This window comes from Buteo buteo, chromosome 2 (assembly GCF_964188355.1).
Source record: "Buteo buteo chromosome 2, bButBut1.hap1.1, whole genome shotgun sequence".
NCBI lineage: Eukaryota > Metazoa > Chordata > Aves > Accipitriformes > Accipitridae > Buteo > Buteo buteo.
In genome coordinates this window covers 62350330-62474710 of record NC_134172.1, presented here as the reverse complement: position 1 = coordinate 62474710, position 124381 = coordinate 62350330, and the positions used below count along the sequence as shown (strand labels likewise).

Below are 124381 nucleotides of genomic sequence, written 5' to 3'. Positions count from 1 at the left end.
CCTCCAGCCCTTCCCCCTGCCCTGGCAGGAGTGATCCAGCAGTGCTGGTAACACAAGACCTGCTGCACTCCCCTCCTCCTCACCTTGAGATTGGCTCTGCTTCTTCACACCGTCTTTAGGACACACTGATAAACTCACTACGACCTACAGTATTGGTGCTCTGTATACACAACTTCCTGTATCTGCAGTGTTTGGCTTGCTGCAAGCTCCTAACAGCACACTTGCTTTTTCCAAACGCTTCCCTCCCTTCCTCCTCCCCATTAACCTGCCATGACAGCACGATCTGCAGCTGTCCTGAGCAGCATGAAGACTCTGCTTCAGAGCTGGCTAGAAATGGCGCCAGCTCATGCCCTCCAACAGATTTATCCCTTAGCTCAGTGTTCAGTTTAATAGTTTCCCATTAAAAGCAGCACAGACACAAATCAGCTCAGGGTGGACTGGTTTGGTTTGTACCTCCAGACGTATTTCACCCCAGTGGGCAGAGCAAGTCTCCATGCATGTAACAGGTTCTTTCCCCTTATCAGAGCGCCGATGGTCAGATTCTTCCTCTGCACATGGTTAATACAAAGACCACTGGCTCATAAATCTCCAGGAGCAGCAGGTAGTTATGATCCGATGCAGCAATTCTGAAATGGCAGCTTGGTGGGATGGGATTATTTCTGAGCAAGGGAAGATTCCCTGGCCAAGCTCCCACAGCCCCACAGACAGGATCTTCTCCAACCTCCCCGCTGGTGTTAGTCCTGGAGTATCATGTTATTAGCAGTAATCACAGCAAACTTGGTTTTGTAATATATATGTGATGAGATTCAAACAAGAACCAATACTAGGGACTTTGGGGAAAAGGGTTGCTCCTCCACAACAGAACAGAACCGAATCAAGAGCACTTCCATTACTCCCACCCTGTTCAATTGCTCACATCAGAGTCATCCGCTCTAGGCTGCAGCTCAGGTCAAATTTCCACATGCTGAGCTGCAGCCCTGTCTGGAAATGTAAGGTCTACCCCTGTCCCCCTTCCCACCACACATCAACTGCAACAATTCACACACAGGATATGGTCCCCAGGCCTTGCCAGCTGAGTTGGGAAAAGGAGAGAGGGTCACAAACCTGCTTTTCTTTTTTCTGTATTTTCATTATCATCAAATCTGGGATGAATGTTATTTCTGCAAGACACAACACAAAAAAAAATTCACAATAAAGAGACTGGTGAACCTGAGGTACTCCATCCTTCCATATCACCCCTCCAACAGGCCGAGCCACCCCCCATGCCACTCAGAGCAACAAAGCTGCAGGATTGAAACACTCTCAGGGACAAACTTGGGGACATCTGCTCTGCTAAGCCATGGCAAGGAGCCTGACCACCCATCTCCCCACAGCTCAGTGCTACCTGCACCCCGCCCCACCTCACAGTTGCAGTCCCAGCATGAAGTGGGACACCCAGGGCTAGTGGAGACGCACTCCACCTCCCTAGAGCCCCAAACCCACCCCAGACATCCCTGAGAGACGTGTTGGATGCTGCCAACCCTGCAGCAGCAAAGAGAAGCAGTAAACTAACCAGCCTCTGCCAAGCAGTGATGACAGCAGTAAGAGATGTGGAGAGGATGCAGGAGCTTGAGGTGGGTTGCAAGCCCCACTACCAAAGAAGAGCTACTAGGGGGATGAGGATGGGGCAAGCAAGGAGGGGAAAGAGCCATACTGGCAGACACCATCTCCCCAGCAAGCCGCAGCAGCCCTCAGAGCAGCGTTGGAGCAGGGCCAGCGGGCCAGCTGCCCCCTCAGGCCTGTGGCCCTGCAGCGCAGGAGGATGCTGTGTGAGCAGCACCCACCTTGCAGCCCACAGGAGGAGGAGGAGCCGCAGGCAGAGGTGATTCCCAAGCAACCCCCCCACACCAGGCCTGGCCAGAGGGGCTGCAGTTGCAAATCCAACTCTTAGCAGCCCCTCAGTGACAGAGGCAGAACTGCCTGTGCGACCAGGTCCCCACATTGCCCCCCACCAGAGGAGGGGACCAACAAGCGATCTGTGGCGATGCAGCACTCCAACAGCTCTCTCGGGCAAAGACTGTTCCCCCATGCTCCCTGTACCACACCTCAGCACCCTGCACCCCGTGGCTGTGGTCCGGCTTGGCCAGGGGCAGCTTTTAGCTGGTCTCTCCCTGATGACCACAGCTCCCTGCAGGCACTGCCTGAGCAGCTGCACCCAAACGCAGAGACACAACACGCAGCACACCCTCCCTGGGCTGCCACGCACCCTCAGGATGGGGCCGGCTGGCGAGCAGACATGCACCTGCCCAGGCCTGATTTCTCTGGGGATTGGCATAGGTTGGACACTGCCAGATGCAGGAGAAAGCCAGGCTCACTGCTTCCCTCCTGCCGGTGCTGTGTCACTAGAAAGGCCAGGAGCAGCCCCGCCACATGCGGGGTCAGCATCGGAAACGGCACTGACCCCGGTTGGATGGGGCACTGCTGCAGCTCCCCAGGATGAACATGCTCACCAGCTGTGACAGTCAAGGGGACATGGTGAGGTTACAGCCCCGTGCCCTCCCCACAGCAGCCCCAGCCATGGTACCCTTGACAGAGCTGTTGGGGTTTGCCCGGACCCCCTTCTCCAGGCAGCAGATGCTTTTTGGGGAGCCAACCTTCAGCAGTTGTCTGCTCCCACAGTGCCAGCAACAGGCGCCAGAGCCCAGAAATATTTGCCAAGTGTTTTAGACATAAATCCCACAAACACCTGCCTCTTGTTTCCCTCCCATACCATGTAAACCCCACTCCACCAGCCACAGCGACATGAGAGCCTCCCTTGCCACTGCAGCTGTCAGACTCGCTTGGCACAAGGGCGCAGCTCACAATGCCACCAGTCTGCAGGCGAGGCCCAGTGACCCCCCAGCACACCCTCCTCCCTAGTCAGGTCTCCCCTCCCAGCAGGAGCATCCTGCTAGACCCAGACCTTACCAAAACCCAGAGCCATTTCTTCACTGACCCAGCACCTCTCTTCCCAAAGGGGAGAGCTCAACAGGTCCTACAGGTGGGCAGTGCTCAGGCCAGCACAAGAGGGGACGAATTCTGCACACCAATGCTGGTCCACGGCTCATGCGCACCACACCAAGAAGAGGCAGAGGCTTCTACCTCTGATCCCAGTTACATGGCACAAGCCAGGCCAGCACATCCCACACATAAGTCAAGCTTGGTGGCAGTAAGGCAAGGCACCCAGTGCCACCAGCTGAGTGGGGAGGAGTTTAATGGCATCTGTGGACAGGATGACACAGAACTTCCCTCTCATGACTAAGCCTGCCAGCCCCTCCTGTACTGCTCCAAGTGTGCCCCAGAAGGGCCAGAGGATAAGGGGCTAAGCCAAGCTGGAAGACGCGTGCAACTGCAGGAGTGGTGCTCTCCAGGAAGGACCAGGTGGAAATTTCAGACTGAGCGGCCACTGCTGCTCAGAACAAACCTGCCAGGCTCCAGCAGAGAGCAGCCCCATCCCAAGGCTTTGCTTGGAGCCAGAAGTGTTGGAGATCTCGGTTCAGTTCAGCTTTCACAGTGGTCTCTGGGCTGCAGGAGACTCCAGGGTGGTCAGCTTAGCCCTCCTTGCCAGCAGCATGCAAGTGCACTGGCCTTCACCCACTAGCCTCAGCCTGCACCCAGCAGGTCCTCTCGGCTCCCAGGGCAGGAGATGCTCTTACCCTGGCTCTGCTTCCCAGCCTTTCACCCACAGATTTTCTTCTGCAGTAACGCTGGGCCCTCCAGTCCTTGCAGGCACTAGCACTTTTCTTCCTGCTGTTTTCTTTCCATCATCAAAAGGCTGTGAGCTCCCTCAAGCTGCCCCTTCCCCAGAGCCCCAGCAAGCCATGGGGTCCCCTCTGTGCTCAGGGAGCTCTCCCCACCACCTCCTTGCCCGGAGGACTCGCTCCCTGACACTTAAGTGCCCCGCTTGTCACTTGGCAGATACTGAGGGTTTTTGCAGGCTAGCCCCAAAACAGAGCTCACACAATGCAAACAACTTCCACACCTGCAGGCTGACCCCTGGCACCCAGCGTTACAGCACTAAGGTGCCTGTGTGTGTCTCCAGCAGCCTCCTGCTGACATAGCCGCGGGGACAGCACCAGGACGGGATCCAGCAGCACTGTCTTCTCCCATGGCAGGACATTGGCAGCGTTCATCCACACCCCTCCAGGAGCCACTGCATTTCACCAGCACGGCTCTGGCCACCTCCAGAGCCCAGGGCAGGGCCAAAGCCAGCCTAGAGAGAGACTATGAGGGCACCTATAGCCCTCTGCCTCCACCCCAGCAGAGCCAGGGCCCCACAGTGGAGCACACAGGTGGTTTCACTGAGACCCAAGAGATGTCAGGGAAGGAGAAAGGCTCAGATGTTGTCTGCAAGGCAGCAGTTCAGCACCACTTCTGGCAAGCAAAAGCCAAGATAAATACCTTGCTACAAGTTCCTCAGCTCTGGGCTAGCCCAGGCTGGAAGTCTCTTATGGTGTGGCCTACAAGAGCTTGCTCCTATCACTCAGCTCTGGGTTTTCAGGGCTTTTTTTTATTAAAATAAAACAAACATCATACATTACGCATCACACACATTTAGTGGCCTAGGTCCCAGCATGCCCACCACCTTCTGTATGCTGGTAACACAGGCAGTTGCCAGCAGCTGAAAAAGAGGGCCAAAGGATGCCAGGAAGCTTGCTGCCACTGCAAGCAAGCGGCCCAACCCTGCTGCCTCTCCAGAGCCCAGGCAAGGGCTGCTGGTCTCCACTGCCATCAGCCTTGGTGGCTCTGCCCCACAGCCCTGGCCTCTGCTACCATCAGCTGCTGTTCTGGCACCACCCCACCTGTTACTTCACAGGCACCAAATGCTCAGGCTAGGGTAGGATTCAGAGCACGCGACACTGGGCCAGCACGATGCCTGCAGGCAGGGAAGGCCAGCCAGTGCTACGAGCAAGCCACACAAAGGAATGAGCTTTAGACCAGCCATGCCTTGCTTCACAAGCCTCATCTCTAGCAGCAGGAAGCCAGACACAAGCCCCTCAGTGGGACAGCGAGCAGGCAGCTGGTGTATGCCGTGGGTCCAGTGCTCTCAGGAGTGGCTGTACAGAGCAGGGATGTTCCTGGGCTCCCCAGCAGAAAGAACAGCCAGGATCCTGCTGCCAAAGCAGCCCTCTGCAGGCAGCCTGCTGTTCTCCTTCCTGGGCAACTTTGGACCAGGCTGGGCAAGGGTAGGCTGCTAATTCCTAATATCCATTTTTCCCAGGGAGTGCACAAGGACTAACCTGCACACACACGGCTCATGAACAACTTTTACCAGGTTAAAGTTAGTATCAGGGAAGGACTTTCACAGTTCCCTGAGTACAGCAGGCTGCAGACCACCCCTACCTTTAGGGGTTTGCAAGAGGCATGGCAGAAGCCCAGCCGCTGGGCTAGCCAAGCCACGACCTGCAGCACTGGCACACAGCAATGAAGGAGTGCTTGGCCAGCCCTCTGGCACGCTCTGAATGAGCACCGGGACAAGAGGGGACAAGGGCACAGGTTCAGGAAAGGACGTGGGAGAGCAGAGCATGGGAGGAGGTTTCTCCGTGACCAAAGCATAGTGATCACTTCTTGGCACACACCTTTGTTTCTACTCAGATTCACACCCACGGGTGAACTGTGGGAGACCGCAGTCGAACCCGGGGAGGTGTCTTGCACAGCACCCACTCTGTTACCGGCAGGAGGCAGCTAACAGGGGCCAGGTCCCCCCTCCTCTAGGCAGCAAGGGGTGCACACAGCCACAAACGGAGCCACTCTGGCCCTTGGCAGGGAAAATGCCCAGGAGACCTCACCACAGGCCAAGTCCAGGACAGACTGTGCCCCAAAAGCACTCGGCACAGGCCACAGCCAGCAAGGGACAGGCAGAAATGGAGCAGGCAGACCCTCCTCTCACCCAGTAACCTCCCAAAGAGCCAGGAGGAAATGTCTACAGGTCTTCCTTCTTCTGTCTGTCCCCACATACAGCAGCTTGAACATGCCAAGCTCTACACCACCCACTCTGTTCACACCCCACCGCTGGCAGAGCACAGCTACTTGGCATGGCGAGCAGTGCCAGGGCCAGGCCAGCCCCAAGTTCCATGCTCAGCAGCAGTCCCAAACCACCAGCAGACAGGTCTTCTCTACGCTCCATCCTCTTGTTCCAGCTGACAACAGGCACACAACAGTATCACCCCCACCGTACACCCGTGTATTTCCATAGCACTGAAGCAGTGTGTGCATCTGTCTTGATAAAACAAGGCTGGGATACTAGAGGAGACAGTTTAACAGAGATACCTACTCTGACCATGTGCAAAGTCATTCAAGTGCAAGGAGAAGCCCTGCAAAGTCATTGCAAGTGTCAGGAGAGAGCGCTTGGTCTCCTGTCTGCACACAGAGCTAGCTACAGTGAGAGGCCACCCCGTGAGGATGGCAGCATCCCAGGTCCTTGCAGGGCCCTGCTACAGCTCCCTGGATGATGTGCCATCCTGGTTTGTGGAAGGCTGCGTTAAACTCTGTGCTGGCCAGGGACCAGAGTCACCGTGGCCAGTTGTGAATCCAGACACCAGTGAACCTGGGGCATTTAACACATCGTATTGTTCATAATACTGTGAAGCGAGCATGTCCTGCCATCACCTCTTAGGGAAAAGGTGCAGAGGAGGAAAGGGACACGTTCATGTCTGCATGGTGCTGTGGTCTGCTTTTGCCTGCTGCATCCAGAGCATCTCACCTGGCCTAAGAGCCAGGAACTTGTCCAGCATCCTGAAGGGAAACACGCCACCTGCTAGGGAGCACCACCACACTGGCATGCAGATATATACATTGAGAACCCCATTTAACTAGCCATTTCCACACTAATTAAGTATTTGCAGATTAAAGGGAAACTCTAATCTCAAATGAGACAGCCTAATTTTCTAAATGAGCTTATGGTTTTCATATGGAGATCAACATGTTCTCACTAGCACATCATGCAAGCGCTCCAGGCTGCTAGATGCAGCGTTATTGCCACTGTCACAAGTGGGGAGTTTTTATTCTCCATGCTCAAGTTTTTATGCCTTTTTAACCCAAGATAATTGATGCACACCCCACACCAGCACTGCCAGACTGCAACACCCGCAGCACCATGTGGCCACCAGTGCTTTCGGCTGCCACAGCCAAAAGCAAGTCCTCCTTCATGAGGTCACAGTACTACACTCTCTGAACCTCGCCGGGCACTGCACACAAGCGGCAAGCACACCAACATGGCACACTGCGCTGGCAGGCTGACCATGCACTTGGGAGCTGTCTTGCTGCATTTCAAAAGACAAGAAAAGCAGTGCTGAAAGCTGTGTTTCATCCCTCTACATGAGCAGACCAACTTGCTGTCACACAGCCTCTACAAAGCATCTGCTGCTAGCAATGACGTTTTAAGTTACACAATTTGGGGCACATCAGGTTACTATCCTCCTCCCTTGGATTTATTTTTATTGTTCTGAAAGCACAAGACATCCCTACACCAGACCGAATCCACATCATGCCAGTATTTCCTGTCGCTCTTGCCTGGACTCCTCCAGGAGTTGCAGCATCTGTGCACAAGCCAAAAACATTATCAGAAATTCCACATCTGAGCCAACACCAACCCAAGACCAAGCAGGAACCATGTGCTCTTCCCCTTCTATCAGCCTTCCCACAAGACTGGCCAAGCTCTCGTGTGCAGCTGGAGGACTGATTTTCCCAGTTCAGAGGCTGCGGCTTGCTAACATGTGGTTCATGCGCTCCCAGAATCCTGCGGACATGCACAGCGCTCCCACCACACAGCTCCAACCAAACACCAGTCCTGCAAGCACATATACATACAGGTACTCTGTGAAAGTAACCACAGCTCATGGCAGGGAATGACCATCTGTCTCATTTGTACACACAGCTCCATCAGTGTATGTCCCCATGGAGTGGTTCACCTCTGTTTTGCCTCAGAAATGGAAGAAGATCTTCTCAAGATGATCCTCAGGTGGAGGAGAAAAAGGGCCACTGAAAATGAGCTGAGAGCAAAGGCAAGGAGAAGACACAGTGGCCCAGACTAGTCAACCTGTAAAGAGACAGATCTTCTCCAGGGCTAGAGGAGAACTTTTAACATGTTTCAGAAACACGCTAGCCAAGTTTGCGGGAGGAGGTCACCATATGAAGGAAAAGGAATAAAGCTCTACAGCAGTAATAGGGATATACCCAAAGGCATGTGTGAGCTAGTCCACCTTGGCCTGGATTAGTCACAGTGCTTGCAGGGCATCTGAGTGTCCTGGTTTTGGCTGGGAGAGAGCTAACTTTCTTTCTAGTAGCTGGTATAGTGCTATGGTTTGGATTTAGTATGAGAAGAATGTTGATAACATACTGATGTTTTCAGTTGTTGCGGAGAAGCGTTTATACTAAGTCGAGGATTTTTCAGCTTTTCATGCCCAGCCAGCAAGAAGGCTGGAGGGGCACAAGTAGTCGGGAGGGGACACAGCCAGGACAGCTGACCCAAACTGGCCAAAGGCGTATTCCATACTATGTGACGTCATGTCCAGTATATAAACTGGGGCTAGTTGGCCTGGGGGTGGGGATCGCTGCTCAGGAACTAACTGGGCATCAGTCAGTGAGTGGTGAGCAACTGCACTGTGCATCACTTGTTTTGTATATTCCAATCCTTTTTTTATTTTTGTTATTATTATCATTATTAGTTTCTTCCTTTCTGTTCTATTAAACTGTTCTTATGTCAACTCACAAGTTTTACTTTTTTTTCCCCCAATTCTCTCCCCCATCCCACTGGGTGGGGTGGAGTGAGTGAGCAGCTGCGTGGTGCTTAGTTACTGGCTGGGGTTAAACCACGACACTGAGCTGGAGCCTATGAAATGCAGAGCCTTGGCCGTGGTGTGCTGCCCAGTACCCATGTAGCACATTAACACATCCGTGTTAGCAGAGACAAAGGAAAACAGTATTTTGAGATCACAGCACTTGGGAGAGGCTGTGTGGTAGGACTGCCTTTCAGCACTATCATGGACAGCCCAAGCAGCCCCAGGAAGTGCCTAGGACAAAGCTATCACAGATGGGCCAATGCCAAGGATGCTTTTCAAGATCATACCTGATGGAAAGACAGACTGCCATTGCCTGTGTCCTGTTGCATGTCAGAAGGAGAGGAGGGTCCTGGCACAAAAGCCAAAGCACCTTTCCAAACTTTCCACCATACAAGACATCTCCACAGCGGAGCATCCAGCTTCTTGCTTGCTCAACACCATGCTGAAAATCTAGCGCTAAGCAAACAAAATGCACACTTGTGCACTCACCCTCAAGTGCAATCCATGACTGATGCACGAGCTGGGCAACACAAGCAGAGCACTAAGGACTCTATTTGTACATGCAGCTGCTACACCACCATTAGACTAGCAAACACACACTCCTGCACCCAGCCTGCAAAGAGCTGCCAAGGAGGATGAGAAGCAGAGCCAGGAGATGCTCTGGAGCAGCAGGTATACCCTTCTATACATGGTGGGAGCAGGTACCAAGTATACAGCACTCAAAGAGTAGCTAGCTTCATCCCTGAGCACAGCAGAAAAGGTACTAATGCAAACCCCAAGTGCAGGATCCTGGCAAGCAGGACTCAGGCTGGTAGGACTAGTTTGCTCAAGAGAGCCAGCCACACCAGGTCGTCAGGGTCCCACTCTGCCCAGCTGCCTGCAGTACTTTCCTATTACTGTTCTGGCCACCCACAGGTCCCTGCCAGCACCCCACAGCAGGCTGCACTTCTGCAAACACAACGGCAAGCTGAGGGTGTTCAGGGCACCCTCTGCACAGTCTCCCACATGCCAGGCAAGGATTTTACAGCTACGCAGGCAACACATCCTTCCTAGCTCATAACAAGCTCTTAAGCATGGAAATGAAGTGGTAGGTGCTCAGACAATACCTTGACAGGATCAAACCACCTCAGAGAGGAAAGTTTACATGGGCTGCAGTTCTCCCCGCACCTTCCTCCATTGTTTTAAACCACCACGTTCCATTGAAATTCACTGCCCAGCTCACGCTCCAGTGTGGGTGCATGTTCCCTCTCCTCAGATACCTTCCAACAGCCAAGCTACAGCACCATTCAACATCACAGCTCTTGTTGGGGCTGTCCATATGTCACACAGCATGTCCCTGCTCCTCTGTGCTTCAGAGACCCTCCTCTCGCAGTTCTCCCCAAGCTCCTGTGTGAGCCAGCACTGGAACAGGAAGCTTGGCTTTCTGCACCTATCTTGCTTCTCTCTTCTAATATTTTATATTATATTTATATCCTGTATAGGGGGCTAAAAAGAGCAGGCAGGCAGCCCCACACTGCAAAACCAGGAGGAATGCCACACGCATCTGGATCCCAGCTCTCTGCCACTGCTCTGCATGCCTGGGGGCCACGCTTTGAAGAATGCCGGCCTGAAGTCAGAGAGGACTGAAGACGAAAATAATACGGCACTCGCCCTTTCTGCACTCAACCCTCAGAAAAATCCAAGACAAAACTCTGCTTGGGGTGATAAGCAATTTCACAGCACATCTGATGATTGCGCAAGCTTGCATGACTGAGAGCAAATGGGGCAAATCCAGGAGGCCGGGGAAGGCTCAAAGAAGTCTGTGCCAGACAGTCAGCAAGGAAGAGGTCCTCTCCAGATCTGTCTGTTCAGCACAGAGAATGCTGGGACTCTGCCCAGCATGCCACTGCACCTCGCTTCAGAGCACGTTGCCCAAAGGAGGTCCCCAGCCAGTCCCCAGCAGCCAGCCCCAAGAATAGCTTCCAGCCTTGTTTCTCCAACCATGCTGAGCCATCCCCCAGCTCTTTTACGAGGCCTCCAGAAGCGCATCCCTGGCCACACTGCCCGCCCAGAGCAGGGGCCAGCCCAGGAGAACATTTCACAGCCCCTCTGCAAATCTGACCTACCCAAAGGAGTTACTGCAAGGTCAGGCTGACCCAGCAGACTTTGTTCTCAGGCCCACATCCGCCCAAAGAGCTGAACATGTCCTTAATATCACGGTTACCATCCAATCTGAGAAGTCCTCGGGGCCAACAGCAGGGCTGGGTGACAGGCATCTGCGGCAGAACCCTCCAAACATGCCCCAGCGTCCCCACGGGCACCTGGCCGCAGCATCTGCCACACAGCCATTACGATGGCATGTGAGGCCCATAGAGAAACCCTGCAACACTGCTGGGACCACAAGGCTGTAAGAAATGTTCCAAGTCACAGTGCTGGAAGCAGGAAATCTAGAAGACAAACTGCCACAGGACACTAAAGAATTCCTAGTATGTGGTTTGCAAAAATAGTTACAATGCTAGCTTGCCTGCAGCTGGTAAACAGCATTAAAACAAGCAGCTCTTCAGGGTCCCCCTTTACCCACCAAATAGATGTCAGATAACCTCAGTCATATCCCATAGCAGTCTCAAAGTAATGACCCAAAGACATCCCCCAATTTAACGGGATAAGCATATTTTTGGCCAGGTTTTGAAACTTTAAAGACAACAAAGTCTCCAACAATGTTCTCTAATATTAATTTCATTTACATACTGCATAGCTCGTGGTCTGTAACCACAACAAGCAGCATTGTTCTGCTGCTTCAGTCTGTCTGGGAAGACGCTTGCTGCAACACACACCTAGCCTTCAGGCTAAGAGCAACCGGGAGGGAAACCCTGATGCAGCAGCTAGGGGTGCACGAAGCTCCCAGACAGATACTAACCATGTGTCAGCGCCCATAACCTTGCTTCCAAAACTGACAGTGTTTAATATTACTGCAGAAGAATAATGTCTAATACTCATCTCATCACCTCGTGTGACAGCAACGGCGAGCTCTGCATGAAGTTCACTCACACATCCAGCTCGTTTTGGGAACTGCAGGTCTTCAAGCAGCATGGATTAGCCTGCACACATGCGAACGTGCGCCACAGGAGCAGGTCCCACCAGGGAAGCCCAGCACCCCAGGCTGCTAACAGGGCACCACTGGAGCAGGCGGCTTGCCTCACAGTCTGGGCTACTGTGTGCTTCTTCCAGAACCCAGCCCAGGTTCCGGGTGTGTGCAGCTCCCAACCCAGGATCCTGCCTGGGCCAGCTGTTAGCTCCAAGAATAGCTCAGATCAGCTGCAGAGGATCAAATAATTGCCCCAGGGATGGGAAGCACCAACTATTTTCAGCTTTCTGGGAGCTTTGCTGGGCTAGGGGAGAGCAATCGCAGTGGAGGCAGAGGGCTAGCCACCCAGCCCAGCAGGAGGAAGAGCTTCCAGCTTGTTATGCTCTTCCAAGGATCTTGTTTTTACCAAGAAAAGGAAAGGGTTTCAAAGAGGGTTTAAACCTCAGACTTGCTTTTTTGAAACAATTTTCCAGTTGAAACTGCAGTTTCACACCAGGTACATACAAAATATGCAGATTTTCCACCAGAGGCCCAATCCTGACATCTCCTGCCCGCCCCCCCAGAGCAGCCGAGAGCGGCTCCTCCCAGGCTGCTGCACACCAGCCCCAGTGCAAGGGGCACGCAGCACTGCTGACCACGCTTCGAGGGGACCATCTGGGTCAGAGCTGTCCTCAGTGTTTGTAACCCTCATCATGGGCACTCAGCAACCTGCTGCTGGGTCCTTCTCTGTGAAATCTTTGCAGGTCACCTTTAAAAGCCACAAGAGGCCTAAAACTACTTTACAGGCTGCAAGATTAGTTGTGCCCATAAAGACATTCTTTACAGCAGCGTGCAATGCCAGCTCTGGAGCACTACTGCTTCCACGCCTGGGCAGCAGCAGGAGCATCTACTCCCCACCCCACAGACCAGCACCTCTCCACACACACCTGGGGTCTGGGGTGCTCACAGGCCTTGGCTGCATTTCAACCACACCACCTCACATGTCAATAGGATATTTAAAGGACACCGATGGAAGCACTCAAAAGCCTGAAAATGCTACAATGAAGGTTGCACAAGCACTATTAATTGAACTTTTGTAGGCAGCTGTTACACAGGAAAAGCCTTGCCCACCAATGCCGCATGCTAGCAGCAATGCCAGAATCCAAATCTAAAGCTTGGATCCAAAACCGGGAAGAAGCAGCCTGTCTGTGCTAGCATCCACATCCTTCATCAGCCCTGCAGACAGGAGAAGTCACAGCTGCTGTGCCATCCCCTGAGAGAAATGAGAAGGAAGGGGAAAAAGGGAAGCAAATTAATGCTGCACAATCCCTGTCCGACTTCTCAACTTTGAAGTAGTAGTTTTCTGATTTAAAAAAACAAACCCAAACAAATCCAGAAATTTGCACATAAAATTTTAAGGTACGAGGAAAGGAACCCCAGCGAACCTCAACTCTGCTCTGCATTACCAGCAAGCCAGGGGAACAGGACCTCTGGGTGCATAGGCCAGCCAGGGGGAGTGTAGCTGTAAAAGCACTGCCAAAGCAAAGTGGGAGCTGCCAAAACACCTAGCCTGGGAGAAGACTCATCTGGCAGCCCTTATCTGGGGTTCAGATGTAAAATTAAGGTTAGGGTTGAGAGAAAGACAAAAGCTGCAGTTTGAGAGGGATTGGAAAGAGCTCACTAGAATAAAGTGGGGGCTGCTAAAAGACCTGGCCTTGCAGAAACCTTTCACGAGGATGACCTTGACCAATGTTCAGCCATAAGATTAGGTTTGGGATAATGCTGAGACAAAGTTCAGAGCTGCAGCTGGAGTGGGGCTGGAAAGGGGCTGCAAAAGTACCTGGCAGCTGCCAAGAGACCTGGACTGGGAGAAATCACCGGTTCAGGTAATCAATAGGAGCCTTCTCTACAGCTTCCCAGGAAAATCAGGGTTCTGGCTAAGAAAAAGAAAACCCAGAGGTGCAGCAGCAGCAGCAGGGCAAGGGAGGGCTCACCTGAGCAAAGCGGGAGCTGCAAGACGCTTCACCTGGGAGAAAGCCTTCATCGGGAAAATGGCTGGGGCACTTGGCTAAGGCTCAGCTGGAAAACTAGGGTTAGGGTTCAGAGAAGTCTAGACCTCACATGGGGCTGGAAAGAGACTGCCAAAAGGAAGAGGGGCTGCCAAGAGGTTTGGGCTGGGAAATGGCTCAGAGGCCTTCCCTACAGCTCAGCTGGAAAACAGCTCCTAGGGTTAGGGTCTGGACTGAAAGGAAAGGTTACACTTGCAGTTGGCCTGGGGCTGGAAAGGGGCTGCCAAGAGACCTGGGGTGGGAGACACCTTTTGGTGGGAAATGGTTGGGGGGGCCCTTCCTTATGGCCCAGCAGGCAAATGAGGGTTCAGGTTGAGAAGCAGAAAGCCTGGTGTTATTGCTGGAGCGAAGCTGGAAAGATGCTGTCAAAGGTAAGCGAGGGCTGTCAAGAGTCCTGGGCTGAGAGAAAGCTTTCGTGTGAGCAATGCGTTAGGTGGTCTTCCCTACAGTTCTTCACAAAAAGAAGGTTGAGTGAAAGAGAGAGCTTACAGCTAACCCTGGGCTGGGGGCTTCAACAGCCAAGCAGGGGCTACCAAGAGAGCTGGGCTGGGTCAAAGTTTTCATCTAGGCAAAGGCTATGGGGTCTTTTCTATTGTTTTGCAGGAAAATGAGAGCTAGAGCCAGGGTTAGGGTTAGGGCTGAGAGAGAAAAAAAACCTAGAGCTGCAGTCAGACTGTGGCTGGAAAGGGGCTGCCAAAGCCAAATGGGCGTTTCCAAGAGACCTGGGCTGGGAGAGCTCTTTCATCTGGCTTTCTACGTCTAAGGCTCAGAGGGAAACTGAGAACTCGGGTTAAGGCTGACAGAAAGTGAAAGCCTAGGGTTTCAGTTGGAACAAGGTTAGAAATGGGCTGCCAAAGATTATTTTAGGTTGCCAGGAGACCTTGGCTAGGAATCATCTTTTGTACAGCAGGTCTTGTCAAAAGGTTCAGCTATAAAATTAGGGTTAGGGTAACACTGATGGAAAGAAAAAGCCTAGAGATGCAATTGGAGCAGGGATGGAAATGGGCTGTCAAAGCAAAGCGGGGTCCTGCAAAGAGACTGGGGCTTAGAGAACCCTTTGATCTGGAAAAAGGCTCAGCAGCCTTCTCTACAGCTTCCCCTGAAAAGGGAGAGTTAGGGTTGAGAGAAAGCCTGGAGCTGCAGACAGAAGCTGGGCTGGAAAGGGGCTGCCAAAAGGAAACGGTCAGGAGACCTGCACTAGGAGAAATCTCTGGTCTGCAACATGGCTTCAGGGCCACATCTACCCATTCCCAAGAAACAAAGGATAGGGATAGGACTGAAGGATGAGAGCTGCCACTGGAGTAGGGCTGGAAGGTGGCTGCCAAGATACTTGGGATGGGGGAAATTTTTACCCATGCAATGCCTGGGGGTCCTTGTCTAAGGCTCAGCAGGAGAATGAGGACTAGGTTTGAGGGAAAGACGACTTCTCCAATTAAGGTAACACAAAACACAGTCACAGTAACAGGCTTCTGCCCTCCTTCATTCAGGTGCAAAGGGAATAGAGCACAGTGACAAACAGCATTTTTTAAAATCAAATGTTTGTTTTCAGAGGCTGGTGCTTTGCTGTGGCTGGCTGAATTTTTACAAAACAAGTAAAAGATCAAATTTTGCCTTTTTCTGTAACCTCTTCCTCAAAAACAACATCCATTCCTGTTGAAACCTTACAAAAAAGCCAGCCTGAGGCACTGCAAAGATTTGCACTGCAGAACAGCAAGAGTTAGACAAGGATTATTCCAACTGTGCAGAGGAGCTTCATCACAGGTAACACCAACACCACCTAAGACTGAATTATTCCTGTATCCTGGTTCCTGTATCTTGCAGGAACCACCTGTAACTAGACTGGCCCACAAGTCTGATGGTCTCCACAGCCAATGAGCTGAAAACATAGCATGGGTTAACAAGCAGAAGAGGACTGTGGCCACAGGTTGGGTATTCCAAGAGCAGGCAACAGGATGAGCCTGCACCATCCACGTTGCTCTCAGTTGACATCCTACTTGCCTTTTAGGAGACTCTGCTGGTGGGCTTTCACATCTGAAACTCCAGTTGATTTTGCAGTGCATACCCCCAAAAGGCTGGGCTAATATAAGTTCATTGATCACCAAGATACCTGGCAAAAAGGTGTCCTCCATGTTATACAACACATACACAGGTGAGAATCAGCCAAACCGGACCAGTTCTTAGGGTCCCAACAAGACAAGCACTTTGGTGGAGCAGTGCAGGGGGATGAAGTTTTGGTTCAGTTTTGGGCCCCTCACTACAAGAAAGATATTGAGGTGCTGGAGCGCATCCAAAGAAGAGCAACAAAGCTGGTGAAGGGTCTGGAGAACAAGTCCTACAAGGAGCAGCTGAGGGAACTGGGGTTGTTTAGCCTGGAGAAAAGGAGGCTGAGAAGGTTGTAGTGAGGTGGGGGTTGGTCTCTTTTCCTGAGTAACAAGTGATAGGATGAGAGGAAACGGCCTCAAGTTGTGCCAGAGGAGGTTTAGATTGGATATTAGGAAAAATTTCTTCACTGAAAAGGGTTGTCAAGCATTGGAACAGGCTGCGCAGGGATGCGGTTGAGTCCTATTAAATCATTTTTCTTTTGCTAATACCATTGGAAGTGATTCTTTAAGCAGTCCAAACCACTCCCTTTCATGACACCATCCCTGGAGGTATTTAAAAGATGTGTAGATGTGGTGCTTAGGGACATGGTTTAGTGGTGGACTTTGCAGTGTTAGGTTTACGGTTGGACTTGATGATCTTAAGGGTCTTTTCAACCTAATACAAGTCTATGGTTCACAAAAACTGGAAACAGTCCCCAAAACCAGTAAGGCACATGGCACGGTCAGGGGCTGCCCCTGTCTTTCCCTTGGGGATACATTCTGCCTTGCCTCAGCCCTTCCCTCTCCCCAACTCCAGCATGTGCTCCCAAGATACACAAACAACGACCACCAAGGATGGGCCCCACTGATGACTTCAGACATAGAAAGTACAATCTCCAAGTGTAGGCTGGCATTCCCCCATTGCAGTCTTTCACCAATATCCCCTCAAGCATTCTGTGTCCCAACAGGAACAGATGCTCCAACAGCCCCTCAGTCATGGACACACCAAGGCACTTCAAAAAGAAAGTTTTATTCATAGCCTTTAACCAAAGAGCAACTTTCATTTCCTGCAGGGAGATCACATCTACAGCGTGGCGAGGTACGTGGGAGTCAGCAGCTCTGAACTCAGCCCTGCTTTTGCTTTGCCTTCACTTCCCGGCTCCGTCCCCCTGGCTACTGTCTTCAAGCCCTGCCCTCCCCTCTCTTCTCTGACCGCCCTGCTGCACCCAGCAGCCCCCCCCCCCGCACGCCCCATCGCACAGCTGTACCTGCTGCAGCTCAGAAACTCCCCCCAGGGCCAGTTCAGCCCTGGCCTGTGAGCAGCAGTGAGGTGCCCGAGCTGCCTCAGGCAGGCGTGAGTACAGCCCTGCCTGTTCCCCCCAGGTCATGTCCACAGGCTTGTCACCAACAGTCAAAAGGGCTATAAACTCAGACAAAGCTGAGGCCTCAGCATCTGCAGAAACTGATGGCATTTGCCCAAGAAAGCTCCTTATTCAGCACGGCAGCACGGATAAGAATTTTTTTGCTTTATTAAAGCACATCCCTGCAGTACACTGCCATGTTCAGCTGCCTGCGAGAGGCAGGTGGCTTCCTTCTTCAAAGGGGAAAAAGAACAGATTTTATCTGTTCAAATAAGCTGCAGCCAGGAAACAACGTGAGCAGTTAAAACAAAAATCAACACCCAACCGTCAGGTCCTTAGAGACTGACAATCCTCTTCAGAAGGATGAGCAAAAGGGGCATGTGGCTTTCTCCAAGGGAAGAACGAAGCACAACAGGAGCTGGGATTCAAAGAGCAAGCAGTGCTCACAAGCCACCTCCTGAAGGACAAGGGGCACCCCGAGGTGCACGTGGGCATGTCCACCTCTGTGCCAGAAATACTGGTGATAATACACTCAGAAAACCTGCACTTTCTTTTCACTTTCTAAGTAGGAATTCTGCACCAAAACTCCTTCAAAGCTGCTGCAGCAAAGAGCAGAAACAGGCAGCAGCCTTGTGTTGGAGGCACAGGCACCATGAACAGTCACTTGTAAGTTGATGTGTGCCACTACACGATACATTTCAATTCTGATTTTCAGACCACAGCTGTGGCAAACTTCCACTGACACAACCAAGCCACTCAGCACCCTGCACATGCACACCACATCTCAATGAAGTGACAAAAATCCAGCAGAGATTGCATTTGCTTCTCAGCAGGTCTCCGGCATACTCAGGTCCCAGGCCAGACGTGAGAGCCCCCAACACCTGCTCTTGAAGCAAAGCAAGCTGGGTCCAGCGGGAGCACAGTCTGCCTTGCACCATGGCTGAGGTGAGAAGCCCCTCCAGCAACTACTTTCAGTCCAAGGTAATGGCACACTGCCAACCGGGAGCCCATAGTGACACTGCAGGCTCACAACACTATCTTAAATCACTCTGAAAACACAAGTTGGGGTCTGTGCCTCAGCTGCCCACCCTCACCAGGAGCTAAAAGCCAGCATTTAGAGATTAGCAGTTTTCCTAGCAGCTTTTCCTACATGGCAGACTGGAAGATGAACTCATTCTGTGGTTCAAAGACATTCAAGGGGAATAGGAAGCCCACACTTCAGGCTGGAGGCCCCTTTGCTTATTACAAACCACAGAAGTACTATACAACAGTATACCCGGCTCCACACATTCTCACTCATCCCCCAAACTAGTTGGCACTGGCCCCACTGGAGATGCACCCTCTCCAGGCTGACCCTGTCTGCCAGCCATGCTCCTTGCAGCCTGAGGGTCCCCTTCCCAGGCACAGGAGCAGCACCAGGCACAGCACAGCAGGCTCAGGCTCCAGGGAGGTGCCAAGGACAAGTCTCACCACAAGCAACTCCTTTGAGACAGAGGCATCAAGAAGTGTCCAACCTCAATCTGTCAGCAGACTTCTGGTGACGCCTCCTTCCAGATGAGGGGTGCAAGCCTCACTCACCTCCTCAACATCGCCTTTCTCTCGCCTCCTTACTATAGTTCTCATTCCAGAAAGGATCCCTTGAAAATACAGATCCCAAACAGGGACAGCATTTTGCACGCAGCCCCAAAGGACAAGCAGGAAGGCAGGGAGATAAAGAAGAGAAGAGAATTGCACAGCCATGCCATGAAATTACTGATTTTCAGACAAGCAGGTCTGCTCTGCCAAAGCACCTCAGGAAGTGCTGCATCTCCTCAGCATTTGGGTACAGCTTGAAGCAAGAGAGATTAGTCAGGGCTGCCAGGTCCAAACCTGCTGCCCAGGCCTCCAGGCCACAAGCAAGCCAGCCTCATGGACTGCAACTAGCCCAAGTGGAGCCAGGGAGGCTTAGCACACCCTTGCTGCTCTGGTACAAGAAGATGTGCTAACCTGCCCTGAGAAAGGCTGGCAGAGGTCGAAGTACAGACTGATGAGAAGATTCAGATCTCTCTAGAGCTCCCAGCAGCAGAGAGCTGCAGACAGCTCCTACAGCCACAGCACAAGGGCCCTGCTCGGCCCTTCCACACACAAGGCAGCAGCGAAGGGCATTGGGCAATGGGGCAACCAACAGCTTTCAGAAGACTGTCTTACAAGTAAAGGGTCCTGGTCTTTCTTTTGCCCCACACCACCAACCCGTATACCAGTGTCAGCAGCTGTCCTTGTGTGTACACACCATTTTGGGGTGGCAGGGACATCCCCACTGCCTCACACAAGCTGCAGAAGCAGCTCTTTGAGGGGGGAAGAGGTGCTGCTCCAGCCCTGGCAGCCTGAGAGCTGCTCTGCTCCCTGCTGCCTGCTTTCATCATGGCAGCAGCCCTTGGCTCAAACATGGAAGAGCAGTGGTTCACGCCTGACAACAAACCTTACAGCCTTGAGGAAAGGGGAGAGTAGTCAGTAGCCATTCCCTACCACACAGAGACGACATCGAGCCACGTCATTTTTGTATCAGGGTCAGGCATCACGTGAAACCTTTCAGGCCTTTGCAGAACTGAGGCACTAATGAATACCAATGCTCCAGCAGGAACTCCCAGAGTCCTGGTACTTAGCACTGGTCAGAGGCACAGGACTAGCATCAGCATCTCATGGCATGCCCCATCCCACAGCCTGGAGAGCCTCTTTCATCAGCACACTGACCAGAAGCGTGTCAGGCCAAGCTGGATCAGTGTGCTGGGGGTAAGGGACCAGCCTTGGCAAGCAAACATGAATCATTCCCAAAGGAGCAAGGGTGCCTGTGTCTGCCTGAAGACAGCTGGGAGAAATAAGTACTGGCCATTGCTTGCCAAGAGGTTTGCTGCATTGCCCTGCTACTCCTGCCTTAATCACTAGGAGCACTACAGAGTACCAGATGACAGACCAGGACTGATGGGCTCTGACAGGCTCCCCAAGCAAGCTGGGGCAGAGGTCCCCAGGGCCTGGCAACACCAGTCCATCAGAGGGGCCTCCAGAGCACTCTCCACTCTCAGTAGCTTTGCTGCTGGCAAGGTAGACAGCAAGCCTGAGGAAAACAAAGCATGGCCCAGGCATCAATCACCCTCCCTACCTGATGCATCCACACTGCAGGCGAGCAGCAGGAGAGGACCGACATGTCTGGCTGGGACAGACCAAGAGCAGAACTCGGAGCCTGCACTATCGTTCATCAGCTTGGCTCAACCAACACCCTTCTCAAAGGCACCAAACAGCAGAGAGACATCTGCAGTCCCCTGGTGCTGTTTGGTTCTTGCTACCTCATCAATTCCTGTTTCCAGGCAGGGCTGCACAGACACGTCTCAGCCAGCAGAGCTACCAGAGCTTGAAGCCTGAGTATCTGTGGTGCAATCCAGAGGGACTCAGGCAACTATATTCCTGTGGGCTGCATGAAGAAGGGGTTCTGCAGAGACATCACCCTGCCACCGGCTTTAGAGAGGTGCTCCCACTCACTCGGGGAGATCCAGGCAGGGGAGACAACCACTGACAAGACAACTGCCTGCAAAACACGGAAGGGGCAGAGCTAGGGGAGGGGGAAAGAGAAATACGGCGTAAGAGTGACACTTCTCTCCCTAGCTCCTCCCAACCAGCTCTCATAAGCTGAGTGGCCCAGCAAAACCTCCTCCGCTGGGCAAAACAGCAACCCAGCCAGCTGCTGCTCCTCCACAACACGCTCAAGCACCCGAGAGCTTCTCTGTGGGATACTCTTTGAAGGAGGTATCCAGCCCCCATCAGAAGCCACCCGTCTGCAGGCTGTCACGCAAGCAGCCTGGCAGCCCAGAGCCCAGCTCCCTCCCCACAGCCTGCTGCAGCAGGATTTGTTTATGTGTCTGCAGCTGCTCCATGCATTCACCATGGGAATCCAGGCTGAAACTCCAGCCGCATCGCATGGAGAAGCGGCCTCCCCTCTGCGCAGCCTCGCAGCTTGGTGAGCATGCGGAGCCCGGCAGGCAGAGTGCTGCAGGGGGCACGAGCCCCTGGAAACAGGCCTGCCAGAGCGGTGAGCCGCATTCCCAGCCCTCCGCAGTGCCTCCCCCACATCCTGCCTCCAGCCCTCCGCTGAGGGTAGAGAATGCAAATCTTGGGTTGTAATTTTTCCAAGTTAAAAATAACCCGGTAGTTTAGTAAGAGAAGCAGCAGCAGTGAGGCAGGGGGCTGGGAAGCCTGTGAGCTTGCTGCGAGACGGCTTCGGCACACTTTTTTCCTTCCCAAGCAGAGGCTAAGGAGAGGCAGTCTCCCAGCTCTGCGCACATAGCTATGGAAAGCAAGACCCCTTCCCAACTGCAGAGGCTTCACTGAGCAGCCAAATGCTCTTTGTTTCAGAGCTGCCCTAACACTCCCTCACTGCTCCCTGGCCCTGACGGGAAGGGGGCGCAGGCCTTACTGCCCTCAGCAGGACACATGGCAGGATGAAGGAAGCAAGGAGCATACAAAGAGGTCCGAATAAGCCAAAGTCAGGGAGCAAACACCCCTCAGGCAGCTGCACATGTCCAGGGCAGGCCAGGCAGAACATCGAACCAATGCCAGCCCCAGGGGAGTCACAGCTGTGCTCCAAGCAATTTTCTGGTGTTCTCTGTGGGGCCAGGGGAGCCAAGAGATCTGCTGATAAGAATGCCCAGTGTCTGCAGCAATCCTGCCAGCCAAGCCATGCAGCGCCTTGCCAGGACACCTAACTCCACCACCCTGCAGGGGAACAGGCAACACAACTTTGATGGGCAGGCAAGAAATAGTCACAACCTCCTTGCCACTTGCTACCTGGTACAAGGAATACAGCTATGCTGCACAGCATTCCCCCTCCAAAAAGCCTGCTCAGCACCAACACTTCTGCTCCCAAGCCCTCCCAGGCAAGCTCTCAGCCCTAAAGCAACAGCCACGTCAGAGACCCTGGGGAGACACTTGGGACTGTGCCACTGCCTGTGCACAGAGGATGCTCTGTTGGAACCCAACAAGCAAGAGAGCACATGCAGGCTGGATGCAGCCCCCAGTAATGCAGCTTCAGTCAGCTGCGCTTCATGACAAGCTTACGTGGCAAAACCAGCAATAGCTCCTTTTTGGAGAGCTTTCAAATGCAGCTCCTAACCCAAGACCATAACCACAATGACCTTCAGCAGTTATTTCAAAGCTGCACAGTGCCACAGGGCTGAGAACCAAGGGCTCACTTAGACTCTAGCGAGCCCAGCAGCAAGCAGGGATCAACAGCACGAGGGGAAAGAAAGCCACAGAACAGCTGAAAACACCTTCGGTTTTGTTCAGCAAAGGCACATCATGAAACGCAAAGCCATGCCTGGGTAACCAGCGCGCACATGAAGACACAGCACTCCAGCTTGTTGCTAAAGAGAGAGAAACCAGGTCTGAGCTCACCCTAAAATGTATTTTTCTCACCACCTTCATGGACAGCTGAAAATGAGGGGACACACCGCTCCCAAGCAGCACTGAGCGTTGAGAGGTGGCTGTCTGCAGAGTGGGGATGCACCCAGCATTAGTTAGCTGCACCCCCTTCCCCACCATGGGGACGCACCCAAGAGTTAGCTGTATGCCCTTTCCCATACCATTTCCCTGGTGTGCAGAAGCTGCCAGGAGCGAGACAGGTTTCTCAAGCCTGCCTCTGTTGTTTTCTGATCAGCAGGCCAACAGTCTCACTCCAAACAGTTGCTCATAAGCCTCAGGCAGTGGATTTTAATCCTCAACACCAGCAAGGCAAAAACCAGAGGAAAAATAAAACAAATCTCTACAGCAAGGAAGAGAGAAGGGAGGCAGGCCAAGCCTGACCAGCCTTGTAGCTGGCACCCAGCAGGCTGGGCTCCCGCAGGCGGTGGGCCTATGACCACCCTCAGCAGTACCAAGGACCAGGATTTCATGGGTGAGGGTGCGCTGGTGAGTGTGTGAACACACGCAGCACTGCTGTTCACGCAGGGGGCCCGCAGCAGCTCCCTGCAGGTGTGGCACCCCACCAGCACGATTCACGTGCCCTGTCAAGAGCATCACCTGCCACATCAGCAAAGCCCACCGCACTAATGTGGCATTCTCCAGACCTCTGCTCCTCATTAAAAGCAAACATGCTCCAGTGTGGCATTCAACCCAGGCCACCACACACACCAAATTAACTGCCCTGTCTGCCAAATCTTAACAAGCCATTTCTCATTCACCAGTCCCAGCGTGTTGACCAGCAAGCCAATAAGGAAGGACATGAATGGGGTGTCCAGGGAACAGACTGTGCGAGTGCCATACAGCCTTCCTACTTCTCCCACCACCCTCCCAGCACTTGATTTCCTACTTTAATATAAGGGAAAATGCAGTATCTGTATCCATGTGCTGCAGGAGAGCCCTGAGTTGTGCAGGCCAATAAAGCCTATGGCAGACTGCCATGTCCACAGCTTCCCACACAGCTCTCCTGCCCCTCTGGTACCCTGCTGCAGGCAGGAGGCAGACAGCTCGCAGCCTCTCTCCTTGCCTGCCGCGAGCCAGAAGCACACTCCTTATAATGACAGTCCAACACAGCTGCAGAACCAGCTTGCCAGCAACCAAAAAGATGCCTGGTGGGCGGCGACTCTTCCTTACCCTGGGACTGTACACCCAACCTGCTCCTCCACAAGGCAGGGAGCCTCACGTACCAAGGGGAATATGTGCTAAGGCTGCCAAGAAGACTGCGCAAAGCTTCAGGTCAGAGTGACGACACAACCCTAGCCACATTTTAGATGGAAACAGGCAAAGTAGCTCTGTGGACACACTCTCAGTGCGAGAAGCAGGCTGTCTTCTCTGAGGTGCCTGGCTGTTACCCCTGGGCAGAGATGGTATTGTGGGCTCAGCTCCTACTGGCTTCCTGGATCAGTGGTCATGAGGAGCCAGACTTCCCAGTAGCATAAGAAAAGCCTCTTCTGAATTAGCGGGCCTGCAGGAGCACAGGGGTTATTGCCAGCTGCTTCAGAGGCTTCTTGTAACAGGGCAAACCACCCAGCTCTCTCCAGCTATCAGGAGGGATATAGAGGTTTCGGCAGAAACCAGCACCCTGTACACTCTGCACATTTTCCTGTTGTCTTTTTTTTTCCCTTGCGCACAATCACTCAGAACTTCACTTTGCTGCCCAAGTCTATCCTCAAGGTCACCAGCCCTGTAAAGATGCCACCACACACATAATTTAGCCCACAGCACCTTTATTAGTACGAAAGATGTACAAAAGCCAGCTAAACTGGTAGACCTTGACAGCTGGCCCATTCAAAGAACCTTTTATAAGGTTACTGCTTGAGAGCTACATACCAAAGAGCACTGAACTCAAGCCATCCCAAGGTAGACAGCAAAAAAATGAGATGGCATTCCTGAAAGCACAGATCTTCCCCTTTTGCTGTTGTTAATATCCTGCACAGCAAACTCAAGCTGTCAGAAAACAGCTTTGCCACACTGCAGACAGCTCCTCAAAGGCAATCAGAGCCCTTTGTGCCTCTATTTTCCAACTGTAGAATGGGGATAAAAATCAGCCTTCACAGCAAGGCTACTGGGAGGATCAACAAGCACTTGCAACGCACCTCAAGACTTGGCTGTAGACACATACAAAGAGCACATCCAACACCCAGAGCAGATTACCTGCTGGGACGGCACAGCAACACCGGCCACAGCTCCAAATGGTGATGGAGACCCCACTGCAGAGTCCGGTCCTGCTGAAAATCATTCCTTCAGGCATTTCTGTCAGTCTTCTCCAGTTGAAGCTCCCTGCCATAGACCTCCACAGTGGATTGCCTTTACCCCTGCTAGCCATCCAGCTGGTGCCCCCCCTCCATTTGCTGCTGTTACCTGTTGGCTTTAAGTTACTCCCTATTGTCCTCTTGCTATAACCACAGTAAAGTAAAAGGGTGAGCCAGGCTTTGCATGCTCCTGCCAACCTGCCCCCTGCTTCATCTAGTGAAAAGCCCATGGGAACATGCCCTAGGAAACACACCCAAGCCAGGAGCTGAACAAAACATGGCCAAGCCACCAGCAGCTGGACCACAAGAGCACAGTCAGCTTTTTAAGCATTTCCAGGGCCTCGCAGGCAGGATGGACACCACTGCTTTGCCAAATGCCTTGTCTGTGTATGAGCAGCAGAGTGGGGAGGGATGTACAGTGCATGAAGCGAACTCAGGGCCAGCCTTGTTTTGCCCACCATGGCCACATCTTGCACCACAATTCTTGAGTGCAGACACTGAAGGCTGATCCCAATCTACATCTTAGTGCGTGACAAGCGAGCAGCTCTCCTTTGGGCTAGGCAGCATTGCCATCCTGGTCCTAGGGGTCTAAAAACCCAGGTGACAAAGGAAGCTCAGCTCAGTCTGTGCTCTCTCACATGCAGTGAAGGTTGGAGGGGCAGCAGGAGGCACCTCCAGGAGCAAAAGGATATTTTGCTACACTGCTCACTCCCCAAGTACAGGACATCTCCATCACCAGCTTAGAGGTCACTTGCTTGATGCTGCCCTGTTGGAGAGGAGCTCCTGCACACGCCAAGGCTGCACCTGCCCTGTCAGCGCTGCAAACCCAGGCCACCCCACCCCAGGAGAGGGCAGAAAGGTTGGTTGGCAAGATCCCTGCCTGTGGCAGTGCCAGGCACTGGGGGAGCCAAGCCGTTTCTCAGCACCCAGGAAGGCAACATCCCAAACAACCACAGTCTGAGAGTTTACTGTATGCTGTGGTGAGGTCCCATGGCTCATGGCATCTGTTCTGCCTGTACATCCTAAGAGAAACTAGCAAATCTTGGCCCAAAATAGCAACAGAGAGAAAGCTGCTGTTCTCCAGGCCTGAGAACTTCCATTCTGAAGCATCAGACCTGTTTCCCAAGCATCTAAAGAACAGGGAGAGAAAGCAAAACATAGTAAACTCTCCTGCTGCAACACAGAGCAAGAGCACCCTTCATAAGCAGCACCGCTAGCCCACAGTCCTCAGGTCCACATCCTTACACGCACCTCGACTTCAACTGCTCTGCCCTGCCAGGACTGTAACTCCCTGACATTTACCTCCAAGGGCTTCCAGTTTATTTTGAATTTAACTCTCTGGGATACAAGTTCTCCACAACCTCAGCTGAAGCTACTTTGAAGAACAGTCTCCCGAGTTCAGAGGCCATCTGTAAGGAGACATTCCTCTCAATCATGTATCTCAATGCTTCCTTGCATTTGTGTCTTTTACACCATCCCAAGAAACACTCCAGCATGGGAGGAAGAGAGAAGTGCCAAAATGAAATTCATTGATTCCTCATGTGCAAATGCTTGGAGTTCAGCAATGCCAAGTTTGGTTCCCTCCTCAGCTACAGGCAATTCTTTAAAAAGGCTACCCAAGTGTATTAAACAGCAAGCACCCAAAGTCCTGCCCAGACATGCTGCAAGTAAAATGCTGCCGAAAGCACACATGGAGAGGTAGCCCCTTCTTGTCCCAGCTCATAAAGCCCTTCAGTGAGAGGCCAGCTCAGGGAGCAGTGGAGAGAGACAGCATCAACCTCACCAGGCTGGATGTCCAAACTTGCACAGGGAGGGAGCAAACCCCTCCTGTAAGAGCACACCCAAGCTGCATTCACTAATGCTGACCACAGAGCACCATCTTTGCAGTGTCCCTTCTTCTAAGCAGAGCTGGGACCTCAGAGCACACCAAGCCCCTTCAAACAGCGCACAGGCAAAGCTGCTCTGGGTCTCTCCTGGAGTCAAGCTACGTTCATTCAGGGCACAGACACAGGAGACACCCACCATGTCCAGGACCCTCCTGGGCAACCAGCACCATCTTCATGGGGTCAGCTAGCCAGCAGGCAAGCACATGGCACCAGCTGCACCAAACTGCCAAGAGACTCTTGATCCTGCTTGCCTGGCAGGCCTACAGACATCAGCCTCCTTTGACATGTAGCAACATGAAGGCCAGGCAAGCAAACTCTGGACATAACCGCAGAGCATGGGTCCCACAGACCCATGTCCTTGCCCACTCTTACTGCATGTACCTGTGAGAAATCTGTGCCAACATGGTTTCCACATCTCCTCTCCCTCCATACCTGGATGAACCACTCATTTTCTGACCCCTTCCTTCAACAGACATCTCTGGAGGAACTAGCATGCAAAAAGGTCCAGAAATCCACTTCTGCTCTGCGAGACATCTCCCTCTCCCAGCTCAGGGTGGCAGAAAGAGCAGGAAGTAGAGCTTGACCCAGGAAAGGGTTTAGGAGCACTGCCCAGAACTCCTCATCCCTAATGTCATGCTCTGCTCAACAGAGAGAGAGAAACCCTGTCTAGAAACCAGAGAGAGCCAGCAGAGAGCCTGTCTAGAAACCAGAGAGCAGCATCTGCAGATAACCACATCTCCACACACAGTGCACTATGCTCTGTCAGATGTGGGCACAGCTATACCTATTCAAACACACATGGTCTGCAAGCCTGCAAAGTCACACCTCACTACAGGGCTTCAAAGAGCCTGTGCCCATAGCGACCCACTCCTTCCCTTGCCTTCCAGATTCAGGACCCTGGTCCTCACGCTCAAAGCACAGTATGGGACTGGCCCAGCTCCAAAACAGCAATGTTATTCTCAGACAAAAATTCTCACCCTCCGGAGCAAGGAGGTGGAGCAGTGCCTGTGACTGGCCCACAAATCTGTAACCACTTCTCTGAAGAAATCAGGGTAACCACAAACCTCAGCACCTTCACAGTAAGCGCAAGCCTTGCTTCAGTCAGCCTCCCCACAACATCACCGCACAGCGAACAAACAGAGCACAGTCTCTGCTGTCTGCGGTAAAGGAGAGAAACCTGCCTTTATGCATGCACAAAAGTGCATGCCGGGAAAAGCTCAGATACCCTGGTGAGGGGCACCCTACGGGGACTGAGAAAGATCACGGAGAAACAGGGCTTTGCTTGCCCTAAAGCAACAAGCAGAGAAGCATACAAATAAGAGCAATACGCTGTGCATTCCCACACCCCACTGCTGTCCTTCCCAGGCTAAATGAGCACAGGGTACAGCAAGGATGCACCACAAACACATACAGAAGTCATCAAGAAAGAATGGCTCTCTCCTCTCAGATAGTCAATTAACAGTCACCTAATACCTAAGCTTCATTTTATCTTAATTATGTCTTAAGTTCAACCAAAGCAGATGAAGCATTTAGGGTTAAAGGTGCTCAGTGCACAAGACCTAGAGAACTCAAGGCAGCAGCTCACACAAAAATAGCAGCTTTCACAGCTCATCTATTGCAAAGCACTAATGTTTATTCTTGTATCTAGGACTAACTTTAATTCTGCCTCAATGCACATACATAACAAGGCATTAATGTTTCTTAAAGAACTAATACTTCACCTATCTATACGTCAAAAAAGTGAGAGTTCCCCATAACTTTGCATCACCCTTGTTCCTGTGTGTAGCACACTGGCACATTGCTAATGCTGGACTTCACCTTCAAAGGTAGCTACTAAGCATAGGCTAAATTGCAAAATGAAAACCAGAAAGTACATAAAACAACTTAGTTATCTAATTACCTTCATGACTTCCGAAGAGATGTTTAACAACTGGAAGTTTTTTGAAGGAAACTCAACTATGTCCACATAACAAACGTCTATTTCTAGTGCAATACAGAGGGACCAAAATTCTTGGCAGTGGCTGCTAACATGGAGGGGCTGGTAGCTGAAGTCCTTCAACTAGCTAAAGTCCTGCTTCTGCATTCAAAGAAATGCAAACAGAGATACCTCCTGGGGGAAGGGGTGGGGGTCTTACATCCTAGGAAGTTTTACCAACCCTCAGGGCAGTAAGTGCTGCAGTTCCTACCCCCCCCAGGCACACTCTCAGCAGGCCAGCCACAGGGACAGCCGGCTGCGCTTCCCCCACCAGGCATTTGCAGAGGCTTTTGGCCTGGGGTCCCTCACAGCACACTCATGCCCTTCCCACCTATGTTCCTGTGCAAGAGCTCCCAGGCTGCAATTTAAACACATGCTTTAGAACCACATATGATACTGAACGAAACAACCTTGCCCCTCCCCACCTACCTGTCCCTCCCTTGCAATAACATGCACATTAGCAGGGGCACGCGGCCAGTTGACGGGGCTGGGTTAACACCAGCCTGAGCCCAGATATTGCCTCCTTTTACTCTAATGCAAAGCAGGCCTCCACAGATCCCACACTTTTATGGAAACATTTAGGAAACACAAATACTCTGCAAATTGATATTGACAAGCTAACTTTCTCCTTTTGGCACAGTCACCCCAAAAGGAAGCAATGAGTTACCTGCATTTCAACCAGACTTCCTGTACCAACTGAGCCAAACGGCAGAAAGAGCCAGACAAGTATCAGAAGGCTTCACCAGAAAAGACCTAAACTTAATTTCACCAGTTAAAATGCAATTAAAAAAAACCCCAAAACATCAAAACCACAACACACCCCAAAACAACCAACCAGATAACACTACCTATACTAGTGCAACATTATGGCTGCATAAAGTTAGGGCAAAGGCAGGACTGCAGAAGACGTGCTGTACCTCCTAGGATACACGTTAATAGTATCACTGTCAGACTGCTACCGAGCAGCAAGCATCCCTCACCGGGAAACCAGGGCTGGAAAATGTGATGTGCACCCCATGGCCAAGGCAACATCTCATTGTGATGATAACACCTGCACTCCTTGATCCATACCCAATGCAATTCTGCAAGTACATTTCCAGCTCCCACATGAAAAACAAAGAGAGACTAGGACTCGGTTCCCACACTTCTCGCTTTCTTTTCTGGACCGAAGAGAGTGTTTTGCTCCTCTTAGAGCAGGATTTATACTCACTACAGGCTGGGAATCCCCTAGAGGCAACAGGCTGCAGCACAGAAACAGTGTGCACCCCTTAACCTCAAGGCAACACTTCCTCCACAGGGGGAAGGTCCTTGCACAAAGGATGGGTCAAGTGCTCCGCTGACCTCCTCAGTGCCAATGCCACCAAGGCCTCCAGCTCCTCTCTGAGCACTGGGGCCCAGGGCAGTGCAGGGCAGGAGCCCTATGCCCAGGCACCAAACTCTCCCAGCTTTTAGCTGACTTCCTGAGGAGCCGAGTGTGCTCAGGCATTCCTCGGAGCACAGCCACAACCCCTCTCCAGGTATCGCCAGGGTCCTGCCTCAACCATTTAAGCCTGGCCACAGCGTCCCAGGTACTTCCTACTTCTTAGGCTGACTGGACACATCCAACATAACAATGCTAAAAATTAATAGCAACATATTGGCAGATTGCTCTGCTGCATACCAGATTTTCCCATATAAGGGAAAGTTGAAGGCATTGTCCTATCACACGGAAAACATACTGCACCAGCCTGAGATATTAGAAAGCACAATCAGAGTCTCCTCGTGTCACAAGCTGACACCCACAGCACCACGTTTTTCCCCTTTTGCTGATGGTTTGGACAGCTTTCCCCAGCTCCGCTATTTCCACCAGAGAGGCTTGTGCCTGAAGATCACTGGAGGTTGGCTGGGACGGGCACTGCCCAGCACAGCGTTTGCAGCATGCTGCTGCACAGGGGCCCTGCACTTTCTTAGAGGATATGGGTTCCACCACCACCATGCTGGCAATGCAGGCCCTGATATTGCCACCGTTCCCAGGTGAAGTGTAACTCTGTTTTCATGGGGTTTTAGGGTGCTGAGAACACACCATACAAACCTGCACACTGTCACCAACACTCTGCCCGCAGCAAATATTGCTACTCAACTGACTACATAAAGACCATTCACCCTGACCATCTCCTCTCCCCTTTACACAGCTTGCTGACCCCCAACAACAGCTCTGCCTCTGCTCTCACAGACCAGGGTGAAGTCACCAACACCAGAGGCTGACTCCACTGTCCCAAGCAGGAAACTGGGGATGAGAGGGGAGAAATGCTTTCACTGCTACTTACAGGAGCAATGAAAACAAGCCCTCTCAGCTCCCCTGAAGCCCAGTAAGACATCCAACCTCCGTGCTTGCCAGTGTCTCTTTAAGACAATTTCAGAGAAGCCTCCCTACACATGCCTGCTTTCCAGCCCCAACACACCAAGTCCACATTCTGGCACCAAGGGCTCACTCTCAGTGCAAGGCCGATCAACCCTCTCCTCTCCTTCGCAAGGGCAAGCTTCTCCTGCACGCCAATGTGCACGATACTAACTCTTACCTGTGCAAACCTGAGACAGGCCAAGACACTGGCAGCTTCATGCAAAAAAAGGCCTGCTCTGGCAGCCAAGCTCTCAGCCTTGCCATCTTGTGAAAACAAGTTCACTTGCTTGTACAAACCCCTCTTGAAATAACACAAACCATTAAAGTAAAACACTTTATATTATCCACCTGTAAAAGTTTATGTCTTTGGAGAAGCTCTTGAGAAAATATTAAAAATATCTCAAGGAAGACTAAATCTTAAAAATGACTGAGATTACATGGGGGGTAGGGGGACAGAGATTTGCTTCCTGTTAAGAAAATATGATAAAAAAGCAGTCAGGAAAATGAGACATTCCTCTGAAAGCCTCCTCCACCAAGCCACTGGAAATCAACAGACCCTGAAGATACACACAGCACTCGCCACTGGGGCTAACACTGGTGTATCCAGGGCCAGCTGCTCAAAGACCAGCAGCTTAGACAGAGCCACTCTCCCCTAACGCCAACATGCAGGACAACAGAGGGAGAGGTAAACTCAAGCCATTAAAAAGGCATACGCTACCAAACCAGACAGCAGCACTCAGAACAAGGTAATGAGGGACCCTGACAGCACCTTCCACAGGAGATGTGCATTATTCACATGCTGCAAGCATTGAGAAACAGCAGAAGAGCTGCCTTAGTTTCACAGATTCACACAGCCTAGTTTTTAACACATCCGTACTAGCCCACAGCAAGGGGCTGCGACTGCCTTCTCAGCAACAGGGCAATCAACATTTCTGTTTGGAGGAATGAGACAATAGGCAGAAATAAACAGCCACAGCTGTGGGATGGGCTTCAAACTTCACAAAAGTGAAAACAAACCAAGATCAGGCTTTCTCCAAGTCTTCTCATTGACTTTGGCTTTTATTTGAAGTATAGTGCTACCTACTTTCAGTTCTGCTGCACAAGGTACACGCAGACATTTTGACAGGATGCAACTCTACTAGTTATCATGTTTTACAGCTTGAAGCATTCAAGGGGCAACATTCAATCAGCTTCACCCCACCACTGCTGTGTGGTTCCCATCTTGGCAGCGAAGGAAACTCAGCTGTATGTCCAGTCTCCTGAAGGACCTGCAAGTTTAGGCAGCTGTACCAATTCAGAGATGATGGGCAGAATTAGCTTTCCAAAAGCAAACAGACAACAACATTAAGCTTTGTAGTGGAAGAGGAATCAGTTTTCCACTAAACAAGTGGGAAAGGAACCCAGTGGCAACCCTTGAACAAAACCAACCCAGTTGGAGGCCAGAAGCCTCAAGAGAAACAACCTATTTACTCCAGGAAGAATTTACTCCCAGAGCAAAAATATGCTGTTACTGCTTCATACTTCAACAGCTGGACCAAAACAACAATTTCTCTGCAAAACAGCACAGCAGAGCTCCTGCATGAATGAGGTAAACAAAGGGCAAGGAGAGGCAAGGCGGCACCTATTCCTGTGCCATCACCTGAACAGGGCCATAAGCAACAGCAACACTTCACAGCAGGGAAAATACTTGCAGAGCTCTGACCCCACACCAGTTAACCAGCTGCCGAATATCTGTAGCTCTACAAGCGAAGGGGTCAGGGATAAACATCTAACAACTACAACCACATCTGTCTGCCCACAAGAAGCCCCTCTGTCACGGAGGCCAGTGACTGCAGAGGAGTGCTGGAGACTTCTGCACAGACCTACAGGACACTTTGCACAACCACAGCAAACCATTCCCATCCCTCTCCCCTCGTTCTCCAACCCCAAAAGCATTTGCTGCATTTCCCAAGCAGGAGGTAAACAATGAAAAAGCCCGAGCTTTTGGCTAAAAGCATCCCAACTCACTGAGGAAATAAAGCAAGCACTTTTCATAGCAAAATTACTGAAAATTACTCTACCACATCGAAGGCCGGCAGCAGACCAAGCAGAACCAGCTCTCCGTGTGCTGAGGCAGTCTGCCTGGCCTCCACGGGCCCCGACTTTACTGTGAGTTTAGCGTAGTTGTCAGGAAGGCAAATCGATAAACAGAGAAAACGTTAGCTGCTCCAAGACGGGTGTGCACACTAGGCATCTGCAGATACTAGCAGATGACTTCTCTTCATCTTTGCGTATTGTTTGCGTGCGTTTCTCTCACAGCGTTTACCCTACAAACCTCATTGATCCGAGACTGAAATCCACCTCAATCGCCAGTAAAAGTCACTAGTAAGAACAGGGAGAATCCCACAACGCAGCCACCAAAACACAACGGACGCAAGGCTGCGCGGGGCGACTACGGTGAGATGACTGCAGCGCGAACAAGACGCGACTCCAACGTGACTGTGATGCCCCTCTGTTGTGACATGGCTGCAATGTCACAACAGATACACGTTTGCTCCACGCACAGCGGACCAAGCGGGACGCATCGGCCGATGACAGGGACGAGCTCGTCGCCCGGAGCGGAGGGAACGGCCCTTTAACCGCATCCACCGCCCCCCGCCTTCTCATCGCCCCGGGTGCCCTTGCTCGGCAGGGGCCGGGCGGCAGGAAACCCATGCCCCGGGGGCCTCCGGCCTGCCAAGGGACCCGCTTCTCCCCCGCCCGCGAAGTTTAAAAGACTTAATTATCGATTTTCTCGAGCACTGCGGCCGGAATGACGGCGGAAAGCTGCGCCCCGCGGGCAAGGCTGCCGGCACCCCCCATCCCACCCGCCGCTGCGGTCGCGCAGCTCGGTGCGGGGCCGGGGGCCTCACTCCCCCCTTCCCGGCCGGGAGGAGCCTCCGCGCAGCGCCGGGGGGAGCCTGCCCCGCCTCCGCCCTCCGCGCGCCCCGGGGGCCGTCGCGGCTGCGGGGGGCGCCGGGCTCCGAGCTGCCGGCCCGGCGCCGGCTAGGCCCGGCCTTCCCCGCGCCTGGCGGGCCGGGGCGGGGGGGGAGGCGGCAAGCGGCAGGTCGGGCCGGCAAGAGGGGCCGCGGCCCGCCCGCCCGCGCCCCGGGGGAGGGCGGCGAGAAGAACGCGCGAGGACGACGCCGCCCCTCCCCCGCGGCCGGCCCGTCCCCGCGGCCGGAGCCATGACAGGGCCGGCGGCTGCCCCGGCCCCGCCGCCCGTCCGCCCCGCGGCCCGCGCCGCCGCCGCCGAGTTCATTCATAGCGCCGCCCCGGCGCGGCCCCGCCGCCGCCCCCCGCCCCGCCGCTGCCCCCGGCCACGCCGGGCGGGCGAACCCAAAAGTTCGGGGCAGAACTTACCTAAAATGGCTCCTCGGCCGCCCAAATACAAACAGCTATTATTTGGTGAAGTTTAGCCCAGCACCCTGCAAGGACACCCTAACCTCGCCCGGGCACGCCCCCGCCCCGCGCCCATTGGCTGCCCACCGCCGCGCGCGGGCGCCCATTGGCGGGCCGGCCCGTCAGCCGCGCGGCGCCCGCGCCAAGCTTGGCTGCAGCGCGCCCGCCGCTCGCTCCATTGTGCTCCTGTTTGCACCGATGAGAGCGCGGCGCCGATTGGCCGCGCCGCCGCCCCCGCGCGCCGCCCCCCGCCACTGCCAGCGCCCCGCCCGCGCCCTCCACGTCCGCGCCCGCCGCTCGTTCCCCGGATGTGAACCGGCCCGCCCCAGCCGCAGCCCCAGCCCCAGCCCCGGCCCCGGGCCCGCTGGGGCCTATGGCGGACGCCGCCCGCCCCGCCGCCTGGCGCGGGGCTGAGCGGGGCCCGCTGGAGCGGCGGTGCGTGTCCACGGCCCCGCGCCTCGCTCGCCGGCGCCGGGGGCCGCCCGAGGCCTCGAGAGGTGCGAAGGCGCCCGGCGGCGGCCTCGCGTGGAAAGGGCCGGGAGAGCGTGGGGGCAGCTTCGGGAGGCCGCCGGCCTGAGAGGAGGGAATGCTGCTCCCCGGAGGGGTGCTCCAGGAGAGCCGCTGGGACAGACCTGGGGCACGGGCTGTGTTAGCCACCTGTCTGGGGGAGAACCTCGGCAGGGAGCAGCCGCACCGGCTGGCAATGAGACAAGCCTTCCGGGGTGGGTTTTCTGTTGGAATTCCTCACAACTGGACTTCCTCCGGGTGCCTGTGCCTTCCTGGTCACACAGCACTTGGGGGCTTCGTGCAGTGGCCATGGTCCCTTTTCCAGCTCAAGCAGCCTGGCAGCCAGACCAGCAGCACCCTTGCCTTGGTGGCCGGCAGCATCGATGCCTGCCTTTTCTGCCCAAGAAGGCGTGAGCTGCTCGCCTGCTTGGGAGGAGGACCAGGGCTGACAGTGTGGAGTCACTCCATCCTCCCAGCTGATGCGAGATGCTCTGAGCAAGTTAGCTCCGGCACCAAAACGAAACTCTGCGAGAGCTGATTAGCTCTGCTGAGACTTGGGGCTGATTAACCGAGTGCAGCACAGTCCTCGTGCAGCCATCCAGCTTGCCCCAGGCCCCAGAAGGTTGCTGGCACAGCCTTGCGCTGCACCCTCTGAAGTCCTGGCTTGTTCAGCACCAGCTGGCACTGATGTCCTGCGCTGGCCAGCTAGCACATTCCCTTTACAGCTCCCGGCTTTCCCCAGATGCTGTTCTCTTCCACTTGTCATGACAGGCTCCTGTGCAGAGCAGGCAGCACCACTGGGCAGTGCTGGTGTGCTTTGGAGGTACCTGTTACTGCACAGGTGTAGGTCAAACACAGAGGACACAGCCAAGGGACACATCTATCGCAGAGCTACTTCCACTCTGTTCCACACTTCCTTCAGGTCCCCTGCGCAGACCAGTATACCACTGTGCTCCTCCCAGCGAGGCAGGACTTCCTTCTCTGCAGCATTCCCCTTTACCCTTTCTCACTTGCTCCAGCCCGCATCTTCACTCTCCACCCTTTTTCCTCTCTCAGCCTGGCTCGTTGCCCATGGATGGCACTGGTGGACACTGCTGAGATCTCACATGTACGTTTTGTCTCTCCTGACCCCCAGGTTCAGATACTTTTTCCGTTTATAGAAGGTCGACATGTGTGAAGTATTCCTCTCCAGGGTCTTCCCCTTTCCCTAGTCCTGCCTGCTCCTTCTCCAGCCACCAGGCATGCCTGTACCTGATCTTTTTCTTTTCAACCTGCACTAGTCAACCTTTGGCCAACAAACTCCATCCTTTGCTATATCCTCCCTCTCTCTCCAGAGCAGCACCTTGGCCTCCATATGAAGAATGCCTGTAAAGGTGGAATTAATGGGTACTTTATGACCAGAAAAACCAAAGCAGCTTATTTTCAGATTAACCACTTTTTGGGCAGTTGGTCTCAAAAGAATGCCTAAGGGTGGTTAAGCGACTCGTTGCTGTACATGCAAAATAGGTGGGCCAGTTGTTAGGAAATGGTAAAGCAAGACACAAACAAATCCCTTCCTGGATGAGAATTCATCCGGCAAATACCATTTGGGAAGACATTTTAACACCTTCATTATAGAATTGCGGAAGCGTTGGTGGGAAGGGACCACAGGAGGTTGTGTTAGAGATTTCCAGAGGTCCCTTCCCAGCACCACAATTGTGACCAACACAAGATGAGATCAGCTGTGGCTGATCTCCTGTGTGCTAAGGAAGTCTTAACACCCTTCACGGCCAGAGATTCCCCCACCTTTCTGATGACCTGTGCAAGGCTGCACCATCCTCCCAAGGAAAGGGTTTTCCTAACTGTCGTGGTTTTACCCCAGCCAGCAACTAAGCACCACACAGCTGCTCACTCACCACCACCACCACCACCCAGTGTGATGGGGGAGAAAATCGGGAAAAGAAGTAAAACTTGTGGGTTGAGATAAGAACGAATTAATAGAATATAAAAAGAAGAAACTAATAATGATAACGATAACACTAATAAAATTACCATAGTAATAATAAAAGGATTGGAATATACAAATGATGCACAGTGCGATTGCTCACCACCCGCCAATCAACGCCCAGTTAGTCTCCAAGTTGCGATCCCCCTGCCCCCACCCCCCCAGTTTATATACTAGACATGACATCACATGGTATGGAATACCCCCTTGGCCAGTTTGGGTCAGCTGCCCTGGCTGTGTCCTGTGCCAACTTGTTGTGCCCCTCCAGCTTTCTCGCTGGCTGGGCATGAAAAGCTGAAAAATCCTTGACTTTAGACTAAGCATTACTTAGCAACAACTGAAAACGTCAGTGTTATCAACATTCTTCTCATACTGAACTCACAACATAGCACTGTACCAGCTACTAGGAGGACAATTAACTCTATGCCAGCTGAAACCAGGACACTAACATCCCACCTGAACCTTTCAGGACTCACTTTGTGGTTATTGCTCCTTAATGTATCATCAGGCACTGCCAAGAAGTATATGACTCTGTCATCCTTGTAACTGCCCTTCCAGTACTTGTAGACTGCTGTTAGATCAGCTCCTAGGTACCTCTTCACCGGAAGAAACCAGCCCAGCTCCTCCACCTGTATTCAAGGGCCCTTTGCTCGTCTTGGTCACCTGTTGCTGATGCTTTTCTGGCTTCTCAATTCCCAAAATCGGACACAGTGAGGACAGAATGCATGATTTTATAATGGAAACCCATCTATCGATCCAGTCTTAATCCAGGCCATGTCTGTTTTATTATTTATGGAGTGGGATTGCTGTGTTTTGGACAAGGTGTTTTAGAGAACTGTCCCAGTATCTGTATTTCACCGTGCTAGCAATAGCCAAACAGGACTTAGTGGTGCACCCACCTGGTCCCCTCACAAGGCCAGCGTGAGCTCTGTTGTTCGGTGGCCCCAGCACCCTTTGACACCAGTACTGGAAGCGCCCCTCAACCTTTCTCGAAAGCAGGTTTAAGTCCCAAGCTCGGCTATTCACAAATCCTCCTGGGCGCAGGATGTAACCTCTGTGAGTGCAGGATGCTCAGCTGAACAGAGCTGGGGTCAAGCATCACCTGGAGCACAACCTTGCTGCCAGCAGCCATTGTTGTGCACAATCTTTGGGATCACCACCTTCTGATTTGATTTGAAATAATAATAGTAATAATAGTAATAATAATAATAATAAAGTTTGGGCCTCTCTAAAGAGGGATTGTGACAGTCTCCCTGGGCAAACTCCTTTGGGCTCAGGACACCCCCATACCTCACTGCCCACAGGGGACCTGCCTCCTCCCAGGGAGCACAGCCAGCTCTGCACCCAGATGCATGGTGGGACCATCGTTACCTGCGATGTGCTGGGTGGAGGCTACTGTGCTGTCCACCGCATGCATGAACACCCACTGTGGCCCTGAGTTACAGATGTGACCCACCCTGAAGGATAAATGTGTTACTGTTACATACTTACCTTGAAACCAATGTTAACAGGAACCAGGAAAAGCAAAATGCAAATGAAGGTGGTTACTCGCAGCATCTCAGCTAGGCAACAGGGAGGAATGCAAAAGAAAGCAATGAGAAAATTAAAGAAATAATACGCTTTGTTGGCCTTCACAGAATGTCAGCGGGAAAGGCAGAGTCTGCTCTGCAGCCGACTCTCCTGCTGCGACATCAGCTCTTTGGGTGCCTGTGCCTTTCTCCTGGCCAGTGTCCCTGAAGCAGGAGAAGCAGCATCATTTGGGGCCTGGTGGTACCTAAGATGTGCTCCTGCTTACAGAGAGGCCCTGAGGACTCCCAAGGTCTGCAGGGAGTTGGGCACAGTCTCCTGGGCTATGTCCCAAGGTTGGTGGTTGTGACCTGAATCATGTCCCCTGTGCGGCTGGGGCAGTGACTTTGCTCTAGCAGCTGCTGCATGCCAGCACCTACTGCCACACAACCACCTGCAGGCTGCTGCATGCAGCTCTGCACCTGGGTGTGTGAAGAACAGTGAGGTCTGAGCTTGCCACCAGGGACGGAGACCTCTGATATCGCATGCCACTCTTGAAAATGTCACTGATTTATCCAAGATGCAGATTTTGCAGCAGCAGGTGCAGCATCCCCATGCAGGAGCACCCAGGCTGAGTGGCAGCGCAGTGCCGTGCTGTGCCTGCAGACTAGTACCGACCACACTGCTTCTCCTGGACAGGAGCCCCAGAGATTTCCAATACCTTCTTAATATGCAGTGGCAGTACAGATTACCCAGGCACACCTCAGTGCCGCAGCACATTTGGGTGGGTGTGCCCGGGCCAGTGCACCGCAGGTCTGTGCAGCCCTCGGGCAGCCTCACACACTGCGCTGGGCATGCTGGTGCCGCAGGGACAGGCACTGGCTGCCACGGGGACAGCTTTGGCAGCAGGAAGGAAGGAGTCCCTTGAGACTGAAGAAATGCCAAGTGTTTCCAGGATAAACTTGTCCGCTTGCTGAGAGGGATGCTCCAGTGCTGCCTGCAAGAACTGTGCCTGTCTGGCCACTCCTGTGCCTGGGGTGCTGGGGTTTCTGCCCATCTCGCAGGTAGGGGCAGGCAGAGCGAGAGTGGTTTCCCTCTAGCTGATGTGCTACCCTGCAACACAAGCCCAGGGAGATAAAGACTTTTCTCTGTAGTGGCAGCCCTTATCCAGGAACAGGACAGCCACTCCACAGGTTTTGGAAGCAGTCTGAAGAAGTCATTAAAGGAGCAATTAACTGCTGTTAGCCATGGGAGTTTTTTAGGTACAGGGACGCAGGGCTTCCTCCACCTCAGTGTATTAGTCGCAACTGCTGATGTAGCAGCCTTTTGCTTGCTGTGGCCATCTGTACATTTGCACATCTCAGCGGGGTCCTTCACTTGCCTGGTTCTGGGGAAGTTGGTGTGTCTCTGACCATTATCTGTGGCCACTTTACAAGCCAGTGGCTTTGCTGGGGCTCTGGAACTTTTACGCACAGAATAGTCTTCCTGGGCTGTCGTGGATGTTTGTCCCAGCACAAGGTGAGTGAAGGATCCCTCAGCTCCTTTCTACCAGGCATCCTCCCATGCCAAAGGCTTGGCCACACAGCGCTGGGTCCAGGCTGGAGGAGAAACTCAGCTCTCATCACCACCAAGTTGCTCTGTCCAACCTCCATCCAGGCTCTCCGGGTAGAGGTCAGCAGGAACTGAGGATCAGGAGCCTCAGTTCTCCCATCCCCTCTTGATGATAAATTCGTAAAGCAAAGCAGAGGAGTACGTTTGTCTAGAAGTTGTCCAGAAGCTGTCCTGCAGATTTTATAGTGGACGCACAAGATTGTTTCCAAGTCTGGACCTTAGATTCTGAGATACATAAACCCCTGTCAGATGCATATCAGCAGACAGTTCTGGTTTTACTGCATCCTTTTTCTCTAGAAGCAAATTTCAAGACAGTTTGCTCATGCTGATACAAACCTGGGCAAAACCAATAGGGTTATTGCCCTGGGGTCATTGGCATGAACGGACCATGTTCTGGCCACAGCGAGGCATCACGGCCATCCCAGGTGTGCTGCACCTGGCAGTCAGGACAGCTCGAGCAACCTCATGCATCCTCTCCCTATACACACCACAAGCACAACCAGAGAGTGCAAATCTGTCACTTCAGACCAGAGTTTGAGTGTGATGGGGCTGTTAGGCTGCTCAGCCTCTGCTCTTCTTTTCCACCTCCAATGGTTCAGACATTGACAGAAGGCTTAATGCAAGCCATGGGGCTTGTACACCTACTCCAGTATGAGCCCTGTGTCTGTGAACCAGCAAAACTTAATGTGTCTGTCTCCCCCCTAGAACAAACCCCCTTAAGTTGATTCAAGAATGTCACAAAATTAATTTTTATTTTGCAAAGATTTGCACTGCCTGAAGCAAAGATCAATTGCTTTGGGAAACGCTTTGGCTAAACCCATCTCTGCCTGCATCAACCATCTCATGTCCTAGAAGGGGATTTTCTCTAAGGCTGAGCATCTGAAGGCTGGAGCTGTGGGAAGGGTGCTCCAAAGTTGTGCTCTGGCATCAGAGATGGGGGATGGCATCCATGGGACCACGGCCCCATGCAAGGCACAGGGAGAACTGCCTGGGTCCCACCACCCAGCGAGGCTTGACCAGGAGTCTGCAGACAGGCCGCAGGAAGACTTACCAACCCTCCTTGCTGATGCTGTTACATCCCCAGAGCAGATGCGTACTTGCTGCTTCTAATGGTAGCCCTCCCTGTGCACATGTCCATCAGCTGCAGCCACGGGTCCTTTTCAGCAGCTGGGGAGTGGGGGCCGTGTCAGAGACAGGAGATGGGAAGCGGAGATGGGGGCTGTAGTCACACCAGCAGTAAAAGATCAGTTATGTTTACAAAGGTCATTTGGTAGGATTTTGCCTGGAAGCACTTGATGGTGAGCAGTGACACCCAAGCAACCTAGGCAAAGGGGACATGCAGGTCCAGCTGCCAGGTCCTGCTGGGGATGGGGGTGTCAGCGCAGCCCCTGCCATGCTGCAACGTGGGTGAGAAGCAGAGCTCAACAGCCAAGTACCTCTGGTGAGGCAGCAAACCAGAAAGAAGCTGGAGCTACATGCAGAGCACGCGGGCAGGGAAACCCCTTTCCACCAGCTGCAGCTGTAGTCAGGTCCCAGCCAGATCTGGTGCAGCAGGAAGGAGAGGGAGTTACCCTGATGCAGCACCATGAGTCCTTCCCTTCCAGACTGTTGAAGCACACCTAGGGCCCTGTGAAATACAGAGCCTGCAGAGAGCTGGAGGGGGAAGGAGCAGACTTTTAAATACCCTGCGCAGCCTGTAAGCATGCATGAGTAATTAACCAGTGTTAGCATCAAGGCAGAATTCAGCATCTTAAAGACCGGTGTGGCAGGTCAGGTTAAAGCAGGCTGACTTTCCAGTGCAAGGTCTGAAGAGCGGTTCTGAACCCAGGTGAGATGCTTGGATGCCTCTGCCCAGGCCTGCGGGCACCGCAGGACCCCCTGGCTCCAGGAGCCACCCTGGGCTGAGCCTTGTTGAAACTCCCATACGTCAGATGCCCTTTACTGGAGTTGCCAGCAAGGAGGTGGCTGGCTCCTCCGTGGGCAGCTGAAGCAGTGGCCAAACCGTGCGTGGGATCAGAGACGCCCCAGCCCAGATGCCTCTTGGATCTGGCCTGCAGGGTTATCCTGCCAGCACTCCCTGCTGCCAGGCTGTGGCAGGAGAAGCCAACCTCCAGCCTATGCAGGGGACGCCAGGGATCCCACAGACCGGTGTTTTCTCAGCCTTAGTCTAGGGAGTCTCTAAGGCAGGATTCAGCTGGAAAGTCCCCACTGAAGGATGGAGGTTTCCTTAGGTGTGGTCATTTGAGGAAATTCCCCTGCCCTCAGGAGTTTCTATCAAGTAAATTACATGATGGCTGTTGTAAATTTCCTGTGGGATTACTTGGGATTATTAAGTGGTTTCCTAGTCTTTGCTGCTGCAGATGATTGATGGAAGAGGAGATGGGGTACTCCCAGGAACTGGGAATTTCCTGGCCAGTCCCCCACGCCATCGCATTTCCCTGGAGCTGAGCTGCTGTGCATAGGGCTGTTGCTCGCCCTGGCCCTGCGTTGAGCCTCTGCTTTGTCATTGCTGTAAACCCAAGGACTGTCTCACACTACACCCTGCTCATGGTGTGGGTATAAATTTGTGATGGATCACGCAGCAAGGACCTGGGAGCCTCCTTCCCTGCAGGGCCCCCACATGCCCCAAGGGAGGGAGGCTGTCCCAGGAGGCATGGGGCTGTCCCTGGGGCACAGTATCACAGCCCACCTTATCTCACAGACATATATGGGGCACGAATTACACATGAAACTTCATGTCTATGGAGATCTCAGCCTTAATCTCCTTTTACTGCTGCTCTTCTGTGGCTGCAGTCCCAGGCTGAGAAGAAAAGGACTCTGCAGGCTGTTGTGATGTGCTGCATCCTTCTGCCCCACGCCTGCATTGGCACCCATGACCCTCGCTGTGCAGACCCCATGCAGCACTGCCATGGCAGACAGTGGTGACAGGAGCTGTCTTCTTCATCTGGTCAAAGCTAACCCCAGGGCCACCCTGTGGGCAGCAGCTTTAGCTGGGAGGAGAAGGATTTGCCGACAGCAGTTTCCCAGTGCTCTCTATGGAATCCCCAGGACTTACTTTCTGCTCAAGTTTTGCGGCTCCTGTCACTTCAGAGCTGCCAGCTCACAGGTGCTTTTAATCATTCCTCCAGTTAACTAGAGTGAAAGGTGCTTAACATGCTGCTCATCATTAGCCAGGTCCTGAACACCCATCACCCACCTCCCATGTGAGCTGTGCTCATCCTGTGCATGCAACTAAAGCAGAGCCACTGGCCATGACCACCCCTAGACAGAGACAACAGAAATAATTTCACAAATTCAAATTACACAGCCCTCAGCTCTTTAAACACTGTTTCTCTCTCAGCACATTTTCCTCTCACTGACTCCAATTGATTTTGCTTCCAGGCAGGTTTCCTCACTAGGCTCCTCTTTCCCCAGGCTCCTGGTGAGCACCCAACATGATGTGGGACCTGCTGCCTACATGAGCTTCACCTGCTTTGCTTTATCCCAAAGGTGAATTACTGTGACTTCTCCAACCCTGGCTTCACTGTCAGTTCCTGGGGCTGGGGGGGAAGCTGGTTTGACATCCAACACCCAGCACCTCCCTGTGTGGCTCTGTGGGATGATGCTGGTGTTGCCCCTGTGGTCCCTACAGACACTTTCATCCCTTTGGGTCTCTAGGGGTTATTCTCAGGGCTTGCCCAGTTGTTCTACCTTTCCTTCTTCACAGGACGTGAGCCAGCCAGGCCTGTGCTTTGAGGGTTTTCCATACGCTTGTACCCAGAAATGGTAAAATCCTAGAAAGGAGGGAACCTTTGGGACCAGCTAATGCTAATGCCAGCTAATGCCATGCTGCCTGGGAGCTGGCTCCCCCAGAAACCTTGGCAATGGAGACTCCAGCCCTGCACCCCTCATGACTGGGGGGATTTTTTCCCAGTGCCTACCTTGAATTCCCTGTGATAATTTAAGCCTGCTTCTCCTTGTATTATCCAGCACAGACAGATTAATCCTTTCCTCATTGCAGGAGTCATTTACATTCCTGCAGACTGCTGCCGCAGCCCCCACCACTCTCTCCTACCAATTAAGCAGCCCCACGTCTTGCCAGTTTTTCTTGACGGTCATGTTTTCCAAGTCTCTGACATCCTTCCCTGGATCCAATCCAACCGGCCCAAAGGGCAATGTCCAGACATAGCTGCCTTCTCCAGCCACTGCTTCCCGGTGCTGTGGAGAAAGGCAGAGTCATCTCCAGCATCTCTTGAAGCCCTCCCTGGTTACACATCCTGGTGTCATGTTTGCCCCTTTTTTGCTGTTACACCCTGCGCTGTTGTGATTTATTAGAATGTCAGGTCCTTCCCCCCAAAATTACTCACTTGCTTCCCATTTCTTGTTTATATGTCGGCCTGGTTGTGCTGGGCTGCCGCCAGCGTTGGGCTGTGCTGCACAGTGTCCTGTTCCCCAAGCCTGTTTATCTAATTTGTCAGTGAGGGTGGCACGGTGGGAGAGTTTGAGGTTAGGAATCTGCCTTCCAACTTTATTCCCACTCTTCTTGTCTTCCTATTTTGTCTGCAAGTCCTGTATCCCGTTACCTCACCTGCTGGCAGCTGCAGCCTGGAGGCAGTTATCCAAGCTAGGACCAGCACTCATTTTATAGCAGGGTTAGGCTGAATATGATCTGCAACTTGCTTCTGAGCCTCTTTGATGAACCTCTGTCAAAAGCCCTAAAAACATCGAGATATACACACTGCGTTTCCCGTTCTTCTGTCAAAGGAGAAAATCAGATTGGGTTTGCCCATGAGAAGTCAGCGTCGCTGCCTGCTCCTCCACGTGCTGTCCTGCGGGGTCCTGGGGCTGCTTCGCTGCTTGTCCTAGTGTTTCCCAGAAGACTGAATCTGCGCTGACCACTGTGGTTTTTCTCTTCTTTTTAAAGAGCTGCACAGCATTGCCCTTCTGCTGCCCCAGCTCCCCCCTCCCCCCCGCCCCATTTCAGCTACACACCTTCTGCTTCAGGCTCTCCTGCTCCCAGCTCTGCCTGCATCCGCAGAGATGTCTGCCAGGCCTGCCCTGCCTGCACCGCTCGGTCTCTCCAAGCTCCCCAGCCCTGTTCCTGGCAGAGCCGTTGCCCTTTCACCAGTGCTAATTGCACACTCCGGCTGATCCCGGCTGGTGCCCTGAGGCAGTGCATGCCCCTGGCACTGCAGTATCCCTGTCAAGGGCTTCCCCTTCCCCCTCCACTGCCTCAGCCCTGGCTTTGCCTGTCCCCTTCCTCCCCACATGCTCTCATTGCCTTGCTCGCTGAATCCTTTTCTTCTCCCTTTGGCCTTCTTGATTTTGCATTTCAAGCTGATGCATTTACATTCAAACGTGCCTGCCTGTTTCCCAGCCACTCCCCAGTGACCTGGTCCAAGGCTCGTAGTTTGGAGACAGCATGGGATGCTCGCCACCTTGCCATAGCCTCTGGTGTGGCCTTTGGCATGGTCTCCCCACAGCCTCCTTGCAGCCAGGCTGGTGAGATGTGGACAGCAGAAATGCCCAATAATGGGGGGGTAGGAGAGGGCTGGAGCATGGGACGCTCAGGGTGCACAGGGGCAGGACAAGACCCAGTGAGCTCAGGGAACTTGATATAAGGACATGACTTTCCCCATGAGGGTGTTCAGCCCCTGGCCCAGACCTCACAGAGGTCTGGGGTCTCCCTTTGTGAGGGTATTTGCACCGTGCCTGAACAAAGCCCTGAGCACCCTGGTCTAACTGTTGCTGCTCAGACCAGCATGTTGAACCAGGCATCCCTGGAGGTCCCTTTTCTTGGTCCCAAGCTCTGGCTCTTTGCCTCTGCAAGACAAGGAGCTCCTTCATATCTTGGCCACATTCATCCCACTTTTTCCTCCACCCTCTGTATCCACGTCTTGGAGGTTAGAAGCAAAGCCAGAGCCTTTCTCTTCTACTCGCCTCTTCCTGAAAAAAAATCACTTTTAATGCCTTGGGAGTGTTTGCTGGACAGTCTGTCACTACCATCCTGATTCAACACCAGCCACTCAGGCAGGGACATTCTCCATCACCATGATGTCCTGGGCTTTGGGTGAGCTCAAAGTTCAGTTGCTCATCGAAAGCCCATCGGCGTGCAGTGCAGCTGCTGTGGCGGGATGGCAGCCAGGTTCTCTCTGGATTGGAAACCAAATGTATCCAGCCTTAATATACAAAGCAACACATTCCTCCTTAATCCCCTGCCTGTCTTTCCATTACAAGCTGCATCCTTCCATATTAATATTCCAGTCATGTGGCTGAGCCCACCAAGCCTTTGTTATGCCAATTAAATCATAATCTTGATCACGCATTAAGACTTCCAGCTCCTTTTGTTTATCCCTCCTGAGCGCCCCGACAGGGCAGGCGTGCAGTGGGCTGACCCCCTGTCTGTCTCTGTGCCCAAGGGCTGTGCTGGAAATGCCACCTCCCGGGTCACCTGCAGCTCCTTCGAGCTGCAGACATGGGGCTGCAAACCCACCCACACACCAGAGCCAGTGCTGGCCGGGTCCCAGGGGAGACGGGCAGTGCCGGGGCTGGTGAGGCTGGCACGCCTTCTCCTTCCATCACTGGTGCCAAGAGGTGGAGTGAGGGTGGTCGGGGAGGAAAGCAGAAGGAGGGTGAGCAGCAAGCACCCAGGCTGGGCACTGAACATCATCTGGCTCTGTGATGCAGCCCCCAATGCTGCCAGAGGCAGCTGTTGGGCAGGGGTGATGCTGCCTGGGGACTGCCTGTCCCCATGCAGGCGTCATGGCAAGGGGCCAGCAGGAGAGACCGGGCCCTTCTGTGCTGGCTGCAGTCAGTAATGGTGCAAGAAAGGGCTCTGTGTGTGTGCATATATGTGTGTGTGACAAGAGCATCCATCTTGGTCTGGGGCAGACTCCCAGCACAGCATCAGAGCCAGGAAAAAGCCAAGTTTGAGTTATTCCAGCTGCAAGGCAATACTTGGGCATTTTAAGTACCTGCTGTAAATCCAAGCTCTGGACACGCTTCCCTGGGGCATAAGCCCTCGCCCGGAGCTTTGTGCTCCGTTGTCAACACTGGCCTGGAAAAATAAGCCCCCGCAACCCTGCCTTGAGCAGCCCCAAGCAGTGGGATGCTCCTGCCCACGCCACGTCAGTGCGCCCTGTCGATTTAAGGCAGGGCCCTGCTCAGACTGGCCGAGTCTTCATTACCTAGAGGCAAGCCATCTCACAGCAGAGCCCAGGGAAATCAATAGTGTGAAGGAAAATTAGCTTATTAAACAGCCATCAGCGCAAATGCGAGGAGGACTCGTATCCTCCCGCTGCATCCATACAATTGTTTGCTGCATCGGGCCAGAGACAAACCCAGGTGCTGGGCAGGTAGCAGCAGGGGACACGTTTGCTGGTGCTCCCTGGTGTGCCTGGCACCCATGCGGGCACTGGACATCCCGGAGCTGGTGGTGGGTGAGCAGAGCATCTTTCGGGACCCGCTCGGCTGGAGCAGCCCAGGATGAGGGATGGGGCTTGGCTGTGTGTACAGCAGGGCCAGGCAGCAGAAGTGAGATGTGCCAACCAGTTCTGCCAGCCCCCCTGGCATGGGGAGCACCCCGGCCCTGCTGCCAACATCTCCATTTTGTCACAGCACCTTGCGGAGAAGGAAAAAGCCATTGGGACACACTGGCCCTTTTGGAGAGGAGCCCGATCCCCCGAGCACTACCCCGGGCCAGGCTGCTTCCACAACTTTCCAGGAAGTTTTTTTCCCTGTGGTGCCAGGGGACATGATCTGGGTGTGAGCCAGTGGGGCCTGGCCGCAGGGGTCCCACAGCATCCAGGGCTGCAGGAGTGGAACCAGAGCTGGGCTCTTTGCTGTGTGGTGTGGGGACAAGGCTCAACGGGCAGATGCTGGGACAAGGGAGGGTCAGGTTGGGGCTGGATGCCTCCAGAGATACCATGCGTCACCCTGCGACCCTCTGAGCCATGGTCTCTGCTGAAGGTGAACAGGGAAGAAAATAATAAGGGAATTTTTTTAAGATCTCATATTTTAGGGCAGCAGTGCTGTGCTGGAGCTGAATGCCGTGTGATGGGGAAGTTTCCTCTCTGAAAGCAAAACTCATTTTCATCCTCCTTGACACAATGAAATAATTTACTCCTTTTGGCAACATCATAGCAATTCTTAGGGAATTAAAGCAATTTGATTCCTTATCATTTTGTTACATACCTTGACGAACCAGCACAATTGTTTAGCAGAAATTAATGGCACTGAATATTTCCATGTGGGCAGAGGGTTGTGCTGTAAATCCCCCACAGCGCGCCTCTTGCCAGCCTAAAAGCTGCCTTTCAATCAGCCACCTGTCCCCACTACCGGGCAAGGGGCTGGTTGACACTTGCGGTCACCAATGCCCAGCCTGGTGTGGGACCTCATGGGTCCCACTGCAGGCAGCACCCTGGAATGGCACCCCAAGACCCCTCAGACACCCCATAGCTACCCAGCACCACATAGCCCCGGTGGGTGCGTGGCGCAGCCCTGGGGCATCGGCTGTGTGTAATTGATGGGGAAACCGTGTCAGAGAGCGGCCAGGCTGTGACCTCCTGCCCAACGTGCCTGTGGAGGGGCCAAGGCTGCCAGCAGCATGTCCTTCCCCCTGCCAGACAGGGGTCTGGAGTGGGAGGCTTGGAAAAATGAGCCCCCCCCCAGCCCCATGCCAATGCTCTGTGCTGGGAGCACATGGGCACAGCCACGCTTAGGGCACAGCCATGGCCGAGGGCCCATTAAGCACCAGCCACTGAAGAGAACAAAACCCAGAGCCACAAGGGTGTCAATTAGCAACCGGTTCATTACTGAGCCACGTGCTGACACGAAGGGTGGGTCTCACTCGCCCCTTTTTTCCCTGTCAAGGGGAATTCTCACAGGCAGACAGTGATGTGGTGCCATCACTGGCAGCACCGTTCCAGAGGGGGGAGGGTGGGAGGACAGGATTTATTTGGGCCCAAAGCAGATAAGTTGTGGGGGAGGAGGAAAACGGGGACGGGGCAAGGCAAAAGCAAACAAGAAAAACTTCAGACACATATTTTTGGGGGCAAAAGTGAGGGTTTCCAGCAGGATTTGTCAGGCAGGTAGGAAGGAATAGGGGCATGAGGAGCAGCCACCTCTAACAAGTTTCCGGCAAGGGCAGAATCCAGGGAAGCAGGAGGGAGGGTCTGGGGGTGCGAGTGTGCTTTGGGGAGCTCCTGGTGCCCTTTCAGGCTGAGGGACCCGGAAGGAGGACCCAAATCTCAGCCCAAGGTTGCAGCACATGCAGGAGGACACCATGAGACACCATGCAGGGAGGTGGCCACGCTCCCCTGCATCTCTAGTGTCCCCAGCCATCACCTTGCCCCACTGCTCGCCAAAGATGACCCCATGTTCCCTGTCCCTCCGATCCTGGGTGACCCTGGCTCCTGCAGCTGTGCAGGAGAGGGCTGGTGTGTGGCACCCAGTGAGCCAAAATTAACCTGTCAGCTGCTGCCCCCCCCTCCAAACACTGATGGCTTTTATAGCGAGCATCTGGCTGCAGACTGGGGCTTGTGCGAGCAGTCGTGCTGGTGCATCTCAGCAGCTTGCAGCCACAGCTTCCCCTGCACTGTTGCTGTCAGCACTGTCCCTGTGAGCACCATTCCCTGTGTGCACCACCCTTGTGTGGTCATGGTCAATGGCAACTCGGAGGTGGCCATGTGCTGTGGCAGTTTTCTTGCCATCTGAGCTGCCATGAGGAGCCCCGTGTAGGAGGGGGCGCACGTCTGGGCCGGCAGCACCTCTGCTCTTCCGCTCCGGGGCTCCGGGAAGCCCTTGGTTTGTAACACAAAGGGCCGGGCTGGGCCATTGGCACGACGGTCTCCTCACCACCCATGATCTCTGTCTGTCTCCCTGGAGGGGAGTTATTCATAGAGAAAACTCGAGTCGGGAGCAGAGATGTCTGCATCAGGCAGTGAGTGGATCTTTGCTAAGCCTGGGGTGATTTTCTGTACCTCTCATTGCACCCTGCCCCCCAAGGAGACCTTCAGGCTGCCCAAGGTTCAGCCTGGACCAATATCTCTGAGATGTCCTCTGCTCCGACACCGGTGTGGTGCCCTCATTCCTACTGCCATGAAATGCCGCTCGGGTAAATGCTGCCTCCCTGCATTCATGAAACCGCAGTTTGGGGTTCATAGCTGGAAATCCTGAAGCCAAATATCCCTAAAATGCTTCAGCAAAAGCGAATGTGTCCAGGGGTGCCTGACAGCAGCAGCGTGTTCCCCAGCGCAGGGCCTCATCCTGCCCTGGGAGGATGGCGCAGAGTGGAAGTGGCTGCACAGCCCTCACAGAGACACTTGCTCTCATAGTTAAGAGGCAGTAATTAGGGTGCTCCTCTCTGCCCCGTGCTGTGGGACGCTGAAGCTGGGGCTGCTGCTTGCAGGCAGCACAGGCAGCTCATGGCCTCTCATGTTGCCTCCCCATTTCACTCCTCCATCCCAGGCATTCTGCTGGTGCAGGAGGAGGATGGGACCGTGGTGCTGCTGGTGGTGCCCGACATAGCACAACTCCCGGTGATGATCTGCCTGCCCCGCTGCCAGGCTGTGCCTGACTCCCAGTGTTTCTAGGGGAGGTATTACTCCAGCTGAAAGGCCACAGGGAAAGTCAAACAAAAACCCAGCGAGCCCTTCCCCTGCCTGCCTGCCAGCAGGGCTGGGGCTCCCCTTCCTCCCCGCCATGGGCAGGCTGACGCTGCCCATGGCTGTGGTCTTGGCACTGGCTGTCCATCCAGAGCTGGTTTCATCAAACCCCATCTGCAGAGGCAGTCGGGCTGTCCCTGCCCGCCATGCGGCGAGGGGGGTGTCAGCACGGAGCAGCTCCCTGGGACAGCCAGCACCCACCAGTTATCACCGCCAGGGTCCTGGGACAGCCCAGCACCAGCCACCCCCCCGCTGTGTCCTCTTTGGCCCCTGCCGCCGTCCCCACCGCGGGAGAGCCCCAAGCGTGGCAGCACGGCAGCACTCCGCTCCGGCCTGCCCCTCATGGCAATCAATGGCCATAAATATTGCTTAGCATCTGAACGGCTAAGCAACTGCTTAGAAAGTAAATTACTGCTTAATTACATGAAATTATGAAGAAATTTATTTTCAGAGTGATAGTGGGTCTCGTCTGATGTGAATTCCTAACAACATGACATTATTCACCCTGGGAAAGAGAGCTGCTGCCATGCCGGGGTTTGTGCTGGCACCAGGACGCAGTTCAGCACAGTTTTACTGCAACAAGTTTCTGCAGAATAAAGACGGGGCTGTGGGTTACAAATGGCCCTGCCAGGGTGTCCCTGTGTCCCTGCTGTCCCCAGCCTTGTCAGGAACATGCAGGGGACGGATGTGCATGATGGCTCTGGACCAAATAACTAATCCCAATCCCAGGACAAACCAGCCTGTAACTATTGCTGGTGTTTCAGAAACAGCTATTGCCACGGTGGATGTGAAATTTAAGGCAGAAAAGCTTTAGTATTCCCAAGGCAAAAAGGCTGCTGGTGGGCAATGTGCGCTCACAGCCCAGAAAGCCAACTGTATCCCAGGCTGCATCAAACGAAGCATGGCCAGCAGGTCGAAGGAGGTGATTCTGGCCCTCTACTCCGCTCTGGTGAGAGCCCACCTGCAGTACTGCGTACAGCTCCGGGGTCTTCAGTATAAGACAGACATGGACCTGCTGGAGCAGGTCCAGAGGAGGGCCACAAAAATGATCAGAGGGATGGAACACCTCTGCTGTGAGGAAAGGCTGAGTCAGGATTGTTCAGCCTGAAGAAGAGAAGGCTCTGGAGAGACCTTATAGTGGCCTTTCAGTACTAAAAGGGAGCTTATAAGAAAGATGGGGACAAATGTTTTAGCAGGGCCTGTTGTGACAGGACACGGTGTAATGGTTTTAAACTAAAAGAGGCTAGATTCAGACCAGATACAAGGAAGAAACTTTTTACGATGACGGTGGTGGTGAAACCCTGGAACAGGTTGCCCAGAGAGGTGGTAGATGTCTCATCCCTGGAAACATTCAAGGTTACGTTGGACAGGGCTCTGAGCAACCTGATCTACTTGAAGAGGTCCCCCCTTCATTGCATTGGGTTGGACTAGATGACCTTTAAAGGTCACCTCCACCCCAAACCAGTCTGTCATTCTATGATTCTACAAGCACAGTCAGTAGATAGGGATGGAGCAGGAGCGGTGCGGGGAGGGCTGTGTCCTCCCTGTCCCTCGTGGAGAGCAAAGCCAAGGGACAAAACCCAGCCTGTCCTGCCTGGGGCCTGTAGCCCTGTGCTCCTAATGGCTACTTTCAAACCATGGTGAGAAAACTCTGCTCAGTGCCTCTGATTTCCCCCTCCTAGCGATGTGCTGAACTTTCCCCTGTGATGTTTTTGGTTAAACCTCCTTTGTCACTATTCCAGCTCATTCCTTTTGCTCTCTGTCCCAGGGAGGTATCCCATGGCAGCAGGACCAGGCAGGGTCCATCTCCATGTGGGCAACCCAGCAGTTGGGGGGGACCCTGTGAAGCTGGAGGGATGCGTGTGGGGCTGTGGGGCCAGGCTGACCCTGCTTGGACGTGCTCAGCTCCGGCAAAGAAACTCTGGGTCTAGGGCAGGCCAGGAGCTGGAGAAGTACCCAACACCCATCCCAGCCACTGTCCTTCTCACTGCCCAGCTGCTACCACCAGAAAACAAGGAGGTTTCCTTGGTGTGGAGCTATCTGGGGTTTATTAACCATGACTGTGGTAAACAGGGACCTAGACACATCATTTTGGCTGTCCCAGGCAATGCTGCTGGCCACAGGCAGCAGGAGGAGGGCTCTGCCCGCTGTGAGAGGCAGGTGATAGAGCTCACATGGGGCTCTGCCCAAAAAGATGTTCCTGAAGCACATGGGAGCTTCAAACAAGAGAGTTTTCAAGCTCTGCATAGAAATGAAGGTGGCGGTGGGTGATGGCAGAGACTGGGGGCTGCAGTGGTGGCGGCGGGGGCTGCGGTGCCCTTGCGCCCACCGGGCTCAGCACTCGCCAGCTGCAGTTGCAGGGCTTTTCCCAGGGGGACGGCTGCTGGCTTGCACAGCCAACATCTGCTCCTGCCTGCTTGGGGGCATCTGTCCCCAGGAATGGCTGGGCCGGGGGTTGAGTGGCTGCTGGGGTCACCACCATCCCCACCAGCCCCTTCCACTGTCACGCTGACCCCAGCACCAGCACTAGCACGGGCTCTGGCCAGATGCTGGGGCTCCTGGGCAGGTCCCGTGCCTCAGTGGTGTAGGGCTCCCAGGGGCTCAGGCTTATGGGGTGATGAGGTCCTTTTGGCTGGACGGAGCCTCAGGAGATGCTTAGTCCCAGCTGCTGCCCAAAGCAAGGTCACCCATGGGGTCAAAGTGGGCTGCACATCGCCCATGGTGGAGCCCGTGCCACTGCGGGAATGTCCTCAAAGGGACAAATATTTAGACTAGAGGTTTTGGAGCAGCTCCTCCTGGGAGCACGGGGCTCACTGGGCTTGGCACCAGCCACATGGGCAGCAGGCCCTGCCTGCCCGCACTTTAGGCAGAAAACCGTGGTTCCTGTGCACCAAGCAGGCAGCCATGCCAGGGCTGGGCTGCTCCCTGCTCCCCTGGCACACACCACCAACCCCGTCCTGCCAGCCAAGCCCAGGGCTGCGCCCACACTCCCTGGGAGCTCCAACCTAAACCATTTTGGGGCCATACCTGGCAGCTGCCCCCCCCTGTGCGCAGCCCTGCTCTTCCGTCCAGCTGCCCCCAGGGCCCCAAATGCCCTGTCCGAGCTCACCCTGTCCCTGCCTTGCAGCTGGCACTGCCTCCTTCAGAACACTCTCGTTGCCATTCACACCTCATGGCCCCGGGCAAGTTTATTGCCAGGGTTTGTTCTCCCTGTGCGTAGCCCGGCTGCCGTCTGTGCCTCAGTGCTGGTGCACGACCCACCGGCGAGCTGCTGCGTTAGAGCTGCTGACGGCACGGTCTGCGCCTGCAGTGGCCGGGGGATGGGGCACTGTGGCCCCCTCTGCCCAGTGACACTGGTGGCACCCTCCAGTGCTGCTTTTGCTGTGCCTCCAGCATGGGCCCCATTCAGACCAGTAAGCCAGAAGGAAGCATCCCTTTGACCAGTCCTCAAATCCTGTTCATCCCTCTGGGTTGTTTTAGGGCCAAAGCCACCTACACAGAGAACTGTTTCCCCCACCCTAAATTCCCCAGTGGTATAAATTATAGGTGTTATTTATGAGCAAAAGGCTGGAGGGAGCAAAATGCATCCCCTGCCCCATCCTGCCCATGCCGGGGAAGGGACACGGGTGCCAAATCCGAGGCCAGGAGCTTCAAATCCCCCAACAGCCGCTGCCCGCAAGCCAGCTGTGAGCTGGAAACAAGCTCCAGGAGCCACTGGTGGGGGCGTGAGCGTGTCCCAGGCCCCCCAAACGCAGCAGCTCCTGCCCGCTGCCAACACCCTGCTTAGCACAACCTGCGGCGCGCAGCCCAACCTGCTCGAGGGCAAGGCTGGCAGCCAGCAGCAGGCAGCACCACAGGTGGGACCTGCCAGCCCAGGGTGAGCAGCGGCTCTGCTGACAGCCGCCTCTCAAACACAGACAGCGTTTTTCCCAGCTCTCAGCCGGAGGACCCAGCCCAGGGGCCCATGGGGAGGGGACCCCAGCTGCATGCTGGTGACAGAGGGGATGGGGCAAAATAAAACTGGGGGCAGAAAACCCAGCAGATGCTGCACAGGGGTGCTGGGGAGCAATGGCGGGGTCTCAGCCTCCTGCATTGGCTCCTGCTGACCAGCTGGCTCTTAGAGCAGGAAACCTCCGATGGAAGCAGGGAGACGCGAGGCTCCCCAGCACGCCGACGCTGCTGCCCTGAAGTGCCTGTGGATGGTGTCCAATAGGAAGGGTTTCTGCACAGCACCGTGCACAGCACCCACCCTGCACCCACCCAAATGCTCCCAGACTCCTACAAGGTGCCAGGAGCTGCTCCAGGCACATGGGGATGGCCAGACTGGAGCTCAGGATCACGAGGCACATCCTGAGCAATGAGGGCCCCTGGGGAAGAGGAGTCTGGTGGGGGCAGCACCCCTGCCCTGCCCTGCCCTCTCCCCTGCCATTATAATAAATTGACAAAATAACCTAATCTGGACTGTAACTACATTTTCTTAATCTGAAAGGAAGAGTCCTGCAGTCAATAAGCGACAGAGTCCCCAAGGGCTCTTGCTGCTGAGGAAGAATTGAGCCATTGCTATGCTAACAAGTATATTAGCTAATGAAAACAGTATTTAAAATAATCATAATATTTCTTTATTTGCATGTAAAGATGACATAATAAAAGATAATTAGCAGCATGTGAAGCAGTTCTACTACTCAATTTTCTCAGTTTAGCTAATTAATTATCTTAGTAAAATGCATCATTATGGCTAATTTTAGAAAATCTAGCAGCTGCAAGGTCATAGTGGGAACAATTTCAATTTGTAGTTGGAAGAAACATGAAAGTGAGTCAGATAATCTTTTATTAGATAATAATAATAATGAATCACACAGGCATGTATTTAAGCACTTTAAAAGGCAGAAAATGCACTGAGTCATTTAATAATGTCATCAGCTGTGTTTCCCACACAGGCTCTTGGGGAACCATGAGGGCACTTGGCCCTTGTCCCTGCCTGAAAGGACACATGTCCTGGTGCCGGCTTGGGGAAGCCTCCGTTGGCATGTGGGGGGCTGGAGTGCCATGGACGAGCTGCTCTGGGCCCCCCAGCCCGTGCCTGCAGTGCTCCAGGGCTGGGCAGGAGGATGGCTGGACAGGGGTGTCGCAGCAGATCACCCTCCTACCAGGCTGGCCACGGGGGGATGCCCTGGGCCCCTCGGCCTTGCTGGCGGCGGAGCACCCCCAGGACTTGCTGCAGCCTGCGGGTGGGGGGGCAGGGGCAGTGGGGCTGTGGGATGCCCCAGCACAAGGCAGGAGGAAGAGCACGTGCTGATGGATAACGGCTCCCGGCGGGGATGCTGCTGGGGATGCTGGAGGCAGGCACGGTGGCACGGGTGGCCTGTGCTGGGGGAGTCAAAGCCCAGTCTGGGGCTGGGGCCAAGACGAGATGGGGAGGGAGCACAGGACCCCTGTGCCAGTGCCCATCAGAGCCATGTGCTGGCCCCATCCCCCCAGACCCTCTGGGACACCCCTGCTGCTGCTGGGGCTCTGCCCTGCAGGAGGAAATGGTTTTACCACCCAAAAGCAGCCTGATCCCCCCAGAGCCAGCGAAAGTGGTGGTGCCAATGCACCGTGGCTCATCCCATCCCACCAGCACCAGCTCCGGGAGCAGCCCAGCAAGCCTTTCCCTCTGCTGCTGGGATGAATTGGCCCATCTACGCCTTTCCTGGTAAAACCTTTGTAAGAAAACCTGGTGTAAGCCCCAGAGCCATGGTGCATCACCTCTTCCCATCACCCCACCATCTGGGTTAAAGGCAGAGCTGGGCCCCCCGTGTACATGGTGGGTGTTTTTGACACAATGCATATAATAAAGCAGAATATATCACTGCTCTCGCAGGAAGCAGAAAGCAGGTTTAAACTTCGTGTGCACCCAGGTAAGCCTCCACCCAGCTCCCCCTGCCATGCCCCAGGTTCTGCCCACAGCTTCTGGAGCAGCGCTGGGAATGAGCAGTTTCCCCCAAAGCAGCATGCAAAGCCACACTGTTGCTCCAGCTGAAAGCCAGGGCTGAGACCCCTGGGATGCTCCTGGTTGCTGGGGCAACATACTGCCCTCCTCCACGATACTGTGATCAGACCTGTTGTCACTGCAGTGACCCAACCCACAGCCCTGGGATACCCTCCCCGTGTGGCCCGTGGACACCCCAGTGTCACTGGCACAGCCCAGGGACATCCCAGCAGCACTGATGTGGCCCAAGGACACGCCGGTGGCACCAACATGGTCCAGGGATGCTCCAGCAGCACAAGCACAGCCCAGGGACACCCCATCAGCATCTACGTGGCCTGCAGACACCCCATCAGCACCCACAGCCCAAGGACACCCACAGCACCTGCACTGTCTGGGGGACACCCCATCGGCACCCACCACCAAAGCGGGTGCACCGGAGGACGCCCACAGCCACAACTCAGCCCAGCTCCATCTTCAGCTTCTTACCCCCTCTCCTGCGCATGTTCACTGCCAGCAGTCAAATATTTTCTCGGCTTAAAGCAGTAACTAAATTACATTTCACCCTGGAAAACTATTTGTAATGCAATTTGGCTCCATTTGTGGTCAGAATTAGCCATGCTGCGGAGAGAAAAACAGGTGTATTAGGCATCAGTGTGCAGTGTTTCTCCTGCTTCCGCTCAGCAAGTTTACAGGAATTCAGCTGGCAAAGACAATGGCAGAAGGCGCTGGGGACGAGACATCTCTTCTGCATCTCCCATGGCAAGGCTCCCAGGTCCCTCCGCTCGCCCAGACTGGGCAGGACAAGGGGTGCAGGATGGCTGTGGGGTGCTGCTGGCTGCTGCGTACCCCATGGAGCAGGTCCCCTCAATTAATAATGAATTAGAAATTAATTCTAATTTCTGGCTGCGGCAAGACAAACTGTCCCTGGGCTGCTCCACGCTGCGGCCACTCCTGCTTCCATCCCTGGATTTGTTACTCCTGTTTTTACAGCAATTGCCTGCGTGGTGCCTCCAAGACGATGTCCTAGTGCACTACAGCAATTTGAAGGCTCTATTTACCACCTCAGCATCAAATACCTTCAGTGCACAGGAGCGTTAATAAAAAACCAGCCACCCAAAGAGCTGCGTTGTGCTGCTCCCAGCACAGCTCTCATGCCCAGAGGAAGCCAGGCGGTGGAGGAACCACTTGAGTTGCCTTTGATCTCCTGGGCTTGCTTGAAGCTGAATTCTGGTCACCACCGCACACCCACACAGCTCCCCCTGCACACAAAACACTTCCCATTTCCACAGGCTCTGCTGGTGAAAAGGCACTTTCAACCTGAGGCCCTGAAGTGAGCTTTCTAGCCTGCTAAAAGAGCTCAGCAGTGGCCGATCCTTCCCCAACACCCCTCCTCCAAAGGGCCCTGGGCTGGGAGGGTGCCCTCAGCCCTCCAACCAACCCCTATGCCTGCCAGGAGCTCCCCTGGGCACCCTCCCACCATCCCTCTGGGCTGCCATGCAGGATGGGGCCAAGGAATCAGGGGTGCCCACTCCTGCCAGCAGCACCAGGGCCGGCATGTTGGCAGACCTGCAGACAGCTCCCAGCCGGAGGACAGGCATCCCCATGCTCGCCAGCACAGCTCAGGGTGGGGAGATGTATCTAACACCCAGCTGAAGGCTATCAGCAGCTTTATCAACAAAACTGGGGAAAAAAAGAGGGGCACTAGCAGTAGCTTAGCATGACAAGCGCTGGTGCAGGATGAGTGATTTGGGCCGTTGGGTGACCTGCTACCAGACTACCTGCATTTCAGCGTGGCCAAGCGCAAGTTCATTTATTGAGGGACAAAGAGCTTGTCCACTTCGGGCTGAAAACCTGTATTATGAGAACCACAGCAAAGAAAAGGATTTTTGCAGAGGAGCAGATGTCAGCTGAAGAGCAGCTCCCTGTACAGCTGAAGCATGGCCAGAAATGGCGCTCTGCAAAATGAAAATTGGGGAAAAGCCATTGGGAAAGCAATAGGAAGAAGCCTGCAGCGGGTGAGAAGCCTGCGGCAGCAGGCAGGAGACATGGCAAGGACAGACGAGGTTTCCCTGTCCCCTGGGAGAGGGATGGACTGCTCTGCCCGGTGCCCTTCACTTCCTCTGTAGGGAAGGAGAAAGCATCAGACCTTCAAAACCAACCCCAGAAAGCCCTCTCTGCTACTGGCCCTATGCTTTGGACTGCAGAGAAAGATATTTCACTATTTATCACTCATTTCTGTGATTCTTCAGAGACCAGTGTGGGACCTGCCTGGAAGCAACGTGGCAAAGAGCTCAGGCAGGTGGCCCAAGGCAGGGGGGAACCTGCTGAAGTTATCAAAGAGGGAGCTGGCAGGAAAACCAACATTCACGTTGCCCTGTTTGAGGTTCCTGGAACCATCATCAGTTCAGTGGTTTTGTTCCATGTAAGTCAACATGCAGACAGCTGATGAAAGGCTAACGTCCCGAAGGTAGCATCTCACATTCAGAGCTGTGGTGAAGGTAAAGTGCCATGGACAGCACAGGGTAACTGACGGGTAACCACCAGCTGGTGCCCCAGCAGCAAAGCACTGAGACACACAGACAGGGTCCTGCCAGACCAAACACCACAGCCCTGACCCGGGGAACCCCCAGAGAGAGTCAGCAAGAGCTTGTCACCTCCCTGGGGAGCTTAGAGATGGTCCGAGAACAGAGGGGCACTGACGAACCCTACCTTCTACCACAGGTTTCCTGAAGCTTTCCTAATTCCCCAGAGCTCGCTGGGTGCATCGCCTTCGCAGGACACAGGACGCTCCTGCACTGCTGCCCAGCTCTTCTCCTAATCCAAACAATTGAGAAGTCAGATTCTTTATCCTCAGCCTGCACAGACATAAATAAGAGCTGTCTCTAACACTAGCAGGACTCTCTGCTGCATTTTAACCACACAGCTTTATAGTGGGAACTTCCCCAGTCCTGCTCACAGGGTGTCAGCAGAGCCAGCCGCGCAGCCAGGGGACCTACACCAGAGATCGGAAGCAGCATCTTGAGCAACCGGAGAATATTTGCATTGCAGGAGCATTCGGTCTCCCTTTAAAAGCTGTGTTTCCATGTTTTCATTCCCCACACCATCAAGATGCAACATGATTCCTTAAATATAAGCTGGTATACTGTTACCATAGCTGCTGCGTTTACTATACCCATCTGGTATTTCCCTGGGAAGCATCTCTATTGGCTGATAATTTCAACCAAAGGCATTGGAAAATATTAAAAATCGACAATTGCAAAGTTACTAGATAAGAATCTTTAAAATTTATTGGACTAATTGTATTACATTCAATATTTGATGTGTTTCTCCTGGACAAAGAATTGGCATAAATACAAACAAGCCTTTGTGTGCCTTCCCTAAACAAATAAGAGATAAAGTACTAGACAAGGAAACATAGTTCACATCTTCATATTTACATTTTGCCTTTACTTTACAACTTAGCGCCAGGAATATTTACAGAAAAATACAATAAGAACAAAAAGATCATGTCTTGGCAACATACAGAAATTCATACAAATTGTACATGATTTGAAGCACATGATATCTGGCATTCTCATTTCTAATTGCTCCTGCTAAATTCCATGTGGAAAAGGTCTGTGTTTGCCTTCAAAGACATCACTCAATTACACAATCATTAAATCACATCAAATTTGTCTGTTAGATTGAAATTTAGTTCCCTTGTCTTTCTGAGCATGCAGAACCTCACAGGAAAGAAATAGTCACCTATGGAGAACCCAGCACATATAGCCTGTTGAGCAGTGAGGGGCTGCTCTTCCCTATGGCCTTGTGCACACGTTGCTATCCACATAGACACCTCAATTTCCACAGGCACTGTCCTTCCCATCTCCCGTTTGCTGTAAGGTTGCAACACCTTTTTTAAAAGTACCTTTAAAAAAATGCTTTTCTTTAAAAGAGTCTTTATTAAGGTACTAAAACTTCTGTAATTTCAACACTGTGTTTAACAAGGTGACAATGGTCCCCCCTCTTTCTGCACCATTAAAAGGATGCCATCATTTAAAGCAGAATTATGAACCCAAACAGAAGGGTCTTAAGAAAAGAGAAAGTCTCAGTTTAGTTATTATGGCAACATTTGCAACTCATCTTTTGCAGCACTATGTTACCTGCAGAGTCTAGACTAACATCAAGCTATGCACAAAGCAAGTGGTCAATACTTGTCAGCTCTGATGAATAGGAATGCAAACCCAAGCCACACAAGTTGTGAAGTTGAAAACTCAATACAGCAGTTTGTGAAGAAAAAACAGTCTGGATTCTTGACTAACATGTTCTTGCAATCGCAACTGCAATAAATCTCATTTGCTCTAACCTATTTGGGGAAAAAAGCTCGAGGCTGTACCCTGGACTAGCTGAAGCCATTGGAGTTTGGCCCCTGACTTTGACAGGACAAGGATTTCACTCCCAAATCAGTGTTTTACATTTTATTATGAGGTTGGAGACCTCTCTGTGCACAGGGGAAGAAGGGACACTCCTTGCAGACACCTTCCACCAGCACAGGTCTGCCAGGGGCACTTGCTGCTGCAACTGGCATCCAAACCAAGTGGGATGGCAACACATTTCTGTAATCACAACACTTTTATACTAAACTGCAACTTTCTTGAAGGTTCACCTTTCAAGGTAGTAAAAACCAACACTTATGGCCAGGTCACACCACTAGTGTGTAGTATGTTAACCAGCTGGTTTTACAAATCAAATTAAGCAGATTATAAATGCCTACTCCCCCAGCAGTGGGATCAGCAGCAACAATGTGCGCAAAAGTTATCTTCTTTCAAGACTTCTGAAAAGTTGCATTGCTTTCACAGTTGTTACTGCTCAAGTGGGTGCCATACCCATGTTTTAAATGAACATGGAAGCAGACCCAAGACTATTCTTCAGCCAAGCACAGACCTTTTTAAAAAATTAAATTTTCAGGCAGTCCATTTAGCTGTCTTGGGACTTTGGAAAATATCCAGGGTTTCCCCAAATGCACACACCTTTACATTACTGAGTGTACCCAAATGCCTGAATGAAGTATCTTTTGCAGCTCATTACTATATAAACCAGTGACTTTGCATATAACATACACTTAGCTATGGTACATGGGTTCTGTTGTTACGTTATTGAAGATGTGCAGACATTTGATTGCTCAGTATGTTTATTTGTTACACATGCATTGGTCACGCATTTTAAATCAGTGGACTAAAGTGTGTTTGGCCATTAATTAGATCCAATAGGTACATACAAGATGTGGGTAAATTTAGTGTCCGTGCATTAAATTGATACTGGCAAGAGTCTGGCAGAGGAATGAAGCTGTCCAATTTCCCTTCACAACTTTGCCAATACACCTTAATACTGCCTTGTGACTCCTCCTGCCATTTGCAACCTAGGCATCGTGCAAGGGTGGGCCAGCCATCACACTAACTTCTACAGTAGTTTTCTTTATGTGGTTTCACTTTTCTACTTGCGATTCAGTTGGATCAAAATCCAGAGCTCCGGAGTTGAGAGGCTAGTGTGCCTGTCCCCTGCAACAAGCACACGTCACCTAAAATCCCTTTGGTTGACATCCTGAAAGTCCTTTCACATGTATTTTTAGGGGGCTGTGTTTCCATTAACTCTTTGTGAAAAACCACATGAAAAGACAGGAGCAGGGTGTGTGCTTGGCAAGTAAGTTGTAATGAAACAAGTAAAACTGTTTCAGGTCAGAACTGTTGAAAAAGTAACTCTGAAATATCAAAATTAAATGACTGACAGGTATTACTGCAATGCATATTAAAAAGCTAATAAAAACACTTTTGGAATAACATGAGGAGCTCCCCAAATTCCTGCTCACACTCATAGTCTTACATTACCTGCTTACTGGAAGGAAAAGGACACGTGTTGCTGCCAGTGATCACAAACTGCATCTACCCGGGAGTGCCAGTGATGATTCATTACTGCAACACAAGTTAAGATTGTGCTGGGAGCCTGAAAGCACTCCCAAGGCTGCCAGCGCCCACTGCAGCTTTTATATTCCAGGTATTAAATTTGTAGTTGTAAACATCTTTTCCCAGCACATCCTTCCAAGTCCCGAACACATGAAATCCACAGTCTGAAAATGAAAGCTTCTGACCTAGGTGAAAGGGAACCACCACTGCTGAGCATGAGAAAGCACAGTAGATTCAAAACAATTTTAACTCTAAAGGGGCTTTCACAGAATGGCAAGTTAATGAGGAAAAAGAAGAATTATTGAATTTTCTTTTCAAGTTGTTTTAGTCTGTTTAACAGGAGCTTCTGAAAAGTGTTGTAGAAGCTGCGAAAACTGCTTATGCTATAAATATCAGGCAGGAGGCAGCCCCACAATCTCAGATTTCAATCCAAGGGAAGGAAAGCAAGTGATGTTTATGCTTTTTATGGAAACAGTGAGTAGGTGATACAGACACTTCAAAATAAATTAAATAGTTGCATAAAAAAAATTAAAAAAAAAAATCAAGCTACTAAAATTAAATGTGACATTTTGCAACAGACCTGAAAGTCATAACCTTGTTTTTATATAACCAAGAGCTCTTATCTAGTAACAACTCATGTTGGAAAGTCAGGTAATTTCAGGCGGTGTTTGTTGTCAGCATGACAGAAATCTCCTATGCAGATGGACTCGCTCCCAGCCACAGAGGGAACTGTAAAATACAGCATCTTGGCTATGAATTTCATGACCTGATGTTTCCAAGCAATCTTCCTCCTCTTGCTTTTAGTACACAAATTGGTTACAAGCAGTGAAGGATCTTCTGCTGAGCTCTGAAGGGGGGCTGAAAATGTCTTAAGTTCTTGCAGGGATAGTTAATGCTCTGAAACAGACTCCTCAACAGAGAGATCCTGGCTCCCTTCTCCTTTAACATGTGGGTGTAGCGAGATGTCTGAAGGCAGGTTTGTTTGTATTTTGTTTTCCATCCTTATATGCAGAGATGGCTTTGTTTTGATTGTTTTCCTCTCACAGAATGAGACACAGTTCCTAATTAGTCTGGAATAGATGATTGGGTGAAGAGATTATGTTGCTAGCATCCAGGAAGACTGGAATTAAGTGATCTTTTGAGGGTAGGTGAATTAAGTCAATATCCCAACTGCAGTCTTTTGAATTCATTTCTCATTCCTCCCACATGGTATCTGCTGACTTGTGCTAGAATATGATTTCCTGAATTCCAGAGGGCTGACGAAATTGTTGTTGTTATTTAACTGTTTTCATTACTGTAGCCACCAAGCTCTGATCTAATTGTCCTGGAAGGATAATGACCTAGGGGTTGCAGTTCTTGAGCCCAACCTCCTGGAAAAGCGAGGTATAAAATTCTGGCTCCAGCTGCCTGTTCCGGTATTTATTGACAATGTCTGCTATTTTCTGTTTTCGGCGGACATGTGGGGGGTTGTATGAATCACTTTCCAGCCTCTTTCTCCGACAAATATTTATTACTGTCTGCCTCACTAAAAAACCTGAAAAAGAAACAACATTTGAATCAAGTTTAAACAAATTCAAGTCTGTCCTCCTTTGCTGCCTTTGCAGCTAATGACAATTTTGGGTACTGTCCCATCTAGAAATCCAGGGGAGATGCTCAGCACCACCAAGTCAAGAACTTTTCTCAATGAGTAGTTAATAACAGATAACCATGGTCCCAGGCCTGTAAGGACATTTTACTGTGAGAAATGAGTAAGAAATGGACTAAGTCATTGGTACCCTAAACTGGCTGGACGAGGAGGAAGATTTCTCTGTTTTGCCAGAGCCAAGCAACTGCCTGCAACAGCACCCTCAAGACCAAGAGGGGAAAGAGTCCAGGGCAGCTAATAAAAGAATCACAGTGGTACAGCCCCTAGCCATGGAGCATGAGGACTTGCAGAGCTCAGGTGGGCCCTGAGGTTGCACCAGGTAATGCCAGGGGAGCCTTCAGCATGAAAAAAGTACCCATCAGTACTTTTTTCCAGTAGGAATTGCAGAGCTGTCTCCCCTTGGAACAGGGGATGAGGAAAGACTTGACAAGAATGTGGTGGGGAACAGGTTCCTCACTGCTTGCTACTGTTACCTCTCTAACTTATACTGCTGTATATGGCAGGGAGGAGAAGGTTGGGAATCAAAGCAGTAACATTTGGTCAAAGCTGGCAGTAGACTTGATCCTATTTTATTCTAAAATGAAATTCATATGCCTCTAATGAAGTAAGTGTCTATTAACCCCTTTGCTGTTTCACAAGGACTTTCTTACGGCACAAACAGTGTCTTTATTTAGGAGACTTGATTCCTGACTGCACACAAGCCACATCTGCTGAATTTAGAGACGAGACAAATTTCATTATATTAATTTCATTATATTAATAGTCCTTATGCAGCTGAAAAACCAGCCCAACTCTAGGAAAACACACCTGATTCTTTTCCAGTACAAGCCATCGTCATCAGCTGCATTCACAAATGTTGTTTAAAGGCCCAGTCTGGCTTCAATTTCCCCATCACTGAATTAAGCATGCAAAAACCAGAACCTGAAAATTAGCCCCAACAGACCCCTACAACATTAGTTTTATGGTTACGTACAAGTATCCTAATGTTCGTTTATTCATTTTGCTCTGTCTTGTGAATTGCTCTCACCGGAGTGAGATTTCCAGTTACTGAAGCTATAGTAGCACAGATACCAATACAGATCCATTAATCCATCCAGGAACACAAGAAAAGGCAGATAGCACACACAGATCCCTGTTAACACATGCCTGCACTGTAGGTTAAGTACTTTTATTGAACACATTAAAAAAATCCTCAATTGCTGTGGCTTTTAATCCCTATCTGGCTTTAAAAACAGAAGGAACAAACACAGCATGCCAGCACAGTCCAAAAATTCAGCAGTACCCTCTGGTAGTCAACATGCAGTAGCACCTTGGCTCTCAATGCTAAACACCAGGGTCACATTTCTGATCTCTCTTATCTAAATAACAGGCATTTACCTTTTCCTTCCACCATTACTAGTTCCAACCCTTCACTTCTCTCCTGCTACAACTGCAGTGGAGCCCTTCTATGCTGTCAGCTAAATGCTGACCACCTGCTCCCTCTGCTGTTCCTGCTACCACTGTTGCTGCAAAAAACATGTTTTTATTTCCCTCTACCATGCCCAATACTTATTTCCAACGAAAAATTCCAGACCATGTATTTCGCAGATACATTATTTAAAGAAAAAAAAAAAAAAAAGATTGTTCCTAAAAACCTTTAGCTTACCAAGAGCTCTCCTACTGACTATCATTCCATCCACCAATGGAATAACCATATTGAATTTCCCGGTTGCTCCTTGTAGTTTTATCCTGAATAAGCCAGTGTTTAAAGGATGGATGAAGATCACAGGAACTTCCTTCTCAGGAATGGTAGATCTTAAGAGAAAAACCACAACTGTTAAATCAGTTTTATAGCACTGTTTCAATTAATCTACAGATGAAAAATGACCACTTTAAGTGTTAAGAGAATGTTAAAAAATGTCTTGTGGCTAAACCAGCAGGACTCCTGGGTGCATCCTCTGGACTTTAGAAAGGTTTTATCAACTGTACTATTTCTACGATCTTCTGTCACCACAGAATTTGAGAATCCTGCAGACAGGGCTTTAAGCCTCACAACACATATGCAGCATTAACCACCTCACAAGGGAGTAAATCAGGAGGGAGCCTAATCGCAGACTCAAGATAAGATCTACACATTTTCTGTTCCTTAATTTATGTTTAAACTGCAATGATATGAAAAGCTCTTTCATTTTTTCAACAAAAATATCCACTGAGGAAACTCATCTGTCTTTTTTAACGTGACTAACTAGAGTTTTTGGGGTTGCCTCTAAAAGCTGAAGAATGCAAATAATATCACTCATGACTTCTTCTAAAGTGCAGCCTAAACTGCTGTCCACAAGAATCAAGAAAAATAATGAAAAGAGCAGCAGTCTTACCTTAGAGAAGTGCTACTATTGGCTGTGGTTTCCACACCAGTGCTAGTCTCAGACACCAGATCAGCAAGGGGGAAGTTTTCTGTAAGAACAGGCAGCACTGAATAAAGTTTATCTACCCCAGGTTTTGGGATTTTTTCTGTTTTTGTACAAAGAAAGATTATTTATCATCAGCCAAAACCATGCAGTCCTCAAGCATTTACACCATGGATGTTCTTGCACTGCTAGTGATGCAAAGTCTTTGTTTTTAAGCTTAAGCATTCATGGAGTGTCTAGACACACCTCAGCCATCCTGTGCTCAACAGATTAGGTAACACATGTCCCAGACCCTCAATTCTTTTAATCCCAAAGATCAAAATCTCTAGAGGAACAGTGAAAGCAGAAAGGAGGTGAAGTACTTCAATCACAAACAGAGCTTTCAAATTATTATTCAACAGCATCTTCACCTACCCACAAGTAATCAGCCTCAAGAACAGTGCTGGGAATTTCAAACAATACCACTTCTCACATCTACAGTTCCCTTGAGCCCTGCTCCAACAAACACGGTATCATTCCTCAAATCTAAGCTCTGTAGATCCTCACCATAACCTACAACTCTGCTGCCATGCACTTGGTAACAAGTGACTGCATAATGAAAGTGCAGGAGAAGGAAATAAGAGCTTGGATCCCTGGACAGGTACGTGGCACTTCCCATTACCTTGTCTAGGGGCAGGAACTGAGAGATGTTGAGAGTCATTGACAAAAGTACAGTTCAGACAGCAGGGCAGTGCTGACACCTCTTTCAGCAAAAAGTATAAGGCCCAAAAACACCTTTTGCCATCAGAGCTGGGATGCTAAGAGTATGCAAAAGCTGGAGCTAGCAGAGGGAGAGCATGGAGGGCCATGGAAATACTTTGGGATGGAGCAAGAGGAAGGACAGACAGTTGCCACGGGGGTGATAGCCTAGACTACAAAGTGACAACTTTTCCACTGTCCAGATTCAAAGATATACAAGAAGCATAAGGCAAAAACCAAGAACATAAGGAGCATAAGGCAAAGCCTCTGGGTTAGGAGCCACTTTCAAGAGCTGCCCCCCCTCCCCTCCCAGTCTAACTGCCATGCCTACTGAGGTTTGCAAACTCATTGCTTCAGGCCCAGAGCTCTGGGAGATTCCTACAGCTGCTGAAAGAAGCAGCCAAGCAGAAACATGCATGTGTAGCACAGTTGCTGCCTCTGCAGTGAGCTGGCTTTAGCTGCCACCCAGGAAAGTAGTGAGTCAGGGACACCAGTTTGGGAACTGAAGCGGCTGAGGGACTCCGGGAGCTAAGGGAACACCCTCTGGGCCGATGTCTGGATAAGGGAATTATGCTGCAGAACTTGAAGTCCACCTCCTGGTTCCAGTAAAGCTCCGAGGGATGTGCTGTGGAGAAGGTGGTCTTGAGAATTTACACCTACACTTTACAAGAAGCTTCCTCTTGATAACTCCCATTCTCTTGGTTGCTTTCCTCTGGGAGGAGCTAAGGGCTTAGTTAAGGTCCACCCTTACTGCCAGACTAGGAACCAGGATTAGAAATGACAGATAAAGTATCAGTTACTGGCCAGTACTACAACCTCTGTTGGGCTAGGCCAGTACAGAGTGGCTGTCACATAGCACCAGAGCCAGGCCATGGCTTAGAACCAACACACAAGAAGCTCTTGGGACAAAGGACTCCTCAAGCCTAGTAGCCAGCTGCCCACCATTGTCCACGCCATGGCTGTAACAGGATGGGCAAAGCTGGGTCTCTCCCAGGTCAGCCAGTACCCAGGGTCAGAGAGGAAACACCAAACTAAGAAACATTAAGTTGCATGAGGAGCAGGACCCTGTCTGAACAATGGAGCAGAAAGGAAGCTGGACTGCATAGCATGAAATGGGCACCCTGAGCACAGAATAAATAAGCCCTCCCACAAGATGGAACAGAAAGTTTCAAAGGTACCATCAAACCAAGAAGGATGATGATCTCTACAGCACAGAAGCAGAAGGTGGCAGAAGTCATTTTTTTTAAAGGAAGAACAACAGATCCACTCTGAGGAGACAGCAGTTGAGGGGAACTCAAAAACACACTGGTCTTGTGTGTTAAGCTTAAGAAGGTGCATGACAGCATTTCACATGTACTGCCAGAGCTAAAATAATCTGCAGACCTACATGCCACTGATTCATGTACACCCCATGGACCACCACTCAAATATCAAAGAATATTTTAGAAGAATGTTTTAGAATCTTAAAAGAGTCAGTTACAGACATTAATAAGGAGTTAGCATTTTATAGAGTTTTTCCTCTGGTTCCTGCCCTGTTGTTAATTTAGCAAACAATAAAAACTTCTACGCACCTATATCATCATAACGTTCCACCCAGACCACATACACTTTGGTTTCAGGTCCCATTGGTGGAATGGTCCGGCCCTGAGGCACCCTCTTGGATCTGGAGGTAGGACTGAGCTGTTTTGAACACAAGGGAAGAGCAGCATTTGCAAATGTCCTGAGCTCAGTAATGCATCCAACAAGCATCTCCACAGCTGCTCCTTAGTCTTTCAGGTCTTGGACAGGTACAACCTATTGAGATGGGGCAGCTGCGGTAGAACTACCCACTGAGAAACAGTAATCTGGGTCTCCACAATATTTATATTCAACAAATTAATATATTCAATTTTAAAAAGTTGGTTCAAATTTTTCTTAATGTTCTCAAAGATCTTAAATCAGTAACTAAATATACATTTGGAAGTGAATTCTATACAAGAAATAAGCAGTTGTAAGTCCTTTGCTGTTACAGCAGTCCATGGTTTTCTGCTTTGCTACCATACAAAAGCAACTTCCCATCTGATACTTCAGACACAACTGACACATACTATTTTAAACTGTGTAGGTATGAAATGTCTATCCATCCTAAATTTCCAAGCATGGATTTAAGTCTGAATTACTTTGTAAATACTGCATATGCTTTTTCCTGCATGCATTTCAAGATTTCAGTATGCAGAGTATTACTACTTAGTATGTTTAAGTTTTATATTTAATTAACATAATCTTGCAATCTCCTACTGCAGGTGCAAATTCTGGTACGACCAAAGCAGATGTTAAAGATTAATGGCTAGGAACAAGTAGCTCCACATGCTAGGAAACCAAATCATACTATCAAAAAATGCTGTAGCATTGCCAGTGTGCTTCTTGGAAAAAGAAAGAAAGAAAAAAAAAAGCAAAAGCCATTTTTCAACGCAAGTTTTGCCTTACCCGCTGGGAGGGATTAAGGTTGTCTGTATGATTGGGGAAGAGTTCAAGTGTCAGAGACTGCTGCTTCAATATTCCTGGCAGCAGATCCATGTTGGAGTCGCTTTCTTGGTCGGAGACATTGCTTTCCAGTGAATCAGCTGTAAGCCAGAAGAAGAAGAAAGGTGGGTTTTGTCTTTTCTTCTGCCAAAAACTTAAGCTGTCGTCACATGTAAGGTTTTGAAACTAAAAAAGGTTGGGAAGTTTTTGAAACTAAACTTACATAGATTTATGGTCAAGTTAATATAGTGCTCAAAAACAGGAAGAGGATTCAGTAGTGGAGAACTGCCAGTTATTCTGGCAACAAACTGCAATTAAAGCACTCCCTGTGGATTTAAAAGTGTTCCATCCATTCTCCTATGGAAGGAGTCTCCTCCTTCCCATGGCTATCATTTCCTCACAGCCCTTTTATGCCATGGAACTATTGCACACAGGTTTTAGTGTGCAGAAGATGTCATGAAAGCTATTGCTCACCTACATAGCAGTTGCGTGCATGCTCCTCCATGTGCTGCAGGAGCACATCATCAAGACAGGAGAAAAAAAAAAGCATCACCAGTTGATGGTGAACCATACGCCCCAACCTAATGCACCCAGGGTAACAGCAACACTGCTGTGCAAACCTGGACATATATTGAGGCTTAGACTGAGAAAAAAGGTCACAGAACAGATAACCACTTTAGGAAGGAGTCTAAGGATTAGGAATTTTAATTTAAACAGCAGCAGCTTTCTGACAAGGATCTTGCTAGACATACTACTAGTTAGCTTATTTAGGTTCTGCTTCTGAAAAAGCTCTCTAACAAAAGAAGTGTTGTTTCGGCTTTTGTAAACAGCATGTACAAAGTGATCTTACTTAGGGACTCCACTGGTGATGGGACAACAAAAGCAATTTCTGTCAGGGCATCCGCATAATACAGCACCTTCTTCTGCCCATTGAAGATACTTGCCCCAACATCTTCTGAAATAATTAGATCATCTGAAATGGACAGAAAAGGAAAGTTTAGTCAAAAGGAAGCTCTACCTCTATACACTGCCTCAGGAGAAGACCTTCCAATACAAGGTGCAATCAAGGAGAAGAAGTCACACAAATCATTTTAAAAAATGAAAAAGATTTCACAGTCAGATCTCATGGCTAACAACTATTCTCAGAAAAATGTTTTTGCTATCTTGAAGGAAATGGAATTTTGGACTGGGAGAGGATTTATTTTGAACATATTTCCATTGTACTGCATACCCTATTTCCCTCAGATTGAGTAGTCTAGTAAGCACGTCTGCCACAAGAATTCATCTAGTAGCTATTTCTAACCATTCCCTCTAACAGACATCATTCAGTTAGTCATTAAATTTCCAAAGGATTCTAACATTTGTAACTTCAGTCTGATACTATTCTAGAATTCAAGCCAGTTTCTACAGATTATCCTTTATGTCTTTTCTTCTGCCAAGGAGAATTAGAAAAAGGCTCTCTTAAATCAAACCCAATGCAAGAAAGCTTCTTGTTCTCAGCGCCCATTTATTGCCTCATCACAGTTGGTCAGTGCATCAGGCCTTCACAGTACAGAGAAAACAATTCTTTGGTGGAGCCATGCTGTAAGTAAATTACAACCCCCAACACCCCCCCCCTTCCCCCTTCCCCATACCACTACCAGAAAGACTAGCAAGGACTTTAAGCTGAATTATTTCTCTGATCCATTTTACAGAAGGGTTCCTGAGATAGCTGCCTCAGCAAAACCAATGGAGCAGTGAAATTCAGCATACTGACAGAGGTGGCTGGAGGCATGCAGGAGCCTCCGAGCCATGCTTCACCATCAGGAAAGCATTCCTGCATCTCCAGAGGTATTTCTTGCTGAGGCTACTTCCTTGCAACAACATACAGACATTAGTTTTGCTCACTTTGACTTTTGCTCACTTTAATCTAATATTTACACATTCCTTTCTAGTAAACATCAGCATTTATCTGAAAAAAATATGCAAGTGCTCAGATAGGTATCCAGGAGCAAGAAACTTTAAATTTACTATCTCCTAAAGGAGCCTAAACATTTTAATTTAATATTACACCATATATTACTATGTCTTACCTTGTTCAGGTCCCTCTTCATCACTGCAGCTATTGATTGACCAGCTTGTTGAGACATGGCCAGTCCACCCAGGGTGCTTCCCCACATCAACGGACCAGCCAAGAGACAGCAAGAACTCCAGGAAGTGTGGCTGAACAATTCTGGAAGACTCCATGTTCTTCAGGATCTGAAACAACCAGCAGCACCGTGGCAGGTACAGGAGACTCCAAGAAGCAGCTCTCTTCCTCCCCACTTTTTTAGTCAAAATTTTGTGTCACCAGCATGGCTTTGCCCAAATATAGCTATTTGGCAAGCCTAGAACCCCTGACTTTCTACATGGACACTACTTCCTGCTTCCCAGCATCCTTTGTAAACAAACAAAAAGCCCAGAATCCCCAGTTCTGATACTCCATTCTAGTCATTAGCAATGATGCTTTATTCACTTGAGGATTACTAGAAAAAAGACAATATAAGCTAGTTGGCACTCTACACTTCCACTTACCTCCTGGCTTGTTTTCTGGCCTGCCTTCATGTAGAAAATGAAAACAGTATCAAAAGGACGACATGGTAGTAAATCCAAGTAGCCAAGGTCATCAAAAAACCCAGGAAGAGCAGAGTCAAGTGCAATCAGGTGAGGAGGAAGACGACTGTTAGCAGGTTCCTATCCAATAGACAGAGTTTAACAGCTTAAAAACACATCTTTCCTAACTGAAAGGGTCTTTATTGTTTCAGTAACAATCCATTAAAAAATAAAAAGACAATTTCCCTTTTCTCCTAAGTGCAAAATCATACACAAATTTCTGATGCAATATAATCCTGTTACTGTAAATGAGTAACAGCAAGCGTAATAGTTTGACAATTTGCTGCATTCTACTCTCCTCATTAAATAGAAAGGGTATTTTGCCAGCAAAATGGATATAACATTTTGCTCAAAAAGAGTGCTAGCTACTACAACAAAAGCAGCAGATACTTTCAAAATATCACAACTATACAGTCACATGTGTAGTTTTATATTTATTAACTTATACACCAATAATATGTAAAATACTAAGCACTTTTAGACACTGTTTTTGCAAAAGCTCCATTGTCTACTTTTGTCGATGGTTTTCTGGAAGGAAATGCAACAAATAAAAGGCAGAATTTCAAATTAAGAATATGGATCATCTCTATATACTCTTGTTAACCTTAAAAAGAAAGCTCTATAACCTATATGTACTCCCAGGTGATACGATTAGACCACTTCAGCACAATCATCTCTGGAGCAGAACTTGTAAGGCAGTCATTTCAGAAACTCTTAAAGTACCACCCCAAAACCTAATTCAAGATGGGGAAATGATTTCAAGTATGAACACATGAATATGATAGCTGATGTACCCCCTGTAAAAATAAAGATGCAGCTACCTCTTCAGAGCATGTTCAGCTTGAGGCATAGCCTTTCACAACCCTGCTCTCAATCCTGGAAGACTGGAAACCATCAATTTATTTGTTCAGACTAGAGCTTAACAGTAGTTGGAATTACACAGAAAATCTTCCACTAACAAAACAGTTTTCTTTTGCCAAGTCAGACCGTACAGGTACTGAGGGCATTTGCACAACACTAAGAAGTATTAGGTCACCTTCAGTGCCTCTAGTGAGAGAAACCCAAAGTGAGAGAGGAACAGGCGTGCTGTCTGGAACTCCTGTGCCGGTGGTGGGGGCTTACACTCCGTGATCGGATCGGGAAAGCTCTTCTTCCGCCACTCCTCTTCACTTTTCTGATCTATGGAAGTCTCAAAAATAATCTGCTGGGCCATGCCATTCCTCAGCTTCTCATGTCGGTCTTCAAGCTGAAAAACATCGTATGAAATGCTGATTCCACCAAGATCACCAAGATCCACTAAGAAAACAGCTCCATCATTTAGGAAAGCTGTAAGTCACAGGTACAGCAGCAGCTGCACCACCACCACCAGGATGTTTACTAAAGCACTATCAACTTGCAGTGTTACAAAGTGAACAGCTAAACACCCTGTTTGCATGGGACCGCTGTTGCAAATTTATGTATCCAGTACCAGCTACAGCTTCTCCCTTTCAAGTGAACAGAAACTAACACATTTGGCACTATGAAACTTTAAAATATTTTTTAGACATGTACCTCCCTCCTCCCCCAGGAAGTCTCAAAAAAGCCCCTTCCATTTCCCTAGCAGCAACAAAATGCAAGTTATTGCTTCCTAGCAATACCAGGATATTAGGATCTGTAATAAAACATGTTGAGCAGTGCCTCCCAAAGAAACACATCCAAGGCATTATCATCTTCCTGGAGAAGTGTACAGATTTCATTAGTTTGCAGAGGTTATTATTCCATCAATATGAAATTAGTCAAACTCAAGAGTAAGACTATTTACAGTAAGACATTAATGTACAATTCATGAACAGACAAAAAAAAACAAGAACAAAATTAAGTCAGAGACTAAGAGTTACTTACTTCCTCATTGACAATTTCATGTAAATCAGGAATGCTCAAGTCAGCTTTCACAAATGGGATCTTGTCCACTTCTTCAGGAAAAGGGCGGTGCTTCACACTGTATTTCAATCCAACATCATTTTTAGGAGCTGGTCGAGGTTCTGGTACAAAAGTCTGATAAAAAAGGGGGATAATTTTTACATTCAAGGCATTGTACCACTAGACAATACTTCATTATAATAGATGGAAAATGTTCCCTCTCCCCTCATGATCAGAAATACACTAATCCATTAGTGAGAGGTATCATTAAAAAACATTCAGTAAGTACTTTAAACTAATAGATTTGTATTAAAAATGTGGCTGTAAATTTTGAGACACAGTTCTGCCCATTTTGGTGGCTGGACTCCTGGAACCTATGAACCCTGCTTACCACCTAAGCCCTAAGCAGTTGCAAATCCCAGTAAAAGTGGCAAGCTTACATGGCAACGTCTTATTTTCAATCCATTCTAACTGAATTGAGCGAAAGCTACCAACTGTTTGAGAAGCCTCCATTTTAAACCTGCTGACTATGATGTTCATGACAAGTCCAGCTGAGAAGTCCTGGAGGAGAACAGCAGCAATGCTGTGGACCAGGAATGAGATGCACTGCCTGAGTATCAAAAGGGCTTGCATTACTTATGGTAATGCAACTTTAACATTGTTACTACATTATGTTCTAATCTGTTAGTATGTAATTCAAAACTTGAAGTTACCAATGAAAGCAACAAAAGATCTAGGTGCAGGTTTGCAGGTGCATAAGGTCCAAGCAAGCAAGACCTTTAATTACATCTTGAGTGCTGCTTTATAAATTTATTTACTACCATTACACTTCAAAAGGGCAAAACTGTTAACATTAAAGTTACAGAATGCCTTTCAGTTTGAAAAGTTCCCTTAAAACTGGTAAGGAGGTCAGCAGCCAGGACATGACTTCTCCTTTGGTGTGGGAGGTAGCACACTCAGACTGACACTATTTAGCAAAATGGCTCAGCTTCAGTGACAGCACAGCTCCAAAGGCATCACGGAGAGGGTCTTCCCAAAGGCTGCTTTGCAGAGACCAGATTCATCTAAATGTGAACATGACAGCTGAAACTGACAAGCCCTCATTTCAGCTACATTATTATTTCCTTTATTTTACTGAGGGGCACATGAAGAGTTTGAAGATTTGGAGAAGTTCGCAAACAGACAGAAATTTTGGTAACAGAAAGACATGCTCCACTAGACAACTGCAATAAGAAATTTTACTATAAAAAGAGATTGGGGTATTTCTCCTCCACTGTTCCTCTCCAGAGCCATTCCAGAGTTCATCTAGATAATTATATTTTTTTCACAGCAGGTTTACAGCCATCTTTGCAACATTGGGCTTTGTAGCTTGAATAGCTGTTCTTTCTGCAGCATCTCATTCTACACCTCCAGACTTTGCTCCATCTGCTGCAAGGGCTTTGCCTGACATCCTAAAATCAGTACCAACACTCATACCTACACACTAAATATGCCATCCATTGCCCCATCACCTTGGAAGATGGTTTCAGAAAAAAAAGGAGAATGCCCCCTCCCCTTGAACAAGTCTAGAAGGCAACAGCACTTTCACAGCCTGTATTTAATATTAATCACAAGTTGTAAAGAGTCACCAGAGATGTGTCACATTACCTACAGCTAAAGGCCCCGTGGCTCAGCCTTAATGTATAATCACCAGCTCTGTGGGGCTGTCTCACATTAGTGGAATTTCTGCTGAACATCTCTAAGTTAAAGATTTCTTTACGGGCTTTGATAGAGACCTTTTGATTTGCTTTAGCTCCTCTTGGTAAAAGACAGAGTTGCTGGGCCCATGCAAATCTTCCAGATGTCCCACGGATCAAAATCGTGACAGAGGGGAAAGAGTCATCTGCAAAGCACATGGTTAAGAGAATAATACATTGTCAGAAATTGCAAACAGTTCACCAGAAACACAAGCATGATGACAGACATTTTGTTTTCAATGTTAACTCCTCCCTGACCCTGAAGACAATTCCTGGCAAGAAGTGAGCAATCGTCCTCTCTGCAGCAGGAAGTACTAGTCTACTTTGTGGTCTGTTCAGTAGTTGCCAGCTCAGTTTCATCATTAAAAGTAAGTTTCATCCAAATTCATGCAGATCACTGTTTCTCTCCAAATTATTTCCAGGAAGTAAGAAAACATTGTCCAGCCACTGCCTGTTTAGGTAAGACAAATGACCATATGGAGAGACAGTTTCCATGACCTTCCGGAAAGGTCCCACACAAATAGCAGCAATAAGAACAGTGGAAGGACAGGAGATAATGGTCAAAGTAAGACAGGGGAAGATTCTGACTTCACATCATGGGAAATTTTTCACCACAAGGAACAGGGACACAGAGAAGCTGTCCTCACAGGTTTTCAAGACCTACTTGGACAACGTCAGGTTGCATTGTCCTGGTCTGAATTCAGTATTGACCTTGTTTAGAGCAGGAGGGTAGACAGCAGATTCCTGAGGTGCCTTTCAACTTGCAGAATGTTAGTTCTAACATTGCAGGGATTTCAGTCTTCCTTTGAGACTTAAAAGGCCACTGATATTAGCCACCTTAGAAGAGGTATCATCATACCTCTACAGCTTTTCTTTTTAAAATTATTTATCTTTCGTGCATATAAACCACAAATTGACACCATCAGGTAACTAGCAGGTATATATTCCTTCCCCTGTATTTCATGGGAAGCACAGGGTGCAGCATAGCTACATAAGCACACATATAGACAAACCAAACCAGCTACCCACAGTCATGCACTTCAGTGATCTGCCTCAAAAGTGATTTGACATATTTGTGCATTACTGCAATTAATCTTGTAATTGAAAGGGGATTTGTAAGCAAGTTATGCACAGCAAGAAAAACCAATCTAATCTGAGATTCTAATAGCTTTACAGGAGTCCTCAGTAATGCATTTAACAGACGCAGAGTAAGGATGAGAATTGCTCAGCCATTCCAGCATGCTCTAATCCATTCTAGTCAGGAACACGCTTGCTCAAACACAGACTGCAGGTGAACGTGCAGCAATGGCTCCCAGCATCAGCACTTTCTGCAAGATCTATTCAGTGATTCTCAATGAGGTTGGAGCACTCTGGACCACAACTCAAAACAACAACTTCTTAGCCAGCTCATGAAGTTCTGTGCAATCTCCGTTTTCAAGACTAGTATCTGGACTCCATTCTGCCCATAGATGAAGAAAATATATCTGTTGCAGAGCAGCAGATCTAACACACATTAGTCTTAAACTGAAGTAGCATACAAGAGAATTTTCATCTATTCTGTTAGGTAATGCCATGACATGAAGACTTATAGGGGGATCAGTTATTCAGTTCAAAGCTTCATGTAATTTAATACCAGATTTTTTTAATACAAATTCTTGTTGGTCAAAGCATATGAGGCTGAAACTAGGCAGATTCAGCTGTGAAAGCCAATACCCTATGACAGATCTCATTTACAGTGGGTGTCATTGATAGAACAGGATGGTACACGGGAAAGTCATAACAGCTCCTAAGCAACTAAAACCCATTTGAGCTGAAAGCACCCACAGAAACATTTAGTAACAGGAGACCTAAAGCAAGCAAAAGCAACTGCGCAAGCATTAAGGTGTCACATCAACCATCACATCAACATCTGTTGAGCACTTATCACTATCAAGCCTCCTATACTCTTTATATTTTCATTCTTTTATGAACAAGGATGTTTTCAAAATCTAATGCTATTGCTTTTGTCCACCAGCAATAGTTTAGATGGCAGTCAGCTGCACGTATCTGATCTAACTGGGTGAAAGAAACAGACAACTGCATGAACAGTTTGGATGGGCTTGTGCATGTTCGACTATCAGTGGCATTAAAGTTATTCCCACCACTTCATCCCAGAACAACACTGTTCAATCACATGCCCACAGAACAGGTAAGCCCCTGAAATGTGAGAGAGACACTTGATGAAGCACCTTTGTTTTGCAGCTCCATACAGAGAGTTTTAACTAGAGGAAGAAGGAAATGGGAAGTAGGAACTTACTCTGTTCATTCCCTAGAGGCTGCTCCAACATTGCCAGGATGACACTATTATCCAAAACGAAGTAACGGAAGCTATGTTTGTTTATGGTAGGTAAACGAGAATATTTAATTAATGTGGTTTCATTCACCAAGCTGCAAGGAGAAGCAGGGCCACTGGGAGAAGGAAATGCTCCAAGTAACTGCATAATACTGCAAGTGAGAAAAAAAAATAGTTATGACAGATTAAGACAACGAACTGTTCCAGCCAAGCACAGACTTTCATTCATGTTTTTCATTTTTATCTTGACATAGCAGTTACCCTACTCTATCAGGGCAAGCCTGCCCTCTCCCATCAGCTTGTTTTAAAACAGAACCAGTAACTTCAGAAAAAGACATGAAAACCTACAAAAAAGGTACTCTGCCTACATAATGAGTTTCTTTATAACCTGCGTTATAAAGATCTTAAGATGTGCTTTAAAGCACAAAAAACTTTACCCTTCCACAGCTTTTTTCATGTTCATTCTTATAAGAAGAATATGGATGATTGGAGATAATCATCCATATTTTAGCCCACTCATATCAACAAACAAGGCAGACATGGTAAATGCACTAGTTATTATTGTCTTTGGTTTCTTCAAGTACAGATTACATAAACTTAAAATCCTTTAAGAAAGACCCAGGATCACACAAGTGTAACTACCATAGATTGTAACCTTCCCTGGCAGACAGCCTCTAGGTGTGGTCCAACAGTGCCCACCTCCTTGGAGCCACAGCCTTGGGAGGCTCCTAGAAGTAGTGCTTTAAACCATCTGAAGTTGTATAGGATCTGCCTAATACTATTAGAAATTGAAAATTTCTACAGCAGGAACCAGTGATGAGAGCCATCCAGTGTCAGACTGAAGATCACATGATCTAACTCAGGACTTTACTCTTAACACCACCACCCAGACCAAAAGTACGTTTATTGATCTCCTCCCCACACTTCCACTTTACTCTGAGAACAGATAGTTTCATCTCTCTAAATGAAAAGAGGCACTTTTAGGCAACAAGAAAGGTTTGTCCACAAGTTCCAATGAGTAGTTGTTTTTAACCTTGAAAATTACACAGTTGTTTTTACTAACAGTAAAGTTTATAACAATTTTACTGCGAAGCAGAGCAAAAAAAGAATGCAGCTATTGCCTTTTGCAAAACATATTTATCCTACCCATCCTCAGTCTGTCATGTCTACCATCATGCTGTTCATCCAGTAAAACAGTGCTTTTCAACTTCTCTGGAGCAAATCTCCATTTTCCTCTCTGTGCTTCCCCTCCCCAACCCACACATTATCTGTTACTGCATTTCCAGCAGAACCTCTCAAATACATTAAGCAAGCCCAATGCTGAATGACATCCCATCCCACACCAGTTTACATCTCCTGCATGTGCCCTTCCCTGCTGTGTCAGTGTCTATCAGTTTCCCAATCAGTGCAAGGATGGCATATCTTGTCAGGCTGAGGAGAAGGGGGAATGGAAAGACAGGATCACTAGGTCAAGTGGGAGATAGAGAGATCTGCTGTCTGCAGAGAGGACTGGCTGAGAACAGAACACCAGGGGCTGCAGGAGGGCTTGGGTTTTGCTCTCCAAGGAAGAGAACAGGCAGGAGGGGAAGACAGCAATCACAGGGATCTTTTTTCTGTTGAACACCTGTAATGGGAGGGAGAAGACAGCTAAGGCAGAGCACAGGACAACCCTGCCCAAAGGGCAAAACAGAGGGAGCTTCTGGCTGACTTTTCAAATGCTCTTGCTACATCACAGAGATCTCACCAGCTAGGAGAGACTCCTAATCAAAACACTCTCAGACAAGGCAATACCGAACAGTAAACATGCTCTGACAAGTTACATACCATGTTAGTGTAGCTTCAGCAGCATCCTTCACTCTCATGGATGCAGGGTTAGGCTCCTTATCTCCTTTGTACTTGACCTCTTGTTCACTGTTTTTGGATTTACTTCCTGAAATGCCCAGCTCCACAATCTCCAGTACCTCTTTTAAGCAATCCTAAAACACAAGAGGAACCACCTTAAAGCAGAAGCACTCCAATAAATGTCTCCACAACCTCAGTGAAACAGTGATATACCATCACTTAAAATAAAGTACTGCTGGTATATGAGCTCAGAAATAAAGACAGAATAATCTTCTAACAGACAGTGTTGGAATAAGATCACATTTGCTATAGGAATGATGTTTTCTCCACCTATAGATGTCTACTTATGTTTGTATTCTAATGGTACAAAGTGCTCTAAATAAATATATAAACACAATATATTCCATTACATATGTACAAAATTGCCAAGAGGACTACTAAGAGTGCAACTGAAAAATGTAAACATATTTAAAGAGATAATAAATGCATTTCTGAGACCCTCTGCAGAACTTTTAATTAAGTTCTAAGCCCATTAAGAATGAACTTATCTGGAAAATTGCAAGAAGTCCTTTTCCAAATCTTTCAATTGCCAACAGCTTTCATAAGTAAAATATATCATGGTATCTAATTCATCAAGAGAACAATATTCTAAAAGCACACAGCAAAGCTTCAACAAATCTATTGCAGGAGAGGCCAACACTTAGTAGAACTGCAGGTATGACTCACAAGTATTGTTTGTTACAAAATCATTTGCTGAAAATACTTGGATTGCTACAACAAGGGTTCAAATCCCATGGCTTGAGCTATAGAGTAACAAGGAAAGCATTCTCATGAATAAATAACTGGCTAAAGTCTGAACGCAAGTCAGTGGTCAGTTTTTACCAGAGACCAGGCAGGCTTCTATGCCTTGGCCTATGTCCTTCCTTATATTCATAATGATGTAGAAGAAGAGGTGATGAGGAAGATTGAAGTTGTCTGACAGAGCAAAATTAACCAGGGTCAAGATGCAAAGAATAGCCATGAAGAATTACAGGAGGAGTTTACAGCATTGGCTAGTAAAATAACAGGTGAAATTCAAAGCAAATTTAAGGTGAGGCACCTGGAAAATTACAATTCTAATTCTTGCAAATACAAAGGTTCCCATCTGACTACGATGACTCAGGAATGAGCTACTAAGTGTCCAGTTTATACTGCTCACAGTAGCTAACAATAACATGATATGCAGTGATGTTTTGGGTTTGTGTGGCAGGGTTTGGTAGTGGGGGAGGGGCTGCAGGGGAGGCTCCTGTGAGAAGCTTCTAGAAGCTCCCCCAGCTCCAAGTCAGACCCCCACTGGCCAAGGCTGAGCCCATCAGGGATGGTGGTAGTGCATCTGGGAGAACAGATTTAAGAAGGGGAACCTGCAGCAGGGGAGGAGATTGGAATGTGAGAAACCCCTGTGCAGATACCAAGGTCAGTGAAGGAGGGGGAGGAGGTGAGCCAGAGGAGGGGATGCCCCTGCAGCCCGTGGTGAGAAGGCAGGCTGGCCCCCTGCAGCCACCACGGAGAAGGACCCATGCCAGAGCAGTTCACGAAGAACTGCAACCTGTGGGAAGGACCCATGCCAGAGAAATTCATGGAGAACTGTCTCCCACGGGAGGGACCCCACGGCGGAGCAGGGGACAGGTGAGGAGTCCTCCCCCTGAGGAGGGAGGAGTGGCAGAGACAAGGTGTGTCGAGCTGACCCCAACCCCCACTCCTCATATCCCCCTGTGCTGCTCTGGGGAGGAGGGAGGGAGAACCGGGAGTAGAGTTAAGCTGGGAAGGAAGGAGGGGTGGGGGAGGAAGGTGTTCTAAGGTTTGGGTTTACTTCTCATTATCCTTGTTTTGATTTGATTGGTAACAAATTAAATTGATTTTCGTTTTGTTTTTTTTTTCCCAAGTCACACCTGTTTTTTGCCTGTGACCATAAGTGGTGAGCCATCGCACCCTGTCCTTGTTTTGACCCACGAGCTTTTCATTACCACGGCGCGTGGGGCATGGGTGAGCAAGCAACCACATGGTGCTTTGTTGCCAGCTGGGCTTAAACCACAACAAGTGATAATTAAAATAAAAAGAGAACCTAATGTAAGGAAATAAAGCATTATGCAACTGAAGAAACCCATGCTGTGCCACGACCAGATAAACCATCCTCTCCTAGTCACCTACTGCCATGCCAGTATCTCAAAGTGCATGCAGAAAGCACCTTTATTTAAAAGTCCTCCTTGTGAGCTTTCAATTTTCATTTTTTAAAAAATATACATATTTTATATATGCTATCAAATAAATAATCAAAGTATAAAGATATATAAAATATACATTCTATATAAAAATATATTAAATTACTATATAATATATATTAATATACATTCTATATAAAAATATAGAAAGATCACCAAGCTGCCTCTGCAAGGAGACCAACAATGAAAATATGCACTCAATTTTTTTATTTTTTTTTTTTTAAAACAGCAGGACAGAAGACTGTTGGAAACATGCATCTTTCATTTCCTGCTCTTTTCAAGCTTCCCAAGCAAATTCTGTCTTGGATTGACCTGTACCTTGCTCAGTTTCTAGAAAACTGGTTTCTTGGTGAAACAAACTATGATTATCAAAATATTATCATCAAGGGAATTCCATTAAGTCTAGAAGATGCTTTAGTCAGGTAAGAGCTGAGAAATGAGAAGAAATGAGAATAGACATGGCTTTTAGTGAAGTTTATCTGCAGCAGGTAGCTATACTTTATATACACCATTAATTCCCATATTTCTCTTTTCAGTTTCTATTTTTTCAGGTTTTCTTTTCTTTCTTTTTCCAGTTTCACAAAGCGAGAAAGATCAAGACATTCTTAGAAATATGAAAGGTGATTTTAAGGCCAAAAACGTTCTTGGTGAATTAAGAGCAGAAATCAGAATTCAAAACTACTTTGCACAGAAACTGGTTTTGAAATTCCTAGTATACTTTTGAAAACTAAGAAAACCACATCAAAGTATCAAGAACAGGCAGGTCAGGCATGAAAGGCATTACAATTTGGAGTGCTCAAAATATATACACCAGAGACTCTTACCTTCTCATCCAGCATGTCAGGGTGCTCAGTGAGCCAGACGCAGAGGCACTGGAAAGCTGCAACTATCATGGAGTGAAGGTCACGGGAGTGGAGCGGGGCTGGGCGGCTGCACTGGTACACTATGTAGCTGCACACTGAACTAATAGCTCTCTTCCGATCAGAGGAATCGACCACGACTTTCACCTGCATAAAGCAAGCAGGAGAGGATGACAATTCCTCCAAAAAAAAAAAAATATCTTTCGGAGGAGAAATAGTTTTTAAAAGCATTTGTAAATGTAGTTTTAAGAAATAGGAATAAACGGTTGAGCTCTTTTATGATTACAGCTTAAAAGCTCTGGGTAAAAATATTTAACAGTAATGGATATTGAAACTTAAAGGAAAGAAATGCTGCACTGAGGTGCCACCACATTACATAGTTTGGTTTCCAAGAGCAAGAGTGGTACCAATATGGTCTGGTAAGAAATTAACTGCAAGCTGAATAAATTAGTATTTTAAACTTATTTTCAGCAAATACCTCTCTCCTTCAGCCGTAACAACCCATTCTGTATCTCTGAGAACCCACTCACTGCCAAGCCTCCCTTCCACAGGGCTTCATTCTGCTCACATGACTTTCTACTAGGCATATTTTTTCAGCAGAGTAACTTTCACCAGTGAAAAAGGGACAGAAACCCCATCCTCAAACAAGCAGATTGGCAAAAAAAAAAAAAAAGCCATAAATCATCTGCCAAAACTTACTGCAAAATGCCCTCAGCTTCTCTCCCAGCTCAGGGCTTCAGGGAGCAAGGCTCCAGACCAGAGGGTTAATGAAGAGCCTTGTACACTGAGGCACAAGGATCTACATTATAAAACTAACTGAAAAACTGAATTTTTCTTTTCTTCCCAACCTGTGACTTGGTACAGGAACAGTCAGTTAAAGCTGGATTTTTCTGCTCTGTAGCATTTGACCATGCCATATAAAGCTTTACTCATTAAGGTGCACACTTATCCAAGCAGGAAGGTGAATGGTCTTGCTGGTGACACCACCAGAGCCAAGCAGTTGTACTGCACAAAGAGGGGTGGGGGTGGTGGGGTGGGACAATTCAGAGCCCTAGGATGAAGGCAGCATTCCCTTCAGAAGCGCAAGATCTACGGCAAATAGTCTCCTTAAGATGAGCTTATGAAAAGCAGGCTGGTGAATGAGCATTCTTGCAAGAAACAGGATTTTTGAATTTACCAAGTGCCACTAATAACCTGGTGCTGAACAGACACAAGACAGAGCACCCCCTAACCTGAGAAGGACTTTGGGAACTGTCACCTCCAAAGGCACAAGCAGAATCAGTTCTCCACTCCACTGTTCTGCAGTAAGAGGTGATCTCTTTCTACCCTCTTAGTTATGAAAGGGAAAGAGATCCAAGATACCCCAGAGGAAAAATTACTTGAGTTGCATGAGAATTATACAAAGATTACAATATTTAATATAAACCTGGTTAGGCATTTGAAATATACATTTGATATATTTGATAATATTTTTTCACATTCCCATCTCATTGCAAGCCAAGAAAAAAAACCAGTATCCTGGCTTAACCACACAAGCTGCAGGAACCTCTGGTTCTGTATGACACTCTAAGACCCAATAACCATACATTAATTCATTGCAGAACACTTTCAAATGCATCCTTCAGCTCATGTTGCTGCAGTAATAAAATAAGCACCCAGTCCAACATGGCTCAGTGCTGACTCCATACTCTAAAAAAAAATAAAATAAATGCGTGAGACACGTATTCCAAAGAGATCTGTCGAGTTCCCAGAGGAATATAACAAGAAATGCTGAATTGCCACACCAGGTCATCATGGCTGCTGTAAATACACTAGACTTCTGCTTAATAAATGTCATGAAGTCCAGCTTGGGGACAAGAGCCCTCAAGCAGAAAAAGGCATTTTACTTCTCAACAAAAAAAGCCCCCCACCCCACCTAGTAGCTGCTGAATCAAGAAACTGCATGCAGATAAAGCTCTGAAGAAGGCAACACCTTCATATTAGAAATACACTACCATTTTCTAAGCTCAGAAAACTATTTCCAAGATGAGATGAAGGGGAAAAGCAGGTATAACACTTCAAAAAATGGCAATTAAGTTGTTTAATACCTACATATTTGCAATCTGCCCGCTAACAGCAACAAAACCTTGTTTCCAATTCCGGTTACACAGTGAACAGACAGACCAGCCACTCAACCAAGCAAAGCTATGATAAATGGTTCACAGCAGGGTTGAAAACTAGTGGCCCAAGACCCTACACTTGTCACTGGAAGCTTAGTGGCAAGTTTTTCCTCAACTGTGCAACCTAACATGGCAGATGCATTCCCTGTAGTGTAAAAAAAAAAACAAACAAAAAACCAAAAACCAAAACCAGATACACATGGGAATCCAGGAGAAAGGTTAGGAGACATCCATCTAGCTCAACAAAACCAGCCAGAATCATACAGTACAGCCACCTGTATCTGAACAAGCCAACCTGAGCTTCGCTTTCAGCCAAGAGGCATTTATAGGGCACACATCATTTGAGCCACAGAGCATTTATGTTAGGAAAAGATAAAGTGCAAAAGGAGTACTATTTTTTTCTCGTGTCCAAACAGAACATTTGCTGACAAACTCAGACACAGACATCTGTTTGGTGGCATGACTTCCACCTAAACAGGACTATAATCACTTTTTGAGAGGAGACCAGAGCACACAAAACACCTCTCACCTTTGCCAGTCCAGACAGAAGCTCCAGTGCAGCCAGAGAGATACTCATGTCCTGCCTCCACTGCGAGTTGAGTCTTTGGGTTACCAGATGAATACTGCGTATCAGTAGTCCAGCAGCTGTATCTGTATTAAGAGCTAGGATATAACCCCAATACCACATACCACAGGGAGGGAAAATAACTAAGCATTAGTGACAATAAGCAAAGCACAGGCACAAGCCAAAGCAGCCACAATACACACATAAAATAAAATTATACACAACCCAGAATCTAGAAATCGGGTTGGTCACTTTTGTACAGGCTAACTCCGTTATATACACCACCAGACACTAAACAATTATATTCAGACTACCTTATCACAATTTTTTTTATTTTTTTAGAAAGAAATTTTGGATAATCCCAGCATTCTGCTGCATTTCAGCAGCAGAATAGCTAGCATCAGGTTTTGTTATTGTTTGCTATTGTACTTAAATTGCTGCGATGTCTTGTAGTCTCAGAAAAATTTAGATATTGGTAATGTATATTAGACATCAGTACTTCTATATTTAGGCATCAGTAATGAACTAACAGCACATGTAACTTCAGATATCTATGCCAGAAGTTACCCATTCTTCCATATTTCTATGTTTATCAAAAGTTGTACTAGTTAGATAAGTGTAGATAATGAAAGAATGAGTCCTGGAGAAAAAAAGATGCAATTATTTCTAGACCTTTAATTTCCCTGAACCTCTAGCTCAAAATTAAAAATAGAAAGTGTTTTTCATATCAGTTGTTCTCATTTCAAAATATTAGGAACATAAATGCTATACATGCTTGTTAAAACTGAAGTAGGCAAATTAATTTCAGAAACAAAACCAGCTAAATGACTAGTTTAAAGACACATGAGAACTATGACACCTAAATCATGGTATTTAACATTCAAGAGCTAAGTACAATGTTACATTAGTAGCAGATTCAAGTGTCTGCTACAGTTAAACAGTAAAAATAGACCATCTTGCTTGCAATTTTCTCTTGTTTGAAGCACCCAGCAGAAACACAGAAATTCTTTTCATAAATTTCTTGCAACCTTACCCTCTGCACATAGGAAATTAAAAATCCAATAAAATGAATATATTACAAAAATATCTTTCAAGTTATGTCATGGTTTAAAGAATCAGTAAGTCAAGTATTTAACGGGGGGGGGGGGTGTAACCTTACAAATAGCTATTTTTACAAGCAGTTGTCAATGAAAACCCATACAAATTAAACACACAATCAAATGGTGTGCTGAAAACTAGCACTTCAATAATTTCATACAAACAAATCCTCTAGGGAAAGCACCAACATGTTTATATGAATCCCTAGAATATACTGAAGTCTTCCCTGCTAACCTCCCTCCTCTCCTTAGATATAGAACTAGAGAAAAAAAATTTTTGATTGGCAAGAACAGAGTTGTCAACTTAGGCTACAATATAATAACGGTGATCTGTTCTCACATTTCCTTGGTCGACATCAGTTAAACTGATGGAGACCAAAGGAGCAAATGAAATTCCAGGATCTCAACATTTGGCCAGCTTACCACACACAGATTTAGAAGAACATGGATTTTATCACAAAGATTCAGAAATGCACGGTACAAGACATAGCAATCTAAAGTTAATTACTAAATTCTCTTGTTACAACAAATAACACATCATAAGCATCCTGCTTACTTGCTCTATAAAAAGGAGTCCCTCAAATACTCTTTAAATATAGTTTAAGAAAAGGTGCTGCAAGAGTCAGGTAAGCATTTGGAATGCTACCAAAATGAATGAAGCAATTAATTTACACTTGATGTACATTTATCCCATTATTGTTCATGAAAACCAAGTGTCTTGAAAATATAAGTTAAAATATAGCAGTTTGCAAACACCTTTTTCATAAGCTTTTACATTCTTACTTTTAAAATGTTAGCAGAGTCCTTTAGTACGATTAAAAAGCAACCACCAAAAGGGCACATATGAGCACAAACTGGCAATAAACAAAGAGGCTATCCACTCTGGGTTCAAAACACCCATGCACATTAATGTATTAGACAGAACAAGGAACAGAAGAAAAAAAAAAACCAAAACCATTACCCTGGTGTATAATGAGAGTTTTTTCAAAAGAGCTATCCTTACCATAATCCCTCAGAAGGGCTTGTGCTGGTCTCTCACTATCTGGTGTTGTGGGCTCTGTACTGCCTCCACTTGCAGTGCTAATGCCACTGTTAGTACGACTGTGGCTTTTGAAGAGGTTATTTTCCCCACCATTCTGCAAATTGAAAGTCAGTTTTGAGCAATGAGAAGATTTTTCTGAGTTCCCTAGACCAGAGGATGCTCTCAGATACAATGGAGAAATAAAGATGATCAAACCTCAAGATGCTAAGTGCCTTACAACAGCAGATAAAATGACTAATGCATTCTTTCTGAAGTGGTAACTTCATAAACAAAAAATACTTACCGTTTCCATCTGACAGCCAATGGCTTCTAACAGAGCTGAATCTTGAACAATATTTAACATCGCACCTGAAGAATCAGATACAAGAAGGTAACTAAAGACCGCAGTAGAATATTCATTGCTAAAATTCACAAAGCAGCACTGAAGGTCTAAAATACAGGATCACCATTCCATTTTACAAAAACCCCTATAAAGAGTTTCATAAAACACAGGATTTGCTTCAGGTTTAGCCATTTGAAGCAGGTGAGAACCAAGATAGAGAATTCTTTCAGCTATTTTAAAAATGCTTTGAACATAGGTTTTTTAAATTCCTCAGTTCAGAAGGATTTTGGTTTCACAGAAGGGCTGGAATCGTTCCTTGTCTCCCATCAGATTGTGCTCATTTAAAAACTCAGGTTACATTTAAGGATATGTACTGATTCTGTGAATAAAATAACAGTATTTGTTAGATAACAAAGCACTAAAATGAGCTGCATAGTCCAAAGCCACCTCAAGGATTATATAGTGCTGGCCTTGGCTACATTCTTGCCTGGCACAAAGAGGCTCCCTTCCCCAGTTTGGCCATGAGGAGCCAAAAGGCAGCTTGTGACTGGCAAACAAAAACATGTTTTCAAGTCTTAATGTAACTACCAGTACATACAGCAGCCTGCTGGAAAACAAAGTGAATAATGTCTGGTCCACTCAGCAACTCTTAAGACATCAGCGCAAGGGACCATGCTTGTTCTCATACTGATCAGTGACTAGTGAAACAAACCTGCAAACCACTGTAACACAAGTTTTATTTTTATAAAGACATTTCTGCCCCCCCCAAAGAAAAAAAAAAAAAAAGGCCAGTATTTGCATCATTGATAATGAGTGGGTTTGCAAAGCAAATTAAAAATTGCTTTCATTTCAATTTGGCTAAAACATAAAAACAACTTCCTAAATCAGGAGGCCAGTTCATAATCTGAGGTGGGATACACTGAAATTCTCTCTACCTGGAAGTCATCCCCAGCCTCTCACCTTCTGTGCTTTGTTTTCCATCAGTGCCCAAAATACTGTATTGAAAAAGCTGAAGCTCTAAGTGTGGGGGTAGTCAACCCTACTGCATCCAAAGTAGGCAGCAGGTACTTATCCCTTTCATCTTGGGAGAGATAACTACACACAAGTGTAAGACACTGTTAAATTAAAATTGCCAATGCATTCTGGTTGCCTTAGGTAAACTGGCATGGACAGCCTGTACCTGCTTGGCAGCATCAGCCCCAGGTGACAAGGAAAGAAGTAGTAAGGACATAGACCCGTAACAGGCTGACACTGACACACTCTGATTTTGTTGAGAAGCTGGTGGCACGTGTGAGAATCTCTGGTTAAACTGGAGATTCATGAACCCTCTCCAACCAAAGCCAGCAGGAAGTAAACTCCTGTTTCCATATGTGAAGTTAACAACAGGAATACAGGGGAGATGGACTGGTATGGACTACTGTGGAAATAGTAATGGTAAAAACCCATTCAAGGCAGAGCATCTACCCCGCCAGATGCAAACACCAGCTCACAGTGGAGGGGTACAGGAACGCATGGGTAGGATTTAACAGAGCATCACCTTGCGGTTCTGTAAGCGATGCAACCCTCTGTGCACTGAAGCTCTGTGGGTCTCACTTGGAGGATCACTTTGAAACCATAAATATCCTTATCCCTTCACCAGCATTGATTGTAAATCATTCTTTTGTATTATTCTCCTCTAGTCTTCGCTAGTAAAGGAACTATTTCAATTGCTGCAAGGAAAATTTCCAAAAGTCTTTGCAGACTGGATTTGTTTCCCTTCACTTCATTGCTCATGCCATTTTCTTGCCCTCCCCTATTAATCAGGTAGGCTCTCTGTCTCCCAGAACAAGGCAGACCCCTCCCACAGCAGTGCAAGTCTGTTTCCTTTTTAAACAGACAAAAGGACAGTGGTATTGTCATTACTGAAGTACAAGAACACCATAATATGGAAAAAGGCACTTCCAAAGACAGAAAAATAAGGTGAGGTGAGAATAAAAGGCAAGTACACTTTTTACTTGTCTGAAAATATATTTAACTTGACAGATTATGCACTACTCTAGTTTTCAGCTTCTACTTACTTTCAGGTATTCAGAAAAACGTTAATACACTCATTACCTCAAAGAACAGTTTGTTGCCAAACTACAAAGCATCTCCAGACTCTATTCCAAAGCTTTTGTCTGAGGATTTACACAGTGCTAAACATGTCATCTGTATTTTACCAGCGCTGGACCACCAGCCACCCAGCGTTTCAATTTGTTTCTAGACTTAATCATGCCAAAAACTAAAATGTTCCCTGTAACCTATTAGTCAAGAGTCCTTCCCAATATTAAACCAACATTTTTTCCTATTTCCATTCCTAGTTATGACTGACTTTTCCTGCTAGAACATGCTTTACTTGCACTGCTACTTTACAAGTACTATTCCACATTTGTAAAAAGAGAGAGAATATTTTAACAAAAATGTGAGGCTTTTCAAGATGTTTTCATAGTATGAGAGAGATTATGCAGATGACAACCTGCCAGGAATTTCATCTTTTTCTTACAAAGCAACACATTACTAATAACCTGTATTTTTCCAGGTCAGGTTAAGACAGACACTTCTACAACACAGTTAATAAATAAAAAAGTTGAAATAACCTAGTATCATTTGAGTGTTGTTGGGATCTGTTTCTGTCTGCAAAGCTCCTATAAGTATATTCACAAGCCTCAGCTTCAAGGAAAGGAAGGTTACTGGCTTATCATACGTTGAGCTGTCGTCATTGCTGAATTTCCCTTCCAGGACAACCTGAAGGAAAAATATATTTATTTCAGTATCAATTAGAGATCACACCAGCATGGTATTGGTTTCAAAAGTCAATAACCACAGCACACATTGCTACTGACAACTTGTAATACAGTCTTGCTATAGAGTTTGTGCTAAACAGAACACCGGACACAACCCACAAATTATCCAAATCCTTCTCCAAAACAACCAGGAACACAAAAATGGAAATGCAAAACAAAGCAGTAGGCTTACTACCTCAGACTTTACGGTTCCAAAATGATGAGGGAGAGGCAACAGAGACAGCAAGATGTTAATCGAAGCTCTTCTTAGCTCTGTGGGGTTTACATAGATTTTAAACTTTGAGAGTTCTCTGCAAATCAAAGCATCATACAGTTAATCAACTTTCGACAGGAATTTGGAGCCAAATTTAATTAAGTTAAATACACAGCCACCCAGTAGTCTTAAGTAATTTGCAGTATACAATGTAGCTGTTTCTTTCTAGGCTCAGGATTTTTTTTTTATTTTTTGGGGGGGAACAGCAGCAATAGCACAATGAATTCATGCAGGAACCATCACTTGCTAAGGATTATGTACCCCATATAAAAACAATGAGCTGATGAAAGTATTATACTACATCTTCAAAGCAGGAAGTTTCAATCATGAGCCTCTACTGGCTTATTACAACTCAAAGCCACCCAGGATTATCAGAGATCTGTAGAATATGCTCATGTGTATATTGCATAAAACACAAGCTGCTCAGCGAATAGATCAACTTTTTTCAGTAGCCACCAGCAAATTCTTCTACTTAAAAGACCTATCCAAAAGCAGTGGCTCAGATTTAAGCCCAGAAGTAATATTTTATGCATAACTTCAAAATGAAATGCAGTACCAAGACATAAAACATTATGTTGAAGAAGGCATGCACAGAGTAGTATTACTTAGCAAAATGTCCAGGAATCTATAAAGCTCTGACAAGTGAGGTTATATCTTTTTGTTTAAGAACCTCCTCCAATTTCACCAGCCTAAATTATCAATTTTTCTACTTAATGACATGTAGGATTACTCTCTTAGTTCACCACAGCAACAGCCACTAATGAATATCCTGTGAAGTTTTACTTAAAAATCAGTAGGCTTCCAATATACTTCAGCTAAATCATTCATTTTTCCTATTCTTACAGATATGCTTTCCATCAATGAATATGTAGATAACACAACTCACACATTTCATTTAAAATAAGCACTATTATTGCTTTAAAGAAAATTGCATTAAATAAAAATGAAAATTAGAGCTTATGAAGTGCCACTACTATCACCATCAAATACATACACACTACGGGGCCCACATTACAGAATTCCTTCAGTGAAAACTACTCAGGAATGACAGAAACCCCAGAAGATAAACACTTCCCTACATTTCTGGTGATGTTTATATGGAAATAGCAATTTACCTGTCAGGTAAAATAGTTTCAAGAGCCGAAATGAAATAAGGAACCACGACATCAATCCCTTTCAGGTCACAGCAGAACAAAGGAGGGGAGTTTAGAATAACACTGGCAAGAACAGGGTGGCAAACGAAATCTGCTATCTGCAAACCCTGAATTAAAAGCATGTAAAATCTGACAAAGAAAGATAAGATTAAATTATTTGCACATAAAAACAATCAGCATCCCACATGAACAAGAATGTGCAGCCACTATTTGTCTTTTCTATATAAACCAGAGTAAGTTTCAAAATCAGAGCTAGAAAATGTTTATATGAGCATCCCCCACAAGTTACTTTAGCACAGGCAAACACACCTAACCAGCTTAACAAAAACCCCTCATCAATCACATGTATTTCATGTGAAAAGCCAGTACAGCACAGTTTTATTGAAAACTCTAACTTGTTGCAACACAGACTGGGAGCTGTGCAAATACAGCCCAGATGGTTACTAACAGTGCTTGGATCACATGCTCTCCCACTACTCCCTTCCCTATGTAAGGATGGGCATGAGACCTTGATTTTTAACTCAACACAAGAAAAATACTGCAGTCTTTCGGGGCAGGGGGAAGAGGAGAGGACATGCTGATCAGCAATACAGAAAATGAGATCAAACTTAATCACCATAACCAGTTCAAATGAAAAAGCAGGGGGGCAGGAACCTGGCTGCCCACCAGCCTGAAGGAGGTAGTTTCCTTTGCAGTTTCTTGTTAGAGAATACTTATATCCCCCCCTCTTTTTTTTTTTTTTTTTTTAAAAAAGGCTTGCAAATACAGAGGAATCTCACTGACTGGGTAAGAGAAACACAAACTATCTATACACAAAACACTATAACATACAAGAAATTAAATAGTTCAGTCTTCCAGGAAGTTTTGATGCCATCTGGGACAAATGTACCTGAACAGTTTGAGAGAGTCATGATTTGAAGTTGACTCTCAAGTTTTGTTCAAAAGTTTTGAAAAAAGGTACATTACGATAGGCAAGACTGCCTCAGTTCATTAGAAACAAAACTGAAAGCAGAGGTAGTTCAGAACACAACTCTTAAATAATGGAATATTAGTGCATTTCTATATTTAAAGAAAAAAAAAAAACACAAACACATTCCACCCCAGTGTTGTGGTATTTGACAACATAAGACCCTTCATGTCCTAATAAAGCATACAAAGTCTTATGTCTACACACTTTTTTCTTTTTTCTCTATCTGAACAATATTCAGTGACAAATTAAAAAAAACCAAACAAACAAGAATACAAGAGGCAAGAAAGTATCAAAAAGACAATGTTCCTTCCAGCTGGGAGGCACTTCAAGGGACTTCCCTTCAACTGGAACTTGAAGAAAACCCAATGAAAAACAGCATCGTTGAGAAGACAAAAGGAAATCACTACTCTGTTTAGCCAGGGATCCCCACCTACAGCATCTGAAGGCTAACCAGGTTGTTCTGAACTTGTAACAGAGGATTCAGACAATAACTGAATGTTCTTTACTGTGAATTAATTTGCACCATGAAGTTATACCAATAAAGCAACTGGAAGATAGGTTAGTACCGGGATAGGTAAGCTGGTAATATTTCCTCCCCAGTCTTCTTGCTACAAAATATCCTACACAGTGTCCCGCATGCCTCTGCCCTTCCCGCTTCATAGTTGTCTGGGAATTCACTTGCATCAAACATGGGGTTGGAAGCCATTGTGTCTGTGGACATTTGTGATCCCTTCCGGCGAAACTCCATGCTAGCTTGAGTTGCTATAGCTGGGAAGAGAAAAAACAGCGTTTCACAGTGTTTGTTAACATATATAATAGGCTCATGGGATCCTGGACACAAAGATCAAGTCAAATTTAGTAGTTATCATGAAGCTGTTAGTTCACTATGTTTGAGTCAGTGCCTCTGTTTAGAAAGTATTTGTGGGTGTAACTAACATTTTTCTTTATGAAAGTCAGTTGTTGTCATCCTTATATTCTAGAGCCTGTCCCAACTTCCTGCTGGAAAGAGCACATCTATATCCAATATTAGCTTCCTACCCTCTCTGGAGGACAAGGATCTTCCCTCACCTAGTTCTCATCTCCAGAAAAACAGAAGTACACCTTGCCTTGTTGCCTTCAAATACCAAAACACATTTAGGCGGTGCCATTACCATGACCTCCAAGCCAGTGCTTAATTTTCAGGTGGCCAACTAATCTCTTACACTGCTCGGAACACCAAGCTGCTTTGATCCAATTTTGTTGTATAAACATACTTATTAAAAAAAAAATAAATCACAAATTCTATGGACCCATATCAGAAAGAGAAGTTTGCTGAAACCCACTCTCCTGATTTGGTCCCCCTCTCTCCTCACGTGACTACGGAAATTGCCAAATGAAGTTGAGGTTAGACAGCCTCCAAACAGCAGCTACCAGGGAGGCTGGCCCTCTCCTACTCCCTATCCCACAATATGCTCTACAAAAGTCTCTCGGGAGCCTGCTGTTACCTAAACAGGACATGGTTCTGCCGAGCTTTGTGCTCCCTCCCTGTAGGATGGTTCTGCCAGTCCAAGCCAGTTAAATTCATGTCTTCCTAGAGAGACCTCTGGTCCCCTTTCACACATCAGTATCACATGCATACGATGCAGGAGGCTACTCGCTTTACTAGCTTCATCCTTTCTTCCAGGATGACAACCAAAAAAAACCCATTGCTCTCAATATGATTTTTTTTTCTTCTTTTTTTCATTTTTTACTTGGACAACTTCACTCTTGGATTGCTAATGGCAGAAAGAGCATACTCATTTTTAACTAAGACTGTATTGATATTCAAAACTTCTCTAAGCTACAAAACAAACAACACATAATGTGTGCTCCTAACAGAAGCAAGCCAATGTAGTTCTACCAGTACCAGAGAACTTACTCTATCTCAAGCCTGGGACACTGGGGAACATCAGGTTCACGATCTGTCTTGCAAACAAAGGCCCGTTAACACTTTGACAGTTGGAATACTTGTTAATTTACGGATAGGTTGGTTTGTTTTATTTTTTTAAAGGAAGCATCCTAATGACAAGTGTCTACTCCTAATTTTTGTCTTTAAATTCATCGTTTAACCTACTGTTACCTTACAAATTTTCACGACATAAGCAGCAAATAAGCACAAATCTTTATGCATCTTCCCATGAGCCATTTTTTTGTCCTAAATAAGCTATCCAGCAATATATTGTAGTTGGAAAAAAAACACTACATGCACAATGCATACAAATCAAACACTAGGTCTGTAAAATAAGCTTTAAGTAAAAAAAAACATGGTTAGTGCAAAGTCCTGAAACTCATGACATGATCACAGACTAAAGTACAGAAAAGATGGGACTGATTCAGGCAGATTAATTTGCTTTTGCCAACAATCCTCCCCAAAGACACACACAAAAAAATTACTTGTCTTTTTCAAGTAAAAGTGCAAAAGCTACAAGAGACAATGAGAATGAATTTACAAATAAAATATGGGTTTATGGAAAAAGAAAAGCATGACCGCAATTAAGGAAAAGCTACTGGTTCCTACTTACAAGATTTATAAGAAAGAAGAATTTGGATAAAAGATGCTGCAAGATAATAGAAATAAAATGGAAACAAATCAAAGGACAGCAGTAGTTATAAAATACTTTTAAAGATGGTGAAATTGTAATATAAGTTAAGAAGCTTTTAGCTTTTTTTAAAAAAATAGATTAAAAGCTTTATGATATAGCAAGCTCGTTAAACACACAGGAAATTGGCATTCAGGTCCAAAATTATGGTTTTGAAAGTATCATGCAAAACAATGAACAAAAAGTTACAAAACACTAATAACATTTAGAGCTGTTCGTATCAATGTACATCAGTTCTTTAAAAAAAGGTATTAACCCTTCCCAGCTCAAGTACATTTCCCTATGTTGCACTGTATATGGAATATATACTAAGCTATCCTAAGGCTTCTGTGATTTGGGGTACACCTTGTAGGGGGAAGGTTACTTACCTGCAGAGCCCCCTTACAGCAATACTTCCGCTTCCAAACCATGTGTTCCTGACAGTATTACAGCTCCATCTTTCCTAAGCCAAGTTGCTAATAATGAGTATACCTGGGCATACCTCCCCTGACCACCAGCTCAATCAAAATCTTCCAAAGCAGAAATAAAAGGCAGAACACTACCAGAAATATCAACATCTCAAAAACAATCCCCAGAGAAAGAAGAGAGGAAAGACTCCAGTAGCCAGGTACCAGGAGAGAGTGCCACCACCTCTTAAGAGCTGCTTCTCTAAATGTGCAGGGTCAGTTCAAGACTTGTGACCAAGCCCCACAGTAACACTCAAGATGTCTCTTATCAGGCCTTCTTATAGCTTGCTCCTAGACCCTCAGAAACATTCTTTGGGACATTAATATTAATGACAGTAGGGCCAGAAGAAAGAAGGGTAAAACTATACCCCAAGACTCCCACACTGCCAACAGCACCTGGGTGATACAAGAAACCTGCCTAGGTAAGACTCCTTCAGGTGCTATAAAACACACAACTGGCAGGCTTGTGACTGACTTCTTTAGCTACAAGGATTAAGAACAAGCCCATTAGATTGGAAGATTCAGCTGTTGAAGTGCTGGCACAAGGTATTCTTGAGTTTCTCCCAGTTCTCACAAGTTGAGGACAGCAACTAGCAGCATCATGCATTGTATGTATGGCCAAGCTTGTCTAACCAAAACACATCCTGCCAGTGAAATTACATTCAGCACATGCAGACACACCCCAGAGCTGTCACATTCAGGGTTAACTTCATAAAAAAGGTTTCACAGCAAATTTCTTATGAAGGCATTTTCTCAAGTACCAATCATAGGGAGCTATTTATGCCACACTAAGAGCTAAATAAATACCATGCAGCCATCTAATTCTAAAGACTACACCAGCAGGATGCAGCTCCTTTCAAACCAACTATGCATTTTCGAACACATCGTTTTTCCCTTCTCACCACAATACAGAGTAATGTTCATTGGCTGTCTGCTATAAAGCCATAAAGCTTCACCATCAAGGTCTCGGTGCAGAAATTAAAACCTGATACAGGACACTCCATGCACAAAAGCATTACACCGACAATGGCAAGATCACCGTTTTGCTTCAGAACCCAAACAGCACCACAAGACTATCTTGAAGGACAGGGCTCAAAGAGCAAACAGAAACACTGCTTTCCGGGTGATAACTCCAGCAGTACTCAGCCGTACACAGATGACCTCCAGCTAATCTTGTGTGAGAGAACAATTCTCTCTCCCCAAAGAGAGACAGACAAAACCACAGCAACCACAAATGTGAAATACCTATGGTTATCCTGAATTGTGCAAGGGTTGGTACAAGAATTTTACCAATGAAGATGCCAAAATTGAACAACAGTGGGGCAGCAGTTACATTGACAGAACCAGAGAAGATTTGAAGCTGGAGGGGACCTCTGGAGATTACAGAATCAGCCCCTCCCACCCCCAAAGCAGAGTCAAGTAGAGCAAGTTCAGTTACCCTTCCACCCATCCAGATACTTTTCATCTCAGAACCTACAAAAAGCTGGACATTTTTTCCACCAGTCATTTTTCTTGACTTCCTTTCTGGAGATAAAGGAGTTCAAGAAGATATGCAAGGCTCCAGGACAAGGAGGAAAGCAAGCATAGACAGGTACTCATTCACATCAGCCTTGATCAACTGCTCTTTACTTCCTAAAGCTCAAAAAGACTTGTGTCATAAGATGGGAGAAAGACAATGTGCTAGTCCATGTGAATCAGCAGGGTTCATTTAAAAACTGAACTAAATTCTGAACTAGAACTTGAGACCGCAGCTCACCCATAGGGTTACTTGTTAGGCACTCGCATTTAGCTCATGAAGAGCATTAGCTCTTTAGAAATCATGTCACAGGGGTTCTCACTGAGAATGTGTCACATGACAGAAAAGGAATAAAAAACACACACTAGAAAAATGCAGTGTTCCAGAAAGATGTCCCAGGGCAGGGGATCTCTCTGCGGGACCAAGGAATAATCTGTATCAAGATACTTCACCTCTTTCTTTTTCAAGATATTTTACCTCTTTCAGTACTCCAGCCAGCAACAAAACAGAGAAATCATATCAGAGAGCTATGACAGAAGAAATTCTTAACTGCATGGCATTGAAGCCAACTGAACTTGGAAGGGTTTAAAGCTATTGAAGTCTTACACAGCTGCAGTCCCAGACATAAAAGAAAAATTGTGCATATGGGCCAGTGGAAGACAACACTAGAAAGCAAAGCTGATTTTAAGTGCAGACACTTCCCAATCATAAAAATATTTAAAGCATTCATAAAAACAATAGTGCTTCCTGAAGCTAATGCAGATTATCAACAGCAGTGTCAAACATGGTAAGAATATTCAAGCTAGTGGCAAAAGTGTTACTGTACTAGGCTACAGAGGATAGCAGATGGACCACGATATACAGGTACAGCCAACCTGCAGCCAGAAAGATTTTTGTCCTTTCCTAAGGGTAGGTAGGAATTGTGGCAGCTAACTGTCCCTTCTCTGCTGTTCTCTTTCTTCAAGCCACATCTATACTGGGTAGCATGAGCAGAGGCACATGGATAGGCACAATGTGCAGATCTGATTATTGCTGATGGGCCCCCCTTGTGTGATTTGGGGGGACCACAGTACACAACCTTTCCAGCCCACCTCATCAGCCCAACACAGCACCTCCTGCCTTGCACTGTTTGAGGAGGAAAAGACTTCACCTGGAGGCATCAGGCTTCACAGATTAGACTGCCAGAACAGAAGCTTTTCAACTTGGACTTAAACCTGATTTAAAAGACACTGATGTTTCAAGTCAACAGAAACTGCAGGAGCCTAGTCCTTTATAAGCCTTGCTACATTTTCCCACCTAAAGCAGAGGCTGAGCAAACGGATTTATCCAAAAGGATAAATCAGGCAATTAGACTTAGGTGCCTCTCTACAGAGTTTCAGCAGTATGGATCCACCTTCAGTTTGCTCTCCTTCCAACAGCCTGCCATGGCATTGCTGTGACCAGTACTTTACACAGCAGTAACAATACTCATGGCATCCTGGAAGGGCAGCAAACACTTGATTAAATTCTTTAAGTTAATTCTGTCTTCCAAATGGCTAGAAAAGCAGTTTTCTGGGTCTCCACCAACAGAATTCTCTCAGATCCACTGCTGCTAATAAATGGCAGAATGGGTGGCATGCAAAGACTGGTCACACTAACGACAGCTCTAAAGAGCGTGGAGGAAGAACAGAATCAAGCAATTTCCAAATAGTTGTTTCTAGTTTTCATGAAGCTAGTAAGTCCCTCTTTAAGGCTAGCAATATTACAATTTTCTGACTGCAGTTAGGCGACTTAAGACATTGCATATATGAATAGAAGGGCCTGGAACCTCTTCAAGGAAGTCAATCATTTTGATTTTGGATGACTGTACTTCTGCTAGAATCACAACACATCTGTTTACAGCTGACACTGTTGCATAAGCAGCATCGCAGCTGACATCCTTTTCAGGTTAAGCACTTCATTAAAATTGCTCAAGATACAGGTTATGTCAAAATTAAAACGATCCAATCAATCTGAAAAGCATTAAATACAGAAATATATTAGCTGCATATGCAACTGAACATACCCTCAAATTATGATTTACTTATTCCTAAGCTCAGCTATTTCTCTAGTAATGTGTCATGGGCCTTTTACAGAGGGACTTAAACCTCCTACCACAGAAATCCACAACTGAACACTTTGAAAAGCCATACACTGCATACCTAAAAATACCTTTAACAGATCCCAAATCCTAAACCTATCACCTCTACACGGGGATTTGTGACACAACAAACAAGGAAGATCATCAGTTTAACTGCTGCTGCCAAGTCCCACTATAAACCCAACTTGCTACAACAAACCTCTTCCTCCTATTTTTCTTACTTAGGCCAGCAAGCTCCTGATAGATCTCTTGGAATAGTTTAGCAGACATTCAAAATACTACATGAACAACAGGAAAAATGCCAAGAGTAGGAAAGTTTATTCTTTTCTGAATATTATCACCAAAAGGAAGAAGAGTGCTAAAAAGCCTCTCTAAGCACAGTACTAATTCTGCTGTCATGTCTCAAAACATTTAACCTCTGAAGCTGAGCAAAGCATAGGAGACAAAAATAAACCTAGCAGTTAAGGACTGAAGACAACCAAGGTATCAAGCCATACATGGAAACATGTAGCAACAGTCACTGAAAGGCAGCAAGTTCACTTGCTATTTTAAGGACTTCTGTTTTCACAACACTCTCCGAAAACAAAGAGAAGTACCACTTTGTACAGTATCTGGAGTGATATTTGACAATTTTTCAAACATTGAAGAGTCACTATAAAGTTGCTATTACTCAGAGATACTCAAGCATATTTCAAATTGGGAAGTGGACTCTTATCACATTATTTCCTTCACTTAATAAAATTTTCCCCACTAGCATAATTGCAACTGCCATGCTTGTTAGAGCAAGGGAGTGTTAAATAGTAAAAAGTTGGGGTTTTTTTAGTTTTAAAGCCCCCAAACACCCGCTCAGCTAATAACAGGCTAGCTCACCTGGGAGGGGTTAACCACAATACAGCACTTCAGATTTTATTTTTTTTTGATTATGCATATATTAATCTTGCAGGTAGGAAATGTCAATAAAACAAGGAAAAAAGCATACATATATTTTTCAGTAATATTTACCAGTCATGCTGCTGTCTCTGTTTATTCCATTATGAAGTTTACAGTGAACGAATGCTGCATCAAATAACCACGACCCAAAGAGGTTCAAGATGCTGTTAACCCTCGGCCTGCGAGGAGCTGGTAGTGGCCGTGGCTCAGAACTTGTCTGGTTTGGGCTAGAGAGTGGAGAAGTAGAGGAGGGTTGGTGCTGCACTTTTGAAGTATGCGCACTAGTTACCTATTTGAACAGAAGAACAGATCAGCTCCTAGAAGCAAGGAAATTACTTCCTCTAACAGAGAAAACTATCAAAAGTGTCAGCTACTTAAAAACAGAATATGAAATCTTACAGTACTGGTTTTCATGGTTGCTTTATTCACAGTCACTGCCCGATGCCTTCGGTTATGGGGTGGAGTGGTGTTGGTAGCAGTGTTCTGGGGCATGCTCAGCCTATTTACTGGTGTGGGTGGTGCGCTATCGGACCGGGGTCGTGAAATCCCTGTAGATCAAGAAATAAAGCAAGTGTTCAGCAAAAATTCCATAGGCTCATATGCAGCAGCCCAGTTGATAAGCATCTGGGCCTTCTGTAAATAGATAAGCTTTCCCCCACACCCCAAACAGCAGTAGGTAAGAAAAACATCTTTCCCCTCTTACTATTAGCAGAAATAAATGCACAAGCAAAAGAAAACCCTGCTAACATTAGATAAGCAAATGATTAAAACACACTAGAGAACTCCACACCTTAAGAACATGGGAAATGCACACAGGAAGACCAAGTCTAGAAGGAGGCAGAGGGAAAGGGGCAAGGTTCATTTGCCAAAGTCAATTTAACAGCCAACTCCTGCCAAAATTCAGATGCCTCATGTTTGCCTGCCTTTCCCAACCATACCTCTCACACCCCATTCTGAGATACCTCTAACCCTTCAAAGCCAACTTAGCTCACTAAATTAAGATGAAACCCATCCACCATGCAGTTTTCTGCTGGTTTTGTGAGCTGAATCAGCTTGCTGAACAGCCAAACACTAAGTCAGTACAAGAGGTGGAGTAAAAAAGCAGAGCAAGCTATAATTTTTCTGGCAGTGGCAAGACATTAGATCAGTCTTTACCCAGCTTCAGGGAAGTACTCATGGTGTATAAAGCTACTCTTGCCAGTCAGAATCAGAAGCAACTAGCCCTCTGCAAAACTTCAAGTGACAAACACCACTACTTTCCATTTTAATGAATACCACCATCCTCACACCCCATTTGAAAAACTAAGTGTGGAATTGCAATGTGTTTGAAGATTTGCCACAGATTTTTTTTGCCCATGTTAATTAAAGCACCCAAGTACTTTTCATAACACATTACAGAACAACTAACTCCTGCTAAACCGTTAGTGTTACACCTCATGCAGAAGGCAGAGTATGCACTATGAAATGTATTGTTTTGGTACACTTTTTTGGAAAAGAGGATGTAGTATTTTGCCAAACACACACATTATGTACATAGGCATCAGTGAGGGTAAAATAAAAAAACATGTGCTTTACCACTTGAGGTAGAAGGCAGTGAGATCTCCCATTAGCCTTAGCTGAAGGGGTCCATAATGCAGTTCTAAATCTGCCTGAGCACACTCTCATGTCCATACCTACAGCTTGACTTTAGTTTCACCAAGAGCTCTCCTGTGCCTGAGTGCATCACAGTCTGTAGTCTATGTCTTTGAACTCCAGGTGGGCTATAATCACCCTAGGTGTTCCATCTTGCTAGTTGAGATCTTCCGAAGTCTGAAGTCTCCAATTCAACATCCTATTAAAAGCTCATGTAGGCAGAAAGTTCCTGGCAAGCTTCCAGGAGAATCTGGGCTGCCGGGCCCGCAGAAGCACTCCACAGCTGGCCAGTGTGGAAGACCTCAGCCCCAGATACAGTCACACCCCCCACTGCATCCAGACAAGGAGTTGTGTATGATCACTGTCACCCCAGTGGGAATGGAGTCTCAGGCAGCCAAATGCAGAACACAAAAAGGACTACCACACCATTAGTGGATTAAAAATCTCAGGTAAGAACCCTAAACTATTTTTAGGGTCCAAGAGGAATTCACTACAACAGCTATCCCAGCACAGGAGCATGCACTATGCAAAGCTATCAGCTGCTCAGCTTCTTCCTCTGCCTCCACTTCAAGACGCACCCTTCACAAGTCTTACATTACAAACTATTTTCTTCACTGAAAATTAATTACTAACCACACTTTCACAAAAACCTTGGACCTAGTATGTTTTTCCTCAATATATACTATACTTAACAGCTTTTAAAAAAAATTTAGTTCAGCTTACACAGCCAGTAAAAGACACTTCAGAGGAACACCTACCAATGCCCAGTTGGACTCTTTCTTTTTTTTTTTTTTTTAAATTACTGTTTCAGTGCTGACCGCCAAATCATGTTATCATAGGTAGGAAGATAGAGTTTGACAGAGTAACATAAGGAGATTGTTTTTGTAGGTTAGGCCATATATTGCCTATATACAATCCTCCTGTATTGGGTCTGGCTGAGATGGAGTTAATTCTCCCATAGCAGCCCTTGTAGTGTTGTGCTCTGCATTGGTAGCTAGAAAGGTGTCGATAACACACCAGTGTTTTGGCTACTGCTGAGCAGTGCTGGCACAGCATCAAGGCTGTCTCTCCAACATTTTTGCCCCCCTCAATGGCAGGCTGGGGCTGGGCAAGACCTTGGGAGGGGACATAACCAGGACAGCTGACCTAAACTAACCAAACAGATATTCCATACCCTATGACGTCAGCTCAGATATAAAAGCTAAGTAAAGGGTGATGGAAGGGGGGCATTTTTGTCTTCCTGAGCAACCACTACGCATACCGAAGCCCTGCTTCCCAGGAAGTGGCTAGATATCACCTGCTGATGTGAAGTAGAGAATAACATCATTTGGTTTTCTTTGCTTTCACATGCGACCTTTCCTTTCACTTTAATAAACTATCCTTATCTTGACCCATGAGCCTTTTGTTATATTTTTTCCCCGCTGTCCAGCTGAGGAGGGGGAGCAATAGAGCAGCTTTTGTGGGCACCTGGCACACAGCCAGGGTCAACACACCACACCTCCTTTAACAAGTTATGATATTATTTGACAGATTACTGAATATTTTAAATCTCACATCTGGTATTAGTAAAAAGCAATCATTAAAATTCCTTAAAATTGGTGGCAAGACAACTGGAAGAACACAGTGCACACAACAGGTTTCAAGATTCAATATCACAGCCTAAGAAAAATGACCATTTGCTCTTTTACATCACTTTTTAAACAAAGCTATTCCTACAAAAGTGAAATCTGTAGTGACAAAAACTTGTTTGCAGTGGGGAATACTGATAAACCTTTTCCTTGCAATATTTTTACAGAAACACAGAATGTACTTCTAGTAAAAAGGATCTTATAATTCAGTGAGACAGGAGGATCTTAAAGTGCTTTGCCTAAAAGGACTACACCATTCAGGTTTTTCCAAAAGACAAACGTGTAAAAGCTGACAGTCTAATTCCACAGCCCATTTTTTTTCTGAACACAGTCTACATATCTGCTCAAGTCTTCTGCAGTCTCACATCAGCTCACACTTCTGGCAGATGACAACATTTGTTTGCATACATTTAAGCAAAAAAGCAGTAGGAGACAGGCAGCTCTTTGAAGTTCACAATAGCACATTTTCTCTGAAGAATTTTTAATAAGTCTGAAGCATACTAAGAATAATGCTTTAGATTTCAGGCGTTAGTGTTACTTAAAACTTATCAGCCAGCGCTTACATCTACTTTACCTTTCAAATTTGAGCTACTCTGTTACCAGCAGACACAAAGAAACACAGCTTTTCTTCTCAGCAATACTAGTCACCCACTAATCAGAAACTGAGCCAAACTGGCACTTGTAGCATAAAGATTAGTCAAAATTCAATACCTTATAAAAGCAGGCACTACACACAGCTGTTGCCACAAAATTTATAAACAAAATGGTCAGTGCTCACAACATGCTAAAAGCATAACACTTGCATTGTTGATTAGACAAAAAGAGAAAGAAGCCTTGTTTGGGGAAGAGAGGTTGGTTTTACTTTAGACTTCAGATTTATTTATTTGTTTTGCATTTGAAACTAAGGCCATCTACAACTGTGCATTCAAATATTATTATTGTGTGTACAGATGGTCATTTAGAAGTGACCTGAGGTCCCTTCCCTATCAATTCCAGGATACACCTGCAAATAATAAATTGTTATGACTGTATTTATGGAGAAGACAAGATTTAAAGACAATAAAATAATGATTAAGTTACTATTCCTAGCTACTCACAGCTAAGACAAAAGCATTACCTAGGAATGCATCCACTAAACAGCTGATCCCACGCATGGCACGAAAGAATATTTGAGGCAGATGTTTAAGGCAGGGGTACTGATTCAGTTCTTGAGTCATCCCACTCACATTCAGAAACTGCTCCTGAAATTTCGGGGTAGAGCTAATAATGGCTGGGTTACTCAAATCCACAGGATTACTGCACACAAAAAGAGCAAAATATATTTCAGTCAGTTTAAGAACAGCTGTTAGGACTTTAAAAATACTTAAAGATGCAATAGTTTAAGGTATTTAAGTAACAATGTAAAACAGCATCCAACATCAATATATTTTTAGCTGTTACTCCATCACAGGAAGTCAATTTTCAGTTCCTGGTTTGGCGGTACTTAATTGTCTTCATTTCAAGCATTACCCAAATACACTGAATAATTTTATTAAGATCTAATGAACCAGAGCATACACTTGCTAGAATAAACCCACCATTGCAGTAATACTAATTACTTACGAGGTCTTTCGAACTCAGTTTAAGAGGCCTTTACATTATTACAACTATTCTCAAAATGTAAGCAATGAATTAAATATTGCCAAACAATGACAAGAAAGGGAGTGGCTTGTAAAAGTTTGAGTAATTTTTCCTCACTGATAAAAATCCTGTAACAGCAATTCCAGATTTGAAGAGTACAGCACTTGTGACATTACTATCACAAATGAAGAAAAAGAACAGATTGTTTGTTAGTTAAGAAGTAGATTTTAAACAGTCTAATGCTTATCTACATTTAATTAGTAAATAATGCTTTATAGGAAAAGCTTAATATTCTGGCCATTCAGAACATTAATGCAATGCCATTCCCAAGTATCTTTAAAACCAAACATGCCACTTGATTCTCTTGTGTGTTTAAGGAAGAATAACATGGATATTAAAATTAACTGTATAGCTTTCTTCATAAAAACAAAGAGATACACCCATTTTAAAAATAGTCCTTTGTAGGTTAAATTTAACACTCTGGAGAATAAATGGAAGCAGTATACATCTCAGAGCTATTGTTCTGCTTTTCCTGTTTGCTATCTCAGAGAAACAAAATTGTATTGAAGTCGTCTTTTTCAGAATCTCCAAAATGCCAAATAGCCAAAAACTTTTTAATTAAATGAACCAGTATACATTCTGAAAGAGTCAAAGAGTTCAAAGTTGAACAACCCACTCACAGCCTTGCCCTGAACTGCTGCAGGGCACTGGTACAACAAGTGTCTCACACATTATTTTATTTAGATGTTTAATCTTAGCAATCTCCAGAGAAATTTTTTGTTTGTCATCTAAATTTATAGAAATGATGCAAGAATATGAACAATGGATGGCTGTAATTACCTCAGCATATGTAAAAAGCGAAACCAAGTTTGTGCAATGCACTCATTATCCATTTCAGGGGGAATAAGACCAGCATCTTCATCAGGAATTTTAAATGGAGGAAATGAAGGTCCGTATGTAAAACGCAGCAATCTAGAAAGTAAGTCAGACAGATCTGTCATTCAGTTAATACTCCTGAAAAATTTAACAGGGCATTTGAGCCTCAAAGGAACCAGCAGTCCACAAGTAAGCCCGCAAGCAACAACACAACATGCCCAGTTTTCCTGGAGATCCCCATTTTATACAATCATTTAGCCCTCTTAAAGCTTTGAAGGGTACACACCTTGGAGCCTGCCCAAAGGTCCAACCAAATCAAAGAGCTGTTAAGGCATAACACCCCATAGCAGCTCTCCTATCTGTTTAGCCAGGGGGTTACCTATTAACATAGACACAAACATAACTGACAAGGTGTTACATAAGAAGGGAGAGGATAAGGGAAAAAAAACGGAATTTAAGCCCTTATCCTCAAGGCTCTTCAGCTAAAGTGTCCAATGACACCAGCAAGTCACATTAAGTTACAGTTCTAAATTCCAAGTTCCTGATGACTTACAATTTACACCAGCCCACTGAGCAACACTTGATGCCATCCTACAAGCAGCATGGGATTTGCAATCCACAGAGTAACAAGCTCTTCAAAAAAAGATGCACTACGTTTTGCAGAAGCTGCGAGTTGCAGAACAGTGAAGAGCTGTCATGGTTTAACCCCAGCCAGCAACTAAGTACCATGCAGCCGCTCGCTCACTTCCCCCCCACCCAGTGGGATGGAGGAGAGAATCAGGGAAAAGTAAAGCTTGTGGGTTGAGATAAGAACAATTTAAAAGGACAGAAAGGAAGAAACTAATAATGATAACAACAGCAATAATAAAATTACAATAATAAGAAAAAAAAGATTGGAATATACAAAACAAGTGATGCACAATGCAGTTGCTCACCACTCACTGATTGATGCCCAGTTAGTTCCTGAGCAGCGATCCCCACCCCCAGGCCAGCTACCCCCAGTTTATATACTGGGCATGACGTCACATGGTATGGAATACCCCTTTGGCCAGTTTGGGTCAGCTGCCCTGGCTGTGTCCCCTCCCAACTCCTTGTGCCCCTCCAGCCTTCTTGCTGGCTGGGCATGAGAAGTCCTGGACTTATTATAAGCACTACTCAGCAACAGCTGAAAACATCAGTGTGTTATCAACATTCTTCTCATACTGAACCCAAAACATAGCACTATACCAGCTACTAGAAAGAAAATTAACTCTATCCCAGCTGAAACCAGGACAAGAGCAAACCCACAGAGGGCTTCCCAACAATGTAATATCATGAGGATAATGGCTTAGATAAATGGAGATCTTTCTCTAGTAGTGCTGTAACTACCTGACCAGTCACCAATAAGGTTCACTGAGCCACTGTTGTCTGATTTGACCCTTGCTACATCCCCAGCTTTGCAAACTTATAGATCAGTTTCCCCGATCAACATAACCTTGGTGCTCTCTAAAAGGATGGAAGAGATCCAAGCTGCACCTTCTCAATATCCTAGCATTCTCAGAAATCAGTTTTTGTCTTTCCCTAAGCCAAACTCACTTTTAGCATCATTTCTTGCTTCAGTTATCATACTCTTATTTCTAAGGGTAGAGCTGCTTATAATGGACAAGACATGTCCATTCATCATTGCCCACTTATAAAAAACATATAGTTTTATAGAGATAAAGTCATTACAGCTAGAAGAAAGGCAAGGAGAGCAGAAGTCTACAGCTGACTCCTAAACCAAGAGTTAAATAGGCTGAATTACCATCTTCCACTTCCCCCAGTACTGTGCAATACAGTAACTTGCAGCCAACTAATGCAAAATACACTCAAAGTGTGTTTGGAATTGCAGTCTATCATGGTAACTAGCTTGGACAGAAGAGCAAATGAGCTTTAGGACACAAGGCCTTTTTCAGGTCCAAACCAGAAATACATGCACCAGTACCAGGCGGCAACTGCTTTCCAGTATGCCACACCAATGCCCCAGCAGCCATCTACATTTAGTGCCCCAGAGGCATCACCCCATAGCAGGTTTTTGCTGAGGAATTACCTAGCTCCGACAAACCCAGAAGAGTCTGGGTACATCCCATGCAAAATCATGCCCCACATCTCTGTTCAGCAGTAGACTGCACTACTTCACAATTCTCCCCTTATGAGCTGCAAGAAATTGTTTTTTCAAGGAGCATAGCCAAATCTTAACTGAAATTTGGGACATTTTCAAGAATGACTGAAAACAGAAATAAATTGCAATCCACACATATAAGGCAGTTAATAGACTTAAAGCACCCTAGCCAGGTAAAACTAGTATCTATTGGTATGGCAACACAAGTAGGACGCTAGTTTTGTCCTCCTATGAAGTCCTAGCCATGGATACAGCTTAACACTGCATATGTGTACAGACTTCCAAATATAATTTTCCATAGTTTTGAGATGTTTATTCTCAGCTTATTGCTAATATCCCAATTCAGAAAACTGTTTACTAAAACAACACTTCAACTGTTTGAAGCTGGAGCTTCACTTAAGTATTGAAACTGCAGCTTAAAGTACCACTGAACTTAAAGTTAACTTCAAAGTTCAGCTTTCTATGTATTACACACAAACCAGCATTACTGAACAGCAGACTAAAACATTACAGAAAACCTGCAGATTACTATGCATCAACAGAACTAAGACTGTTAGTCAACAGTAGAAGTGTGGGCATAGTGCATGGAGCAGAACACCAACGCATGTTTTGAGACAGAGCTGTTCTTTTCAGATCAGTGAATCATAAAATATTTTCTGTTATGCAATGCTACATCTAATGAGATAAAAATAGCTAAAGAAATAGCGTGGGAAATATGCAGAACTTGTGTTGCAGCTTTATTTCCCACAGGTTTAACAAGCAGCTGCATAACCTGGAAAAATCTATCCACATTTGGAATTTTGACAGGTAATTCAAAAGCAAAAGTTTTCAGAGTTAAAATAAACCCTTGCAGAAAAGCATACTATTGAATTTTTCATAGCTCAGGAATTTTAATACATCTTTGAACTTTCACAGAAATGGTCATTGACATCTCAGAAGAGCTGGGAGGAGGAGACCCAGACCCCAGCTCCTCACCAATTAATTTAGTTCTTTCCTCCAAGAGGCTAAGATTTGTCCCACAAAGACTTTATAGCACAAATACCCCACTATTAAGGGTACTGAGACTCCCCTCACTGTTCAGACACTTTTACTACAGCCTAACGTCTCCAGCAGCACACAGATCCTCACTCTTCCCATGCCCAACAAGGCTTGGTACAGCTCTCCTTCAATACTGTCTGGAGGAGAGTGCCACTGCTCAGAGGAGAGCCTACAGCCTGCCCCTGGCCCATCACATCCCTACTGCCAGGCCACAAGTGCCAGGCAGCCACAGCATGGCTTCAGCTCCGCAGGGCAGGACAGGCAGAGTCCAAGAGTCACCTCAAACACAGCGACATGCAGTTGTAACAAGTGCCTAATAACTTTGGTGGTGACTGCCATTAAATACACAGACTATAATGCTACACTAATATTCATGACTCATTCTTCACAGGACATGATGAAGTCACAGTGATAGAGACTAATATACACACACTGTAAAGTGCTCAATATCAGAGAGGTGCTGAGGTTACACAATAACACAGACAATCCAATTCAATTTTTCACTTGCAGAACAAAGACACACACATACACAAACAGTAAAAGCCAAGGACACTACCATGATCTCTCACTTTGTTTTGCTCATTTACTTTTGGATTGCTGTGCATTCCACAACTAAGCAACTCCAGAGAAAAACACATATAACCATGATCATCCCCATACATGTGTGTTTATTTCCATGGGATTTCTCCTACCTGGAAGTAAGGGCACAGATGACCTTGCTCCACTGCTCAACTACTGCAGGGTGATGTCGCCAGTTGGCCACCATCTCTTTGGCAGTTTTCCAGTAAGGTGGTGTTGGAAAGCACCGCGTACAAGCTAGTAACCACACCTCAAACAGCACGCCAATTAATTTTTCAGCCAGATTCTCAGCAATGCCACCTTGTAACAGAAACAAAGCATGCCTTTAGTGAGTATTCAATCTAAGTAACTTCAAATATCTCCCTAAGGAGATTTCAGTTTGAGTGCATAAAGATTCCGAAGCTCATTTTTTTCATAATTTTTCATTTAGAGAGCGATTCCCAATTGTTTCCTACAGCCAATTAGCCTTTTTACAAGACAAAACATAATATACAATGCCCAGCCACATATGTATGTCACTAAGGGACACTGGGAATTCACCAATCATAGGCTGTCTTCTATTGCACTGTCTTTTTTTTTTTTTAAATAGGTATAAACTGATAATATTCTTGTCCAGTAGGCAGGCCAAACAGCAAGACACATAGTGGTTTAAGGGAAACAAATAGGGAACAACATTGTCTGAAACCATTCACCACAAGTTGTTCCTGTACATAGTCACCGTTATGCAAAAATATGTTCAGGAAAAAACAACTCCAAATCATTCAGTCTTTTCTGACAATGCTTTATTTCAGAGTAGTGTAGCAGAATTAGGAGTGAGCTACTGTGCTTTGGTGGCTACTGAGAGCTTTTAACAGGTTTCCCTCCATCCCCCTGGCAGCTCAATACTAAGGAGAGCCAAAGGTTTTTCCAGTAATTGAACCAAATGGAAGTTGAATATGAACCTTGCACAGTTGGAGCTGCTAGAAGAGTGTCATTGATCTGAAGAAGAAATAATAGCAAAACCTCCCAGGTTTCTCTTGCCATAATTGTTGATTCACGAGCCAGTTTTTGGACAGCTTTCAAAACCTGCAAGCACAACCTAATCTGACTAGATCCTGGGTCTGGCCTGCAAGAGAAGAAAACAATACCCGAGTCTCTAAACAAGAACTTTGAAGTGTTGCATACAATAATCTGAACTTTGAGCAATTACAAGAAGAAACATCAATATTATTGAATGAGAGCCAAGAACATGAGCTAATACACTTCTATACACCGTAACTCTGTCTCTAAGCATCCTAACTCTGCCTTAATGAGTACAAGATGTATCATAACATTCTTCTCTACATGTCACAGAACTCACCACCATAGACTGAACACTAACTGGAGCAAGCACAACCCATTATTGCAAAGTAATTTATCTTAGACCAAACAATGAGAATGTAGTTGAGACATCACTAATTGTTACATAGATAATTCAGAAGTGGCAAAATTAGGAGAAAATATTGTTAGCAAATTAATTTAAATTCTTCCTAGTTCTCCTCTTGCTTCCAAATGTAGATCCAACTCTTACCCCCAATTCCGTGGATTTGGGGGGGGGGGGGGGGGGGCGAAATCTAGAAGAGGGTCATTAAATATGAAAATCAGACTAAATGAAGAAGGTGTAAGTAAGGAAGAAAGGGAACAAGTTGGTATTATCAAGGTTCTCCCTATAGTAACAACAAGTTCCTCACTGTCACTGCTGAGTCACTGAAGTGTTACAGAAGCAGCACAAAGCAGCATGCTCTCTTCCCATCAGTTAGTTTGGACAAGGCAGAACGGGTACAGAATAGTAATGTGAAACTTTCTGGACAGTATCTGAGGATGCTGGTAAACAAAGCTGAGGAAGCCTGAAAGATTAAAAACGAGTGCAATATATGCAAGCTGTATTTCAACTTGTACACCGTTTCCTCATCCCTCCTACCATTCACTGAAGGGATGACAAAAAAGAATCATAAAAATATTACCTTCCACTGGACTACTAAGTAGTATTACCAGATTCCTACCAAACAGTTTCAATGTGGTATAACCCACAAGTGATGCCGCATGGTAAGCATCTCAAGAACATGCTGATCCACTAGATAGAGATCTGCTTTTCTTTAAGAAAAATAGCTTGCATTGAGATCACTTATTGACAGACATGGTTTAAAAACACTATCAACTCTTATCTTCATAGAATAAATGTTGTATTACAGTACTGGCAAAAGATTACAAAGAGACAGGATAATATCTAATACAAAAATTGCAGACTACTAGTCAGAGTTTGGGACTTCAGCCGGTTGCCTGATGCTAGTGCTTGATCCTAACAGACAGTCTCCATAGAACAACAAAGCTTGGGACCAGTAAGCCCCACCTTGGTTATAGCACTGTTTTTTCCATGAGCAACAGAGTAGATACTTAATCAAATGATATCCTTAACCTTGATAGGCTTGAAGTTTCAAACACTGTTTCAAGAATTTAAGGAATCTATAAAAAGGGGGCTTACATGTAAGAGCTCCATATGCAAGATGACTAATAGGATACTTCTGAACTAATCTGGTAAAGGCAACTCTAAAGTCCCTGTCCATCTATCAGCTCCTCTTATCCACAAAGTCAAATGCATGCCAAACTTTGGTTGCAGCATTTTGCTAATGTCTAGATTTCCACAGAACCTGGTCTTTTGGTTCCCACACTCCTTTGCAACAAGAATTGTTCTCATGATTTCATATGAGAAGCAGAAGTTATTACAAAAAAGTATCTATTACACTTGGACAGTCACATGTTTCATGGTCTCTCAAGCAATTCCAGACATTTTAGTTGCACAGAAGACCCTGGTATCTACACCTCAATCTCCTTGGGAGGGGAGGCAGGGCGAGAGAGTTCTCATATTTTCTTTCTGTGCTTCCAACAAGAGTTTGCTGCACTGGAACTTCATCGGACAGCAGTAACTACCACTACTACTTAAGTAATCTGCAAGGCTTCCTGAATATTGTAGGGTTGCTAGAGACAGAAAGCCTGGGGGTTGCCTGGGGACTGCTCAAATACATCAAGAAAAGAAGTGGTCATTTCATTGGGTGGATGGAAGATCAGTGCTGGAGGGAAGGATGCAAGCACTCTCTCTCTAGTCAGTCCGGCAGAGAGAGGAAAGGCAAGTTGACTCACCCATCTTTCACTGTTCTTATTTTTCAGCACCACACTATTTCAAGGACTGTGCATGTAAACATTTGATTCAGCTGAGCACTGAAACTAGAATGATTTATACACAAGTGCTTTGTATTTGGTGTATACATGTTCCTGAGATGCTATTTAAGTTGAACTGCTCACTTAAAGCTGCTGCATTTCACACCTCAACTATTACATCCTCCTCAAGGTCTGAAACCCTTGCCCCAACTCTGGGCCCCTATTTTTAAGGCAGCCAAACCAACAGCTACATTGTTTCCAGGAAAACAGGATGAGGAAGAAAGCTACTTTAATCACAACCGTCCATAGGACATAGGCTTATAGGAAAAGCTTAGTATTTTCAACACAAGAACAGATTTTCTCCAGGAAATAGTTCAATGCAGCTTGCTACAGGAGCTCCTGGGTAAATATTCTACAAGAGCCCATCAGCACTAGCAACCCTTATCAGCTGGGTAAAACCAGAAGTTATTCTCCTCTTCCCCACCACAGGCACCTAAGAATGACCCTTTGCTTTCACTTAAGCAAGGTGTGCACAACTCAGTTCTGCATTTAATTTCCATTATAGAACATCTCCCTGTTGCTGGAGTGAATTCTGAACACAGATCCCTGGAGGACAAAACTTGAACTTTAAGTTCTTTTTCTTGAAAACAGAGTAGGGACTTGAACATCAAGTGTTGACAGCAGCAGCCATGAAAAAACAGTTTCAGATACATCTCAGATGCTTTTGAAAGAAAACAATAGAACAATGATACTGGGGGGGCAGGGAGCGTTTAAAATAATGATTTTCCAGCCCTGTCTCTGGATGTTAATTATTTCATTCAACAGCCATCACATGCAGTCTACCACCCCGCATCAAGCTCCATCAATGAAGCTGGGAAAGAAGGGTAGAATGGCAGCTTGTACCCATGGCATGCAAGAAACAGGACTAGAGAACTGCCTGCTACCGGGGTGCCTGGTCTAAAAGCAGTCAAGGGATCATAGCAAGAACTATTTAATGGACTAGTGAAGAATTCATTCTCTACTGTGCCACGGGAATAAAGGTTCCCAGACAGTAGACTCTATTTTGCATGTGTTAAAGCTTAGAGACAACCTTCTGCAGAAGTCTAATCTGGAAGCATCCTCAGATTTGTGCCGTTGCCCTGACCATCCTTTAATGGGAATTAAAATGCCTTTTTCACTACAAGTTAAGAGCAATGACAACTAAGGTTAGGTAGTAGACTTTGAAGCAATCAATAAATAGCAATGAACTCCTCGTCTGAATTTGTATGAGTTATTATTCAAAGCCCTTTATTAACAAAGCCTTCAGGTAAAGTTAAGAGATCCAAGTACAGCAGACCACTTTGAAGGCCACTTGCAGTGATACATTATTAATACTGATAAAAGCAGATGATCTGGTACTTACAGACATATACTAAACACTGATCTGAAGTAATTTCAGGTAGCTAATATTTAAGTACTGTTTCACAGGGCACCGTTAAATAATCTCCTCTTACTTATCCAACATGTGTGTTCAACAGCAGCAGGTAACCTTGTCATAAACTATAAACAAAGTATAATGTTTGAGCACTCTGACAATATAACTTTGTTCAAGACCTATAAGCATGTGTATCTCAAAATTATCATCCAAGGATGTCTTGTGTAACACCACATTTTCAGATAGCAAGCACTCCTCTGCAGGATTCTTTTGAAACTAGGAGCAAAAGACAGCATAATTATGCCCATTTAACAGGCAGCAAGATGCAGGCACAAAGCAGCCACTTCCTGCAAGATCCTCCAGCACATCAGAAATGTGGTCAAGTATTGAGTAAACAAAGCATGGGATTACCATGACATGCTCTTAGTTATCTCAGTTTTACACAATACCAAGCACACAGTCACACAGTGATGCTACTTAACCTCTCCCCCCACCCTCCAGTCACCTAACAGAGATGGTTCGTAAAGCTCTTAGAACAGTAAGCATTCCTAAACACAGCAGCAACAACTCAATTTGCTACTGAAAATTACAAAGCAGGTTTGGAAAAATACCTTCCTCCTCACTTTGCAATGATAGCAGTCTTATTTTAATCAAGTGCCTCCACAGCCCATCAGGCCTCTTTGACAGGTTACCTGCTGACTACAGGTTCGAACTCCTGTGCCTCCTAAGCATCCCAGACCTAACACTCACCTCGGTACAAAGAGATTTTGGAGATGTTTGAGAATGCTTTGAACATAAAGGTTTGGTTCCTTAATAACTGGTAAAGGAATGGAGTCCTTAGGTAATACAAGAGCCATAATCCAGTCTGTATAGACATCAACACAGTATTTCACAGTATCACCATCCAGAGGGAGGGTCAGTCCATAACAAACCACCTCCATAGTCCATTTTACCTAACCAAACACAAAGCAGAAGTTACTAAAAATAAATATTAGCAAGTAAACAATGGTCAGAGTACATTGGTTCTAACTCAACAAAATAACAGTAGTTATGTGGTACAGGCAATTCTATTTAATATACGCTGCAAGAAAACACCAAGTCATTAATTAGTATATCATGACATTATGAAGATTATGATAAATGGTAAATCACTCTAAAAGCTGAATCTCTTTAGTCTAACCTGTAGAGAGAACTTTTGAGAACACACAAGGGCTGATGTAATGGAAGATTTTCAAATTCTAGTAGATACTTGTACTACACAAAGACTTTTTTTTAAAAGTCACATACTCTTGCTTCAAAAATGAAGATAATTAGAAAGGCTTTATGTGTGAACTGCTAAATTCCTTGGTGGGTTTTTTTTTTTGTTTGGTTTGGGTTTTTTTTTTTTTGCTTTAGCCTGAACTTCCTGGTACAGTAGCTCAGATGAACACTTACTACTAGGTCATGAAGTACACTGTTGCTATGAACTAGCTGTTAATAGTAGCCTTATGTAGATTACTAACGTAAAAATATAGCATACCTCATAAAACTTGGACGATTAAAGAGAGAAAAATAAAAGAGGTTATAGAAAATCAGTAAGTTGCTGCTCTAGCATGAAGGAAACCACAATCTCTAAGGAAATGCACTTACTTCTTTGTCCGTTTTTAGTAAACTCTCACTTCCAACAGATGATGTAATTAAAGCTTGTCCAAGAGGACGCACCACTGCATTTGCCACTTCTCTCCCCACATTTTCAGGATAGCTGTGAAGTACACTGGTATTCCCCTGATCATTTTGAATGACAAGATGTAAGGATCTCCACTCTGAGTACATAGTGCCTCTATGCTACAATCCAAATAACACCTGGTGGGTAAGGAAGAAAAAAATATAATTAGTAGAAATGTCTATGACATCAGTTACCAAAACTGAGGCTGTTTGCCATGATATAGACCCTTGTAAATTCAAGATGCATGTGTCCATGTCATAGATTTGAAGACCTGGAAGAAATTCCAACAGCTGTTTTTCAACCTTAATATGGTTTTGGGGTAGTTGTTTTTGTTGGTTTTGTTTGGTTTGTTTTTGTTGTTGTTGTTTGTTTTTTTAAATATAGCTGTGAGCTTTTTTTAAAAAAAAAAAAAGATTACAGTATGTTTCAGTTAGGGCCTAGCAGCCCATTGGAAACACTTAATCTTGAGAAGTGACTTCACATCACACAACTTTCCCTTGTGCCATCCTTGCAGGAAAGATGCGCTTACTTACATGACAACCTTGACTAAATAAAGAATAGTTCTACAAGTATTTTGTTCATACAAGCAATGGCTCCAATTCACACCTTGTTCCCTTTTTCAGCTCAATAGCAGTTAAAAATATATACCAGGAAACTTTCAGGAAAATCTTAGTCATCCCAGAAGACAAAAATTCAGCCTCTTTACATTCATAAAGTATTTCTCCTACAGCATGCACTATTCAAAACGGGTGGTTGAAAAATTTGATTGTCTGATGATGAAGAGAATACTTTATCTGAAGTGATTTCAGGACTGACTGAGCCTTGGCGGATCACTAATTTAAACCCAGTATCACTTCATAGTTTCATTATAACATCACATACTGGTACCAAACCTAAGGCCTTAGAGTACACCCTAATGCATTTCAAATCCTTGTAAAGTCAATATACAGAGTCACTCCCTAATCTAGATTTGTTCCAAAGATTCAGGCTAGAAAAGCCACTAGAGAATTTCCCACGTAGCTTTCTCAGAACTAGACAGGAGAAACAGTTCTCCTTTCAACAGTGCTCCCAGCACAACTGCAGTTATGCATTCTCCTTTATTGCAGATTGAGCCAGCTCAGGCAGCCAAGCTGACAGCAAACTAACCAGGTTTTTGCAGTGGTGACTTTTGGGGGGTTTGGGGTTTTTTGGCATTGTTGCAAAACCACAACCAAGAGAGGCAGATTAGAGGCAGAAAAAGTTAAGCTACACTTCCACAGTCACTCTCAGCCTGCATTTGTCCAGAAGCATGGCAGGGTCTGCCCTTCTGCTCCAAGAGCAACGGATCGTGCTGCACCATCAGCACATACGCAACATCTACCTGCTGTACAGGAACAAGCTTGGGAGCGTGGCCAGAGCAAGCAGCCCCAGGCAGCAGGGAGGCACGGTGTGTGACAAGGCCAGCAGCTAGTCACAGGACTGCCATCCAGTCTCACTGGGCAGCTCAAGGAGATCTGCCATGCACTGCCTGTTTTGATCTACACATCAAAACATTCAGAAAGCTAAGCCAGCACATTTTTTCTGCTGAGACAGTTTTTAGCTGTATTAAGATCTGATCTAACCCAGGTGAGATGGTGCCAATACAAAGGAGCAGTGAGGACACGTGGCCAGGAGAGGTGGCAGGAGCATCCCTTCTGGCAGTAGCAGGCTTTTGTACCCACTCACAGCAACCTTAAACTGCTGCTTAAGCAGGTAGTACCATGGCAGCCTAAATCATCAGAATTGGGACTATGCTATCTCCCACATTCCTCCTCTCCCACCAACACCAGCAGTCTTTTATCAGTTACCTAAGCCAGGTGACCACGTGGACAATAAAGTAAGGAAAACAGGGTTGGCACAGGATAAAAAGCAAGGAGTGTTCAACAGCTACAGCTTAGACTAGCTCAAACTGTCACAAATGGCACCCTGAGGACCGTTTGCAACTACACTTAGATGGCACATTTTGGAAGCCAGTTAGTTATACAGGAAATGTTTTGAATGCCTCCCTTAGACATTCCTTGGCCCAAAACCAAACAAGAAGCCAGGCCTGGAAACACACCTTCTTAGGGACAAGTCACCGTTTAAACAGGTCTGCCTATTTAGCTGACACCCCATGTGTTTATTTACACCTAAAACCTACATAAAAAGCCTGATGATTCCCTTCAAGGGAGGAGGGAAGCTGAGGCAGCAAGATCTTGGTTTTCCAAACTATGTCCTTCTGGTCTGAGGCAGCAATGACATGTGCTCATCTGATAGCAAATTAATCAGAGCAGCCACAGCCTGCAGGAAGCATATCCTCTCCGTCCTTTAGGCGTTTTCTCTCCTCTGTGGGCCATGGCAGGGGGAATGCACGAGCCACTGCAGTCAAAATCCTTAGTCTTGGAACTGTTGTTTTCCTCTAAGCCACTACCTCTTGGGACACAGAGAACTCACAATTAAAAAAAAAACCAAACCAAACCACAAACAAAACCCCCAAGATGAACATGACACACAATCCTTAGTGATGGCTTCAGTCACTCATTGCATAGGTTTCCTTAATGATACCTTTTCCTTTCATATCCTATACCCCCAGGGCCTCTTCTTCTTTCCCTTTCTGTCCCATCTGAACACTGTCTTAGTCTCCAGCTTGTGTTTGGAGTGGAAGAAGGAGGGACAGAAGTGAAATATCACCGCTCTGCAAGATTTCCCCTTCCTCTCTCAGGCCCACATCACTGCCCCAGAGCAGTACGCCCCTGCCCCCAGCTTTGCTGCTCACCACAAGGGAAGGGCGAAAGCACTCTCCATCCCTCCCATTTGACACTCGAGTTCATTACAGAAGCACGTAACACCATTTGAGGAGCGTTGGTTTAAATAAACTGATTTCAACTGATAAAGCAGCATGTACTTTCTATTGCTGCACTCCAGCTGAAGGACTAGCAGCTAACAGCTCATGGCAGGAACTTATCAGCATGCTGATAACCTTACTGTGGCTGCCCTTATACCAGAACAGGCTTCCCAGAAGCATGGAAGTGTTGCAAAGCAGAAGCAAATTGTACACAGTGCCTATGTAAGAGCTTTCTTGTCTAGAAGACAAAAGTCATCAGAGAGGACAAGGATTCCCACATCCTGCTGCATTTCAGAAAACTGTCATTGCACTAGGGCAAGGCAATGGGAGGATGCAATCACCTGCCTTCACGCAGCTCCCTGCCATACTGAAGCAAAGATGCAAAGCTCTTTTGGGTGACCCTTCCATACTTCTGAGAGAAGCACCATTTGTAACAGATACAGAACAGTTACAATATGCCATGTTTAAGAGACATTTAGCAGCAGTACAGGGTAACCAAAACTTCTGGTGCCACATACACCCAGCCTGCTGCCTGACCTTCATACATAAATTTAATGAACAAATCTGTATCTTATTAATATGCAAGACTTCCTTTGGTCTTGCCATAAATCTTCTGTTATTATTATAGTCTACATTCTTATCAATATACAAGGAATACTGAAACAAGTAATGCTTCAGATGTAAAATCCTTTTGAGGTGGGATTTCCTAGGGTATTGATTTATTCACCTCTTACACTTAGCAGTAAGAAGTTTTTATTTGCAAGGACTAGAAGTTACTTTTCATTTAAGACTCCACTTCAACTTCTATTTTAATCGGAAATTGCTGCCATCCGTTAGGTTTGGGTTATAGCTAAGCCCACCTAGCATGCAGCTTCTTATAATTGGACATAAGTTAAAAATGCTAGTAAGTCTCCCCACACAATTGTATTTGTTACAATGTTCTGTCAGATTCAACATACTGGCTGTTCTGTAAGTTGCTTTAGACAAAAGGCACCTAATGCTTTGTAAAAGCAGGACTCACTCCCTCAGAAGAGGCTGTATTAATCACAAACTACTTAAACAGCAATAGCAAATTGAAAAACAAAAAAACCAACTGTCACACCACACAAACAGCATACCCTGATTTTTACTCCTGGTTTTGCAATGCTTCTGCATTTCAGCTTCAAAAAAGCACTCTCACTGGCCCAAATAACATCTCCTATATTTCATCCAGCTGAATATTCATATTTCACATAAACATATGTCTTACTGAGGTTCAAATCACTAAGGACTCTCAGAATGACAGGCAACCTAATTAAGAGGAGAGGCAGGAAGAAGAATAAATAAAACCCTGAAGTTTACCAAGCAGTTTTACACACTCTCAAGTTTGGAAAGGGGTTGTGTTTATGTTACTGGAGGCTGCACTAAATAAAACATCTCCAGATTCTCAGAGACTGACAGATCTGGAAAGAAATTGTCAAAATTAACAGTGGCAGAACAACAGAGATGTGAAGTTAAAATATTTACCATCTACTATGAAACTGAGCGTAACTCCAATATTCCTTTGTGTGGTAAATAATTTGGGTTTCAATATATTCCCTCCAGATCCATCTCAGCTTAGTAATTTTAGTAGCTATCACCATACAAACCACTGAAAATGGATGTTTCAGCATTTAAGATGAAAGATCCTCGGTTCATAAACACTGCAGAAGTTGGTGAGCATGAAAGAACTTACTAATGAGCCCATAAAACTCCAGAAATAAAGATATTTAAGTTCTACTTCCAGTCCCCAAAGACTTAATATGAACAGCTGCAGCCAAAATATTTAAACTCCTGGATCAGTAAAGTTAGACAATGAGAACTACCTAACTAAATAACAGACCCACATTCTGCAATTACTTTGAAGGAATATGCAGGAGCTCAGAGCCTAAAGCAGAGGTGGGGTTTTTAGAGTGTGTGCAGGGGAGAGGTCAGAGAACCAATATCATTGTACAAAGCAGTTCCGCAGAAAGCATGTGCTGGGTGAGGGGAGCATTGGTGGCAAACATGAACATTTAGCCCTTTGTACGCAGCAGCTTCATATGTAAAATGAAATATTTGCCTACAATGCAAAAGGATTTCAAGCACAAAGACAAGCTGTCCCAAAAACAGGTGCTTCTTCGGTTTTACATGAACCACAAAAGCAGAATGGATGCAATTATTATTAATACAGTAGATGCAAAGACCATCAACAGAGAGATGCCCAAGGAGGGCTGAAGACCTCCTACAGCCTAAAGCAGAGAAGCATCAACATAAAGGGTCTACACCATAAAGTTCTGGGATAGTAGATATACTTTATAAGTATTACACAGAAAACAAGAAATCCCCCTCTCTAACATGACTCCTACTACACCAATAGTATTAACATCTGCTTTCTAGAGGCAACAATTATTGCCAGAAAGCCATCCTGCCACAATCCCTCTTCCCTGGATCACATACCAAAAAAGTTGCCTAAAAATTACATACTGTAATATCTGAAGATTAACAGAGCCATAAGAAAGCAAAAACATCAGTCAATTTTGTATGTTTTGGCTATTACTCTGCTTTCAAGCTTCATTACTCAGACATCAGTACCACTTTGCTTCTCACTATCATTCTCATCTTTAAAACCAGGATTGAAAAAATTATCTTGCAGGCAGGTCATCTGAGAGTTTGAGTTTTCACATCCCTCACTTGTGCCAAAAACCATGTAATGAACTCCAGCGCAAAACAGTGCGCTTCCCTGGCCCAGACTGAGAATAATTTTTATTCAGCGGTTTATTTTACATTCACACTTCTTCCTTAGTCCAGTTCCTTGTGCAACTCTACAAATTGCTCAACCAGGAAGGGATCTCCTGAAGCCGACAGTCCCCTGAACTCGGGCAGCAAGCCTTGCTGGGCTTTTGCTACTGCTCACCACTTTCCAAAAGAAATCTGATTCACTGCCCACAGGCCCTGAAGATCAAACCAGACGAAAAATAATCACGGGAAAGGAGAACCACGGCAAAGCCCGGGAGGCCTGCAGCCCGGAACGCAAGGCACCACTGGATCATCTGCAAGACAGTCGGCAGAGAAACAGCGACAAAAAGTTTTCCCTCCCTCACGACCGCGCTCCTGCTCGCGGGAGCCGGCATTCGGCAGGCGGGAGCTCACCGGCCGCGGGTAACACCTCACGCTCGCGTCGGGGACCCGAAATGCGGCTCAGAAGCGGTCCCTGCGGCCGGGGACAGGGCACAGGCCGCGAAGGACCCCGGGGCCGCCGCCCGATGCGAGGCGGGGCCCCGAGGCCCGCTCTCGCCCGCCCTGCGGCGGCTCGGCGGTACCAGCCGGGCCCCCAGCAGCTACACGAGGCGACCATAGGAGCCCTCGGCGGCAAGCGTACCCCACCCCCACGCCCGCTGCAGCCCAGCCCCGCGGTGCCCGCAGGCCCGGCTCCGCGACGGGCAGCGCAGAGGTCAGCACGGCGGAGGCTCCCGGGCGGCGTCCCGCCACCGCAGGCCCCGCCGGCAGCCGGAGCGGGCTGGGCACGGGCAGCGCCGCCGCGGGAGGGCCTGGGCCGCCTTACCTGCGCCGAAGGGCCCGGCGGGCATGTCGGGGCAGGGCCGGCCGCTCCGCCCTCAGGCCGCCGGCTCCATGGTGCCCGCGGCGGCCGAGGCGACACAGGGGAGACGCCACTCCGCACTACTCCGCTCCGCTCGGCCCCGCTCCGCTCCGCCGCGGCCGCTTCCGGCAGCGCCACAAAGCGCACGGCGGGCAGCGGGGCCCCGCGGCGCACCTGCGCATGCGCGTAGTCACGCTGCAGCATAGCTCACCACCCAGCTGCGCGGCCCCTCTGCCGGGGGCGCCGAATAAGTCGCGGGGGAAGGCTGCGCGCGTGCGCGGGTCGCCCGCCGCCGCCGCCGCCATGCTCTTCTTCTTAAAGGGGCAGCGCGCGCCTCGCCTGCCCCATCCAGTCCCGCCCGCGAAGCTGCAGCCCCCGGCGCCGC

General features: G+C 47.1%; 2 protein-coding genes across 14 annotated transcripts in view; both read right to left on the bottom strand.

Moving 5' to 3' along the window:
* Positions 1 to 34826, bottom strand: part of CHD6 (chromodomain helicase DNA binding protein 6) — a 100781-nt gene extending 65955 nt beyond the window's left edge. For 5 of the 10 annotated variants that reach the window (XM_075057907.1, XM_075057885.1, XM_075057943.1 and 2 more), the window contains exons 1-2: positions 24991 to 25158; positions 1105 to 1160 (exon numbers count right to left, since the gene is read on the bottom strand). In XM_075057907.1, coding sequence (XP_074914008.1) covers positions 1105 to 1160; positions 24991 to 25123 — 189 coding nt within the window. In that variant the 5' untranslated portion in view covers positions 25124 to 25158. Of the gene's footprint in view, positions 1 to 453; positions 627 to 1104; positions 1161 to 24990; positions 25160 to 34710 lie in introns of those variants that run through there. The other 5 variants (XM_075057917.1, XM_075057925.1, XM_075057880.1 and 2 more) reach the window with 5 other exon arrangements.
* A 25409-nt stretch (positions 34827 to 60235) lies between these two features.
* On the bottom strand, positions 60236 to 124121 carry RALGAPB (Ral GTPase activating protein non-catalytic subunit beta). Of its 4 annotated transcripts, none has more exons than XM_075057838.1 (31): positions 123961 to 124121; positions 117481 to 117693; positions 116602 to 116804; positions 112205 to 112368; positions 111377 to 111563; positions 107471 to 107602; positions 106128 to 106306; positions 102150 to 102298; positions 101823 to 102039; positions 96662 to 96697; positions 94688 to 94889; positions 93113 to 93280; positions 91920 to 92034; positions 91538 to 91685; positions 88884 to 88948; positions 88562 to 88694; positions 86426 to 86559; positions 83702 to 83884; positions 80602 to 80753; positions 78742 to 78929; positions 76485 to 76591; positions 74692 to 74844; positions 73847 to 74056; positions 72733 to 72891; positions 72252 to 72417; positions 71030 to 71152; positions 70144 to 70280; positions 69249 to 69357; positions 66907 to 66985; positions 66198 to 66346; positions 60236 to 64441 (listed from the first exon to the last, which is right to left on the bottom strand). In XM_075057838.1, exons 2-31 carry the CDS (start codon positions 117661 to 117663, stop codon positions 64248 to 64250), a joined length of 4524 nt encoding a protein of 1507 aa, XP_074913939.1. In that variant the 5' UTR covers positions 117664 to 117693; positions 123961 to 124121; the 3' UTR covers positions 60236 to 64247. The 4 variants fall into 4 exon arrangements, with proteins under 4 accessions (XP_074913939.1, XP_074913950.1, XP_074913959.1 ...); XM_075057849.1 differs by having other exon boundaries at positions 86426 to 86547; XM_075057858.1 differs by lacking the exon at positions 96662 to 96697.
* Positions 124122 to 124381: the final 260 nt, after the last annotated feature.

Coding starts and splice junctions, on each gene's coding strand:
- RALGAPB (XM_075057838.1), bottom strand. CDS start 117,663: ATGTACTCAGAGTGGAGATCCTTACATCTTGTCATTCAAAATGATCAG. Junction 70,281..71,029: donor ATCACCAGTGGAGTCCCTAA/GTAAGATCACTT, acceptor TCTGGCTTACAG/CTGATTCACTGGAAAGCAAT. Junction 69,358..70,143: donor ACCTTAATCCCTCCCAGCGG/GTAAGGCAAAAC, acceptor TGTTCAAAACAG/CTCAGTCCTACCTCCAGATC.